At 40.6% G+C, this 144,179-nt stretch overlaps 3 protein-coding genes and 2 pseudogenes across 11 annotated transcripts in view; all 5 read left to right on the top strand.

The window, feature by feature from the left end:
- Positions 1-60,041: 60,041 nt before the first annotated feature.
- LOC131198149 (vomeronasal type-2 receptor 26-like) lies at positions 60,042-67,330 on the top strand (annotated as a pseudogene).
- A 1,364-nt stretch (positions 67,331-68,694) lies between these two features.
- LOC131197169 (von Willebrand factor A domain-containing protein 5A-like) lies at positions 68,695-103,714 on the top strand. Of its 6 annotated transcripts, none has more exons than XM_058180887.1 (22): positions 68,695-68,986; positions 70,537-70,573; positions 73,915-73,991; positions 76,449-76,651; positions 77,348-77,570; positions 78,255-78,424; positions 80,592-80,706; positions 81,068-81,240; positions 81,814-81,902; positions 82,608-82,752; positions 84,352-84,431; positions 84,579-84,693; positions 91,015-91,179; positions 91,360-91,463; positions 92,795-93,000; positions 95,552-95,827; positions 96,714-96,815; positions 98,174-98,257; positions 100,604-100,640; positions 100,730-100,871; positions 101,527-101,650; positions 102,230-103,714. In XM_058180887.1, the coding sequence occupies exons 3-22, from the start codon at positions 73,952-73,954 to the stop codon at positions 102,307-102,309; spliced, it is 2,673 nt and encodes an 890-aa protein (XP_058036870.1). In that variant the 5' UTR covers positions 68,695-68,986; positions 70,537-70,573; positions 73,915-73,951; the 3' UTR covers positions 102,310-103,714. The 6 variants fall into 6 exon arrangements, with proteins under 6 accessions (XP_058036870.1, XP_058036868.1, XP_058036869.1 ...); XM_058180886.1 differs by having other exon boundaries at positions 68,697-68,986; positions 78,258-78,424; positions 96,714-96,836; XM_058180884.1 differs by having other exon boundaries at positions 68,697-68,986; positions 96,714-96,836.
- Positions 103,715-110,938: 7,224 nt separating this feature from the next.
- Positions 110,939-120,829, top strand: LOC131197172 (zinc finger and SCAN domain-containing protein 16-like). Of its 4 annotated transcripts, none has more exons than XM_058180897.1 (4): positions 110,939-113,192; positions 115,643-116,588; positions 117,718-117,844; positions 118,192-120,829. In XM_058180897.1, exons 2-4 carry the CDS (start codon positions 115,758-115,760, stop codon positions 118,677-118,679), a joined length of 1,446 nt encoding a protein of 481 aa, XP_058036880.1. In that variant the 5' UTR covers positions 110,939-113,192; positions 115,643-115,757; the 3' UTR covers positions 118,680-120,829. The 4 variants fall into 4 exon arrangements, with proteins under 4 accessions (XP_058036880.1, XP_058036877.1, XP_058036878.1 ...); XM_058180894.1 differs by having other exon boundaries at positions 110,941-113,192; positions 118,189-120,829; XM_058180895.1 differs by having other exon boundaries at positions 110,943-111,103; positions 118,189-120,829.
- Positions 120,830-121,114: 285 nt separating this feature from the next.
- On the top strand, positions 121,115-139,570 carry LOC131198148 (uncharacterized; annotated as a pseudogene).
- Positions 139,571-144,177: 4,607 nt separating this feature from the next.
- The window catches only part of LIG1 (DNA ligase 1), a 49,525-nt gene continuing 49,523 nt past the window's right edge, over positions 144,178-144,179 (top strand). The window contains exon 1 of the mRNA XM_058180881.1: positions 144,178-144,179. This exon is cut by the window's right edge and continues 121 nt beyond it. The gene's annotated coding sequence lies outside the window, so the exon portion shown is untranslated.

Raw genomic sequence — 144,179 nt, 5'->3', positions numbered from 1 at the left:
TTCTCTCATGATAATAAGGCTTAGTAACATGGCACCAGGCTTGAAGCTTATTTAGATATCTATGGCATGGACTAATTTTATTGCGATCCTGACAAGCTTGGGAGGGCAAAGACTTGAACCTGGGTCTCCTATATACTTTGTTAATTTGTCTCTTTAGCTTGGAATTTTGTAGCCCAAGGGTGCCACCCACTTTCTGGAGAGCTTAAATTACCTCTCTGCTAAAGGGTTTCACTTTATGTGTAGAGTTGGCTGCTGATAGTTATTGTTGCATTTTAACTATTTTAATTCCTCAGAGTGCTCTGGCACCCTGCCTGATTTGTAACTCCAGCTTGCAGGTATTGCTGATGAAAAGGAAGGTATTCAGACAGAATCAGGGGTGGATTCCAAATTTTTTTACTACCTGTTCTGTGGCCGTGGCTTATTTGGTGGGCGTGGCTTGGTGGGCATGTGACTCGATGGGTGTGGCCAATTTGAAGTCACCCAGGGCAAGGTGGGGCAGCACCTTGCTGTGAGTGATATCAAGTTGGCCACGCCCACTCAGTCACATGACCAATGCTGCAGAGACAGGGCGATTTCTCCCGGGGGACAGCCAGAGCTTCGCCACCGCCTCTTTTCCTCAGGGGAGCTGCCTTCAATTCCTTGCGAAGGGACATACACACACACACACACACACACAACACAACACAACACAACAGTCTCACACCCAATGTAAAAGCAGTTGCACTTCACCCAAAATGGCTCCTGCAATAGCAGGAACCTCACACAGCTACAAAAAGTTCAAAAACCAACTTTCACACTTTACACACACACCACACAACACAACACAACTGACTCACACACACACACAAACACACACAAAATGCCACATACAGCTTTGTGAGATTCTGTGTGTTTGTGTAGTGAGTGTTTACAGAAACATACCAAATCTCAGAAAGCTGCACAAATATTTTATTATTTTATTTATATTTTTTAGATCAGGGGTCTCCAACCTTAGTAACTTTAAGCTTTGTGGACTTCAACTCCCAGAGTTCCTCAGCCAGCAAAAGCACTGAGGAGATGGATTGCAGGCAGGCAGGCAAGCAGATTCGATTGCTAGCTGATGCAACTGATTGCAGAAGCCGAAGGAAAGCGAGTGTTGTGCCTCGTCCTCCCTCCTCTCCTCAGCCGGGCCCCTCCTGCCTAACCCGGGCCTGTTATCAGACTCGGAGTCTGATAATGAAGTTGAACAGCCTGTCATACCTCCAGCCCCCGGCCCTGGCCCCATGCTCGGACAGGATGTCAGGAACGAACAAACAAACCTCACTCCTACAGCGTGTAAGCAGGCAGCCAGCCTCGTGCTAGAATTACCGACAGCAGATCCAGCTGAAGAGAATTCATAATAGGAGGATCCTCGGTTACGGAGATCTGAGAGGCGATGCCAGCAGAAGGAAGGGAGGGGCAGGCCTGGATAAATGCTGAGTCATGGAGCCACACCCCACAGCCTATATAAAGGACCTGCTTGTGGCATTCCAATCTTGAGTCAAGCAAACTCTCATCTAGTTTGCTGAAGTCACAACTTGGACTCCTGCCTGCCCTGAGAAACCTGGAAGGAATTTGGCAAAGCTGCAGAGGCTTCGTGGCCACGCTTGATACAGACTTCCTAGACCCGGTCATCGGAGGGGGAGGGGGACATGACAGCAAGCCCTAAAGAAGCAGTAAGTGGGGAGGGGGGAATTGGGTAGGCCAGAGGAAAAAAAGATTTTAAAAGGCTCCTCTGATGACCCCAGCTGAAGTTGCCTAATAACAGCCCAGAACCTCTTAACTCAGTTGGGATCTCCAGAGGAGCCTTTTAAAACCTTTTGTTTTAACAACCTCTTCGGCCGAAGAGGTTGTTAAAAAAAACTTTTAAAGGGTTCTGATGATGCCTGCTGAGCCGCGTGATCATCCGTGGTTTTTTTAAAATTTTAAAAGCCTTTTTTGGCTGAAGAAAAGATGCTTTTAAAAGTAAAAAAACAAACCTCTGATAATCGGGGAACCGGTTCGGGGGCATGGCCAGCCAGCCATTACTACCAGTTCTCCGAACACCAGCAGATTTTTACTACCGGCTCTCCAGAACCGGAGCGAACCGGGAGCAACCCACCACTGGACAGAATGGCTTAGGTTTCCATGATGGCTGTGACTGTCATTAATCTTCAGTGTGTATTCTCCCGTTTCTAATTTTTTTTTATATAAAAAGTGTTTTATTTTTATTTCTCATAAATGTACAATCTCTTAACCATTATTATCATAAACATTATCTTTTGATTTCCATATTGGTTCATTCTTCATCCTAAAACTTTAAAATACATTTGAAGTTCTTCTTCTACCATTCCCTATCTCCCTTCTTCCACAACAACCGTTCGTCTCCTTCTCTCCTCTTATCCTTCCCTCCTTTTTATTCTTTTCTATTCTTCTATTCTTCTTTCCTCCTTTCCTTCCCCTTCTCTCCTCCCCCTTCCTTTCCCCCACTCCTCCCCTCTTCCTCTCTTTCTAACCCTCTCTCCTAGTCTTATTTCCCCTCCCTTTCTTCTCTCTCTCTCTCTCTCCTTTCCTCCCTTCTTCTCTCTCCTTCCTACCTGTCCCTCTGCTCCTCTCTCCCTTCCCTCTCCGTTGTTCTGTACATTTTCAATTCAATATTTTATCAAGATGGTATCTGAACAACCCCAATCTTATATTTACCCACATTTTCCTTTCAATTTCTTTTTTATTTTGCTGGTTACACATATCCTTAATTTATATAGTACCTCTTTTTTCATTTCCCCCCTCCTTCTCCTTTTTTCATTTACTCAGGTGTCATCTGGACTTCTATTCTTTTTTTGTCTTTTCTCTCATTTATTTTTATTCATATTTCTTTTCTAGCCAATCATAAAAATGTCTCCATGTCTTGAAATACATATATTCCTCTTTATCTTTTATTCTTAATGTTCATCTGTTCATTTCTGCACATTCTAAAATTTTATTATCTCTCCTCCTAACAGGATTTTTTCTGCTTTCCAGTTTTGTGCAAATACTATTCTAGCTGCTGTTATTATATGAATAATCAAATACGTATCTTCTTTGCCATATTTCTCTGGTAAAATTCCCAATAAAAATGTCTATATGCTGGTGTAGCATTCCTTCTAACCATGTTCATATTTTAAACCAATAATTCTTTGCTTTCTTACATGACCACTACATATGATAATATGATTCTGGCAACTGATGACATTTCCAACATTTAGCTGATCTGACTTTAAACATTTTTGCTAACCTTTCTGGTGGCATATGCGATCCATAAAACAATCAAAACCAAAACAATCAAAACAAATTTTGATTTTGGTGCAACCAAAACAATCTGGAACTGAACACACTCAAAACCGTAGAAATGGTGGTAGATTTTAGGAAAAACCCTTCCATACTTCCACCTCTCACAATACTTGACAACACAGTATCAACAGTAGAAACCTTCAAATTTCTGGGCTCTATCATATCGCAAGATCTCAAATGGACAGCTAACATCAAAAACATCATTAAAAAAGGACAACAAAGAATGTTCTTTATGCGCCAACTCAGTAAGCTCAAACTGCCCAAGGAGCTGCTGATCCAGTTCTACAGAGGAATTATTGAGTCTGTCATTTGCACCTCTATAACTGTCTGGTTCGGTTCTGCAACCCAACAAGAAAAACACAGACTTCAGAGGATAATTAGAACTGCAGAAAAAATAATTGCTACCAACTTGCCTTCCATTGAGGACCTGTATACTGCACGAATCAAGAAGAGAGCCGTGAAAATATTTGCAGATCCCTCGCATCCTGGACATAAACTGTTTCAACTCCTACCCTCAAAACGACGCTATAGAGCACTGCACACCAGAACAACTAGACACAAGAACAGTTTTTTCCCAAAGGCCATCACTCTGCTAAACAAATAATTCCCTCAACACTGTCAGACTATTTACTGAATCTGCACTACTATTAATCGTTTCATAGTTCCCATCACCAATCTCTTTCCACTTATGACTGTATGACTATAACTTGTTGCTGGCAATCCTTATGATTTATATTGATATATTGATCATCAATTGTGTTGTAAATGTTGTACCTTGATGAACGTATCTTTTCTTTTATGTACACTGAGACCATATGCACCAAGACAAATTCCTTGTGTGTCCAATCACACTTGGCCAATAAAATTCTATTCTATTCTATTTTATTCTAAAACATTTTATATAGATTTTCTTTATATCCCTTTGCCATTGTTAATTTATAATTCCTTTCCCATAGTTGTTGCCATTTCTCTAATTCAATCGTATAGTCAAAGTTTTTTGCCCATGCTATCATTGTTTCTTTTACTTCTTCATCTTCTAATCTAATCTGCAGTAATTATATAATTTCTTAATCATTTTTTCATCTGTTCCCATCAATATCTCATCCAATTCTGATTTTCCCATATTAAAACTATACTGTCTAAGATCTTCTTCTTTTTTTTTTTTATTCAAAAAGTTTTACAAAAAAAATTTCCCCCTTTCCCCCCCTCCTCTCCCCTCCCTTCACAACCCCCTTCTCCCCGACTTCCCGGAACGGGCACAAGATATAGTTAAAAATAAAACAAACATATGCTAAAAAATTTTCATCCCAACTTAATTATACCCCTACAATCATCAATTCCTAACTTCCCCCAAAAACAATCAAGAATAATGCATCATAATCATTCAAAAATAGTCTGATAACTCTTAATCTGATATCTACGTTGAATATAGTCAATCCATTTTTTCCATTCCTTTAAGTATCTTTCTTGCGTATTGTCTTTCAAAAAGGCTGATATCTTCGCCATCTCAGCCAAATTGGCAACCTTCAATATCCATTCTTCTATTGTAGGTACTTCTTTTTTCTTCCAGTATTGTCCTATTAGTAATCTTGCTGCTGTTATTAGGTTTAAAATCAATTTAGTCTCAATTACTGTACAATCCGTAATAATTCCCAACAAGAAAAATTGCGGCAGGAACTTTATCTTCTTTTTCAAAAGATTTTGTAAAATCCACCAAATTTTTATCCAAAAGGCCTTTATGTCCTTACAAGTCCACCAAATGTGAAAATATGTAGCATCATCACAATTACATCTCCAACATTTTGCTTGCATATCTGGATACATACACGATAATTTTTTAGGATCTAGATGCCATCTATAAAACATTTTGTAAAAATTTTCCCTCAGATTCTGTGCTCATGTGAATTTAACATTTCTAACCCAAATTTTTTCCCAAGTTTCCAATAATATTGGCTCCTGAAAATTTTGTGCCCACTTTATCATACAGTCCTTTACCAAGTCCCTTTCAGAATCTATTTCAAGTAACACATTATACAATCTCTTTATATGCTCCTGAGACTGATTTCTAATTTGCTTTACCAAATTTTCCCTCGTTCTGCTCTATACCAATTTTCTGATCTCCTTCCATCTAGCACATAGTTGCTCATATTGAAACCAAGTATAATTTTCCTTCCTCTTAATACTTGCAGAGATTTTAACTGCAAATTACCTCTTTCAGTATACAAAAGATCTTTATATGTAATCATTTCCTGATTCTGTTCTATATTTATATTTTCTATTGTATGTCTAGGACTTGCCCATATAGGAACCTTATAATTTAGTTTATAAGAGTATTTTTTCCAAACACGAGAAGGGCATTTCTTAGCACATGATTTTTAAAGGCCTTATCCACTTTTTGTCATAAATTAAATATGCATGCCATCCATATAGCAAATCATAACCTTCTATATTCAAAATTCTGTCCTCTGTTAAATTAAACCAATCACTTATTGCAGAGAGAGCAGCTGCTTCATAATATAATTTAAAATTAGGCATTTTTAAACCTCCCCTTTCCCGAGAATCTTGAATTATTTTCATTTTAACCCTAGCTTTTTTACCTTCCCATATGAATTTGTTAATTCCCTTCTGCCATTCCTCAAGATTCTTATCTTTCTTAATTATTGGTATCATCTGAAAGAGGAATAAAAATCTAGGTAAAACATTCATTTTAATAGCAGCAAAGATAATTGCAATTTTTTCCAAACAATCAACTCCTTCTGAACTTTTTGCCATAAAACCTCATAGTTATTCTTATACAATTTCACATTTGACGATGTAATATAAACCCCTAAGTACTTAACCTTCTTTACAATTTCAAATCCTGTTATTTCCTCTAGTCTTTCTTTCTGTTGTCTGGCCATATTTTTTATTATCACTTTTGTCTTTTTCTGATTTACCTTAAACCCTGAAACATTCCCATATTGATCAATTATTTCCAACAAAGATTTACTAGAATTTATAGGGTTTGTTAAAGTAATCACCAAATCATCTGCAAAAGCTCTTAGCTTATATTCATATTGTCTAACTCTAATTCCCTCTATCTCCTTTACTTCTCGTATTTTATCCAATAATGGTTCTAGAGTTAAAATAAACAATAATGGTGATAAAGGACATCCCTTTCTTGTTCCTTTCGCAATCTTAAGATCTTCTTTTTTTTATTTCTTTTTGTCACAACAGTATACACAAACAAATGTTATAGATAAAACAGCATATCTTGAAGAAAGAAATATATATATATATATAAAACAATAGGACAGGAACGGTAGACACTTTTGTACTCTTATGCACGCCCCTTATTTTTATATCTTGATTGTATTTGCAATCGTGTAAACCAATCTGTCTCAATCCCTTGCTTTTCCAACTCTTGTTTTTGTTTTAATTCTCCCTTTTCTGTTAAAATATCCTTCTATCTAACAATATTTTTCATATTAATAATATTTTGATATGTCAAAGCTTCTTTTGTTGAAAGCCACATTGGTATTTTGTTAAAAGTCATGTAATGTTTTTCTCTCACTTTCTGGAATGTTTCTGGAAGTATCCAGGTATCCTGTTTTTCCCATACCATAAGAAAGCATGCCAACCTAGTTGCATATCTAACAATATTTTTCATATTAATATTTTGATATGTCAAAACTTCTTTTGTTGAAAGCCACATTGGTATTTTGTTAAAAGTCATGTAATGTTTTTCTCTCACTTTCTGGAATGTTTCTGGAAATATCCAGGTATCCTGTTTTTCCCATACCATAAGAAAGCATACCAACCTAGTTGCAATCATGTCACTCCAAAGTCAATAGTCTTGTATTTCTCAATAAGATCCATTCTTTAATCCACATTAGCACTGTCACTTGGTAATACAGTTCCCAATTTGGAAGTCCAAACTCGCCTCTAATTCTAGAATCTTTTAACATTTTTATATTAATTCTTGCTTATTTCCCTTGCCATATATATTTCCACATTGTCCTATTCAAATTCTCAAAGTACTTTTTCTCAATCTATTGGTATCATTTGGAAGAGAAATAAGATTCTTGGTAATATGTTCATCTTAATTAACACTATCCTTCCCATTAATGATAATTGCAAACTTCTCCATTTCGCCAGTCTTTTTCAATTTGATTTCTCAATTTATAGTAGTTATCTTCTTTGATGGTTATGCATCTTGAGGTTAGCTGAATGCCCAAATTTTCACTTTCTTCACTATTTGAATGTTCAATTTCTCCGTTATTTCCCTTTTTTTGTTTTTCTATCATATTTTTAAAATTTTTTGTCTTATCTTTATTAATTTTCAGTTCTGCTACTGAAGTCCATATTCCTCTATTTGTTCCAGTAACTTTGGCCCTGTTTCTATAGGATCTTCCATAATAAACACTAAATCATCCGCAAATGCTTGCAATCTATATATTTCTTTTTTTAATTTTCATTCCTTTTATAGAATTTTTTTTTATTGGCCAAGTGTGATTGGACACACAAGGAATTTGTCTTGGTGCATATGCTCTCAGTGTACATAAAAGAAAAGATACGTTCATCAAGGTACAACATTTACAACACAATTGATGGTCAATATATCAATATAAATCATAAGGATTGCCAGCAACAAAGTTACAGTCATACAGTCATAAGTGGAAAGAGATTGGTGATGGGAACTATGAAACGATTAATAGTAGTGCAGATTCAGTAAATAGTCTGACAGTGTTGAGGGAATTATTTGTTTAGCAGAGTGATGGCCTTCGGAAAAAAACTGTTCTTGTGTCTAGTTGTTCTGGTGTGCAGTGCTCTATAGCGTCGTTTTGAGGGTAGGAGTTGAAACAGTTTATGTCCAGGATGCGAGTGATCTGCAAATATTTTCACGGCCCTCTTCTTGATCCGATTATTTCTTTATCTTGTCTTATCCTTCGGTTTAAAATCTCTAATGTCAGTATAAATAATAAAGTAGATAACGGACATCCTTGTCTGGTTTGTTTTCTAATATCCACTTAATATCTTAATATCTAATATCCATTTCACTATTTACAATTATTTTTGCTGATTGGCCTTGTATATAGTTTTGACCATATTTATAAGCCTATTCCCAAAGTCCGTCATTTGCAATTGTGCCAATTCACATTGTCAAATGCTTTCTGTGCATCCAAAAATAACAATGCCGTTTGCTTCTCTGGATGTGCTTCATAATATTCCAATGTATTCAATATAATTCGCATATTGTCTCTAGTCTGCCTTTTAGCTTAAAATACCATTCTGATCTGTGTGTATAAATTCATTTAGCAGTCCCTTCAGTCTTTCAGCCATGATTGATGCAAAAATTTTGTAACCTGCATTTAATTGGGAAATTAGTCTATAATTCTTTGTTTGTTGAAGATCTGACTCTTCTTTCGGTATAAGATGTTATGTATGCCTCCATCCACAAGTCCTGGATCTTAGCTTCTAGTAATAAGTCATTAAATATCTGCAACATTACATTACTTAATACATCTTGCAATATTTTGTATAACTCTACTGGTAATCCATCCAATTTTAGGGTTTTACTCTTCTTTTGTCTTTTAATTCCCTCTATTAATTCCATCATTGATATTCTTTCTTCAAATACCTTTTTAAATTTTTCTGGAATCTTAGGTATTTTAGCTTTTTCTAGATATTGTTCAGTCTTTCCCTCTGCAACTGTCTCTTGCTGGTATAGTTGTTTGTAATATTTCTCAATTACTTTTTTCTTTTCCTCATTTTGGTAGCATATATTCCCATCTTGATCTAATAGTTTATTAATTTCTTTTCTTTCTCTTTTTTCATTTTATATGCCAACCATGGTCCTGGTTTATTTGCATTTTCAATTGATTTTATTTTATTTGCCAAATCTTCATTTTCCATTAAATTCATTTTATGTTTTTGAAAGTCCATCAATCTTAATCTTTTATCATGTGGATATTTCTGTAGTTCCATCTCTAACTTCTTATACTCTTCCTCCAGTTTTGTTTTGTGTTTGTCTTGTTCTGCTTTCCTAAATAAGTAATTGTCAGTCCTCTAATATACACTTTGCTAGTATCCCACACATTTTGTAATGACGTATCCTCTTTTTTATTTTCTTTAAAGAAATAGGTCAATTCTTTTTCCATATACTGCTGAAAATTCTTTTCATTTAATAGTTTTTTATTCAATGTCCATCTTATTCTTTTCCCCTTCCATGTCATTATTATTAGGTTGTGGTCTGCCCATGTACTTGTTTCTATATCAATCTTGTGTATTTTAGATATTAATTCTCTTGACATCCACATTATATCTATTTTGACCATGACGTGTGTCTATTTGAATAAAATGTGCACTGCTTTTCTTTTGGATATCTTCTTCTCCAAGCATCCTGTCATTGTAAAAAATGCTCTAGGAAGGCTCTTTCTTAACTTCTTATTCATTTTTGTGGATTTGTGATCTAATTCATTATTTACAATCGCATTAAAATCTCCTATTATAGAGAGACTTCCGCTGGCAACGCAGGCTTCGCAGACGTTCCTTTGGAATCGTCTGCCCTGGGTTTCGTCAAACCGTCCCTGACAGCGTAAATGGGCTGTCAAACAGTTTGGAATTCTCTCCCCTGGGTGAAGGGGGAGGGAAGAGTGGTCAGGTTTTGGGTAGAGCTCCCCGGGAGCCCCTGGAATTTAACCAGGGGATCGAAGGGTGAGAGCTCCCCTTTAGCCTGACGAAGCTCCATGCCCAGGGTGCTTCTGTTTATACAAAACGAGAAGCCGCGACCATCTCTGTGCCAAGATTTATTTCTAAAGAGAATTTAACACAGACAGAACAAAGTAGGAGAACTAGCAAGAATTTGCAAGTAATAAATCTTAACTTCAGCTCTTAAATAGCTTTCCTTTGAACTAACTTTCAACTTGAGTGGATTTAAAATGGCGTTTGCAATATACAAAGGAAAGCGAAACTTTAAAAGGACAAAGGAAGAAGAACATAACAAGCTACTTTTTTAAATGGAATGAACAAGAATTGTTAATGATTTTTTTCCCTCTTTTTCTCTTTTTCTTTATCACAATGTTTAAGAAGAAAAGTTTATCTAATTTTTTTTCTCTCTCTCTTTTTGGTAGATTTTATAGTTTCTGAATGGCTTTTAAGCAAACAGAACTAACTATTAAAATCTTGCAAACTTCTTCATTTCAAATATGGAATTTTTTAATTATTTTTTTTATAGGAACTTTTGGAGGCTTATCCTTTCTTAATAAGTTTTTAAACAAGAGATTTTTACACCAATATATTAAAGATTGGAAATTCTTTATTGTTAGATGTTAAGCTGATTGCTGAGCAGATGGTGGAAAATGTGTAAGAAAGTGTGTAAGGAAATGTGTAAGATAGAAGACAAGGGGAAGGAGAATGCTTAAGATGTGATTTTGATGGTATTTTCTTTTTTTTAAATATATATATATAGGGTTTAATTTTTACAACTGACTTATTTTGGGTATAGGGTGTTACTATTTGAAATATGTGAGGTATAAAGGAATGGGAAGATGGAATATTATTTAACTTTTGGAGGACAGATAGAAAAATTTATGGATGTAATGTTGGTATTTGGATAAATAGAATTTAATTGTTATGATTGATATATTTTGGATATAAGTTATATAAGTTATAATTTTAATAATGTTATTTGATAGATGTAAGGTAAATTGAAGAAATATTAATATTTGCAATGTTATTTGATTTATGTAAGTGATATTTTTGGAGATTGAAAATGTGTAAGGAAATGTGTAAGACAGAAGACAAGGAGAAATGCTTAAGATGTGATTTTGATGGTATTTTTTTTTAATATATATATATATAGGGTTTAATTTTTACAACTGACTTATTTTGGGTATAAGGTGTTACTATTTGATATATGTGAGGTATAAAGGAATGGGAAGATGGAATATTGTTTAACTTTTGGAGGACAGATAGAAAAATTTATGGATGTAATGTTGGTATTTGGATAAATAGAATTTAATTGTTATGATTGATATATTTTGGATATAAGTTATATAAGTTATAATTTTAATAATGTTATTTGATAGATGTAAGGTAAATTGAAGAAATATTAATATTTGCAATGTTATTTGATTTATGTAAGTGATATTTTTGGAGATTGAAAATGTGTAAGGAAATGTGTAAGACAGAAGACAAGGAGAAATGCTTAAGATGTGATTTTGATGGTATTTTTTTTTAATATATATATATATAGGGTTTAATTTTTACAACTGACTTATTTTGGGTATAAGGTGTTACTATTTGATATATGTGAGGTATAAAGGAATGGGAAGATGGAATATTGTTTAACTTTTGGATGATGTAATGTTGGTATTTGGTTAAATAGAATTTAATTGTTATAATTGATATATTTTGGATATAAGTTATAATTTTAATAATGTTATTTGACAGATGTAAGGTAAAATGAAGAAATATTAATATTAGTAATGTTATTTGATTTATGTAAGTGATATTAAAGATATGAGAAGATAGAATATTGTTTATTTTTGGAGATTGGATAAAAATTTAAGAATTTAAGCTGGAAATATGAATTATATTCGGGACACTGTTTAAGGAAGAAAGGTATATTATAGAAGAATTTCTGATGAATACTGGAAGATGGAATATCATTTTGGTCTTGATCGATGAAGATTGGATATTATTGATGAACTGGAAATATTAATTTAATTGGAAGATTCTGAAGATTTTAGGAGTGGAATGGACTGGAAGAAGAATGTACTTTTTTGTTTCTGGAAGGGGAGTTAAGGTCTTAGAGAGAGGAGTGACTATGGATTTGAATTATGTTGTATTTTAATTTATGATTGTTAATTTTATACCCTGTACTTTGTTCTGGGAAGTCTCGGGGAGTGGGAGGGGAGGGAGGAAGTGGGAGAGGGGAGATGAAGGATCAATGTAAAGGAATGATTGAAGATATGTAATTAAGAAATAGAAATAATTTGAAATGAAAGCGGGGCTGCTCAGCTGCCATTTCAGAAGGGAATGGAAAGGGAGAGGAGTGAGTGAAGGTAGAAAGTAGGTAGGAAAGAGAGAGGTAGAAAAGGGGGAAAGGAGAGGAAGAAGAAAGGGAAGAGAGAGGTTAGAAAGGGTGGAAGAGAAGAGTAGGAAGGAGGAGAGGATGTAGAAAAGCGAAGGAGAGGAAGGATGAAGAAAGTAGAAGAAAGTAGAGAAGGGAGGAGGAAAGGTTTGTTAAGGAAGGAAGTGGTAGCTGGGCAGGTCCGAATAAGTAACAAATGAAAGTTAATGATTAATGTTGAATAAGAGACTGTATATTGAATAGGTTGTTGGAAAATGAAAATAAAACTTTTTACAAGGGGAAAAAAAATCTCCTATTATACATATATATTTATATTCTATTGTTTCTATGTAATTTTGCATACATTTCTTCTTGATTTTCATTTGGAGCATATATCGCTACTAATAATATTTTTTATGGTTCGTTACTATTTCTACCATTAATACTCTTCCTTCCTCATCCTCAAAAATTTGTTTGGATTGAATTGTCCTTTTAATATATAGTGCTACTCCTCTTTTACTTTGACAAGTAAATGTTGTATATAATGTCCCCAATTTAATCTACTCCAAAAACTTCTTACGTTGTTTTCTAATATGGACTTCTTGTAAGCATATTGTCTCTAATTTTAACTTCCCTACTTTATTAAATATTCTTCTTCTTTTTATTACTGAATTTAGTCCATTTGTATCTATTGATATCATTTTTATTTCTTCTTCCATATCTTACTTATTTACTTCTCTTCCTGATATCCAGCCTCTCTTTCTTACATAACATAACATAACAACAGAGTTGGAGGTCTTCTAGTCCAACCCCCTGCCCAGGCAGGAAACCCTACACCATCTCAGTCAGATGGTTATCCAACATTTTCTTAAATATTTCCAGTGTTGGAGCATTCACAACTTCTGCAGGCATGTCGTTCCACTTATTAATTGTTCTAACTGTCAGGAAATTTCTCCTTAGTTCTAAGTTGCTTCTTTCTTCGATCAGTTTCCACCCATTGCTTCTTGTTCTACCCTCAGGTACTTTGGAGAACAGCCCGACTTCCTCTTCTTTGTGGCAACCCCTGAGATATTGGAACACACCTATCATGTCTCCCTTAGTCCTTCTTTTTATTAAACTAGACGTACCCAGTTCCTGCAACCGTTCTTCATATGTTTTAGCCGTCAGTCCCCTAATCATCTTTGTTGCTCTTCTCTGCACTCTTTCTAGAGTCTCAACATCTTTTTTACATCATGGTGACCAAAACTGGATGCAATATTCCAAGTGTGGCCTTACCAAGGCATTATAAAGTGGTACTAACACTTCACGTGATCTTGATTCTATCCCTCTGTTTATGCAGTCCAGAACTGTGTTGGCTTTTTTTGCAGCTGCTGCACACTGCTGGCTCATATCTAAATGGTTATCCACTAGGACTCCAAGATCCCTCTCACAGGTACTACTATTGAGCAAGGTACCACATATACGGTACCGGTGCATTTTGTTTTTTTGGCCTAAATGTAGAACCTTACTTTTTTCACTGTTGAATTTCATTTTGTTAGATAGCGCCCAATGTTCAAGTCTGTCAAGATCTTTCTGTAACTTGAGCCTATCTTCTGGAGTGTTGGCTATTCCTGCCAGCTTAGTGTCATCTGCAAATTTGATGAGTTCCCCATCTATCCCCTCATCCAAGTCATTGATAAAGATGTTGAAGAGTACTGGGCCTAAAACAGAGCCTTGGGGTACTCCACTGCATACTTCCCTCCATGTGGATGTAGTTCCGTTGAAGACTACACATTGAGTGCGGGTGGTCAGCCAGTTACGAATCCATCTGGTGGTGGTGCTGTCTAACCCACATTTTTCTACTTTATCTAGTAGTAGGTTATGGTCTACTTTATCAAATGCTTTACTGAAGTCCAAGTAAATTATATCAACAGCATTCCTCTGGTCTACTAATTTTGTCATTTTGTCAAAGAATGCGATAAGATTAGTCTGGCATGATCTGTTTTTGACAAACCCATGTTGGCTTTTGGTTATTACTTTGTTTGCTTCTAGGTGTTCGGTGATTCGTTGCTTGATTATCTTTTCCAGAATCTTCCCCGGTATTGAGGTCAGGCTGATAGGTCTGTAGTTTCCTGGATCTGTTTTTTTTCCTTTTTTGAAGATGGGAACTACATCAGCTCTTTTCCAGTCCTCTGGCAGCTCCCCTGTGCTCCAGGATCTTTGAAAGATATAGTTCAGTGGTTCTGAAATCATGTCTGCCAGTTCTTTCAGAACCTTGGGGTGTAATCCATCCGGTCCTGGTGATTTGAACTCGTCTAGGGTAGACAGGTGTTCACTTACCATTTTCTTCCCTATTTTAACTTGTGTTTCTAATCTGTTTTTTGTAGTGCTGTTTTTGATAGGTTGGATTGTTTTTTCCTTTTGTGTAAAGACAGATGCAAAATATGAGTTAAGTAGATCTGCTTTCTCCCTGTTGCTTGTCATCTTCTTGCCACTTTCTCCCAGCAATGGGCCAATTGTTTCCTTGACTTTTTTCTTGTTTTTAATATGTTGGAAGAAGCTTTTTTTGTTATTTTTTACTTTTGTTGCTAGCCTTTGTTCATTGTGAGCCTTAGCTTTCCTCACTTCATCTTTACAGGCTCGGGCTATTTGCTGATATTCTGCCTTAGTTATTTGCCCCTCTTTCCACTTTTTATATTTGTCCTTTTTGTCTTTCAATTTGTCAGATAGTTCTTTATGCATTCATGCTGGTTTCTTTTGAGATCTATTATTTTTCTTCTTCACTGGTATTGTGTTAGACTGTGCTTTTATAATCTTACTTTTCAAAATTTCCCTAGCTTCTTGAGTCGTTTTCCCCCTGAGGATTCTCATCCATTGACTCCTTCTCAAGCTCTCTCTAAGTTTATTGAAATTAGCTCTCTTAAAATCCAAGACTCTAGTTTGACTTTGTTCTACTACTTGTATTTGCTTAATGTCGAATTCCAATATTGCATGGTCACTTGCCCCCAAGGTTCCTGTAGCTTCAACACCTTCTATCATTTCATCTCTGTTAGTGAGAATTAAGTCCAATATGGCTGATCCCCTTGTCGCCTTCTCTATTTTTTGGGAAACAAAGTTGTCTGCTAGGTTTGTTAGGAACCTGCTGGATCTTCCACTTGGTGCAGAGTTTGTTTCCCAGTTGATGTCAGGGTAGTTAAAATCCCCCATTACTACTGTGATGTGCTTCCTACATACCTTAGTTAGCTGACTAGCAAAAAGTTCATCTACTTCCTCTGTTTGGTTGGGTGGCCTATAGTATAGACCTATGGCAATATCATTTTTCACCCTTTTTATATTGACCAAAATATATTCAAGATGATTTTCATCATTGTTGTGCTCTATTTCTGTAGAGATGTAGTTATTTCTTATATATAGTGCAACTCCACCTCCTCTTTTATTTGGTCTATTTCTTTTAAATAATTTATATCCCTCTAGCTGTATGTTCCATTTGTCAGTTTCATCCCACCAAGTTTCCGTAATGGCAACAATATCATATTTGCCCTCATTTACTTGAATTTCTAATTCACCCTGTTTATTCCTCATACTCTGGGCATTGGTGTATAGACATTTGAGTCCATTTGGATTGACCTTGTGTTTACTGTCTACATAACCTGTGTTGACTACCCCTACTTTCTTGCCACCTGTTGGTTTAGTGCACATGGTATGGCACTCACTGTTAAATGCTTGGTTTTGCTTGATAGCAGGGCTGATAGTCTTACCCATACAGACATCTATGTTACATGCACTGATAACCCTTTTAGTTTTCGATTGCTGGGGACAGAAATTTTCTGTATCAGTTAATTCTCTGTCCCCACTGTTCAGTTTAAATGTTTATCCAGAAAATCTGTGAATGTATTGCTAAGTAACTCAGTCCCTTTCTTTGATGGATGCAATCCATCTCTTTTGTACAATTTTTCATTGGACCAGTTGCAGATATCATGACTAATAAAACCAAAGCCTTCCCTTTTACACCACTCCTTTAGCCACACATTAAACTCCACTACACGCTGGCCTTTACCTTTTTGTTTCTTATGTACTGGTAAAACCAGTACATAAGAAACTTCTCTCAATCTCTCTTCTTCTTGGAATCCTATATATTGTTCATAAAATAGTTCCGCCTTCTCTATTGTATCCAATCTATGTCTTTGTTCCTGCCAGTTCACCATGATTCCCTCTGGTACCAACCATCTAAAATTCACTCCACTTTTAATCAAACATTTTGTCAGGAACTGATATTCTTTTCTTAAATCTCTAACTCTTCTTGGAACTTGTTTCAAGCCACTCTCTACCCTTGTGTTTTATTGTTGTATTTCTCATAAGCTGCAAAATTTCTGTTCTCAATGTTTTCTTGGTAAATCTGACGTGTATCTCTCTAGGCAAATTATTTCTCGTTGCATATCTTGTATGTGCTCTAAACATCTCATCAATCCCATTTAATATCTTTTCTGTATTCTCTTCCATTGCTTTCACTAATATTTCTGCATTTCTTTTCAGGTAGATTCTCTCCTTTTTCTTCTTCAGTGTTTTGGAATCTTAGATAATAATCAGTCTTGACCATTTCCACTGATATAATTGTCTTTTCCTGATTTTTGTCTGTTATTGTAAATCTATAATTCATCTCTTCCACTTTTTCTAATCTAATTATTGATATTTAGGGCAGTTTTTTTGCAAACGAAGCTTTTTGTATTTTTGAACAGGTAATCAGTTCATTTAGTGATCATTCAAAGTTACAATGGCACTGAAAAAAGTGACTTATGACCGTTTTCACACTTACAATCATTGCATCATTCCCACGATCAAGAGAGGCCAGATGAGGCAAAGCACCCCTTGACATGAGTGAGGTCGAGTTGGCCACGCCTACCCAGTCATATAACCATTGAGCCACACCTACCCATTAGGGCAGAGAACTGGTTATTAAATTATTTGAACCCCACCACTGTAAATGTATAATATGTATTATAACAATATATAGATATAGTCCCATAAAATTCAAAGTGGCTTATTTCCAAGAAAATATGAAGAGGATTGTACCTTAAATTCATTTAGAAATATACAGCAGGCCAAAAGAAGAAGCATTGTCATAATATTGAAACAATAAATTACACAAGAAAATAAAAGAATCACATAAGAGCATAAATATATCAAAACCATCAGCTTTAACTAGGAATCATTAGATTTTCTCAGTTCTACTGATATTGCACAATATTTTATGTTCCCTATGCTCTGCTCCATGTGTCTCCAAGCAGAAAATCTGGCTTCCATAATATATAAATAGATAAGTAAATATCTCTTTAGCTGAGTTCAATTCCTGATGATTTATTAACATCTCCATCTGATTTTGAGGCAATTGATTTTTTTTAGCACAAGATGGTTTGCGGTTATTCAACCCAGGCAGCTGAAATCATACTTCTTCCTAGATAACAAAAAGAAGAATATAATGCATTCCATATGAAACAACAAAAAAGATCTATTATTTTAATGTACATTTTTTTCAATATATTGTAATATCTCCCCTGTTAGATGATACTCTGTCCACCAACCAACTTCAAGGTTATAGTGTGATGTACTCACCTAATGGAGGTTTGGCACATAATGAGTTTCTTCTTTTCTCTTAATTTTAACACAGCTGTAGACTTGGTGGAGTACCACTTGGGTTTCTTCCCTCTTAAAATTTTAAAAAAATATTTTGCTGACAAATTAACATTGTTAATTAACATTAACTAGACTTCCTTTAGTTTTTCTCTAACTCTAATAGCAAAAATGAAAGTGAACAAAGATTAATAATATTGCCATGTTTAAAGCAATTGGCTGTGATCCATTTTTCAATGAAAAATGATTCCTTGGCCTTGTTCTCAAAAATGATTCATTGGCCTTTTAACTCAGTTGATTATTAACCCAGTCAGATTCCTAGTACTTCTGAAAATAAGCAATCACATTTTTTTTAAAAACTCCCTTTTTACATTCCTGTAATCCCTATTCAGGATAGAGTTGCGGCAACTGGATGGAGCTGAGCATTTACTGGCCAGATGCCCTTCCTGACACCTATACAGAATTCACCACAGACTTTTTTTTCTTTTCTCCCTAGGAGAAAAGCATCTGTTTCTACCAAGATTGAACTCTCAACGTTCCAAGTGAGAGATGAGCATCTCCAACACTAGGCCAACACACCACTTTTAATCACATGAAATGGGACAAAATCACAAAACACGATTGGCGTTGTAAGTTGAAAACTACTTGTATCTAATATCTAATCAATCCTTCCTATCCTAGCACTAAATATGGTATATTCCTAACCTTTCCTTCCTGGCAAATGTATGTATTCCTAGGCATGGATGTGAAGGTTCCTGAGGCCTGTCTTTCCATATATACTTACTTCCTAAATCCCTCATTTTCTAGTTTCTTCCTTCTTCTGAACTATAATCTGGGAAAAGATTCTTTGTATTACCATGCCTTCTATGAAGACATCCAGTCTGCACAGATAGAAATGCTTCATTGCATCACTAACACTGAATAAGTAATAATGGGCATAATTTGACTTCTAGAGCTTATTAGTGTTTGTGAGATACGTTCCATGCTATCACGCCTTGAAAATGAAAGGCATCCTATTTTAGCCATTCCTTCTGTTCCTTTCAGTTCTTTTTCCTGGAAAATTAGGAAAATTAAACAGATTAACTAACTACATCTAGATGTTCCCATATGATTAATATGATTAATATGATTCCACAAGTTGATCAATTGGATAAACTGCCTTTTTTATTTATTTATTATGTTCCCATTATACATTATGCTTGTCCTCCCTCTCCCCTCCCCATTCATCCAATTAAAACCAGACTAACCTGGGTACAATCCTTTGATACTTACCCAGGTAGATGTCTTGCTAAACTGATTGGAAGTCACTTCTGCATAGAAGTGCAGAGCATTATCAGTTGAACCACCTTCATCAAGTGAATGGATTTGTCGGTTCTCTTGGATAAGGGAGTAGGCACCTATTGGTAGCAGCAATTATTTTGTGAACATTCAGCATGCAGACTTGTTAAATTAAAATATATTAGCTTGAAATGACTTTTCCTTTTCTGTCGGAAGAGGTTAAGCTATATCTGTAGAATGTGTAGATTGTTTTCTGAAGCTTTTTGAGTTATCTCAATTATTTCAGGTTAGAGGAATCAAATTTCAAACACAAAATTTTTGAAAGCCAGCTAGCAGGAGTTATTTGCCAGTCCTGGGTATTCATCTAAGGAGTCTTGGACTCCTTTGCCAGCTCCACTGAACATTCATGTCTGGATTTAAACAGCTGGTCCCTTTTAATTAGAAATAAACTAGGTTAAATGTAGCCATTTTAATGTTTTTGTAGCATGGATGACCAAAAAAAGGAAATATTTAGGACTCATCTATCACTTTATATCTTTATGGGCAAAGTTCAACAGGAAACATTTTTCCTCACTATATTTTTTAATTATGGAGGGGAGCAGGAAAGTGGACCAAAGACCAATTGAGATTCTCTTCTCAGAAAGTCAGTGGCTTGTTTTAAAAAGTAGACTAAGAGCTACATTTCTAGTGTCCACGTTTATCTATATAAGGGGAAACTACCATAATCTACTAAATATCACTGTTGTGCTTTACCTGTAGTAAAGGCAGTTTCATTATTTCAGCCATTCCTATAAATGTTTGCTTATCAACTGTTTTTCATGATAAAAAATCTCTGTCCATAAATTAATTTTTTTGAAGTAATGAACATTTCTATATTTTTTTTTTCAAGTTTCAAGTAGCTGAAGTCCTATCTGAACTTTTTACCTTGTAGTTTGAAGGGGGAAATAAATATTATAGAACCACAAGATGTAATATATTTCTATTTTTCTGTAGCTTGGATAGAAAAAAATGTATAACGCATTTCATTTCCTGCCCAGAAGGTGAACAATCTAAGTTCATTTGAAAATGTGAACAGAAAGAAAGGATTGACTTGGGTAGCCTTACTTGGTTGGCTTTCGATTTCTGTATGATCACTGGGTACATGTTGCTCTCTAAAAAAATAAGATTGGATAATAATGCTGAAATGAAAATGGACTGTTGAAAAAATTCTCAGATTTTAAACTTCAAATTGCATGTGAACATATTCATCTTAGTATGTTGATAACGCAGACTAGATAATATTATATATTGTTTTTATCACAACATTCAAGGAGGTAAAATATATAAAAATAGAATGCCTTTTGCTTTGGGAGTTGCTTGGCCATCTTGAAATCTGTACCTGGCCATTCTACTCAGAAAGCATTACAAAAAGATACAACAAAACTGATTACCACAAATATGCAACATTTCTTTACACATACACATACACAGAGAGGGATTGGGAGAGGGAGAATCTCAGTGTACGGAAAGATCAGTTTACTGTATGATGTATATCTGGAATCCTGGACTCATTGAGATGGAAGAAGCCATTTATGTCTGTAATGTATCTTTAAATATTTTGGCGGGAAACAAGCACGTTGCTGATTGGTTGAAGCCGCCGGTTAGACTGTATATAAGGAGAGATTTTTCCCCAGCCTGCTTGCTGGGTTCACCATATATTAAAGAGCTGTTGTCACTACCCTGGTCTCCAGCCTCGTTACTTCCCGAACTTAACACTGGCGACGAAGGTGGGATATCGAGGCTAAAGAGCACCAGGAACGAGCTGAAGCACGGAAGAACCGAACCCAGCAAACTCAGGGCAGAAACGCGGAGATGGCCAGCTACACTCCGCCCGCGCCGTTTGACCCAGCCAGGGAGAAATGGGGAACGTACATGACCCGTTTCGAAAGCTTCCTAGAGGCAAACGAACTGCAAGGAGTTCCAGACAACCGCAAAAGGGCATATTTCCTGAGCCACTGCGGTCCCGAGGTCATCGACATCGCGGAAGCCCTGGCAGAGCCAACGCCGGTACAATCGGTATCGTGGCAAACTCTGCAAAATCTATTGAAGAACCATTTCGTGCCAACACCGTCCAAATACGTACGGCGTTTTGAATTTGGGGAGCGCAGACAGCAAGAGGGCGAATCCATCAGCGATTACATGGCCGCCCTGCGAAAAGCCTCCAAGGACTGTGGGTACCGAGACTTGGATGAGGAGCTGTTAGAGCAACTCATCCGTGGGGTCAGAGACATTCGTTTGCGGAGGCGGCTGCTATCAAAAAGCAATCTAACGCTGGCAAACGCTCTGGACGAAGCCAGAGCTCATGAGATGTCGACCCAAGCGGCGGAAACCCTACAAAAGCCACTCACGCCAACGGCGAGCGCGAGCGCGAAATCAACACCGGTCCACAATGAAGAAATCCAGACCGAATCAGACGGCGAGGATGAGGAAGGAGTTTGCCTCACCAAGAGAAGGGGCAAAGAAGACCGGGATGAATGCGGAAGTTGCGGAGGGCAACACCAGCGTCAACGATGCAAGTTCAAGGACGCTACATGTCGGCGGTGCGAGAAGAAGGGGCACCTGGCTCAAGTCTGTCGAGCACCCCAACCTTCCCGCCGAAAATTCAAACCAACCAATCAGAGCGCAGGATCGGCAAGGCGACCCGCGATTGGTCAAAACAAAAAGGGCGCGAACTCAAATCGAACGACCGTGATCATAGGCCGTGCAGCAACCCGCATCGAGAAGAAAATCTTCACTAAACCGAAAATCGAAGGAGTGCCGTGCCGACTAGAAGTGGACACCGGGTCAGCGATCACAATCATGTCCTGGGACACTTTTGCGAAAGCTTTGCCGAGAATCGCCAAACGCAAACTGCAAACACAGCGGCTACGAGTTCACGACTACCAAGGGAATCGCATCCCTGTTCGAGGGACCACCTCTGTCCGCGTTGAGTACGGCCCACACAAGAAGACCCTGCCCATCACGATAGTCGAAGGGACCCTGCCAAGTCTGTTGGGACTAGACTGGTTCCGTGCATTGGGCATGGGAGTGACTGGCATCTACAGAAGTGACTTTAACCTAAAAGACACACTCATGAATGAGTTCGAAGATGTCTTCAAGGACTGCCTGGGCAAGTACAAGGGGACCCCTATTTCCTTCAATTTAGACCCCCAGGTAGCCCCCATTCGGTTAAAGGCAAGGAGAGTCCCTTTTGCCCTTAAACCCAAGATTGACAAGGAGATAGACAAGCTCATTAGTCAGGGGATTCTGGTGCCAGTCGATCACGCAAAGTGGGAGACGCCAATCGTCACCCCAGTGAAACCAGATGGGTCAGTTAGAATCTGCGCTGACTACAAGGCGACGTTAAACAAAGCCTTGCAAAAGCGCTACCGGTCCCGTGGTGCAACACTTGCTGCACTCGCTGGGGCAAGGGCACGTTTTGCCAAGTTAGATTTGGCCCAAGCCTATCAACAACTGCCCGTGAGACGCCAACACAGCCGAAGCCCAGACAATTGTGACTCACAGAGGTGCTTTCAAGTGTACCCGGTTACAGTTTGGGGTGAGTGTGGCTCCTGGTCTATTTCAAAATTTAATGGAGCGACTTCTGCAAGGGCTCCCGGGGGTAGTCTCCTATTTCGATGATGTATTGGTATCAGCCGAAAATTTAGAAGAATTGGGGGAACGTTTGAGAAAAGTTCTGGGCATTTTTCGGTCAGCCGGTCTAAAGGTTAAAGTGAACAAATGCCAAATTGGGGTAGAATCTGTAGAGTTCTTAGGCTACAGAATAGACAAGGAAGGAATCCACCCCACTGAAAGCAAGGTCAAGGCAATAAGAAAGGCTCCAGCACCTAAAAACAAAGCAGAGCTACAGGCATTCCTGGGTCTAGTGAACTTTTACGCGGTCTTTTTGAAAAATAAGGCAACCGTTGCCGAGCCGCTACATAAGTTACTGGGAAAGAATACTGCTTGGTCTTGGGGAAAGACGGAAGCTAGGGCTTTCGAAGCAGTAAAACATCTACTATCAAGCGATAGTTTACTCATACAGTATCATAGCACAATGCCATTGGTATTAGTTTGCGATGCTTCCCCTTACGGGTTGGGGGCTGTACTCAGCCACAGGCTTCCAAATGGCACAGAAGCCCCAATAGCCTTCTATTCCAGAACGATGTCCTCGACAGAGAGGAACTACAGTCAGTTGGATAAGGAAGCTCTAGCTATAGTGTCAGGGGTAAAAAAGTTTCACGAATACGTTTTTGGTAGAGACTTTGAAATTGTTACAGACCATAGACCACTGTTAGGGTTACTGGCGGGGGACCGCCCAACGCCCGTGGCACTTTCGCCCCGATTGACCCGATGGACTATCTTTTTAGCCGCCTACTCCTACAAACTGTGGCATCGACCGGGAAAAGAGTTGGGGCATGCGGACGCATTAAGCAGATGCCCACTACCAGGGGCGATCGAGGACCCCACTCCGGGGACGCCCATACTGTTGATTGACTCTCTGGACTCTGGCCCAGTCACGTCTAAGGAGGTGGCTCGGGCGTCATACCGAGACATTATTTTGAGAACTGTACTTGGTTGGGTACAAAGAGGGTGGCCCGCTGCGCCGGGCGAGCGTTTTAAAGAGTTTGTAAAGAAACGTGGGGAACTGTCGGCTCAAGGGGGGTGCCTGCTATGGGGGGATCGAGTGGTGATCCCAGAGAAATTGAGGAAAAGGGTGTTGGATCTCCTCCACGAGGGGCACCCAGGGATCGTAAGGATGAAGGGCTTAGCGAGAAGCTATGTGTGGTGGCCCTTAATGGACTCAGAAATTGCTGAAAGGGTAGGAAAATGTCAGGCCTGCTAGGAGTCCAGACCGCTACCCCCAACGGCCCCGGTTCAGGAATGGGAGAGACCCCAGGGGCCCTGGTCTAGAATACACATTGATTTTGCCGGCCCCTTCCACGGCCAAACCTTCCTGGTAGTAGTAGATGCCTACTCCAAATGGCTGGAAATCATTCTCATGAGATCCATGACAGCCGAGGCCGTGATCTCAGTCCTACTGCACCTATTTGTAACCCATGGGTTGCCCGACACGCTAGTTTCCGATAACGGCCCGCAATTCACGGCAACCCAATTTGAGGAGTACTTGGCAGAAGAGGGCATCCGACATGCCCTCTCGGCGCCTTTCCACCCTGCGACGAATGGCCTTGCAGAGTGTTCCGTCCGGAGCGCAAAAGAGGCATTGTCCAGACTTAAGCCAGGCGACTGGCAAACAAAAATCGATGTTTTCCTGGCCGTCCAACACAGAACCCCCTGTGTCACAACCGGCAGAAGCCCAGCCGAATTATTAATGGGCCGAAAGCTCAGGTGCCCCCTAGACCGTTTAAATCCAAACTATACGCCGGAGGGTTACAAGGGGGAAATCGGAAAAACAAGAGAAATAGACATAGGAGACCGAGTGTGGGCACACAACTATGGTGAAGGCCCAACCTGGATAGCAGGACAAATCCTAAACAGAACAGGTCCAAAATCATACTTGGTGGAGTTAAAGGACGGCCGAGTATGGAGGCGCCACATAGACCAAATACGAAAACGCATAGCCGAACAATCTGAATTAGTCAAAACGGGCCCTGACTATACAATGTTTGATTCCACAGCTGACTCAAACCCGGAAAAATCGCAGGACTTATCTGAGTTTCCGGAGGTCCAGCGACGCCCACAGGTTCCAATAGAAAACAGCAGGGACGACTCTGCAAATAATCCAGGGCCGGATGGCCTAGAGGAGGAGCTGAGAGGAGCAAACAGCCCCTCCGGTCAGCTCAACCCACTCCCAGGGAATGAACTGCGCAGATCCGAAAGAGTCAGGAGACGCCCAGTCTATTTACGTGATTACGTTGAAAAATAATATGTAAATATCATGTAAATAGGGGTAAAGTGTTTTCTGGGAGGGAAGGAGTGTAATGTATCTTTAAATATTTTGGCGGGAAACAAGCACGTTGCTGATTGGTTGAAGCCGTCGGTTAGACTGTATATAAGGAGAGGGTTTTCCCCAGCCTGCTTGCTGGGTTCACCATATATTAAAGAGCTGTTGTCACTACCCTGGTCTCCAGCCTCGTTACTTCCCGAACTTAACAATGTCAATGTGTCCAACCCACCATTTAGTGCAGGCATCCAAAAATATACCTGATAAATGACTATTCACCTTTTCTCTTGAACACTTTCAGCAAATGAGAATTCAATATCTTGCTTGATAATTGGTTCCACTATTGAATTGCTATAAGGAAGCTACTTGGTGTTGGTGGCGGCAGCTTTCTTAAACGCTCAATTTGAATCCACTTTCCTGCCCATTAAATCAATTGTTCAAAATCTCCCTTCTGGGAGAAAAGAGATTAGGTCTTGAAGCACTTCTTCAAGTGCTTCAAAAATGCTATCACGCCATCCCTCAGCCTTCTCTTCTCAAGAGTAAATATACACTAATCTCTGAGACCCATTTTTAGGCCTTAATCGGTTTTATGCCTTTCTCTGACTAATTTCTCTTAATCCCTTAAAGGAATGATGCCAGAAACGGAAGGCAATGTTCAAGATGATGTCTGACCATTGGAGAACAAAGCAGAACTACTAATCCTCATGATTTGGAAATTGTACTTCAGTTAACATTTGTTGTTGCCATCTGGTAGGTTGGTCTGCGTGTGCACATGTTGATTTTGAACTTTATAATATTCACATTACCATCTTTCTTAAATAAATAATTCTGAGAACCAGCAGCCAATAGACAAGAGAAAATATGATAAAATTCTAAAAATGAAGCAAAAAGGCAATTTTTACAATTGTAACATAGTAATCAAATGAAATTCACAATACATGAGTATACATACTGAGCTCCATTAAAATCCTGGCCCTATTGCTTTAGTAAAAACCTGATCTTTGGGACCTTTTTTTTTTATTTCTTTTTGTCACAACAGTATACACAAACAATTGTCATAGATAAAACAACATATTTTGAAGAAAATATACTAATATGTATAAAAATATGCATCAACTATATCAATTTGATATGATGAAGGGAACAATAGGACAGGAATGGTAGGCACTTTTGTGCTCTTACGCACGCCCCTTATTCACCTTCTTGAAAGCCAAGAGTGACAAGGTCCTTAATTCTGAGGGGGAAGGGCATTCCATAAGGCAGAGAAAATGCATTGCATATCATACTGGTGAGCCATATCCAATTAGTACTTAGTATTTTTCTGGGAGGTCTGTGCATCACAAATAACATTGTCAAGTGAGTTATCCCATATTCTGTTCTTTTACATTTGATTTTTGTTCTTCAGTGAAGAATTTTGTATTTATTTTTGAATTGATTGTAATGTCCAACCAATTTCTCTATTTAAGATACATACTTCCTTTTACTTATTCGTTCTGCCTACCTAATTGAGAATTATCTTTCTCAATTACCGTATATACTCGAGTATAAGCCGAGTTTTTCGGCACGTTTTTTGTGCTGAAAAACGCCCCCTCGGCTTATACTCGAGTCTACCCTTGCAGAGCCGACCCAGGGAGAGGGTTTTTTGCCCTCGGGAACAGCTGGGCCGGCAGGACGAGCCCAAATGCTGCCGGCATGCTTTGCCAGCTCGGCCGGCTCGTTTTGGGGCGGCGGCTGGCCTCCGGCGTTTTCTTCCGCCGCTTTTTGATGGCGGCGGCGGCGGTGGTCGGCGGAGGGGGCGGAGGGGGCGTTCGACATTTTCGCCCCCTCTCACTCGTCCTCCTCTTGCCCGCGGTGGGGGCGGAGGGGGCGTTTGTCACCCTCGCCCTCCTCTCAGCCGAAATTGAGTGCGGCGGCAGTGGGGTGGGTGGGTGGGGAGGCGCCGTGAAGTGCGGCTGGGGAGCCCGGGAGCCAATCCCGGCTCCCCAGCCGCACTTCACGCGGCCTCCCCTGCCGCCGCACTCAATTTCGCTGAGAGGAGGCTAGAGTGACAAACAAATAGAGTTCTTCGCCTTGGCGTTTGTCACTCGCCCTCCTCTCCAGCGAAATTGAGTGCGAGCGGCAGTGGGGGTGAGGCCGCCGTGAGTGCCGGCTGGGGGCCGGGATTGGCTCCTGGCCCCCAGCCGGCACTTCACGCGGCCTCTGCCGCCGCACTCAATTTCGCTGGAGAGGAGGCAGAGTGACAACAAATAGAGTTCTTCGCCTTGGCGTTTGTCACTCGCCCTCCTCTCCGAAAGCCGTGAGTGCGGCGGCAGTGGGGGTGGGGAGCCGCCGTGAAGTGCCGGCTGGGGGCCGGGATTGGCTCCTGGGCTCCCCAGCCGGCACTCACGCGGCCTCTGCCGCCGCACTCAATTTCGGCTGAGAGGAGGCGAGGTGACAACGCCTCCGCCCCCACCGCGGGCAAGAGGAGGACGAGTGAGAGGGGGCGAAAATGTCGAACGCCCCCTCCGCCCCCTCCGCCGGCCACCCCCGCCGCCGCCATCAAAAAGCGGCGGGAGAAAAAGCCGGAGGCCAGCCGCCAAAACGAGCCGGCCGAGCTGGCAAAGCATGCCGGCACTTCAATCCCGGGCTCCCCCAGCCGGCACTTCACGGCGGCCTCCCCCCACCCACCCACCCACCCCCACTGCCGCTTCGCACTCAATTTCGGCTTTTCGGAGAGGACGGCGAGTGTGTCAACGCCAAGGCGAAGAACTCTCTTTATTTGTTTGTCACTCGCCTCCTCTTACTCGTCCTCCTCTCGCCTCGGAGGCGGAGGGGCGTTGTCACAATACATCCCAATAAAATGCAAAGGTTTCAAAGCATGTTTTGGAAAAGCAGCGAGGATGGGGGAGAATGCTGCCTTGAATGTGAAAAGAAACGTGGAAAACTCCAACTACAGTATAAAAAAAACATTTGCACTCAGTACTTTTTATTTTATTTTATTTTTGCCAAGTTTTCCCCAGGGTTTTCCCCTATGGAAATTGGGAGGTGGGGAGAAAGAGGTGAAAAGAAAAGCCTCTTGGAAAGCGGAGAAATACGGCAAGAACAAAACAATTTCTCCCCGAGAGGGCAGGAGGAGGAGGAGGAGGAGAGATGGGGGCATTGCAAGCTAGGGTGGGAAGAAGGAGGAGGAAGAAGAAGGGAGGCAAAAGAAACCGACCCTCGCGCAGATCAGCAAATTAGCTTTCCTTCTCCAAACCAATTTTTTTTTTAAAAAAAAACCCGTTCTACCCAGAGCAAATGGCAAATAAGCAGCCCGTTTGAGTCTGATTATTGTTTCATGTGGTTGCCCTCTCTGATCTCCTTGTACATGACAAGGCACCTCTAACCCAGCGCTTTGTGTTTGTTATTGGTAATTCTCCTCTCCTTCTTCCATTGGAGTCCTCTCCTTCCTTTCCGAGCAGGCGGGCGATTTACCTTCTCTGCCTCTTTTTATTTTCCTGGAGGTGGAGGTGTATTCCTAAGGATGCCTTCAGTGCTGGGGAAGGAGCCGATCCATGGAGGGAGGGGGCGGCGCTGCCGAGCCGCTGCTTACAGAGAGCGAAAGAGCCAGGAGACCTTGGCATAGGTGGGCGGCTGGTGTAAGGCAGGGCAGAACCTTGACCCGCAAGGATCCCGGGAGGTGGGGGCGAAGAGAGGCAGAGAAGGAGGAGGAGGAAGGAAAAGAAAGAAAGGGGAGTGAAAATAAGAGCAGTCCGAGCAATAAATAAATATTGCTGGGCTGCTTTCCAAAATCCTCAGCACGGAACTAAAAGTTGCAAGTGTTTTGTGAGTTCAAACAGTCCCTTCAGACTAACACGTTTCATTAAAAGATACAAAGTTTGGTAAACTGAAGCTCGCTCTGTCCAATGCAAAAATCATCATCATCATATAATAATAATAATAATAATGATAATAATAATAATAATAATGATGATGATAATGATAATAATGATAATGATAATAATGATAATGATAATAATAATAATAATAATAATGATGATGATAATAATGATAATAATGATAATGATAATAATAATAATAATAATAATAATAATAATGATGATGATGATGATGATAATGATAATAATAATAATAATAATAATAATAATAATAATAATAATAATAATAATAATAATAATAATAATAATAATAATAATAATATTCAGCCGTGCTTCGCTTTGATGGCAGCCTGACGTAAAATGGGGGGCAGGGGATACATACGGTTAGGGAAAAATAACAAAACAATGTTTTGGGCTCAATTGCAGTCTTAAATTGAGGACTACGGTACTTGCAATTTGAACCTTATTGGACACTTCATTCCTGGAGGGTTTTTAAAGAACAGACTGGACAATCCTTTGTCTGAAACAGTATAGGATCTCTTGCTTGAGGAGTGGGGACTGGACTAGAAGATCACTGTTAGTTTGGGATATGTTCAGAGCCCACACATCTGATGACATAAAAAAATTGGCAAAGTCATCTCAAGTCACTTTGGCCGTTATTCCAGGTGGGCTTACATCTGTATTGCAGCCCCTAGATGTCAGTTTAAATAAACCTTTCAAGGGCCATGAAGGATGTGGCATGAATGGATGACATCTGGTCAAGCTCGTCTGACAAAAGTTGGAAATCTGAGAAAGCCAGACATAGAACTAATAGCACAGTGGGTTCGTGATGCATGGGAAGATATTCCAGAGGACATGGTGCAACGTGCCTTCAAGAAATGTGGCATTAGTAATGCTATGGATGGCAGTGAAGACAGCGCATTGTATGAGTGACAGCAGTGATGATGGCGACTGTGAACTCAGTGATGGCGACAAGCTATATGCGGATAACATCACAGAAGCTGAAGTAGCTGAAGCTCTGTTTGGACAAACAGATGAGGAGGAGGAGAACTCCAGTTTTGAGGGATTTTAGCTCTCGTTAGCTTGGTTGCTGTTACTTTTAAAGATACTGTATTTTTGATACCATATTCTTTTTGGGGACCCCCTTTTGCACTTTTATTGTTTTTCGTTCAAATAAATATTCATGTTATTTTACTTGGCTCTATCTTTATTTTTTACATTGACCAGTAGCTGCCTCATTTCCCACCCTCGGCTTATACTCGAGTCAATAGTTTTTCCCAGTTTTTGTGGTAAAATTAGGTACCTCGGCTTATATTCGGATCGGCTTATACTCGAGTATATACGGTAAGTTGGCTTGGATGACAATTCATTACCTCTGCTATAAGGTAAAAGGTAAAGGTTCCCCTCACACCTATGTGCTAGTTGTTCCCGACTCTAGTGGGTGGTGCTCATCTCCATTTCAAAGCCAAAGAGCCAGTGGTGTCTGAAGACATCTCTGTGGTCATGTGGCTGGCATGACTCAATGCCAAAGGCACATGGAGCATTGTTATCTTCCCACCAAAGGTGTTCCCTATTTTTTTACTTGCATTTTTTACGTGCTTTCAAACTGCTAGGTTGGCAGAAGCTGGGACAAGTAACGGGAGTTCACCCCATTACGTGGCACTAGGGATTCAAACTGCTGAACTGCCAACCTTTCGATCGACAAGCTCACCATTTTAGCTACTGAGACACCGCGTCCCAATTACCTCTGCTATAGTACATCTCTATATGCTTTTTTTCACTCTTTCTTTTGTTTGGTGTTGTATGGTGTTGCCCTGATACACAATGACAAAAAATATTTCATTACTATTTAATAAATAAAATGAAAGTATTACCGTACTTCCTATTCTGATAATAATTAGGCTGTTTGAGGAATAAGAAAAAAATAAATATGGCCTGAACAGTCTAAACATAGAACTTGTTCTTTTCTCCTGTCTGTTAAAACATTAGAACTTGGGCCACCTACTGAATGCAAGAAGATTTAAAACTAATATAAGTAAATGGGTATTTATATACCACAAGTATCGAGATCTTTGATAAAATCGATATCAATTTGAATAATAATTTAAAAGAGATCAGATTTTGAAAGTTGTTATTCTTGTTTATGATATTACTGCTATTGATGATGATATTATCTGCTAAACCAGAAACAAGTTACATGAAATACCAATTGAGGAATGCAAATGAATTGATACTAAACATTTCCAAAAATTTAATAAAAGTTTAATTTCTACCTTTTTAAAAAAGTAGTGCTCCATAATATTTTAAAAAACATCAATAATGGTTTTACTTGAACATAGATATAAATTTTCAGTGAAAGGATTTCTGTTAGTGTTAAGCATTTCCCTTTTCGCCCCTCTAGACACATCACTAGTTTTATAATCAAGACAGAACAGTAATGTTTTAGAATAAAAAGATAAAAATTTATAAGAAAGAATAAGATATTTTTTTAAAAAAAATTATACCACCATGAACAAAGACAGACAATGCAATAATTGGTCAATATATTGCAATAGTATCAAAGAAACTTGTTCTCCAAAGAGTAATAGATTTTGCTGACTGTTCTCTTTCAGACTTTGAGAACATAATTGTTACTCCTTTTTTAGACAACAAAAACACAATATTTAAATTGTAAAATGCTCTGTTAACAATATAAATTGATACCTTGACTTCTGGCTTCAAAGATATGGGAGAACTGGATGGAGAATAATCTGTAACTAACCTTTCCTCTTCACTACAAGAATAACAACTTAAGGTTTTATAATACTGGTACTTAGCCCTTAAAGAATATAATGTATATTAATTAACATGTTAATTAACAACATGTTTACCTGGTTGCTTTCCACTTTAATATACCTGAGACAGAGAAAAAAGAAAGAAAGAAATTTTACATTGTCTGTGATCTGTCTTTCACAATAAAGCATAAAGCAGGGTGCAAAAAAGTATGGTCTGGGAACTTCATATAGACATGGGTGTATGTGAGTGTGAGCCACTTCGCACCACTTCGGGAGAACCGGTTCCTAAATTTCTGAGCAGTTTGGTAAACTGGTTGTTGGAAGAGATCATTAGGGCAGAGAACCGGTTGTTAAATTATTTGAATTCCACCACTAACCAGTCCAGTGGAATCCCACCACTGATGTGATTGCACACCCCTTTAATTCAGTGACGACTTCTGGTAATTACCAGGACAAATTCCTACATATCTTTTTGGCAAGATTTGGGAAATGGTTTAACATTGTCTATTTCTAAGAATAAAGTAGGCAATTTTAAAAAAAGAATGATTGATCCAAGATACCCCACCTGGCTTTGTGCCTAAGACAGGACGAGAACTCATGTTCTCCTGGTTTCTAGTCTGGTGTCTTAACTGCTACACCAAACTGGCTTTCTTCATATAGATCAGGGCTGTCAAACACCCGGCCTGTGGGCCAGATGCATCACGTGCTGGCCATGCCCACACCCAGTTTAGTGAAGGAGGAAAGTCCTGATGCATCACGTGACACCACCATGATGATGTGAGTTTGAAACCCCTGATATAGACTATCACCAATGTTTACATAGTTTCTCAGGGTGGGTGAAATATTTTATTCCTGATTTTAGATTGCAGCCTTTAATAGTTGATATAGAGCCTAGCGGTCCTCAATAGTCATTAGCTACAAGAGTCAAAATGCACAGTAATAGTCCTGGATCATGTGACAGAAAAAAAATTATTATATGCTGCTCCCTGCACTGATCATCAGTTTTTAACATTTAAACTTGATTGTAAACTTAAATATTACCTTGTTTCTTCATCACATAAGATATTACAGCAATGATTAAAATGGCAGCTGTAATTCCAATTCCTAAGCCTAAAAGTAGACAAAAAAATTATATATTAATCAATTATTTAACTGGAAATGGTGTGATGTGAGACTGTGATTTGAGAGAGAGAAGGAAATGGCAGCTACTATTATATAAGCTTTATAGTTATCCAAGAGAATAGTTTTATAGATTATAGTTTTTGTAATTGAGATGAACACTTCAAAATGTTATTAGAATTAATCCGGGTGAAATCTACTTAACTTCCTTACCAGTTCAGAAGTGCATGTGCATGCGCAGAAGATAAAAAACACATAAATTCCTGGTTAAAGCCAGGAAGTAATGACGCCCTGGTTGGGTGGCTTGAGCTTTGCTCTGCCATCGCTACCAGATTGCCGAACTACTGGCCACGATCGCTACTGGATCACACGATCCAGTCCGATCCAGGAGCATTTCACCCCTGGAATTAATATGATTTTCTCAGCTTTGTAAAACATGAAATGTAGCATCATTATTTCAATCATCATAAACTAAAATAATTATTTTTCTAAAATAATTCTCATCCTACTCCCTCCACATCTTTTAGCTATTATATTTTTTATTTCTTTACTTTTATAGTATGTTATTTATATAGTTTTACTTTTAATAGTATAAATTCCTTACACTATTACTCTTACACTATTACCCAGTGGTAAGATAGGCAGCCAAGAAATTGGATGGATGGAGAGAGAGAGAGAGAGAGAGAGAGAGAGACAGACAGACAGACAGACAGACAGACAGATAGACAGACAGACAGACAGACAGATGTAGATTCAGACAGATACATAGAAAGTAGAAAATATAATGATTTTCTTTTTGAGTACAGGTTTATCTACAGAGTTTTGATATATTTATGAAAATAGTGCTATTTTCATTTGCACATTGCAAATTCTTATTGTTATTAATTAGGAGTAGAAAGAACAAACATTTCAAGCATTTTTCAGTACCAATACCTACCAGAATAAAGAAATATACAACTACAAGCAGATTCAGAAAGAAAAGAACAGTATTTAAAGTAGGAAAAAACATGGGGGGGGGATTCTAAAATAAAGATAGAGAAAAATTAAAAATTGCATATTGTAAATACTCAGAGAAATTGAGCTTTGCTCCTCCATTCTGAAGTTGGGTTCTATAATACAAAAATACAGAATAACAATTAAAATGTTTCAACAATTAGCTTGAAAATTAAATATATGCTGAGATATTAAAGAGCATTAAATAAATAGGTTTTAACAATAAGGCCTAAATTATATATATAAAGTCTGTGCAACTGGATTAATGAAACCAAACCTTATATTATAACCAATATGGTGAATTCGGTTCCCACATCATTTACTATTTTGTTGTTTTTTGTTTTATAGTATATAGACTCTTATCTGAACTACAAAGCTGATCCATCACCAGAACAGGACAGCAACCATTATTTTAGGGGAAGTGGCCATCATTCTTTATTTTTTGTTAACCATCTCCAAACACTACAAACTTGATCTTCAAAACTGTTGGACCTTCCTGGAGAAATAAGTTCTTTTTATGTCGTCCACCTATGTTTTCTATTTTAATCTACTTTCCTTTAGGACAGCGGTTCTCCACCTACGGGTCGCGACCCCATTGGGGGTCAAATGACGATTTGCCAGGGGTCGCCTAAGACCATCGGAAATATGGGAAGTATACTTGCGAGTCGAAAAATCGCGAATTCGGCTTCAGGCGTGATGAATTAAAAAAGAGAGAAATCTTTGCTCTGATGTCTCCCTCTCAAACCAGCTGCAATTACTCCCAATCGCTAGCCTAATCTGGCTTCCGGTGCGATAAACTTAATAGGGGAGGAGTCTCCGCTTTAATGCCTCTGTCCTCAAGGCAATCAGAAGCAGTTGAGATCGCTAGCCAATACGGCTTCAGGCACGATAAATTTAAAAAAACAGTTTGCCGCTTTTCCCCTCCTTCTGCGGCTGCTGAGGCGCACTGAGATCGCTGCCTAAAAAAAAAAATTTTATGGTTGGGGTCGCCACATCGTGGGAAATTGTATTAAAGGGGTCGCAGCACTATAAAAGTTGAGAACCGCTGCTTTAGGATAATTAATGTTTACAAAATTGCAAGAAAAAACACATTATTTAATCAATGGTCCCCAGTTTCATTAATGTAAACCCTACAAGCTTTAATTAAAAGTAAAGCTATTAAAAATCTGTGAAAGTGGTCCGCCTAACTGTGCTTAAGTAATTATCTCACTGCCTTTAAACATCCATATTCAGTATTTTATACTGTTTTTCTTTACAGAAAATCGCAAAGTGTTAACTTTTTAATCACCACAAGTAAAATTAAACAACTCAGTACATAGGAATCTGAGGAAAAGAAAATGTGGGCAAACTGGCTTCTGGTAAAGATGAACGACTGATGACTTGGCCCTGGAGAAAGCTCCCTGAAGGGTCTGTAGAGATTCTCAGTCATCCAGGTCATAGTTATCTCAAAGGTGCTTTTCTTCAAAAGGCAACTGGACTATTTTTTCTTGAGGAAGAACAAAAAGTTTCGCTTCTCATCCATGAAGTTTCATCAGTTTCATCATCAGACTTGATGATGGGGGATAGATTCTGGTTGTATTTCTTTGCAGTCATCTGGTCATTAGCATTCTCCATGAAAACTTTACTCTCAGAAAACTGAGATCTTTGCCCTCAGAGCCACCTTAATCAGAGTGTGATTGGTTATGGAATCTTCTTGGAAATGTTGCAAGGCCTTATTGTAGATTGGAAATAGGAGGTGTTTTATCCAGTGGTGGGATTCAATTTTTTTAACAACCGGTTCTGTGGGCGTGGCTTATTTTGGGGTGTGGTTAGATGGTCATGTGACCGGGTGGGCGTGGCTGGCTGGTCATGTGACCGGGTGGGCGTGGCTGGCTGGTCATGTGACTGGGTGGGTGTGGCTATGGGCATAGAAACTACTCAGAGGGCTAAAAAAAGTAATTTTTGACCAGTCCTCGCACTTATGACCATCCTCACATTAATGCCCATTGCAGCATTTTTAGCAACCATGTCACTCATTTCACAACTGCTTCTCTTCACCACGGTTACAAGATAGGGTGCAAAATGTGAAATGTGCAGTCGTAGGTGTGAGGACCGGTCAAAAGTATGAGGACAGGTCAAAAATAACTTTTTCAGCCCTCTGAGAAGTCCCTATGCACAAAATGCTGCAAACAGGCATAAATGATGACCGGTCATAAGTGTGAGGACTGGTCAAAAGTGCAAGAACCTGTCAGAAATCACTTTTTTCAGCCCTCTGGGTAGTCTCTATGTGCAAGGGACTACTCAGAGGGCTGAAAAAGTTATTTTTGACCTGTCCTCGCACTTTTGACCAGTCCTCGAACTTACGACTGTCCTCACATTTTACGTTTTGCACCCTATCTTGTAACCGTAGTAAAGAGAAGCAGTTGTGAAATGAGTGACACGGTTAAGAATGCTGCAACAGGCATAAATGTGAAGATGGTCATAAATGCGAGGTCTGTTCAAAGGTGTCAGAACCTATCAGAAATCACTTTTTTCAGCCCTCTCGGTAGTCCCTATGCACATAGGGACTACCCAGAGGACTGAAAAAAGTGATTTCTGACAGGTTCTCACACCTTTAACCAGTCCTCACACTTATGACTGATCATCATTTATGCCTGTTGCAGCATTTTTAATAGCCATGTCACTCATGTCACAACTGCGGTGCTTCATGTGACCGGGTGGACGTGGCCAGGTGGTCATGTAACATAGCTTCTTTGCCCTAATGACAGTTTGCTGCAATGTTCATAAGTGTGAAAAACGGTCATAAGTCACTTTTTCAGTGCCATGCTTGTTAAACCAATTACCAGAACAAATCCATTCTCCCTCCCTCTTTCTCTCCCTCTTTCTCTCCTTAATCTTTCCTTCTCCCTCCTCTTTCTCTCCATCTTTCTCCCCCCCTTTCTCTCCTTCATCTTTCTACCCCTTCTATCCTTCATCTCTCTTTCTCTCCTTCATCATTTTCTGCCGCCCTCTTTCTCTCCATCACTCTTTCTCCAAATGGGGTAGGGTAGGCTGGCCCTGCCCTGGTATTCTAACATTTCTTGCCTGAGAATTTCCTGTATATGAATCCTGTTGTGGAGTCTCATAAAATGACACTGTTTTCCTAATCAAGCAGTTATGTACGATTTTTTATTTAAAATGCATCACAGTAATTGTCAATTACACCTGCCCAGAGACTCATCTCAGTTCTTCCACAATTGTTGTGGCTGAATTTATAACCTGACCTCTAAGTTAACTCTGTTTCTTAACAATAAATCGGCTGGGTTCACGCCACACTCTGAGCCCCCCAAAAACTCTACTTGCATCCAGTTAAAACTCCAAGCTGGAGAAAGCTAAAGGGTGTGTGTGTTAGCGGGAGAGAAATATGAGCAAGGAATCAAATAGTCCGGGGGGGGGGGTTAAGAAGAAACAAAGATAAGGGAGAAGAAAGAAAACTCATGTTGCTGGAGGGAGCAGAAGCACCAGCTGTTTGGGAAGAACAGAAGGAAAGAAATGCAGGAGAAGGGGGGGGGAGGGCTACGATGGGGAAAGAGATAAAGAGACCACAGTGAGTGATGGGTGGCTGAAGCCAGAAGTCGTTGCAAAAAAGGATGCTGCCTAAGGAGCTGGCGATGCCGAGAAGGGTGGGGAGAACGGAAAAGTGGGGGAGGCAGGAGGACGAAGGGCTGGGTAGGAGGGGAGAGAAATAGCGAAGGGGCTTCAAAGGAGGGGCCGAGGAGAGGCGACGAAGGGAGAAGAAAGAAAACTCATGTTGCTGGAGGGAGCAGAAGCACCAGCTGTTTGGGAAGAACGGAAGGAAAGAAATGCAGGAGAAGGGGAGGGCTACGATGGGGAAAGAGATAAAGAGACCACAGTGAGTGATGGGTGGCTGAAGCCAGAAGTCGTTGCAAAAAAGGATGCTGCCTAAGGAGCTGGCGATGCCGAGAAGGGGTGGGGGGAGAACGGGAAAAGTGGGGGGAGGGCAGGAGGACGAAGGGCTGGGTAGGAGGGGAGAGAAATAGCGAAGGGGCTTCAAGGAGGGGCCGAGGAGAGGGGCGACGAAGGGGAGAAGAAAAGGGAGGGCTTGGTTCAGGATGGGCACGGGGAAGGGAAGAAGTGCTGGTGGAGGAGTGCAAGGGGCTTCACTCCTTCTATGCCCACCACCCTCTCCTTCCTCCCTTCCCCCCCCCCGATCTATGCATCACCCCCTCCTTCCTCCCCCCCCATCTCTGCAGCTCTGCCCTCCCGATCCGAGCCCCAGGTGGCTGCTGGCCGAAGCCTGCCTGCATCCAAGCGTCTCGCTGGCCAGCCCATTGAAGCACCTCGCTGGCCAGCGAGACGCTTGGATGCAAGCAGGCTTCGGCCAGCAGCCGCCTGGGGCTCGGATTGGGAGGGCAGAGCTGCATAGATCAGGGGGTGGGCAGCTGTTTCGAAAGGAGGGGGCGAGGAGAGGGGCGACGAACGGTAGTAGAAAAGGGAGGGCTTGGTTCAGGATGAGCACGGGGAAGGGAAGAAGCGCTGGTGGCTGGTGGAGGAGTGCGAGGGGCTTCGCTCCTTCTATGCCCAACACCCCTCCTTCCTCCCTCCCTCCCTCCCTTCCTTCCCTCGCTCCCTCTGCGGCCTGCATTCCTCTCCGCTTCCCACGCCCCCCTTTTGCACCCAGGTCGAGGCAGAATTAGCAAGCCGCGCCTCAGGCCGGTGCCGACTCCCTCTCCCCCCCGCCCCCATCACCACCACCGGCCTTCCCTTCCCGAAGCCGGGGTCTCCCCGGGCTGGGCCATGACTGAGTCAGCTCGTCCCCATCACACCGAGGCCGGGTCCGCCACGTAAGGAGATGAAGCCGAACGCATCTTGACAGGCAAAGGGGGCGGGGAATCGGCGGCGGCGGGAAGGAGGGAGCGTGAGCGGCTGCTCATGTGCCCGGTGGCGCTGAAAGCTATGGGGAGAGAGGAGTTAAGGGGGGTTACCATGCTGAGGGCTCACAGCCTAGCAGAGTGTAGAAGCTGCAGCAGCTCCCTGCTTGTCAGGGTGATGGAAGTGGCTACTAAATTGTGGGGGGGAAATTGAATGGAAAAGGCTGGGATGAAGATGCCCCTACCCACCATTACTTACCGGTGTCTGTCGGCGGCCGTGTGGCGCTTGGATCGGGTGTGCTACGAGGCCACCATACAAGCGTCTCTCTAGCCAGCAATTAAAGCGCCTCGCTGGCCACATGGCCAGCGAGGCGCTTTAATCGCTGGCTAGAGAGACACCTGGATGGAGGCCTGCTTCGGTCGGCGGCCTCGCAGCCCACCCGATCCAAGCACCACATGGCCACCGACAGACACCGGTAAGTAATGGTGGGGAGGGGAGGGGCAAGGGGCGGGGCGAACCGCCAATTTAACAAACGGTTCGGCCGAACCGTCTAGAACCGGTAGAATCCCACCACTGGTTTTATCCCTCCTTCTCTGAGAGAGCCCAGAGAGCTCTATAAACTGCTATGGGATTGTATATAAGTCTAAATGTTATTGCTACTGCTATTTCAGTCAAAAGTTTCTGTGTTAAAGAAAAAAAGGCTGTACTACTAATGGCAAGGAATTTAGTGTAATCTTCAATTAATGAATGTGTATTCAGGTTGGAAGATAACTGTTAACCCACAAAAAGTCATAGTGTTAGTTTCTAAGACTTAAAACAAGAAGCAAGCAACATTTTGTTGCAAATCCTTTGAAATTGGCTGAATTCTGAAGGAAATTAAGGCAATTTAAAAAACATTATTCTGTTCTGTTTAAGAGTGAACCTGTTTATTTTCATTTTATCTATTTCCTCATTTTACATAATATAGACAATATTTTACTTCATTCATATAAGTTCCTAATTTTTCAAAAATGCAGAAGTTCAAATATGTTTTCAGATGTGATTTTTCAAACATACAAAGAGAGATACAGTTCTTGAATGTATTGCAAGCTTCGTTGGAATCCTATCATTTTTATTATCATAGGAGATAATAATTAATATCTGGAGATGAAGTTTAGGCTAAAATTGTGACATCAGAATAAAACTGAGATCCACTCTTAAGTAAGAAATAAGTTGTTATTTTAAATTCACCAGTCAAAAAACTCAGTATTGATTTTTGAAAAATGTTCTTACCCAAAACTTGCTGAAGATCTATGGCATTGCTGAGACCAGAATTATTGGACCGATGTTTTAAGTCCTTGAACTGATACATGCAGGAAATGGACCCTGTGTCCTCTTGTGATATTTTGTAATGAAGGTTATATGCAAATACGTTCTCAATTTGTTTACAACTTTGTATCTCTTTCCCATCTTTACAAAAAACAACCCGGGTAAAATTCAAGAGTGGGGGTATTTTACATCTAAACCAAATTGTATCTCCTTCCTCTCTTGATGAGTTATTAAGGTATATAGCAGGCGATAGAAGATTGCCTGTGAAGAAAAACAATTATACAGTGACTTTTACTGATTGTGTAAGTTTTGATTAGTGTGAGAAAACTAGGTGACAAAGATCTGGACTCTTAACAGTCCAAGAGCCCTTACCCTCACCCCCGGTTCCAGGATGTTTGGACTAGGCACCGGACAGAATACCATCTTGACTGTCATTCGGTGCTAATTGCTGTTCCATTCTTTGTATGCCTTCATTCTGGACTAGTACCATCAGTCATCATCTTGCCATCCGGAGATGGAGCCTCTACTTTGCCGATTCTTAGTCTCAGCTGCTACGCATTATACTGCTTGTGAACTCTTGCGCCTGCGAGGTGCCCCCGCCTCGCAGGAATGGCCCTCCTCATTATCGAGGGCCGGCCTCCATGACGGGTCTTGGGACCCACAGAGGTGGCATGCGAAAAAGAAGAGCTTGTGGGGTTTTTTAGAGAGGGAATTTTTAAGGGGTGGGAGGGTAAGGGCGGATAATGGGGGTAACCCGTCGGGTAAGGGGCCAGTTCCTGCACATGCTCGCGGCGGTTTTTTATTATCAGGTTCGGAGGTTATGGAGGAGGAGTCTGTTCCTATCTGTGAGGGTGGTCCTATTGACACGGTAAGTGGGAGGGGCAGGTATGGCGGAAGCGAGGGTCATATCAAATTCGGGAGCGCGTGCTCGATGTCTTAAAGCGATCACGCTCCGACCCCTTGACTTTTCCTGCCTCGGATGGTCAGGATCCTCAGAGCCTGGGCCTTGATTGATGTTGTGCAATGCTCGGTCTGTGGTGAACAAAGCCCCCTTGTTTGTGATCTTATACAGGGGTTCCATGGACCTTATGGGCATTACGGAGACCTGGTTGGGCACTGAAGGGGGCGTGCCCCTTGTAGAGATGTGGCCGGCGGGTTTCCGTGCATTCCATCAGCCGAGGGCCCAGGGTAGGGGTGGGGGGGTGGCGGTTGTGATTAGAGAGTCTAGAGCCGAGGGAGACCACTGTACCTCAGATTGCCGGGTGCGAATCCTCTTGTGAGATGGGGTCGAGGTGTCAGATGGGCTTGCTGATCACGTACCTGGCTCCTTGCTGCGTGACAGCTGCCCTGCCCGAGCTCCTGGAGATGCTGGCTGGGTGGTAGTTGAGACCCCAGACTTTTAGTCATGGGGACTTTAACTTGCCATCTTCCGCTCATCATCGACGGCAGCTCGGGAGTTCACGGCTTCCATGACGGCCTTGGATCTGACCCAAGTAGTTGATGGCCCTACTCACATTGGGGTGGCACTCTGGACCTGATTTTTCTCTGGACAGTGGTTGAGAGATCTGGACTTAAAGGAAATAGTCATCGAACCTTTGTCATGGTCAGATCACTCTTCTTCGCTAGACTTTCTGACCGCCATTCACCACCGCAGGGAGGCGGAGCCGACACGCTGGTTCCGCCCAGGCGCCTGATGGACCCTGATGGGTTCCGGACGGAGCTTGGGCCGCTTCCTGAGGGTCTGGCCCACGGCTCGGCTGAGGAACTTGTGGCGGCCTGGGAACGGGCCGCGCGGGGCCTTAGACCGTGTCGTGCCTTTGCGGCCTCTGACCCGCGAGGTCCCAACCGCCCTTGGTTCTCCGAGGAGCTGAGAGGGATGAAGCGCCGGAGAAGGCGCCTAGAGAGTTCCTGGAGGTCTAGCCGCTCGAAGCTGATCGGACACTAGTGAAGTCCTATACTAGGACTTACCTGGTGGCATTGAGGAAGCGGCGTAGCTCGCCTCCTCCCTCATTGCATCGGCAGATAACCGCCCAGCCGCCCTGTTTGGGTGACCCGCTCCCTCCTACATCAGGAGGCGGGATGACCCGCTGCAGGGGCGTGCTGAGAGTTTATGATTATCTATCGATAAAATCGTTCAGCTTCGGGATGGGTTGGACCAAGATTGCGTGATGCGGGTGAGATGTTCGAGGGTGGTCTTGGCGATATTGTTTGGGATGAGTTTGACCCTGTGGCTCCTGAGGACATGGACAGGTTGCTGGGTAGGCTGAATGCCACCACATGTTTACTGGACCCGTGCCCCTCCTGGCTGGTGCTGGCCACTCGGGAGGTCACGAGGCTGGCTCAGGCGATTCGACCGCTTCTTTGGTGGAGGTGTCTTCCGGCCGCCTTGAAAGAGGCGGTGGTGAGGCCTCCTTAAAGCCTTCCTGGACCCGGCTGTTTTAGGTAACTATCGTCCGGTCTCCAACCTTCGCTGCGGCGAAGGTTGTAGAGAGTATGGTGGCATATCAGTTTCCCTTGCACCTGGATGAAACTGTCTATCTAGACCCGTTCCAGTCGGTTTCGGCCGGTTACAACGGAGGCGGCTTTGGTCGCGTTGGTGGATGATCTCTGGAGGGCCAGGGATAGGGGTTGCTCCTCTGCCCTGGTCCTATTAGACCTCTCAGCGGCTTTCGATACCATCGACCATGGTATCCTGCTGCGCGGTTGGAGGATTGGGAGTGGGAGGCACCGTTTATCGGTGGTTCTCCTCCTATCTCTCCGACGATGTGGTCGGTGTTGACAGGGGGCAGAGGTGGGCTCCGGGCGCCTCACTTGTGGGGTGCCGCGGGGTCGATCTCTCGCCTCCTGTTCTTTATCTACATGAAGCCGCTGGGTGAGATCATCAGTGGTTTCGGTGTGAAGTATCAGCTGTATGCGGATGACACCCAGCTGTATTTTTCACACCGGACCACCCCAGCGAAGCTATCGAAGTGCTGTCCCGGTGTCTGGAGGCCGTCGGGTCTGGATGGGGAGAAACAGGCTCAAGCTCAATCCCGCCAAGACAGAGTGGTTGTGGATGCGGCATCCCGGTACAGTCAGCAATCGCGGCTGACCATCGGTGGCGAGTCATTGGCCCCGATGGAAAGGGTCGCAACAGGCGTCCTCCTGGATGAGCGGCTGTCTCTAGAAGACCATTTGACGGCCGTCTCCAGGAGGCGTTCTACCAGGTTCGCCTGATGCGCCAGTTGCGCCTTTCTGGACCGGGATGCCCTATGCACGGTCACTCACGCACTCGTGACGCCTCGCCTGGATTACTGCAATGCTCTCTACATGGGGCTCCCTTGAAGGGCATCCGGAGGCTGCAGTTAGTCCAGAACGCTGCGCTGGTGATAGATGGAGCCCTCGTGGCTCCCGTGATAACACCCATCCTGCGCAGACTGCACTGGCTACCTGTGGCTTTCCGGTGCGCTCAAGGTCTTGGTGACCACCTTTAAAGCGCCCATGGCATTGGGCCGGGTTACTTACGGGACCGCCTACTGCTACCGAATACCTCTCACCGACCCGCAGCGCCTCACAGAGAGGTCTCCTCAGGTGCCGTCAGCAAGGCAATGTCGTCTGGCGGCGCCCAGGCAAGGGCCTTCTGTGGGGCTCCCACCCTTGGAACGAACTTCCTCGACTCCGCCAGCTTCCGGACCTTCGGACCTTCCGCTGGCTTAAAACATATTTATTTAATTGTGCAGGACTGAGCTAGGTTTTAAATTCATGGGTTTTAATTGGGTTTTATTTGTATATTTTAATTAACGGGCTTTCAAATAAGTTTCTTAATTGTTTTTATTCTGTATTTATATTTATATGTTTTTAAATGCCTGTGAACCGCCCTGAGTCCTTCGGGAGATAGGGCGGTATATAAATACGATTAATAAATAAATAAATAAATAATAAGAGCTACTTTAACTGTTGTTGTTTTTTTTAAATAGAGGACAATTCCTTACTGCATATCATAAATATCTAAAAAAATACATTGATTTTCCAAATCAACATACATATCAATATCTAATCTCTCTCGCCTTCAGAAGTTAAAACCATGACATTACAACCTGAATAATATTTACAGATTCAGCCTTCTGTATTGAGAGGAAGTTACCGTATATACTCGAGTATAAGCCGAGTTTTTCAGCACGTTTTTTGTGCTGAAAAACGTCCCCTCGGCTTATACTCTGGTCTATACGGCTTATACTCGAGTTTTGTTTTTTTTTAAGCCCCTCGGCTTATACTCGAGTATATACGGCTTATACTCGAGTTTTTTTTTTTTTCTTTTTTTCACATTTTACCGGCACAAACTTGGCGGGCTTTTGCATTAGCGTGGGGAAGCCCTGCCGGTGCAGTGAGAGGGCGGGGCGGGGGAGCCGCCAGCCTTCTCAGCTGAGGGAGGGAGGGTTTCCCCAACCGGTAGGTGCCTCATTTCCCACCCTCGGCTTATACTCGAGTCCCCAGTTTACCCCAGTTTTTGGGGTAAAATTGGGGACCTCGGCTTATACTCGGATCGGCTTATATTCGAGTATATACGGTAATCATGGAATAAGATGGATGAAAATGGCAATTAGGTGGGGATGCAGAGATATTTATGAGAAAAGGCAGGTTTTCCTACAATAAGAACATATAACGGAGTAAAAACTTACCTGGAAAATTACAGCTGTCTTGTATGGTTAGCTGTATGTCTTTAAAATTAAGAGATATTAATAGTTGAAATTTTTGTTATATTTATCAGTAATATGCCACCCTTGAGTTTATTCAAAATTACACTATAATTAAATATTTTATTGTGTACCCATAACCATATGAATAACTTCAGAATAAATGTTTATTTTTATCATTAAAGGTACAAAAGAATATTAATAATAATGAATATAATCAATATATTAACTTTTATAATGCTATGATTAATTATAGTAAACAAGAATTTATAATTTACCAATCTAAAAACCATTTCCCCCCTTTAAATTATGAGGATTATGAAGGTACATTAATTATTCTAGTAATTAATTTTAATTGTGATTTTTAATTGTGATTTTTAAGATTTTTAAGATAACAACAATTATAAATCATTCATAGATCATTGGAAAAAAGTAAAAAAAGAAATGTTTATTTTTATGATCAATTTAGCTGCAACTAACTATTTTTAGTTAGCTAAGCAGTTATTTATTTATTTAAATATGTTTATCTAAATTCTAGCTTTTTGTTCATCAGTGATGGCTAATAATGACAACAGAAGCCAAAATGACTGCTGGAGGGTGAGAACTTTTCTTTCTTTTACCCACAATCTGCTGGGTTCTTTGCAGCCAGAGCTGGGTTTTTGGCAGCCCTGCCCTCTGGATTTGATGGGGGCACTCAGGAATGACCCCAAATGACTTTTGGATGGCTGTGGACCCAACCAGGTGGAGGAATCCCGAGGATTCATGAAGCCCTGCTTGAGGAGCTGCTCAGGAGTCCCGAAACTGCTGCAGCCATCATTGCCACCTTCGATTCCCAAGCGAGCCCCGCTTTCTGGGGCCAATGGGGGCAGCCTCGACCAGTGGCGAGAGCCCAGTCAAAGCTGTTGTTGGACATATCAGTCTCATCTGAGGCGAGTGGCTGGGAGAGGCAAGGTATTGCCAGGCATGGTGCTATTCAGCTGGTTTGCAGAATTGCTCAAAAAGTTAGCTACCAGTTCAGATGAACTGGTGTGAACCGGCTGAACTCCACCACTGCCTCTGTCTCTTTATTGTCCCCTGTTCTGCTGATCTGCTTCAATGAATAATAACAGGTCAGATTACAGAGAGAAAGAGGAAGGAGGGAAGAGCAGAGGGGAAGAGAAAACTGCTTAGTAAACATGCAATCTTTACTTGAATTTGTTTTTCAAAGATTTGATGAACTTATAACATCTTTGGGAAACAGCTTGGGAAAAACCCACTCTAAATATTTTAAACGTACAAAAGGAACCTGTTTTTAAAGTAGCAGATGATTTAGAAAACAACATGGACTCAAAAACAACACAGTCTGTCAAAAATCAAAGGCAAGAGGAGTCTTTGCTTGCCAGCACCAAAGTGGTCAGGAAGAAACATGGATCTAGAAAAAATGAGCCAACCTCATATACCTTTCTGAAGCTCAATCTTGTGTTTTCATATAATAGTAGAAAACTCTCTGGGTGGATAACTGATAAATTATGTTATGGGTTTTTTTAAAGGGTTTCAAATAAAGTGAAGAAACTTATCATATTTAATTGGGGAAACATTTCATGTCGGTTTTGGGGGGAATATGGATTGACTTTGGAGATTGGATTTATTGTATTTAATCAATCAGCAATTGATAAGAGATGGTATTAAGAAACAAAGATTAATATTTGATCCAGCACCAATTAGGCTTAATTAATCATCCTTTTTGGGATGATTTTGGATTGAAACTGTGGTAAATTTTCTATGAGTTGATTATAACATCTATTTGTTAACAGAGAGTTTTGGAATTTTAACCAATCTTTTTTCATTATTATTGAAACTCTTTATTATTTTTATATTTGCATGAATTATTCTTATTACTGTTGTTTTTCCTGTTAATTATTTTCTTATAGTTTATAGAAAACAGGCTGACAATTTAGAAGTTGAATAATTTAAATTTTCTTTTGGCCTTTGTAAAGGATGGAATATTAACTGTTGTAATATATTAATCAACATTCAACTAGGAAGGATGTTATCCATACAGTATATGTGTTAATCCTTTTTAAGACAATTTTTTAATGTCTTGTTTGTTGGGTTTTTCTTTTTTCCAATATTTTGGTATTTTGTATTTTAATTTTTCTTGAATAAACTAAGTATTATTCTTAAAAAAAGAGAAACCAAACTTTAAATAACGATACATTTTTAAAAATGGTATTGTTTAAAGGGTATATACATGTCACTGTTTTTCTCATTACAATTAATTAAACTGTCTACAATTTCAAATTATAATATAATGCATGCATTATTCATGAAAAAGAACTATTTATATATTGTTTTTATTTTCAATTCTAGCTTTATTATCTTTTCTTCCTGCAGTTAACAATAGTTCTTGTAAGTATTCTGAAAGGAGAAAATTTCACAATATAATCCAGATATAAAAAATTGAAGCACAAGAAATGTCAATCAGGAAAAAATGCTTACATACATCCAGCAAATACTTTATTCAAAGTCCCAGCAATGTATCAATCATGATCAAGTTTGAGTTGTCATTCTTTTAAAATCCAGAGAGCCATGTGGTATATAAATTACATCATAAATTAATGTATCAAATATAACATAACTGGATAAAATATGACACTGAAGTATTTATTAAGATTGATTCTTAAAAATAAACTCCATATGCAGAATTGTAGATACAGACTGCTGGCTGTTCTATTGAATATCACCAATTAAACCTCAGATTTTGAGGTTTCCTGAACACATCACTCATTTAATTGTTGTTTTGTAGCAAAATACATTAAGATATTAGAGCTGTTCCATAATCCTTAATTCACTTAATTTAGAAAAACTTCACTAGGTAGCTCTATCTGTGAGATCTATTGGTGACAAGGCTTAGAAATAATACAACACAAAGAGAAAAAAAATCTAGTTGTTGGTTTCAACATTTTTATTTTCTATTTTGTGCTCCTCCTTGTTATGCCAGGGTTTCTGGGTCATAGATTGGGTGGAGGCAATAATGCAAACAATGGAAATTACTTCAATTTTGAATAAACACATCAAAAAAATTAAAAGGGAATTCCGCAGTTATAGAAGAATGTGTAAAACAGCTACTCTTTATTTCTATTATATATTATAAATGCATTTCATAGCAGAATCCATGAATTAATTCACTGGATGAAAACCTTTATTCATTCATATCGTAAATTGCTCAATCTTCTTTTTTTTAAAAAAAATCTTAATCTTTATTATACTCACAAAGAAGACAGAGACCCAGCAACTGCATTATTGCAAATATGGATGTGGGTATCCTACCTTCAAACTAGTAAGATTTCTTTCTGTTCACTTAAATATAATCTGCTACTGGTGTTTAGTTCCCAGTTCCTTGTCTACAGGTAAATACATGACAGTGCTCTTCTTTCACTTCACTTAATAAGAATACACACACACACACACACACACACACACAGACACTACAAAATATACCTACTCTATTTCTTAAAACTCTTGATTTCCTCTTTAAATACAACTCAGTAATTTATCTTGTTTATTTTAATTTTTGCACAACAACTTTTGATAATCATTTGAAAACTCAAATAAAGAACTATGATTATTTTTTGCCTGAAATGAATTTTTCCAAATGAGAATGCAAGTTCTGCATTTGGTACAATACTGAATTTTATCATGCAAGGTAATCAGGAACAACATCTAATATCAGTATTAAGTAAAAACTCTGAAAAATAATTAAAAACTAGAGGTATGCAAGTTTACTAAATCCCATTCTAAACTTTAGTGTTTTGCTTCATTTATTTCGCACCTTTGAAATATCTGCATTTTAGATGTCAGGGTAGCTCCCAGCTCTCATGTCTATTTGCCCGTGAGTTTGGAACAAAATTCTATCTTCATCTATAAAGCTATCTACAATGCATCTACAAAGCTTCCAACAAGTAGAAAGTTTACCTTGGTTCATCTTGAAAAATAAAACAGTGTCAAATCTGATTTGTTCTGAATGGCACAGCATCAGAGAAATCTCAGTGCTGTTTGATTATCCTAGGAAGTAAAATGTGTAATCTTGTTCCTGATGACTACATGTAAATGTTTTCATACATTGTGCTAAGCAATGGTTTTAATTAATTATGTCTTATAATTACTAAGCAAGAACGAATAGTAATTTTACCAATGGTTTCGTTAGATCGTGGGAGGCAATGAAGAGGCAGGACGACAGACAGTAACTTCAGCTCTTTATTTAAGTAAGTGACTTCTGCTCTGGCTTAGCCGGCAGTGCTCCCTTTTAAAAGAGCTGTCCCACCGATTCAGCCACTGACAACGCTTTACTTTTCCCTCCATTTGAACCCACCAATCAGTGGCGGACCCGTTTGAATCCACCAATCAGTGGTGGGCATGCAAATGTCCAGTTAAAGCCGGACCTAAGTGAAGACTACATCCCTGGCTTCACTCGCTATTTACATATGTAACAGGTTTACTATCTTTAAGCAAATCATGATTAATTTCTCAACCATATTCCTACATTAGCGTAAGCAGAGAGTACCAAGAAAACTATAAGACTGCAAGTCCTCAAAAACCTGCCCCTGGATGCTTGCCTTTCCAGCATGGAAAGTACATTAAGGAAATATCCATCAAGGAAATTTTCAACTCAAAAATAAGTCATACTTGTGTTAAATATGGTTTCTTGGATAAGTAGGTTTTTTCTACAACTTACCAGAATCAAACTATATAAATATAATGTAATATGACCAAATGTTGCTTCTGATATACTGCAAAGAGATTAATAAACAAGATATTATAGATCAAAATATATGCTTTAGGGAAAACTGTATATTTTAAAATTCCAAATGTTGCTCCGGTTTTAAAGCAGTGGCCCCAGCCTTTTGGGCACCAGGGACTGGTTCCGTAGAAAAAGATTTTTCCATGGACCGGAGGGGACATGGTTTTGCTTGTTGCCTGCATCTCGCAAATGGGGCTTTGCTTATTTGTGTGGACCGGTGCCAGTCCACAGACTGGTTGGAAAACCCTGTTTTAAAAGATTGATTTGTTTAAAAATACTACTGAGATCAAAATATTGTATCACTAAGATTAAGACTAAGTGTGGATAGCATATATGTTTCCCCATATGTATAAATGGATGAGAGATGAGAGATGAGAGATGAGCGATGAGCGATGAGCGATGGATGGATGGATGGATGGATGGATGGATGGATGGATGGATGGATGGATAGAGATAGATAGATAGATAGATAGATAGATAGATAGATAGATAGATAGATAGATAGATAGATGAGAGAAAGAGAGAAAGAGAGAGAGAGAATTAAATATTTGACCAAAACTAACCTGATAAAATGCAGCTTTGAATAATACAAAGTGAAATTCTAGAAGTAAAATGAAAACCGTGAAATAAGTTAATTTCCTCATTTGAAGCAAGGCAAAACATGTTATTGGTAACATGATAAATTAATAAGTCATTCTCATTTAGTTCAGTAAATTTTTAATTTAGGAATCCTGAATGCTCCTAGAACCTGGGTCATATAATACTAGCTTCAAACTGTGGCACCTAAAAAATAAAATTTATTCTTGTATATTACCAATTTTTAGCTGAGGACGAATCAAGAGCTTTAAAACGTGACATGTGGTCCAGAATAAGGAATGTTTTAGTTTCCCTAGCCTCTTTTGGCTTGCAAACACTTTTGGAGGAAAAAAAACCTCTTCTGGATTTCAAGATGTTCACATGGTAATTGCAATTTTAGCATGATGCCAGATTCAGCCTGCAAAGCCTGGAATTTAGCTGAGTTCACAATTGCTCATTTTAGATAAAACAAGAATATTATATATTACTTTATCTCAGATACCTCCTTTCTTTCAACATGCACAAAACAAAAAAAATTCAAGGAAACGATTAATGCACTAATGGGAGAAGATGCCAAGGTAGTAACAGGTAGCAGGAGAAATCAGAACTGTTTAATTCATTCTTTGAATCTGTCTTTACACAAAAAGAAAAAAATAGTCCAACCTAACAAAAATAATACCATAAAACAGTGTTCCCCAACTTTTCCTGGTTGGTGGCCTGGTGCAGGGGGAGAGGAAGAGGGGATGTGTCAGCCTCAGCATGCTACCTTTATTGTTTTATTACTGTTAGTTAATTGTTTTATTGCTGTCTTTTAGTGGTAGGTATTGGGAAGGGGTAATGTATCCTTGATTAAGGGCTAGCTGCTTCGGCTGTCATGAAATGGAGGGAGAAGGGGGGGAGTTAAGGCAGAAATGAAAGTTAACTTCCTAGGGATTAATAGAATGTATTCAAAGTCTAGAAAGCGGGCTGATAACACTCGCAGCTAACGGTCCGTGCATATCAGAGGGATGAAACCATCTGAAGATGATCCTCACGTGACACCTGAGGAAAAGATGGATTGGACAAGACTGCATGATTTTTGGGGGGAGGAGGGATTAATGTGGGAACTTGTATGTGTAAACCACAACTATTGTCCAGAACTTGCTTTACTTTCGTTACAATCAGTTTTTTTTCAGTAAAAGATACCTTTGTCTACAAACAATGGAGTTGGGGTTTTCTTTCTTGAGTTTTAAAAGGAGGCACACTTGACATTATGTTTTTGTGTGAGGAGAAGGCACATGCGCTCACACACAGAACTTCATTTGTGTGAGTGGTGGTTGTGCACGTGAGTGGGGCTAAGTGTGCACACATAACTCCCTGCCCAAGTGGGACTGCATGCTCACCCATGCTCACAATTTTAGCTATGGTGGTATGCACGCTCACCAAATCAGACATGGCTCAGTTCCAAATAGGCCATGGCCCAGGGATTGGGGATCCCTGCCATAAAAGACAGATTAGAATACAAGTCAAAATAGGAAACAAAATGGTAAGATAACACCTATCTTACCTATAACACTAATAATACAAGTTTAAGTAGGCTCTTTAATGCTGAAGCATGTTTTCTAGTATTACTTTCAGCTGTGATTGATGGTAGTTACCATAAGACCCCTATTTTCAGTGTTTGCCCTTTTAGTTCTGATTATTATTATTATTATTATTATTATTATTATTATTATTATTATTATTATTATTATTATTATTATTATTATTATTATTATTTAATTTCTATACCGCCCTTCTCCCGGAGGACTCAGGGTGGTTAACAGCCAAATAAAATAACAATCAAGACATATACAATACAATCAAAACATATGCAATACAGATTAAACACAATAACTAAAAAACTTATTTAAATTTGGCCCAACTAATTAAAATACATTTCAAAATGCTAAAAACTTATAAATTAAAAACCCATAAAATTATCTAAAATTTTAAAATTTTAGGCCAGTCCTGCGCGAGAAAATAAATATGTCTTAAGTTCACAGCGAAAGGTCCTGTAATGTATCTTTAAAAGTTTTGGAGGGAAACTTGGGCGGGAAAAAGCACGTTGTTGATTGGTTGAAGCCTCAGACAAAACTGTATATAAAGAGGGGTTTTTCCAGACGGCAGTTGCTGGGTTCACTATAAACTAAAGAGCTGTTGTCACTCACTGGTCTCCTGCCTCTTTATTGCCCGAATCAAACATTGGCGACGAAGGTGGGATATCGAGGCAGCGAGATCAAAAGAAAGAGCTGAAGTAACCAGGAATTTACGAACCCAGACAGTAAGGGGCGGAAAACAGCGATGTCCAGCTACACACCGCCAGCGCCATTTGACCCGGCAAAGGAGAAATGGGGGTCGTACATGGCTCGTTTCGAGTGTTTCCTCGAGGCGAACGAACTCCAAGGAGTCTCGGACAATCGGAAGCGAGCGTACTTCCTAAGCCACTGCGGTCCAGAGGTTTTCGATACCGCGGAGTCACTTTCAGAGCCGACGCCGGTACAGTCGGTACCGTGGCAAACTCTACAAACGGCACTTCGGGCACACTACGCACCGACGCCCTCAAAGTTCGTCCAACGGTTCGAGTTGAGGCAGTGGGTACAGCGCGAGGGCGAATCGATTAGTGTGTACATGGCGGCGTTGAGAAAAGCCGCGAACCATTGTGAGTACAGAGATTTGGAAGACGCCTTACTCGACCAGCTCATTTGTGGGGTCAGGGACATCCGATTGCGAAGGCGGCTGCTGTCTAAAAGCAACCTGACGCTAGCAATAGCCTTGGACGAGGCCAGGGCTCACGAGATGTCCACCAAAGCGGCAGAGACCCTGCAAATGCCGAACGCGCCAGGGGCTGGAGCGAAAACAACCCCGGTCCACAATGAAGAAGTCCAGGCCGAATCGGAAGGTGAGGAAGAGGAAGAGGTTTTCCACACCGGGAGGCCGGAGAGAGGGGATCGGAGCGAATGCGTGAGTTGCGGGGGCCAACACCAACAACAACACTGCAAGTTTAAGGACGCAGTTTGCCGGCGGTGCAAAAAGAAAGGCCACATAGCGCAGGCCTGTCGAGCTCCCCAACCTTCCCGCCAAAAATTCAAACCGACCAATCAGAGCGCGGGAGCAGCGAAGCGGCCCGGGATTGGTCAATTCAAAAAGGGCGCGAAGTTAAACCAGACCGCCGTGAGAGTGGGCCACGCATCAACACAATTAGAGAAAAAGATTTTTACTAAGACACACATTGAAGGGGTGCCGTGCCAACTGGAAGTGGACACCGGCTCATCAATCACGATTATGTCCTGGGACACCCTCGTGAGAGACTTGCCAGCCGTCGTAAAGCGCAAGCTACAACCCCAGAAGCTGAGAGTGCAGGATTACCAAGGGAATCGAATCCCTGTTCGAGGGGTAACGTCCGTCCAAGTCAAGTATGGACAGTTCAAGAAAACCCTGCCACTCACCATAGTGGATGGAACCTTACCGAGTTTGCTAGGACTGGACTGGTTCCGAGCTTTGGGCATGGGAGTGACTGGGGTCTTCCGGAACGAAGTCGACCTCAAGGATGAACTAATGAAGGAGTTCGAAGACGTCTTTAAAGACTGCCTGGGCAAGTACGAGGGGACCCCTATTTCTTTCAATCTAGACCCCCAAGTTGCCCCTATCAGGTTAAAGGCTAGGAGGGTTCCATTCGCCCTAAAGCCCAAGATTGACCAGGAGCTGGACAAACTAGTAAGCCAGGGGATACTAGTGCCCGTCGACCATGCAAAATGGGAGACACCTATAGTCACCCCAGTCAAACCGGACGGATCGGTCCGGATTTGCGCTGACTACAAGGCAACGCTTAACAAAGCATTGCAGAAGAGTGCATACCCCGTCCCAGTAGTGCAACACTTGCTGCACTCGTTAGGACAAGGGCAGGTTTTCGCCAAGCTAGATTTGGCTCAAGCCTATCAGCAGTTACCCGTAGATAGCAGAACAGCCGAAGCACAAACAATTGTCATGCACCGGGGTGCTTTTAAATGCACCCGGTTACAGTTTGGGGTTAGTGTGGCTCCTGGGTTATTCCAGAACCTAATGGAGCGACTATTGCAGGGACTACCCGGGGTGGTGCCCCACTTCGACGATGTCTTGGTATCGGCTGAGAATTTAGAGGAATTGGGGGTAAGGCTGAGGAAGGTTTTGGGCATTTTCAGGTCTGCCGGGCTTAAGGTTAAGCTGAACAAATGCCAGATCGGGGTAGGATCCGTAGAATTCCTGGGCTAGACAGGGAAGGGATCCACCCCACTGAGAGCAAGGTACGGGCCATCAGGAAGGCCCCAGCCCCACAAAATAAAACGGAGTTACAGGCATTCTTGGGCCTGGTAAACTTCTACGTGGTATTCTTAAAGAACAAGGCAACAATAGCCGAACCGCTACACAAATTACTAGCAAAGAAAGCTGTGTGGTCATGGGGGAAGGCGGAAGCTAAGGCATATGAGGGGGTAAAAAATCTTTTGTCCAGCGATAGCCTACTTATTCAATACAATGGCACGTTGCCATTAGTGCTAGTTTGCGATGCATCTCCCTATGGGGTGGGGGCTGTGCTCAGCCACAGATTGCCAAACGGAACAGAAGCCCCTATAGCGTATTATTCCCGAACAATGTCTTCGGCCGAAAGGAACTATAGCCAGCTAGATAGGGAAGCATTGGCTATAGTCTCCGGGGTAAAGAAATTCCATGAATATGTTTTCGGACGTGACTTCGAGATAGTCATGGACCATAGACCCCTACTAGGCCTATTGGCGGGCGACCGGCCAACGCCCATGGCCCTCTCGCCCAGACTAACCCGATGGACCATCTTCCTGGCGGCATACTCTTACAAATTACTTCACCGGCCAGGAAAGGACTTAGGGCATGCGGATGCCCTGAGCAGATGCCCGTTACCGGAGACCATCGAAGACCCTACCCCAGGGGTACCCGTCCTGCTAATTGACTCTTTGGACTCTGGCCCGGTCACGTCCAAGGAGGTGGCTAGGGCATCGTACATTACGATAAGGACTGTAATTGGTTGGGTACAAAGGGGATGGCGCGCTGCGCCGGGCGAGCGTTTCAAGGATTTTGTGAAAAAACGAGAGGAGCTATCGGTTCAAGGGGGGTACCTGTTATGGGGGGACAGGGTGGTGATCCTGGAGAAATTACGGGAAAAGGTATTGGAACTCCTGCATGTGGGCCACCCGGGGATCGTGAGAATGAAGGGTTTAGCGAGGAGCTATGTGTGGTGGCCCTTGATGGACAAGGAAATTAGCGACAGGGTAGGGAAATGCCAAGCCTGCCAAGAGTCAAGGCCACTACCCCCCACAGCTCCAATCAGAGAGTGGGAGAAACCCCAGGGGCCATGGTCTAGGATTCACATCGATTTTGCCGGCCCGTTCCATGGGCAAACCTTTCTAGTGGTAGTAGATGCCTACTCCAAATGGCTAGAAATCATCCTCATGAGATCCACGACGGCCGAATCAGTGATCTCAGTCCTGAGGCACCTCTTTGCAACCCATGGGTTGCCAGACACCCTAGTTTCCGACAACGGCCCGCAATTCACGGCAACACAGTTTGAAGGGTACTTGGCGGAGGAAGGCATCAGACATGCCCTCTCGGCACCTTTCCACCCGGCGACGAACGGACTTGCAGAACGTTTCGTTCGGAGCGCAAAAGAAGCATTATCTAGGATAAGGCCAGGCGATTGGCAAACAAAAATCGATACCTTCCTAGCAGTCCAACACAGAACCCCCTGTGTGACAACTGGCCGCAGCCCGGTGGAACTATTGATGGGCAGAAAGCTCAGGTGCCCATTAGACCGACTAAACCCAACCTACACCCCAGATGGGTACAAGGGGGCACATGGTAAAACAAGAGAAATGGCAGTAGGCGACCCGGTATGGGCACATAATTATAGCAAGGACCCAACATGGCTAAAAGGGAGAATTCTCGAGATAACCGGGCCAAAATCATATCTGGTAGATATGGAGGATGGCCGGGTCTGGAGACGCCACATAGACCAAATAAGAAAACGAATAGCACGTCAAACAGAAACAAATCAGCCAGGCCCTGACTACCAAATGTTTGAATTCACAGCTGACTCAAACCCGGGACAAACGGGGGACTTATCTGAGTCCGACGAGGTTCAGCGACACCAACCGGTTCCTCCTGAAGACAGCAGGGACGACTCTGCCAGTAATCCAGGGCCGGATGGCCTAGAGAAGGAGCTAGGAGGAACAAACAGTCCCTCCGGCCAGCTCGACTCACTCCCAGAAAATGGATTGCGCAGGTCCGAGAGAATTAGGAGACGCCCAGTCTACTTACGTGACTACGTAGAGAAATAAGATGCTAATTTTATGTAAATGTGGGTACAATGTGTTCTGGGAGGGAAGGAGTGTAATGTATCTTTAAAAGTTTTGGAGGGAAACTTGGGCGGGAAAAAGCACGTTGTTGATTGGTTGAAGCCTCAGACAAAACTGTATATAAAGAGGGATTTTTCCAGACGGCAGTTGCTGGGTTCACTATAAACTAAAGAGCTGTTGTCACTCACTGGTCTCCTGCCTCTTTATTGCCCGAATCAAACAGGTCCGAAGGTCAGGAAGCTGTCGGAGTCCTGTGGGAAGCTCGTTCCATAGGATGGGAGCCCCTACAGAGAAGGCTCTTCCCCGGGGGCCACCAGCCAGCATTGCTTGGCTGATGGCGCCCTAAGGAGTCCCTCTCTGTGAGAGCACATGGGTCAGTGGCACGGTGGCAGTAGGCGGTCCCGTAAGATGAAAGAGATATAGGTCCATACCTTGATTACAGGCACATACCTTGTCTGCCCACAGCTTTTTACAACCAGGATCTGAAGTTCTGATGGCCTTCTCCCCCACACACTCCTCCATCAGGCCTGTGATCATATTTTCAGTGTTTGGCAACTACCCCTCTGTAGCTATTTACAGAGTTCTGCTGCCAAATGGCCATGATTTATGGCATTTTTGCCAGAAACTAGTGCTAATTTCAGTTTTCAACAAACTGTCACAGTCACATAATGACCACACTTATTCACTCAATAATCATTGCAAAAAAGAATTGGAGAAGGCTCTGGCCACAAATGACAGGATCACAGGCATATAAATGAAAGCTAGATAAACTTAATGAGATCTGCAGTGACAGATAAGTAAAGACAATAGACACAAAGTGGATAATGCACTTTGTAAATTAATTGTAGATTATATAGATTGGAATGAGGCAGAGCTCAGAGGAAGAAAAAGAGGCAAGATTGCACTTTAACTTCTGTGAAATTAAGGAGAAAAATAAACTATATTAAGTAAGTATCAATTTTGTTGTTGTTATTAGTTGCGAAGTTGTCTCCAACCCATCGTGACCCCATGGACAATGTTCCTCCAGGCCTTCCTGTCCTCTACCATCCTCTGGAGTCCATTTAAACTCCTGCCTACTGCTTCAGTGAATCCATCCAGCCACCTCGTTCTCTGTGGTCCCGTTCTTCTTTTGCCCTCAATCTTTCCCAGCATTAGGCTCTTCTCCAGGGAGTCCTTCCTTCTCATTAGGTGGCCAAAGTATTCAGTTTCATCTTCAGGATCTGGCCTTCTAAAGAACACTCAGGGTTGATCTCCTCTAGGACTGACCGGTTTGATTGCCTTGCAGTCTAAGAGACTCGCAGGAGTCTTCTCCAGCACCAGAGTTCAAAGGCCTCGATTCTTTGGCGCTCAGCCTTTCTTATGGTCCAACCTTCACAGCCATACATTGCAACTGGGAAAACCATAGCCTTGACTATACACACTTTTGTTGGCAGGGTGATGTCTCTGCTTTTTAGTACGCTGTCTAGATTTGCCATAGCTTTCCTCCCCAGGAGCAAACATCTTTTAATTTCTTGGCTGCAGTCCCCATCTGCGGTGATCTTGGAGCCCAGGAAAATAAAATCTGTCACTACCTCCATTTCTTCACCATCTATCTGCCAGGAATTGAGAAGGCTGGATGCCATGATTTTAGTTTTCTTAATGTTGAGTTTCAAGCTAACTTTTGCACTTTCCTCCTTCACCGGCAGCAAGAGGTTCTTTAGTTCCTCTTCGCTTTCTGCCATTAGAGTGGTATCATCTGCATATCTGAGGTTGTTGATATTTCTCCCGGCAATCTTAATTCCAATTTTTGATTCTTCTAGCCCCACCTTTCTCATGATGTGCTCTGCATATAAGTTAAATAGACAGGGTGATAGTATACAGCCTTGCCGGACTCCTTTCCCAATTTTGAACCAATCAGTGGCTCCGTGTCTAGTTCTCACTGTTGCTATTGCTTGGTGTTAAATAGTTTTACATCATCGGCAAAGAGAACGCAGTTACGTATAATATACTATTCCTATTCTAGAATTACAGTCGGTTTATATACCATCATTAATTATTATATTAAATAAAAAATCTTAAAATTGTGCAAACCGAATTCTTGAAAAATGGAGAATGAAGAAATAAGACTGCAAATTATCTTTGGTCTTTTTGACCAAAAAATAAAATAAAAACATTATTAGCAGATCTTTTCATAAATGTTTAAAATTTAAAGGCATTTGGCACATCCTTGCTGTCTGAAATATGACAGCATTCATCAATTTAAGTCACTAATTAGTATGTTTTGTTTAAAAATGCTATTTTGTAAGTTTCCAATGTCAATCAGTGAAAGAGAAAAACACAGGTTTTGTAAATAAAAAGAACTAGATTTGGCTCATATTTAGTATACAAGTGGCTTCATCAGTGGTCAGAAAGAAACGGAGGTGATTTCCAAATTATTGAATTCTAAGCCAGTTTTGTGGTTATTGCACAGCCAGGCTGTTTCCAGGAAATTGATCCTTCTAAACTTGTCCACAAATAATATAAATCAAAATCCATTCTATGTTCTGCTCATACGGGAGACAAACATTCTAGTCTCCCACAACAGACTACATGGGAAGATTTAGTCAGAAATAATTCCTGAACTCAAGAATATGTAACTTATTCTTTCTAGCTATGCAAAGAAAAGCAAGATGCATAGTTACTAAATTTAGTACCTGTTTACCTTGTGAGGTTATTAATTTTCCTTAGCAAATAATTTTTTCAGATAGTTAATTTGCATATAGGTAAAGGTAAAGGTTCCCCCACACGTGTGCTAGTCGTTTCCAGTTCTAGGGTTAATTTGCATATACAGTATATCACAGAAGTGAGTACAGCCCCTCACATTTTGTAAATATTTAAGTATATCATTTCATGTGACCACTGAAGAAATGACACTTGGCTACAATGTAAAGAAGTGAATATACAGCTTGTATAACAGTGTAAATGTGCTGTCCCCTCAAAATAATACAACACACAGCCATTAATGTCTAAACTGCTGGCAACAAAAGGACATTATCACTTAGGCGTGTACTCACTTCTGTGACATACTGTAAGACTATAGTTAATTTGCATATAAGACTATCTAAACTCTCCTTATATTTTATTTTTTTTATTTTTTCCACAGTTCACATATTCTTTCCTTGCTTCTGGAAAGGATTATAAAACTATGCTTCCTACTATCTACCAGATGGTTCCCAATGAAGAGATTCAGTATACTGGAATTGTCCAGCTACTTCTGTATTTTCAATGAACATGGATTGGAATTATTGCAAAGGATGATGATCAAGGGACAGATTTAATCCAAACATTGACTCCAACGCTGGTGGTATCTGTACTGCTTTTATTGAAAGTATCCCATCTACGTTGTCTGCTCTCTATGACCTTGCAGCCTTGCTGGAATGTGTGGAGATAATATTGTCTTCTTTCAAGAAGACCAGTGTTGTTATCATAAGTGCACAGATTCACACTGTGTTTGCTTTGAGTGGGCTAATGTATATGGCAATACTGATGGGCGTGACAGTAGAAGCTATAAGTAAGGTGTGGATTATGACTGTTGAATGGTCTTTTGCATCGCACACATTTCAACAAGGACTGAACACCCAAGTCTTCCATGGTGCTTTGTCTTTCAGTCATCACTTCAGTGAGTTGGTAGAATTCCAAAAATTCCTTCAGAGCTTAAAGCCTCTTTATCCAAAAGGAGATGGTTTTATCAAAGTCTTCTGGGAGAATGCATTTAACTGTTTGTTATCAGACTTTGAGTTGGTTAAAGAGAGATGGAAAATCTGCAATGGAGATGAAGATCTAAAGAACATTCCTGGACCATATTTTGAAATGAGCATGACTGGCCAAAGCTATAACATTTACAATGCAGCCCACGCCATAGCACATGCTTTACAGGCCATGCACTCATCAAACATAAATCCAACAAAAATGAAGGGGGAGGTGATCACCACGAATTGCAACGTTGGCAGGTAATGTTTCACACCAAAATCAGTTCTTCTCGTATGGAAAAACTAGTCTCTGTGAAAATATCAATTGGATAGAGCATTTAGTTTCCTTAGATACCTGTTGTCTTCATTGAAAATGGCATTTGTTTTCCATGCTTCATGCACAACTATTTCTTCACACACAAATATCTTCTTGCTGTAACACTTACGTTTTAAAAGTCAAATTAGTTGAACTGGTTGAATGTGTTGAATAAACATCACCAACGTATATGATATAAATTCTATGTCTTGATATAAATTCCTTGGATGAGTGACTGCCCACTGCTTGAATATGATGCTATTCAAGACACGCCACTGAGTTTCTTTCCTCTTCTTCCTCCTCCACTTCTCTGTTTACAGTCATTTCTCTGGAAAATTATTTTTATTAAGAGAGAAAGAGAAAATATCTTCCCTACTTGTCTTTTTCCCTTGCATCCCAAACATCCTGACTTACAATAAGAAGTAATGCATTCATGCAGTTACTTAGCAACAGAACAGAAGTGGTTTGCTTTCATCTGTCACATTTTCTCCACTTCCCTCTCTAGCTACAATTCTGGATTCCCTTGATAGTTCTGCTCAATATTATAGCCATATTTGATCTTCTTATCTAGCAAGCTGAGAGAAACATTTTTGATTTTTATCATCCTGAATAAATATATATATATATATATTTCATTTTCAATCTTGGCCAGCTCACTGTTTCCCCCAAAGTCAAGTTTATTTATGAACAAGAGAAAAAAATCATTAAATTGGGATTGAGAATCAAATTATGGATAAGTTGCATTTTCCTAGTAGCTCAGCAATTTCATGTCTATATTCTTCAAGAATTCCTGTATCAATGCATTCAATACTTACTGGCTTCTTTTGGTTCCAAGATAAGTTAAAATATCTTCCAAATATCCCACAAGTAAAATTCCAGCAAGTCCTACCATTAATTAGGTACAAACTATATGCAGATTAGGCAAAAACTATAAATGTGGAAAAATGGTGTGTGTGTGTGTAATTTTTGAACTTTATAAATGTATATGTGTGTGTATGCATATATATATATATGGAAGATACTCGTCCACTTTCAGTATGATAGACTTCCTTTTTAAAAAACTCTTACAGTTTTATTCTTTTATGAAGAGCATCTCATTTACCAACAGTGCTGGAGAGGAAGTATATTTTAATACCAATGGAGAAATAGCAACTGGATTTGACATCATTAACTGGTTTGCTTTTCCAAACCAATCCATCATTAGAATAAAAATTGGAAAAATGGATCCCATAGTTTCACCAGACAAAGAGGTCAATATTATCAAGGAGATCATTACATGGCAAAGACAATTTAACCAGGTGAAGTTAAATTGAATGAGAAAAAGTTTTTTCCCCCATCCATCATGTTTGATTCTTGGAGACTGCCTGGAAAGATCCCTGCTGTTTTTTTAGAAGTGGTGTGCCATAACCTCCTTCCTAAGGCTGAGAGACAGTGACTATCCAAGGTCATCCCAATGGCTATGTATCTAACTGAGAATTAGAAGTCATGGTCTCCCTGCTTACACCAAACTGACTCTCAATTCAATATTATTGTGGGGAAAATCAGTTTTCAGATAAATGGGGCTGTTCGTTTGACTGTTTAATTGAAAAAATGGGTCCTAGCTTATAACTCCCATAGCCTATAGAAAATTTTATCAGAACATTCCCATCAAAACCTCTGAATCTAAAGATGCAAATGTTTCTTCTAAGACCATTGTTCTCTGTACTGTAGATAACAGAAGGGCAGGAAGTAACCTGACATTGATTATCTTATTACTTATGAATAAGTGTGCGTGTATTATTTTTCCCTTCTTTCTGAAACCCAATTTGGTCTAGTGGTTAAGGCACAATGCTAGAAAGTGGGAGACCATGAGTTCAAGACCCACCTTAACAATGAAAGCCAGATGGGTGAATTTGGGCTGGTCGCTCTCTCTCTCAATCTAACCCACTTCACAGGTTTGTTGTGGAAAAATGGTGTGTGTGTGTGTAATTTTTGAACTTTATAAATGTATATGTGTGTGTATGCATATATATATATATGGAAGATACTCGTCCACTTTCAGTATGATAGACTTCCTTTTTAAAAAACTCTTACAGTTTTATTCTTTTATGAAGAGCATCTCATTTACCAACAGTGCTGGAGAGGAAGTATATTTTAATACCAATGGAGAAATAGCAACTGGATTTGACATCATTAACTGGTTTGCTTTTCCAAACCAATCCATCATTAGAATAAAAATTGGAAAAATGGATCCCATAGTTTCACCAGACAAAGAGGTCAATATTATCAAGGAGATCATTACATGGCAAAGACAATTTAACCAGGTGAAGTTAAATTGAATGAGAAAAAGTTTTTTCCCCCATCCATCATGTTTGATTCTTGGAGACTGCCTGGAAAGATCCCTGCTGTTTTTTTAGAAGTGGTGTGCCATAACCTCCTTCCTAAGGCTGAGAGACAGTGACTATCCAAGGTCATCCCAATGGCTATGTATCTAACTGAGAATTAGAAGTCATGGTCTCCCTGCTTACACCAAACTGACTCTCAATTCAATATTATTGTGGGGAAAATCAGTTTTCAGATAAATGGGGCTGTTCGTTTGACTGTTTAATTGAAAAAATGGGTCCTAGCTTATAACTCCCATAGCCTATAGAAAATTTTATCAGAACATTCCCATCAAAACCTCTGAATCTAAAGATGCAAATGTTTCTTCTAAGACCATTGTTCTCTGTACTGTAGATAACAGAAGGGCAGGAAGTAACCTGACATTGATTATCTTATTACTTATGAATAAGTGTGCGTGTATTATTTTTCCCTTCTTTCTGAAACCCAATTTGGTCTAGTGGTTAAGGCACAATGCTAGAAAGTGGGAGACCATGAGTTCAAGACCCACCTTAACAATGAAAGCCAGATGGGTGAATTTGGGCTGGTCGCTCTCTCTCTCTCAATCTAACCCACTTCACAGGTTTGTTGTGGGAAAAATAGGAAGAGGAAGGTATATTGGATATGTTTACTGCCTTGGGTTATTTATAAAAATAATATATGTGGGATACAAATAAATAAAATTTGAGTACATCTCATTGTCTGCAGGAGTATGTCTCCTACTATTCTTTTGGAGGAAAATCCCTCCAATACATTTTGCCTAATAAATCATTGGAGTGAGCCTTGTTTGCTTTGGGTCCTGTGTTTTGATTCTACAATTATCCATTTCATCTCTCCTTCATTGTAGGTCAAACATCTTAGGAAAACATTGATCCTGATATAGAAGTTTAGATCATATTTGGGCATGTAACAATTATACAGTCTTACTCAACTGATAGGTCAAATACTATCAAATGAAATTTGATTACATCATTAAAGTCATCATCATAATAAAAAGAACTGATCAACAAGCTTGATAGTGAATTATTAAAAATAAATATAGTAGTAAAAAATTATTTTCAAAACTTAGCGGATTCTTTAAATGACATTTTTATTTCACAGTTCTTCTAAGATTGCCATGTTAAAACACATCACTATCTTTTTTTACTACTAAAAATGCTGTGTTTTAACAAAGTAAAGTGTATTAAAGAATCATGGTCTTCTAATAATTTTCATAGATGAGTAAGAATTTCTGTATCTCATACATCCTTGGATGACTTACTCCCTGGTTGACCATGGAGTCTGACATTGTGATGATTTGTGTCATAGTTCTAAATAGTCTGAATGTGTCTACAACTATTCATGGAATTACTGGAATATATTTAACTATAAGTATTCCAGAAAACTTGTATTGTGCAGTTAAATAATACACAGTCAATTAACATCTGAAGTATGAATTGATGAATATACCAATGACATTAGTACCAATGATTTCTGATAATCATCAATTCTTTTTAAGGTTGATTCAGCGGAGAATAAATGGCAGAACTAAGGCTACCGATAAATAGCATGATTAAAAGAGATACATTCTTTAAGGAATAGCCTTGTTTCTGAAGTCTGCTGCTTTTATTGATGCTACATAGCAAGTGACCCCTGGAAGATATTTTTCTAGGAAGCGAGACTAGCATGTGATAATTGCAAACTTGTAGCTTCCCCATTTTAGTTTTAGTAACAAAGAACATTTTTAATGTAATGAATATTTGTATTTTTTCTGGTTTTTTTTACTTAGAAAAACTTTTTACTTTTACTTTTTTTTTTTACTTCCACTTCCAGTTGATAGGAATTGGGAGAGGGGAATGGTGTACAAATGTAATGAATATACCAAGTGCAAAGTAATATTTATAAAATTGCTTCAAATATGATGATCCATTCACCAGTATACAATATCAACTGTTACCTCTTTCTGACTATATTTTACTAATCATATATTTATCTTACCTAAAATATTTTACCCATATTCTGATTTCTAGAATTTTTAAAATTTCTTCTGTTCTATTTACAAATCATCTAGAAATAGTAGGAGAAATCAGTACTGATAATCAGTGGAAAAATATTATATTATATTATATTTGCATAAACTCTCCCATTAAAGTATAATATATAAGGAACAATAATATGGAAATTGAAGTTAATAACAAAAATATTAAAACAGTGTTCTGGTTTGCAAACTTTCTTTTAAAATATTATTGATTGATTGACCTAAAAGAAAATACATCACATTCTTTTGCTGAACTTAATTTAAGACATACTAATTATTTGTAAACTGTTGAAATGTCTTAATTTTTAATACATAGGTCTTGCTCCTTGCAGTGTGCAGTGATAAATGCCATCCTGGATATAGCCGGAAAAAGAAAGAAGAACAGCCGTTTTGTTGCTATGATTGTATCCAATGCCCAAAAGAGAAGATATCACATGAAAAAGGTAAGAAGCAGCTGTCTTTAATCAGGGGTGGGATTTAGCCGGTTCACACCAGTTCAGGCAAACCGGATGTTAATTTTAACCTGGTTCACCAAACCGGTTGTTCCAAGGACTGTCTGACACTGCCCATCCTGCCCTGCCCCTCCCAGGAATCTCTACACAGCCCGTTTTGGATGCCAGGTAAGTGCAGGGTGTGCGTGCAGGGCGAAAAATGGGCCTACCTCCAGAGGGCCTCTGGTACCAGGGGAGGCCATTTTCGCCCTCCTGGAGGCTCCAAAAAAGCCTCTGGTTTTTTCCATTTCTATTCTAGCTGTTTAGCCAATCTCCTTGTGATATATTTGATGAACAGCAATGGCATCTACTCTGTTTTTCAGATTCGTATGATTGTTACAGTCGCCCAGAAGATCAATTTGCAAATGAAGGCAGAAATCTATGTCTTCCTAAGATCCCAAATTTTTTTTTCCATCATGAATCTTTGGGAATCGTTTTAGTTTCTTGTCTCTGTTTTTTTCTGTGATCACAGTTTTTGTGCTAGGAATCTTTATTAAATACAGAAATGTGAGTACATTGTCAAAGCTACCAATCGAGATCTCACCTATTCTCTGCTCATCTGTCTCTTCCTCTGCTTCCTTTGCCCCCTCCTATTCATTGGCCAACCACAGACTGTCACCTGCTACCTCCAACGAACGTCCTTTGGCATCATCTTCTCCATGGCTGTTTCTTTGATATTGGCAAAAACCATCACAGTGGTTGTAGCTTTCATGGCCACCAAGCCAGGAAGTAGAATGCGGAAATGGGTGGGCAAAAGATTGGCCAATTCTGTAGTTCTTTTTTGTTCTCTAATTCAAGCAATGATTTGTTCTGTCTGGTTCTATGTTGCTCCCCCATTCCCAGATTGCGACATTCATTCTTTCATTGAGGAATCTGTGATGGAATGTAATGCAGGATCTCCGGTTTTATTTTATTGTGTTCTGGACTACCTGGGATTCTTGGCTGTCATTAGTTTCCTTGTAGCTTTCCTTGCTAGGAACCTGCCCAGCACTTTCAATGAAGCTAAGTTCATCACTTTCGGCTTGCTGGTGTTTTGTACTGTCTGGATCTCTTTTGTCCCGACCTACCTGAGCACCAAAGGTAAATACATGGTGGCTGTGGAAATCTTCTCAATTTTGGCTTCCAGTGCTGGATTACTTGTTTGCATATTTTGTCCAAAATTATATATAATTATTATCAGGCCTGAACTAAATTGTAAGAAGTAACTAATAAAGAATATAAATATGTAATAAAAGGGCAAAATATATGGGCCCAAAGAAACAGTTTTAAGCAAGTTTCATTCATTTGCATAGGTTCATTCGTTTTTCCTGCTATTACAGCCACTTAGAACCTAAGAGAAGCGAGTTTAAAAATATAGTACTGTCTCAAACTGACATTTCAAGTATTGCTTCATGCTTTCTACTTTTAAGAGAAATAATTAATTTGGCTGCCTATGTAAGCTATAATTCTTGAAATGTTAGCAAATATTGCAGAAATAGAAAAATAACTTCAAATTAGGAATGAGTTAAACAATCAACTTTGGGTTAAAATCCTTGGTAGTTCATATATCTCACTGAAATCAAAGAGAAAATATCTGATTAATTTAAGGTCCTTCTATATCTAAACAATCCATCAGGATGTAGTCCAAATATGTCTGCATGTAAAAAGGGGAGCGGCCTCATCTGCACAGTTGTGGGTGCATCTTGATTTTTGAATCACCTGTGGCTACATTGATCCAATCTATTAAATGACAGAATAAAAACTCAGGTCAGTTTAATTTGTTTCTATACCCAGGAATGCAAAGTATTCCTGACATATGGGGCAATGTAATAAAGAACATCTCACATCATCACATTATTGCAAATTCAACACAGGTGTCCTAAAAAAAAAAGAAAAAAATATTCTGCATGGGCAGGTTCTTTGAGAAGTTAATGATACATTGTTGCTATTGTTGCAGGTAATAAATACATTTTCTTCCAAAGAGCCATAAAAAATGAATATTTTGGGGAGATAATTCTGAGGTCAATAATTACTTCATATTAATATGGTCTGTTTGGTTTTGTTTTTTAAAGCTAAAATGTATTTCTGAAGCTATCAGTTTAATCATATAAGGAACTCTGAAAAAAATATTAAAGTTATCTATGTAATTTGCTCAAATAATATCAAGGAATTGGTTATTTCTACTTTCTTTTTTAGAGTTTACAGGTCATTTCAAATGGGGGGGAAGGGTTGAATGAAGTGTGATGTGAAAAGACTGTATATGATATGTATATCATATCGAAATGGGAATCAGAGATTCCATTTGAAAAATCGATTCAGTAATCCCTCAAAATGGGATTTTTTTTTATGGTGCTATTGTTTTTGTTTGTTTGTTTGTTTTTGCATTTATATCCCGCCCTTCTCCAAAGACTCAGGGCGGCTTACACTATGTCAAGCAATAGTCTTCATCCATTTGTATATTATATACAAAGTCAACTTATTGCCCCCAACAATCTGGGTCCTCATTTTATCTACCTTATAAAGGATGGAAGGCTGAGTCAACCTGGGGCCTGGTGGGACTTGAACCTGCAGTAATTGCAAGCAGCTGCTGTTAATAACAGACTTCATTAGTTTGTGAGCTCCAGGCATTTGGTCTTATGCACAATATGTATTATCCTTGTTTGATGCATTAATGTTGCATAATCAGGATTGTGTCTCAACTTTTGGCTGACTTTGCATCTTTCAGAAAAATCCGAAAATGAAACTGTTGGATGGGCCCAACTGAATTCACTTTCACAAACTGAAAATGAACAGCTAGGTTAAATGTTTTCCTTCTTTTGGAACAAATGCGCAAACCCAGGATCTCAAGTCTGGTGGCATAAGGTATTTTGTTGTACTCAGAGGAGTTGCTTCTTTCAATCGTTTCAGCTGCAGCTTCCGTTAAATCCTGACAACAAAGTCATAGGCTGGGGGGTTAGGAGAATTAAGAGTCCCCGACAATGATGGCGAGCTGTGGGGATTGTGGGAGTCCCGTCACCCACCTTCCATACTGAGGGTTCCTTGAATTAGCTTTCTTGCAGACGTTTCATTACCCAAAGTAGGTAACATCGTCAGTGCTGGTCGCTGATGGTGCCTAGTTTGGGTAATGAAACGTCTACAAGAAAACAAGCAAGCTCAGAGAGCACCAAGGACCCCTCATGACAACACCCCAGCTACAAATACTCTTCTTTGTTGGCACCTCCCGTATTGGATTGTGGAAGGATGGGTGGAGTAACGGGCATTTCCAAGGATGACGCGGAGTCCACGTTGGGTGTTAAGGCGAGGGACGGAGGAAAGACTGAAAAGCCAAGCTATCTCCCCGCAGGGATTGCAATGGGGCGTTTAGCAGCCTAGGGTAAAAGGGATTTTTAAAAGGGTCGTCGCTGCGTTTAATGTTTCCAAAACGGAGGAAAAGAGGGAGCGGCCACAGGGCTAAGAGGGAGTGGTTCCGTCAGGCGCAGATCCGGAACCGAGACACCCGCGGGTTGGTACTTCCCGAACGAGGGGCGGGGATAATCGGGAATTTCTCGAGAAAACCTGCACTTTCGCTTTCTGCTGGGTTGCAATCAGCGAAAAAGGCGACAGAGTCCAGATCCTTTAAGGTAGGCAAAATTGTCTTGCGTACCGGAGCGCTTTCTTGCTTCTTTCCCACGACTACCGTTTATACTGCTTCGCCTACTGGAAAAACAAAATACTATAAGCTTGCCTTTCCGATCTCCTGTTCTGAATTTCTTGCGAACCACTTTTCCCAACTCCACCCCTTTACACAGAAGTCTCCCAAAGAAGCAAGTAACTTCTATGCCCTTTATCCACCTAACCTTGAATTTCTATTTCTCTGTTCTTGGTCAATAATCTCTTGTTCCCCTAAAAATTCTTGATGAATGTATCTTTTCTTTTATGTACGCTGAGAGGATATGCACCAAGACAAATTCCTTGTATGTCCAAACACACTTGGCCAATAAAAAATTCTATTCTATTCTATTCTATTCTATTCTATTCTATTCTATTCTATTCTATTCATATATATAGTCTTATTCTCCTAATCACATATATAGTTTTAAACATTCTGACTCCTCCTAGTGGATTAAGAAAACAGACAGAAAGGCACGCATACTTTCCAGTCAGCATTGACTTCTGACCTCTATCTGGACATGTTGGAGGCGAGAAGGCTGACTAAGTAGGGAAAGCGAGGAAGCCAATTTCCGCTCAAGATTAAGGAGAATTAAAAATGAAGTTCTGTTGCTGCTCTCAAAAGAAAGTATATATCTACCCATACCCATACATAACACATATATACACATTTATATACATACATATACACACATATACATACATAAACACATACATACATATATATATATATACACATATACACATTAATATATACATATGTATATATACACACATATACATTTTATACACACACACACACACACACACACACACACACACACATACATATGTATACATCCAATATACCCAATCAGCTTGCAACAGCTAGGCCATCAATTCAAAAAAACACCCCCCCACCAGTATTTATAGAGAAACAGCAGTTAAAATCCACACTTTGCTCACATAAGAACAAAGCCAAAAAAACTCCAGCCTGAAGATGATGAGTGAGATCTCATCGAAACGTTGCCTAAATACTTTCAATCTTACACGGGAAAAGACCTGAACATACCAAAACCTGCATATATATACATTATATATATATATATATACCTACAGCCATACATATATATATGTATAAATATTAATTACCCATTTTGAATACATAAAGGAAGGAGGAAACTTTAGAGTTTACAAGGTTGATGCTATATGGAACAAAACTGATTGAATCTGGATGTTCTGCTTCGGATACTACGGAGCCCCCTCCCAGAAGGTAACAAGGAAAACAGGTCGTGAAGTGGAAATGTAACGTCCCAGACAATATTGTGGACCCTGCTCAAGTATCACTTACATGCTACGTCCTGGATAGAAAGAAGTGAGCTGCCAATAATCTTCTCTGCCATCTTTACCACTCTCTGCACTGCCTTCCTGTCTGAAGCAGGAATACTCTATTAACTAGTTTCTCCTACTTCATTACCATATAAATTGACTATCCTTGGATGTGGCTTTTACTACGCTACTGATAAACTTCATTCTCCTTTAGAACCTGAGTGTCTGGAGGCTCCTAACCACTGTTTAAGGTAAATATCATGTCATCTTAAATTTCTAGTTATGTGCTGGCCTGCAATATATTTTAACCAAGTATTAAAGCCACATCCTAACAGTAGTCTGTATAAGAGACATTTGTGGTCAGCATATTTGTCTCAGCTGTTGCTGGCAGGTGTTAAAAAAGTGGCAAAGGCACATTCTGGCTGAAGGTCATCCAAGGCTTACAAATGTCTCTGATTCAGGGGTGAAATCTAAAAGCTTTCCCTACTGGTTCTGTGGTCATGGCTTAATTGGTGGACATGGCTTAGTGATCAGGTAACTGGGTGGGCATGGCCAATAACAATAAATAATAAAAATAATAAACAAAATACACAAAACAATAAGAGGTACCAAAAACCAACTTTCACATTTTACACACATACAACACAACTGACTCACACATAATGTAAAAGCAGCTGCACTTCACCCAAAATGGCCCCTGCAACAAGCAGGAACCTCACACAGCCAGAAAAAGCTCAAAAACCAACTTTCACACTTTACATACACACAACACAATTCAACTGACTCACACACAATGTAAAAGCAGTTGCACCTCACTCAAAATGGCCCTTGCAACAAGCGGGAACCTCACACAGCCACAAAAAGCTCAAAAACCAACTTTCACACTTTACACACACATAACACAACACAACACAACACAACACAACTGACTCACACACACACACAAAATGCCACATATAGCTTTGTGAGATTTTGTGTGTTTCTGTAGTTAGAGTGAAACACTACAGAAACACACCAAACCTCAGAAAGCTGCACAAATATTTTATTTTATTTTATTATTTTATTTTATTTTATTTATATTTTAGATAAAAGCAGCTAAATTGCTGTCTAAAAAAATAAAATAAAACTCCTTAAAAAACTCCCAATTAACTATTTTTTAAAGCTTCCCCCCCACCCCCAGTTACTTACCCATTTGGAGGCAGGCAGATTAAGTTGCTCACCAATGAGATGGATTGCAGGCAGGCAGATTCAGTTGCTAGCTGATGCAATTGATTGCAGCAGCCGAAGCAAGGCTTTGCAAGCCCGAAAGAAGCAGCAAGTAGGCAAGTAGGGAGCGGGTGATTGGGTGGGCATGGGCGGGGGGGAGGGATTTTTGCTAACTGGTCTCCGAACTACCCACCCTCATCGCTACCGGATCACCCGATCTGGTCTGAACCGGGAGCATTTCACCCCTACTCTGATTGTTAATAAGCTAATAATTAGGCAAATTTTCACTCATCTTACAATATTACTGCAATTCTCTTGGGAAAATTTTGGAAGCGGTTTGCCATTGCCTCCTTCTTAGGGCTGAGAAAAGCTGATTAGCCCAAGGTCACCCGGCTGGCTCTATACTACTAATGGGATTAAAACTCAGGGTCTCCCAGTTTCTAGCCAAATGCTTTAACCATTGCACCAAACTGGCTCTCTGAGAATTTACCCCTACCCTATATCTGGAATTTCAACACAGCCCTCAGCCTGCATTGGACTATAACATCTATATTCCAAAGTAGGCTTGTTGGAGATTATGGGAATTGCAGTCCAACAAAATCTTGAATAGCATCCTGTTAGAGAAATCAGGTCTATGGCACGTGGTTCTGTCCTCAGCCCCTACCCGGGACCACCTCTTTTCTAGATGTTTATGCAGGCAGAACCCTCAAAATCTTTGACTGGCAGTGGACACTAGGTAGATTCCTGCTGCCTAAAGAAAGTGAACAATGAGACAGAATGTCTATAGACTAGTGCTGAGCAGCCAATGCTTCCATTCCAATTGCTATCAAGAAAAGTTTCCCATCAATCAGAAGATGATGCAGTTCTTCAAGATATCCATATTGTATCAGAGATTTCTGCTGCAGATATGCTTATTGTGTAACAGATAAGCAATTTAATTGAAGTACAGCAATATTTTCAATGTTTGCTTTCTCCTTTTCCCCCTCCCCTTTAAAATTCCTGATTAATGCCTCATCTGTTTGTCGTGACTCTTCTTCATCTCATTTTGTTGGTTCAGGGACAGAAAACTTCAGTTATAAAATCCTTATTTTGCATACTTAAGTCCCTGATCAAAACCCCTTGCCTTCTCCAGATTTGGCTAACAGTCCTGCCTAAAATCTAGCAAATTCATTGCTCTCAAGAATGACTTCCAAGAGTCTAGTTAACCTCATAAATCAGAGCAAGCAAAATGGCCAGTTGTTACACTACAGTTCCCATAACTTCTGATAATTAGTGATGTTGGCATGGGTTTATGGGAATCAAACAAGCTCTGGAAGGCTACAATTCCTAGCTTTAACTTAGATTGGTGTATTAAATATTTGGAAAATGTCTTTGTCTCTTACTTTGATATGTGTAGGGAGCCACAGATATGACTATGGAGAAGCCATCTGGAAGCTGTTAAGACAACAAATGGAGAAGGAACTGCATTAAAATATATTCTAGACTTCTGGTGGAGTCATTTTTGTGATCTGTCTGGTCTGCCATATAGGATGACAATAAACAATTACGTTACAGAAAGAATATCTGGCTTGAATTTTTTGCATTTGCTGTTATCTCTTATATCAAACTATCCAAAAAAGTCATGTCATGTAGCAGGAAGTGATAGCGGCTCTATCTATTTGCACTTATTTTGAAATCTGTTCCACTAAAGAAGAGCATGAAAATATTTTCTCTCCAATCCTTCTTATGGTAGTGGGATGCTGTGTTAGCTTTTCATTGCATAGAGATAGCTAAAATGTTGTTTGTTTGTGGTTTTTATAATTTGGATGATGTTCAATCTCAGTGGCTTTAACAGAACAGAAAAAACAATTCCATTCCAGTAACGGATTCTGGGATTCTGCTGAAGAAAGCAAAGTTATAGCCAGCTTTAGCTGCAGGAAATCTTTCTCTGGATGAATTCACAAACTGAATTAAACTACAATATGGCTTGTTTAATTTGGCTTATCGTGATGCATACAGGGTCAGTAAACCCATGATTTTATAGACGTAAACTAAGATCTCAAAAGTATCTTCTTGTCCTATGATTTGATTATTCAATTATTCTCTGCTGGCTTTCTGATTGCATATATGACATAATGAACAGTGCAAATAGGGAAACATGGTTATTCCTAGTTTGTGTTATGGCCCATTGAACCTCTAGCTAATTCACAGAAGACGCAAAGTAACAATGGCTAAAAATGAAAGAATTCACTACCAGGAATTGGCCAAATGAGCCATTTTGCTTAGCTAAAATAGTCCCTGAACCATGTCAGAAAATCATTTTTTTCCAATTTAAATGACTTATAAATGATGTGGGAATATACTATTCTCTTAAAATAAAAAGGGTAATATTTTTTGTCTTCCACAGTTGGTGTGCCTTGTTTCTCCTCCATAGAACATCAATTATGGATCGATGTGGCCTTCTCACATCCTTTAAAGTGCCAGGTAAACTGAGTATCTGATTGCAGGTTAAGGTTGAGTAAAATGTCAAGTTGCATATGACTTAAAAAGGAAGCTATGAACTTATGATTCTTAATTCTATAGCTTTGCGGATCATTTGTATACTCTGCCCTTAAAGAGTATCTGGAAGCTTCAGGTGGTGCAAAATGCAACAAGATAGATAGCTTTGTGTGCTCTAAGACTTGCATAAATTACACCTCTGCTCTGTGAGCTTCCTTTGGTTGCCAGTTTGCTTCCTGATACAATTCAAGATGCTAATTACAGATCGTCCTTGACTTGAGCCCAAAATTTCTGTTGTTGAGGCGTTTGTTAAGTGAGTTTTGCCCCATTTTACGAACTTCCGTGCCACAGTTGTTAAGTGAATTACTGCAGTTGATAAGTTAGTAACACAGTTGTTAAGTGAATCTGGCTTCCCCATTAACTTTACTTGTCCAAAGGTCGAAAAAAGGGGATCACATGACCCCGGGAACACTGCAACCGTCATTAATGTGAACTAGTTGTCAAACATCTGAATTCTGATCACGTGACCATAAGGTTGCTTCAAAGGTCATAACTAAAAAAAGGTCATGAGCCACTTTTTCAGTGCTGTTATAACTTTGAACAGTCACTAAATGAAAGTCGAGGACTACCTTTATAACTTTTCAAATCTTACATGGCACAGGATCAGGTTATTTGAGGGACCAACTCTCCCCAACTCCAGAAATGGCATGCTGTGGGTTCAGTCAGCCAATGAACTTTGTTTAGCAATGAAGGCCAAATATGTTTTTTTAGGCTCTGGCTTCACTATGCATATTTTCCAATGAGATAGACTGAGACAGGAAAATTGTTTAATGAAAATTTATCGGAGTATTCAGACAGAGAGGATTCCTCTCATTCAAAAAGGGGGAACCCTGATCCTTATCTTACATTCCATTTTATAGTTAACACAACAAAGACAATGCAAGAGGAAAAGTTGATCGGACAGGATAAAAGTAACTTCTCCTACATATGGTCAACATGTTACATGTATGTCCATTTAAATGAGATCTGGTATCAGAAGAGGCATAAAATTTAAGATGTTAGCAAAAAGTTGTGTCAGTTTTGGAAGGCAATTTTTTTTTTTTGCTTAACTGCCACATATTTTAGCTAGGGAAGTTGGGAGGGGGTTATTGTTGGAGCGGGTAGAAAGTTAGTCATAACAACATTCCGTATTCAAGGACATCCTGTGTCTGATGGAGACTGCCTGAAGATTGTATCCAATTGAGTGTGAAGAGTTGATTGGACAATGTGATGAACTTGTGGGTGTGGGGCAGGGCTGTGAACTGTCAACTGGGTGAGGAAAAACCTGGAAGCTTTCAGATTTTCCCAGCTGTGCCAACACGACATCTCTAATAAATTGGAACTTTGAGGAACCTCAAGCCTCAGAGCTTTATTTCGTTGGGGGTGTTTCTTGGAACCCTGACAGATTGTTTGGAGTTCACGAAGAGACAAACCAGACGCCAGCCAATTAGCAGCTAACAAACTTTTTCTCCAGGAGATAATCTCCAGCCCTCCCTTCTATAGTTTATCTTTTCAGTTTAGGAATGTTAGAAACTATCAGTCAATCCATATAGCAACAGGGTAAAAACTTCTCCTACATTCCAGCCTGTAATGAGCCTTCACGCCATTTTAAAAGAGAGAAAAATAAGTTAAATTAAAATACAAAGTAACTATATTAGTTAACAAATTAAAAAGTCCATGTTAGGTCTCCCTCAGCCGGATAGCAATAGCAACAGGAAGAGAGCCTTTCTATTGGGGCATCCACCCTTTGGAACAACTTTTCCCTGAGGTGAAGCTAGTCCCATCCTGCAGGCCCCTCAAAAAAAGCCCCTTAAAACCTGTATATGCATCTAGCTTGTGAATCTTATGCAATTGTAGAGCCCCTTAAATGGTTGCATTGTATAGATGGTAAATTTAGAAGTGCTCCCACTGCATAGTTTTTGCTGTTTTTAATTGGTTTTGATCATTGGATTTTGTGATTGTTCGTTTTTAATTATGTACGCTGCCCAGGGCAGGGGTGAAATACAGCAGGTTCTGGCAGGTTCTGGAAAACCAGTAGTGGAAATTTTGATTAGTTCAGAGAACCGGCAGATATCACCTTTGGCTGGCCCCAGAGTGGGGTGGGAAGGATTTTACAATGTTCTTCCCCTGCCACACCCACCAAGCCATGCCTACAGAACTGATAATAAAAAAAATTCGGATTTCACCCCTGGCCCAGGGTCACACATGTGAGATGGGTGGCCATATAAATCCCATACATTAATAATGATTTGGGGGTTACAGATCTTGGGGTAGGGGCATAACACCTACAAAAGATATCTTGCCAGCACTTTCAACAGTTAACTCTTAGCATCGGTTTTTCTGCTATGGGCAAGGCCAGATAGTGAGTTAACTATCTTCTTTTTGTTATTTTCCACATCCCAGTGCCTTTGAAAAGCATTTCTGTGGATGTCATTATACGAGGTTTCGTGGCTGACGTAGTATCAGAACTTCAGTACCAGAATGAGGAAAAGAATCCAGTGGAGGCCACCTTTGTCTTCCCTCTGGATGATGAAGCCGCAGTCTATGCCTTTGAAGGTCTGATCTGTGGCACACGGATTGAGGCCCAGATCCGAGAGAAGAAGCAGGTACAGAAGACTAAAACATTTCAGAATACAAGGATATAATTTTGGGAAGACATAAGAGGTTATATCGCTGCATCCAGATTGTATCTATACGTCACAATCAGCTATGCTAAACAGGCTTAAATACATTTCCTTCAGCTTTGATATATTTTCTTGACAAAGTTTGTTCCTCTGTTATAATGAAAGGTAAGGGGTGGTAGGAATAGTGTAACTTCCCACACAAGTGACTGTGTTTTTCATTTGAAAGGTTACTAAATTCCATGTCTGATAACTAGGTGCATGTAATCTTGATAAGACTTTGAAAGGGGCCGGTTTAGCTCTGCCTGGTAAGGCCTGTTATTAAGAACACAAAGCCTGCAATTACTGCAGGTTTGAGCCCGGCCCAAGGTTGACTCAGCCTTCCATCCTTTATAAGGTAGGTAAAATGAGGACCCAGATTGTTGGGGGGGCAATAAGTTGACTTTGTAAATATATACAAATAGAATGAGACTATTGCCCTATACATTGTAAGCCGCCCTGAGTCTTCGGAGAAGGGCGGGGTATAAATGTAAACAAAAAAAAAGAAAAAAAAGAAAGTGAATTGCCACTTCTGGCTGGGATTTTTTTAAAACCTCAAGTCCCAGAGACACTTTATTTGTGACCACTTTAATCAGTGATCTTGTCCTGTTCTTGCTTCTTTCTCCCTCTTCTTCAACATAGGCAGAGCAAGAATACGAAGATGCCCTGAGCGAAGGCCGCCAGGCTTTCCTGCTTGAGAGAGAAAAAAATACCAGTGACATTTTCATGTGTAACCTGGGCAATCTTCCTCCTGGTGGGGAAGCCACACTGAAACTGCGCTATGTTCAAGCACTACCAGTGGAACCAGATGATGCCGTCCGTTTTGTCCTGCCAGCTGTCTTGAACCCCCGCTATGTTCCTGCAGGTAACTAACTATATTCCCAAGGCCAGCATGGAGCCCCCAAAGCAAAGCCTTCAGTGGGTTCCTTTCCTGCCATTGATCCTTTCCATTTAATTTTACCATTTTCTTTATTTTTACTGATGGATACAGCTCAAAATGGCGTGCAGTTACTAGATCAGGCTTCAGATGAGTAGAAGGAGGTGCAAAGAACTTGGAGACCTTTAGCTATCACATCCCATTATTTTCCTTTCCAAATTAAAAAATACTAATATAAAGCGTTTTTCTTCCCTTCCTATTTTCTTCTCACACCATCTTCATGAAGTAGGCTGGATTTGCAGGCTGGGGGAGTAGGACATGATTACATGTCCTCCAATTTGAGCAGGATTCCTTATGGCTTCATGGACATCTTTTCTTGGCAGGAGTGATTTACCATTGTTCTTTTCTGTAGTAGTCAAGTAGTAATCATATCCCTCCCTGCGTAGCTTTGAAATCCAAGCAAAGCATCTGCTGGAATCGAAAATCGGAGTGAAGATTGTGGCCATACAGGGCTCTGAACTTTAACAGTCTTGGTCCAACCTAATAATCCCAGCATCACTGTGCCATTTTCCTGTTTCGGGTGGTGTCCTGCTGCCCCAGATTCTAGGAATCCTCCAGAAACCTCTACACTTTCTATAGGCAGATGTGTTTCTCACATGTGTTTTCTGTTAGCAGGCTCAGAAGGGAGCACTGTTTTCCAGCAGATACCACGAGTGTCCAAAGAAGCTCTGCCTTACACCCTCAGCCTCAGTGCCAAGGTGGAGTCCCAGTATGGCATCAACCGGGTGGACTCAAAATGCAGTCTTATACAAAATATGTCAGAGGATCGCACTGCTGCCCAGGTAAGGCTGCTCGGGATCTAAAAATTTGGATTGGGAGAAACTTTGGGTAAAAAGTATTTTTCCAGCACCTGCACATTTCATACACCACATCAATAGTCCCCATGAACCCAACAACCAAATGAAATACAGGATTGTTCACTCCATTTGAATTGGCTTTTAGAAGAAAAAAACAAAAATAGGATGTGGGATTAAGACTGATGCTGAAAAACAGTGGTGATGCTGCCCCAATAGAGGGCTCTAAATGCATAGGAGCTGCCAGATGTAGTTCCTTTTAGAACTGCTGAAAAAATTTGGTCTGCTGTGAAGTAATAGCTACAGGTAATGCTAACAACAGTTCATTTATTTAATGATGATCTAGAGTTACGATAGCCTAGGAAAGGATGCTTTACAGCAGGGGTGTCAAACTTGAATTCATTGAGGGCTGCATCAGGGTTGTGTTTGACCTCGGGGGTCCAGAGTGGGCGTGGCCAGCTTGATGTCACTCATGTCAGGGGCACCTGTGGTGGTCCATACGCTCTGCCAGAGAAAATGGACTCCCCAGCTGCGATGGCCTTCTGCAAACCTCTGCCAGCAAAAACAGAGCTCAGGACTGCCGCAGAAGCACCGAAGGCCAGTCCTTCACTGTTTCTAGGGCAGCACTGTGGGCGAGATCTAAGCACCCCATGGGCCTTGAATTTGATAGCCCTGCTTTACAGCCATAAAGCGTCTCTGCCATTACAAAACCCAACAGCCATGTGATCAGTCATGTGGGTGCTTGGCAACCTGACTACACTTGCAACCAGTTGCCAAGTGCCTCTCAATTATGTAATTGTCATTGACAATCTTCTCTGCTGGCTTTCTGAGAAAATCAGTAGTTGCAAGCTACTGCATCTGCTGAAAGGACTCCCTCTGGTCTATAGATGCTGACTGAAAGTTCTGCATTCTTGCACCCAATTGAAAAATTTCCCTTTCGTGCATTGAGGGGAGCTGAATTCTAGCAGACAGTTCTTTCAGCCAGCCCCCAGAGACAAGAGGGTACCAAAATCTAAGCAGAGAGACTGGGTGGTAAGGCAAGGAGTATGGGGTGCCTGATGGATGGGATAGGCCCAACGCAGGCCTTGCACAAAGGTCTCTTTGTTCAGGGGCTGAAAATCCTTCTTGGAGTTTGGCAGAGAAGACTTTCAGTTCCTGAACAGAGAAACAGTTCGATAAGGAAAGGAGTGAAGAGGGCCTCGGGCAGGTCCAGCATAAATTGCATGCAAGTGTCTCTCTCTGCTGGAATTGTAGCTATCAAGCAAAGCAGTCATATGGGGGTCTTGCTCAATGACTGAGATTATGTGATAATTGTGGTTGTAAGTCAAGGGTTACTTGTATATGGCTTTCCAAATAATTATTTGTACATAAATCATGCATATTATTTATGTAGAAATAATGAGCAAATCCCATACTCACTTGCCCTGATGATAATATTTAGGGCTCCAAGGGCTGACTGTGCTGGCCAAAAGATTCCCAGTTGCCTATTCCCCAATCAGGTAGTCTTCGGATATGTTATGCTATCAGTTCCATAATTCCCAGAAAGCATAGCTTATGCAAATGAGAGGATACCAGGTTGTATATAGAATAGCTCAGGCTGTTAGAAGCCTGTTATTAGAACACAGCAGCCTGCAATTACTGCAGGTTCAAGCCCGGCCCAAGGTTGACTCAGCCTTCCATCCTTTATAAGGTAGGTAAAATGAGGACCCAGATTGTTGGGGGGGCAATAAGTTGACTTTGTAAATATACAAATAGAATGAGACTATTGCCTTATACACTGTAAGCCGCCCTGAGTCTTCGGAGAAGGGCGGGATATAAATGTAAATTAAAAAAAAAATATGGCCATTCTCACAAAGGGTAGATGATCTTGCAAGCTAAACAGATTTTCTGAAAGTCCTCTCAGAGTGGGCAAAATAGCTAGGTATCTGGATGAACTGCTCCTATCAGTGCTCCTATCAGCGCTATCAAAGTTAAAAGGGATCTTCCCTTAATGGAAGACTTAAGGCAAGGCAGTATTTACATAACAAAATCTTAAGCAACTTCCTTGTCTTAGCTACTTAACATAGTATTTGGTATAAGAATTCATGGCCTGGCGTCTACTACAATGTTAGAACTACAACCTGCAAGCACTTTGATTTCACTTATCTTCCCAAAGGTGTCCCTGGCTGAAGGGCACCAATTTGACCGTGATGTGGAATTGCTGATATATTATGAAGATGTGCACAAGACCAGTGCCATTTTAGAGACTGGGAAATCTGGAGCTGCCCCAGGTGAGCAAAGTTGAAGGCAGAGGTGGGAATGTATGCCTCCGCAGTCCCTCTTACTAGGCCTACCAGTGAAGGATGCTGAGATATACAACTCAGCAACATATGGAGGAACACAGGTTCTTTTTCTTTGGCATAAGCTATCATGTGGCTGAAGTGGAAGTCTCCTCCTCCTTCTCCTCCTTGTGCCATATCCATCATTAGACACTGGCGATCATGTTGGCAATCCTGTTTTTATCAACAGCCACATGAAAAAATGCTGTTTAATTTTGTCCAAACCAGTCCCTTGGGTTTTGAAGCCATGATGTTCTTCTGCCTGGACCTCATTTGAAAACATCTATTGACTGCTTTCTTCCTGCAATTATAGGTTCACTGATGGGAGACCCAGCCCTCCTGCTAAGCCTGTACCCAAACATTCCAGCTGCCAAAGCAGATCAGGGTGTTCTTGGAGAGTTTATCTTCCTGCTGGATCGCTCTGGCAGCATGGGTAGCACCATGGGTAACAGTTTTGGCTCACAGTCACGCATCGAGAGTGCTAAGGTACTTTAAAGGGGGATGAATGGGTGAATCAGTTGGATTGTTGAAGATGGAGAATGAAAAGTGGTTTAGGATAGTGGTTCTCGACCTGTGGTCCATGGACCCCTGTGGGGCTGCTATGTCATCACAGGGGGTCCCAGAAGGCTTGAAGAAATACCATGATTTAAATCATGAGTTAAGTCTTGTGGGGGGGTCCATAGACATGGTTTATGGCCACAAAAGTTATTTAAACAGAGTCTGTGGTGAAGAAAAGACTGGTCTACGATATTTATAGGCTACATGTACTGCCTGTGTAGAATTTCCTCAAATCTTTCAAGGTGTTTAAGCTGCTGTACATGGTCCTTTCCCTCTGGCATGTAAAAACAACTCAATGAAATACAGTGGATTAGTGTCTAGGATAGGTCACAAAGTAGCCCAACATTTAACCTATGTCCAAACACAACAGTTGACCTTGCAAAGGAAGGACCTCAGAAAAGTAGAGGAGATAAATATGGAAAGTGCCATTTTAAATCTGAAAGGATGTGCTAGAATATCTAAAATGACTCCAGATGTTTTTCTCCTCCTGTTCCATTTCAGGAGACCTTGATTTTCTTGCTAAAGAGTCTCCCTCTGGGATGTTATTTCAACATCTATGGCTTTGGCTCTACTTATGATTCATTTTACCCGTAAGTATTAAAAGATGCCTTTTGTCCCTCTTTTTATTTCTTGGTTTCTCCAGCTCCTATTTGTTATATAAAATATATTTTGATAATTCACTGTTAAAAGAAATACTTGGTTAAATAGAAGAAACTCCAAAGTCCTTAAATTAGGAGTAGAAGAAAAAAATTACACAGTGATGTGTCTGGCATGTACCACTTCCTTGAAATCCATTTTCTTAACTTGAAAATCGTCTGAGAGCTTTACCATGAGATTTTGGGATTGTAGTGTCCCACTTCACTTTTGAGAGCCTGCACTTCAAAAAGAAATAATGCCAGCACAAAAACTAAATTTTACTGACATAAAGGAACATTAAGTAAGCATAGTTTAATTTCTCCCAATGTTTGCTCCTTTATCATGAATTATCATGAAAATTATAATTGGGTGAAAGTTCATGAACTTGAGACCTCCTATTGGGTCCTAAGGAGGTATTCTCTTGTTTTCTTTGGTCTTCTCAATAGACATATAGTGCCGTTGGGTTCTCTATACTTCTTACCATATTAAGGATGATAAATTAGGAAGAATGGCTTTGACCTGTGTGGTTGTACTTTAAGGCTATGAAAAGTGAGATGAAGAAAAGTAGATTGTTGTGGATATGGGGGATATATAAAAGGTTGTTTGAGAGAACTTGGTTTAGCTTAGTAATAGCTTTCACTCTCTGGCACCCTTCACAGGCAGAGTGTTAAGTACACCCAGGAGACTATGGATACATCTGTCCAACGTGTGAAGGAGTTGCGTTGTGACTTGGGAGGAACAGAGATTATAAAACCCCTGAAGGCTGTTTACAGCCAGCCATGCTTTGAAGGACATCCTCGACAGGTATTCAATTCTAATAAGATCTTTCTTTTTAGATAGAATCAGGATTTATGTATGAGCACAAAAAGATCTATAGAAAAGCACATAATAATGCCCATAAGGACTCTTAGAAGGAAGCTTTACTTTTATTATATCCTGTAAGTTTTGCAAACATAGTCATGTTAGTCCCTTTTGATTTAGATTTAGATGAGACCAATTCACATTTTCTAACATACAATTGAGACCTTTTATCCACAATTAAATGTTCACTCTACATAAAGCAATTCTATTCTACAAGACCTTCATTTAGATCTATTACATCCTTCTCTTGTTCTTAATTTCACAGGTACATTTCTGTTTTCCTTCCATTTATTCCATTAATCTGCATTCTCTACATTTAATACTCTTACAGTCTTCCAAATGTAATGATTATCACCTGGTGGGTCCATAAATATTGACCTCCCACAGCCCATCATGGCATTAGATCATTAAAATCTTCACATGCCACTTTTAGTAAGATAGAGAAAATACTGGTCAGGGGTCTCCAACCCACAGGCGGCGGCCCACTACCAGGCCATGGCTTATTCAGAATCAGGCTGCATGAGAAATCAGCTGGTGAGTGCAAGTAGATCCATTTGCACGAGCAGCACCACAAAGACGTCTCTTTTGCATAAATATAGCTGTGCGCATGTGCACCCACCACTCACGTGGCCCAGTGTCCCTCCCCGCCTCCCCCCACCCCACTGGGCCGCCAAGCCACCTGCTCCTGATGCTCCAAAAGCAGAACTGTGAAAGCAGAGGCTGAGTGGGACGAGAGTGCCTTGCTCAGCTTTCCTGAATGAGTGAGCTGCCTGTGCACTGACCTGCTTTTGGAGAATTGGGCAACCTCGGTGAGTCTGAAGAAGCACAAGACCGTGTCCCCAAAGGCTTCTCTTCTTCATGCCAAATGGATGAAAGGCTTTAGAGGAACAATCTCACACAGATTCAGGCCTTCTGACCCTTTGCAAAAGCTTTTGGTGCAGAAAAGCATGAAGGAGCACGAAACCACACCCCAAAGACTTCTCATCTCTCTTGCATGAGTGAAGCTGTGCACGTGCACACACACCAGCCCACCACTCATGCAGCCCAGTTCCCATCTTCTCCACCTTCAGCTGAGCTGCAGAAGTTGAGGACCACTGAACTAGGTTACCAGTCTCAGTTATACCAATATTCTATGCAGCATTCTTTATTAATGGTAAATATTGATCAGTTTGGACATATTTTGGTCAATATGCCACCAAGAAAACCAAGACAAATTTTCCAAATTTTCTTGTGCTATTTTTATCAGGCTAAAATTTCTAATCTAGAGACTCCTTCACAAGCCAACATACTGTTACTCAGACCTCATCAACATTGGTAGAACAAAAACAGTAATTATACACAGAGCGAGCAGGTCACCATATCTAGAGCTAAGCCATTTTGTGGAATGTTGAGATTGTTAAGCAAATCTTTGGCTTCGTTTCAGTCCTGTTGTCTCTTTGACAAACCATAGGAAGTTCAAATTAAATTTCTTCTTGCCTGCTTCCAATCTTCTCCTCCCTACTCTTTACAATTTTCACTTCATGTTGCTCTCTGTCGCCATAGATCTTTGTGTTCACTGATGGAGAAGTGTCCAATACAGATGAGGTCATTGCTGAAGTTCAACGCTACAGTCACTTCCACAGGTAAGAAAAGATAAAGGTTTCCCTGTAAGTCGTGTCCGATTCTAGTGCACAGTGCTCACAGAATAGGTAAGAAGAGAGGATGAAATTATTTTCTTGATGTTCTTGTCACTTGGTTTCCATCTGCCTTCTTCCTTCCTCACCAAACAGGTGCTTCTCCTTTGGCATTGGGGAAGGGGCTTCAACGGCTCTGGTCAAAGGCATTGCTCGAGCTGCTGGAGGCAGTGCTGAATTCATCAGTGGCAAAGAACGCATGCAGGCCAAGGTGAGGTCTCTTCCTCTTAATGAGTTTTGGCTTTGCTGCATGTCATTGATATATAGTTCCAGGATTTAGCATCTTTTAGGCTGCCTAAAACTTTTTTTGTGCTAACAGGAACTAATGTGAAAACCCATTGTTTATTTTGGTTTATAATACACGTTCTACATGAGGCACAATTATAGGAACATATTTTGGGGAAGCAGGCAAAGGTCCTTGTCTCCTTGTTATTTGGAAGCTTGGGGATTAATAATAAAGTTATTACAGGTAGTTTTCAACTTATAAATTTAGTGACCGTTCAAAATCACAATGGCACTGAAAAAAGTGATGTATGACCATTTTTCACACATGTGATCATTGCAATATCCCGTGGTCTTCTGATCAAAATTTGGGTGCTTGGCAATTGGTTCATGTTTGTGACAGTTGCACTGTCCTAGGGTTATGTGATAACTTTTTGCAATCTTCTCACAAGCAAAGTCAATGGGAAAGCTAGATTTGTTTAAGAACCATGTTATTAACTTAGCAATTGCAGTTATTGTCTTAACAGCTGTGGCAAAAAGGTTGTAAAATGGGGCAAAGTCACTTAACAATTATCTTGCTTAGTAGAAGACATTTTGGGCTCAATTGTGATTACTTGTATGATTCACACCCTGGTCAGCAGTTCTTTACTTACCTATCATCGGGAAGGAGATATAGAAGCATAGCCAGCTGAATAGGCTGAAAAATAGCTTTTATCCGTGGTCTGTCAGACTTCTTTTTTTTTTTTTTTCATAAAAAGTTTTATTTTTACAATCATATCAAATAATTCATCCAATGTACAGTTATATACAATTAGTCAGGCTTGCCCAGTCACCACCCCCCTTTTTAACACTCTTCCCTCTTCTACCTTCTTTTACTTTCCAAACCTTCCTCTCCTTCTCTTATCTACATCCGCTCCTCCCTCCACCCTACACCTTCCTTCTCCCTCTACTATCCCTCTTCCTTCCTCTTCTCCTCTTTCCTACCTCCTACTCTCTCTTTTCTCCCTCCTCACCGTTCTAAAATGGTAACTATGCAGACCCGATCCTACATTAATTATATTTCTTCAATAATCCCTGTACATTAACCATCACTCCATCTCTACCAAACCCCCAATTCCCTCCCCTTACCCCCACCCCCATCCCGACTTCCCAGAACAAAATGCAGGGTATCAAAACTAACAATCATAATCCAAAATAATTCCTAAATTATAATCTCTAGTCACACCACACTTAGTCACACTCTCAATTCCCTCTCCTTCAAAAATATATCTAATACAAAATATTTCCTAAATTTACTCATATGCTATTCAATATTTTTTTATCTGATACTTATTTTAAATATAATCAATCCACATTTTCCATTCTAGAATATATTTTTCTAGTGTATAGTCTTTCAAGTAAGCGGAGATTTTGTCATCTCTGCCAGATTTGATACTTTGAGTGTCCATTCTTGATTGTAGGTAATTCTTCTTTCTTCCAATACTGAGCAATCAAAAGTCTTGCGACTGTTATTAAGTTCAAAATCAATTTAGTCTCTATAGCTGTATAGTCCATAATTATTCCTAGTAGAAAGAACTGCAGTAAACTTAATCTTCTTTTCAAAATATTCTGCATGATCCACCATACTTTAATCCAAAATGCTTTAACTTTTTACAAGTCCACCATATATGGTAATAAGTAGCATCTTCACAATCGCATCTCAACATTTAGCAAGATCTAATATGTGTTTCTTGTAAACAGGTAATGTCATTTTAAATTGTTTCAAATAATGAAATACTTTCCTTCTCTTCTACGGTGAGTTCAGGCCATTAACATTCCAAGATAGGAAACTTTTGGAACACCAGCCGCAGATCACATTTTACTTTAGGCCTTGCTCCTCCCACTGTTTCCGTTGTAGTAGTTGCCAGTTGTTGTTGTGCCTTCATCTCTTGTTCCTTGCGTTTAGCAGCAGCTCTTGTCAACCTTTGTTCTTTTGAATCTAAACCCGTCGTAGGTATTTCCAACACTTGTAATAAATCTTCTTCCATCACAATCTGTTCTTGTACCTGCTTCACTTCTCTTCCTTCACTTCAGCCTCCCTTCCTCTAGCTTCCAATGGGGAAGACTTCCAACTTAATACCTCAACATAAAATTCTCTTGCTTTTCCAACCGTATTGAAACGATATACTTTCCTGCATAATATACTATTATACCAGTTGGAATATCCCATCTATATTCAATCTGATGTTTTTAAGTTCATTCACCAGGAAGGCAAATTCCTTCCTAGCCCTTAACATTTTGGTGGAATTTCCTTTAATATCAAAATATCTTGACCAGCAATCTGAATCTTCTCCCCTTATATGAAGCTTGCAAAATCTGATTTCTCACTGTTCTGTTTGTAAAATAAATAACAACATCCCTTGGCAACTTTTTTGCCTTGCTATCCAAGAATTCACGATATATTTTATCAATTTGATAAGCCACATCTGCTGGACGAGCTGCTAATATCTCAGCAAATACTTCAGAAAAATTTCCTTAAATTCTCTTCCTTATTTTCTTTCAAACCTCGAATTCTAAGAGCAAATTCCATATTTCTATATTGTATCAAAACTATTTCATCCTCTGTTTTTCCATTTTACTTTGAAATTCATCCATTTTATTTTCTAATTTTAAATTATGTTGCTTAATTTCTTCAACCTCCTCCTCCAATAAAATCACATTCGTTGCCAAACTTCGTACTGCCATTACAAATCCTTCTTTAACTTCTTTATTTCCCACTTGAATTTCTGATATCTGCTCTTTCATTTCAGACATCTCATCAGTTATTACTTTAAATTTTTCTTCTATAAAGCCTTTTAAGTTCTCTTGTAACGCCTCTAAATTCAATGTTCTAGTCTCTGCTGTATGAGCTGGAGAGGCACCAGCTGATAAAGTTCCAGAGCTCTTTGTTACAGTAGACTTTAATTGTTTGGCTGCCATCTTCTATAAAATTATATATTTATTTATTTCCAACTTAATATTCACTTTAAATCTTCTTAACCTCTAAAAAACACAGTCTTTTAAAGCAGTATTTAAAAATCTCCCCTAGATTCTATCAGCAGGCAGCAAAGAGTTAAAGAGTAAAGGCAGCAAGTAACATGCAAATTACCAACTGCAGACAGAACGCTGAAAGTATCGCTTTCGCTTTCCACTCGTTAACTTGTTAACAATTCGCCTCCATTTTTTTACTGTTTTCAAGCTTGTTACAAAGTATCGGGGAATCGGCTTGGCTACTTGCATAAAGTTCTCCCACTTTCGTTCTGTCCGGTATAATCCTTTATTGTCCAAAATAAATCTCGGCGTTTGGTCGTGGTGATTGGTTCCGCCAAAGCAGAAGAATCCTCGGATCTGGAGCACTTCAGGTTACTGGAGGGAACTTAACCCTTCAAACCCCTTTTTTCTCAGGGGCTTTAGGGAAATTCAACCTCTGCCCTCAGCTCACCCCTTCTCCTTCTCCCGAAGAGGGGGTTTTCCGAACCGCTGGACAGCAGATTTAAGCTGTGCTAGCGATTCCACATAATCCAGAGGTTGGTGATCGTAAAGATCACCGCCATCACCTACGGTGCCAAACCGGAAGTCCAACCCCCGGTCTGTCAGACTTCTGAATGCAACACAACACCACAATTAGGTTTAATGTGATAGACTTGCAGGGCCAGTGCAACATGCAACATGTTCATACTGATGTAATATAATATAATGTTACATACATATAATGTTCCCATACATATATGGGAACTTGTGTTATTACTTTTTTTGGTTAAGGGATTCTATTTCTTTCATTTATTGAGTTATTGAGATGGCTGCACCAAGGAGGCTGCACCAAGGAGGCTCATTCAATTTCATTGTACACATGTTGTGTGCATTGACAATAAAGGTTTGATTTGATGTGATTTGATAACAGCTCTTTCTAGACTAGAATTCATCAAATGGGATAAAAACTATCTGTATGCTACTAGGTACAGAAATATTTCTGAAACAATGACCCAGTGAGTCATGGATTGTCCAGTATTAATCAAAGTTGCAAGATATAACTCACAGAATCACAGACGGTACTATTTAGGCTATTCAATCCAATTCCTTTTCAAAGCAGGAATCCTAATTAAAATTTGTTTCATACCCATCTGAACACATCAAATGAACAGAAGCCTATTTACTTTTCTAGGCACTCCACTGCAGAACTGCTCTTACTATCAGAAAGTTTTGTCTAACTAAATCAGGACCTGACTTCCTGTAATTAAATCCACTATTCCTGCATTCTGGAATAAGACATAATCATTCTTCTTCGTTTGGATTTATAACGTTCCTTTCAGTTAGGAGCTCAAGGCAATGTATTAATCATAATCATAATCACAATAACAGAGTTGGAAGGGACCTTGGAGGTTTTCTAGTCCAACCACCTGCCCAGGCAGGAAACCCTACATTATTTCAGACAAATGGTGCTGGAGCATTCACAACTTCTTCAGGCAAGTTGTTCCACTTATTAATTGTTCTGTCAGGAAATTTCTCCTTAGTTCTAAGTTGCTTCTCTCCTTGATTAGTTTCCACCCATTGTTTCTTGTTCTACCCTCAGGTGCTTTGGAGAATAGTTTGATTCCCTGTTCTTTGTGGCAACCCCTGAGATATTGGAACACAGCTATCATGTCTCCCCTAGTCCTTCTTTTCATTAGACTAGACATACCGAGTTCCTGTAACCGTTCTTCATATGTTTTAGCCTTCAGTCCCCTAATCATCTTTGTTGCTCTTCTCTGTACTCTTTCTCAACATCTTTTTTACATCATGGCGACCAAAACTGAATGCAATATTCCAAGTGTGGCCTTACCAAGGCATTATAAAGTGGTATTAACACTTCACGTGATCTTGATTCTATCCCTTTGTTTATGCAGCCCAGAACTGTGTTGGCTTTTTTTGGCAGCTGCTGCACACTGGTGGTCCATCTCTGGTTGTCCACTAGGATTCCAAGATTCCTCTCACAGTTACTACCATTGAGCAAGGTACCACATATATGGTACCTGTGCATTTTGGGTTTTTTTTGCCTAAATGTAGAACCTTACTTTTTTCACTGTTGAATTTCATTTTGTTAGATAGCACCCAATGTTCAAGTCTGTCAAGATCCTTCTGTATCTTGAGCCTATCTTCTGGAGTGTTGGCTATTCCTGCCAGCTTGGTGTCATCTGCAAATTTGATGAGTTCCCTATCTATCCCCTTGTCCAAGTCATTGATGAAGATGTTGAAGAGTACTGGGCCTAAAACAGAGCCTTGGGGTACTCCACTGCATACTTCCCTCCATGTGGATGTAGTTCCATTGAGGACTACACGTTGAATGCAGTTGGTCAGCCAGTTATGAATCCATCTGATGGTGGTGTTGTCTAACCCACATTTTTCTACTTTATCTAATAGTAGGTTATGGTCTACTTTATCAAATACTTTACTGAAGTCCAAGTAAATTATATTGACAGCATTCTTCTGGTCCACTAATTTTGTCACTCTGTCAAAGAATGCTATAAGATTAGTCTGGCATGATCTGTTTTTGACAAACCCATGTTGGTTTTTGGTTATTACTTTTGTCTGCTTCTAGGTGTTCGGTGATTCGTTGCTTGATTATCTAATTTAGATAATCAAGCAAGGAAGCAAGCAATGAATCAACAGTGATTCATTGCTTGATTATCTAATTAATTTATTTAGATGTTTTAAGGCCACCAAATTCATCATTAATTCTGCAGTCACTTTCAGATATTTGAAGAGTGCCACTGTATCTCTCCTCAACCATCTTTTCTGAGTTCTAAACATACTCTGTGCCTTCAATCTACTTTCACAGAGCTTCGTTTCTAATTCCCTGATCTTTTTTCCTGTCTTCCTCTGAATCTGCTTGGTTCTTTTCACTCCTTAAAGAGTAATGGCCAGAATCCACCTTGAACGTGGCATTCAAGGTGGAGTTTGTACAAAGCAGAATACAGTTGAATAATTATTTCCAGGGACTTGAAAATTATTCTTTTGCAGTTGCAGCATAAAACTGCATTTGCCTTCTTTGCAGCCAAAAGCTGCACTTTATATTCAGTTTTCAGTCAAGTAGTTTTGTTTTGCCAATATTATTATCAGTCAGTCCAGAGGATTAGGAGCAGAATAGAACATTGGTGTACAGCCAAAATGTTGATTGTTTTTGCAGATGCTATTCTATAATCTAAAAGCTAGAGCAGTAACAACCTTAACATTTTCAAAGTAAATTTTGTCTTTTATTTCTCAGAGGATCCTGAAATCTTATATTGTTTTTTCATAAAATTCCTGTTTCCTGCAGGCTTTGCAAAGTCTGAAGAAGGCCCTTCATCCAGCAGTGTCAGGGATCTCTCTGAAGTGGGAGTTGCCTTCAGGCCTTGAGGCCAAACTTGTGGGGTCAGGCCCTCATGTCATTTTCCAAGGTCACCGCTGCCTCATCTATGCCCAGATCCGGGGCCAACTTCAGGCAAGTGATCCACCCAAGGCCCACCAACTTGAGAAATCCTCCATCCTGTGGACTGTGCCTTGCACTGGCTCAGCTGAGAGTATTCAGTTGCCCTTCCTTCGCAGCTCTAATCCTAGAACGTCCTGATTCTCAGGAAAAAAAATCCCTTCTTTTCCCTTCCTTCCTTTTGTTTTTATACAGATGTCAGGCTCCATGGAGGGGACAGCCGTGATTCAGTATAATTTCCAGAATGAGACTCACATAGAAACAACAAAGTTCTCACTCCAGCTTGAGAAGACAGACAGGTAGAACCCAGAACCTTCATTCGAGATAGAACCCAAGTCTGAACAAACTCTTTAAAAGAGGCACATGAGTATTTCAGTGGGAACACATTCAAATTATTTCTCTGAATCCTGAAGCAGATGCCTCTTTTTTCAGATTCATAGAGTTTCTTCATGAGCTGCTCCCAGCTATCTTTTCACACATGATGCAGCCAGGAATAGCTTATGAACTAAGAGAAAAACGAGGGTGTTTTGTTGACTCAAGGAGAGGTGGTTTTTACCTAGCAGAGCCATTTCCTCATGGAGATAGCATGTCCTTTGTATTTTAATGCCAAATGAAAGTAGGAAGCCACCACCTTAATCAACTTGATTGCTTAGGTATGTGTCATCTCTTGCCCTCTGGATTCATATCCTTTAGCCAAGAGATTTGGCTGGATTCATAATTGTTCTGCCAGTTTTCAGAATGAAGACATAGTTAAGAAGACGTTGTTTGACTAAAACCCAACAGCCCAGGGGTGAAATGTAAAATTTGTTACTACTGGTTCTGTGGGCGTGGCTTGGTGGTGGTGGGGCTAATGTGACTGGGTGGCATGGCCAACTTTTTTTTTACTATTAAAAGCATTTTTTCTATAACCTCTTCAGCCGAAGAGGTTGTAAAAAATGCTTTTAAAAGGTTCTGATGATCAGGCAACTCAGCTGGGATCATCAGAGGAGCTTTTAAAAGCATTTTTTCTACAACCTCTTCAGCCGAAGAAGTGGTAAAAAAAATGCTTTTAAAGGGTTCTGATGATCCCAGCTGAGCCGCGCAATCATCACAGGCTTTTTTTTTTAACTTTTAAAAGCATTCTTTTGGCCAAAGGAAAAAATGCTTTTAAAAGTAAAAAAAAAAAAACCTGTTGATTGCGTGGCTCAGTTGGGCATGGGCAGGAAGAGGGGCGGTGTCAGGGATTTTTGCTACTAGTTCTCCGAACCACCCGCCACCATCGCTACCAGATTGGGCGATCTGGTCCGAACTGGGGGCATTTCACCCCTACAACAGCCCAAGCCAATGCAAAACAAACCACATGTGTTCTTTCATGTGACTTCCAGGCTACAGAAATGCTCCCCCAAGGGTACATTCAGGCTCTGCTTTTTCTCTTTTCAGAGACAACAAAGACAGGACTTTTTATCCCAGATTTTTCAGCTTCCGGACTTAAAATGCAAAACAAGTAGTTAGTCGCTATTAACTTTTTCCTGTATTTACTGTCAGCTGACCCTCTGGGCAGAAAACCATGATATAGAAGAAACTGAGAATCAATTAAGACTTTGATGTAATGGCAGCCCTTTCTCTTCCCATCCCTCCCCTTTCTGTGCAGGCTCCCTGTTCACCGTCTGGCAGCTCAGGCGCTGTTGCAGGAATTAGAAGAGGACAAGGAGAAGGTGGAGGAAAAACGGGTCCTGGCGCTAGAGACAAGCTTGAGCTCTGGGGTGGTGTGTTCCCAGACAGCTTACGTGGGTGTGAACATGGAGCTGGGCAAGCCAGTTCAAGGACCTCTCCTCCACCGAAATGTCCCCCTTCCAGGTGAGTTGGGAGCAAAAGATGGCGGATCAGTCCCAGGCCTTGAGTCAGATTTGAAGCTGAGCTTCTCCAGATACTCTGGAGTTTTGCCTTGTGGAGCTTCAGTTAAAAAAGCCCCATTGCTCCTTGGATTTTAGCTGCCCAGCAGTTGGCAGAGCAAGTAGCAGGTATCCACTCTTACTGATTGGCAGGTATCATCCACATATATTCTTGTAAGGACCTAGCTGGATTGCTGGTTTTTTTACCTCCTTCCTGAGCTATCTGGCTGTTGGATGTTTAAAATATGAATAGAAATCATTTATTGTAAAATTAAAAGAATAAATACAGTAATGATTTCTACATTAGGCCATTCCCTCTTTCCTTCAGAGAAGAAACCATTTCTAGGCATTTTTCTGACTTCTCCTTGTAGGCTGCTGCAAATATTATTCTATTCTTTATTAAACTTTATTAAACTATTCTTTAGGAATGGAAGGGCAGCTTTTTAGTAATTTGGGGTCACACTTAATGTTTAACGGTGGTAAAGAATTGGACACTGATGCACTGTGAATGAAGCTGCATAATGCTGCAGATATTCCCCATTTTCTCAGGTTTTGAAACTATAGACTGGGGTCATTCTAAGAAGTATATGTGTATGCTTGTGCCTTCTAGTCAGTATTGCTATCGGGTGACTGCCTCAACAAGTTTACTTGTCAAAGTTTGAAAAGTGGTTTGCTATTGCCTTCCTCTCAGAATTAAGAAAAAGTGGTGGGTTCCAGGTCACCCAACTGACTTTGTGACAAGACTAGAACTCACATCTCCTGCTTTCTAGCCATTTTAAAAAGATAATTCAGGCTGCCAATCATTGTTTTTGTTTCATATTTTAGCTCAGACTTGCTATCTCATTCATCCGCTTGGATCTAGGCTAACATTTCTCAACCATGGCAACCTTAAGATTAACGCAGTGGTGAAATCTAACGTTCTTTCCTACCGGTTCTGTGGGCATGGCTTGGTGGGCATGGCTTGGTGGGATCATGTGACTGGAGATCAAAAGACAGAAACTCACTAACAATGTCCTGCTGGAGCAGAATTGGATTAGATGACCTCCAGGTCCCTTCCAGCCCTGGATTATCCTCTGAAGTTCCGTCTAGTGCCAGGTTTGTAGTCCTTCCTTCCTCTCCTTTATCTTTCCTTCCTTCCCTCCCTCCCGCCTTTCTTTCTTCCTCCCCCTCCCTCCCTCCCCCACCCTCTCTTTCAAAAACAGACACACCCCACCTGCTGGGTGCAAAAACGGACACTCCCCTCCCCTGTAAAAAAAAGGTTCCAACGATGTGCGCCACAGCTGTGGTCCTCTTTTTTTTTTTACCTTTTAAAAGCATTTTTTTTACTACCAGCTTGGGCGAATAGGTAGTTAAAAAATGCTTTAAAAAGTAAAAAAAAAAGGCTCCAATGATCGCACAGCACAGCTGTGATCATCCGAGCCTTTTTTTAAAAAAAATTAAAGCATTTTTTTACTACCTATTTGCCAGAGCTGGTAGTAAAAAAATGCCTTTAAAAAAAGTAAAAAAAAGTTCTGATGACCAGCTGAGTGAAGCATGATGGTCAGAAGTTGTTTTTTTTTTAACTTTTTAAAGCATTTTTAACTACTGGTTCCAGCATGTACCCCTGCATGCGCAGAGGATACAAAACACATTACTTCCTGGTTAAAACCAGGAGGTAATAACTACCAGGCAGGTGAGTGGAGCCTTGCGCTGGGATTGCTACCAGTTCTCTGAACCACCTGCCACGATCACTACTGGATCAGGCAATCCAGTCCGAACCAGGAGCATTTCACCCCTGGATTAACCTCACTAGGGAATTCTGGAAACTTGAAATCCATGCATCTCAAAAGTTGTCATGGTTGAGAAATACTGATCTATTCTAAACCAGAGGTCACCAACCAGTGGTCCATGAGAAAATTTTGGTGGTCTGCAAAATTATTTGCATTTTTTTATATTCCTCAAACCACAGTCCCTGGGCCAGAGACCTGCAATGAACATTTGTATTGTAACCAGCAGAGCTACTAGATCGGCCCTTGCAAACTCAGTATCTCATGCCCGGCCGAAGTTTCAAGCATTGCTCTCTGAAGCACCTGGAGTCCCTGGGATGGGATGGAGTGCTTCAGGCACTTAGCTTGGCCTCCTGTTCAGTAGAGTCAGTCCCTCCCTGGGAATCCAGGCACTTCAACGAGTGGCACGCGAAACTCCTGCCACCCATGAGGAGAAGAGTGTGCAGAGCCCAAATGCTGGGCTTCTCTACCCTTGGAAGCCAAGGATCCTGCAGGCATCCAAGCCACATAAAGGCCACCCAAATCCCCAGGTTGTTCGCTTTACCCACCCGCCTGCCCATCGCACCTGGAGCTGAGGAAGGTATCATGGAGGCTGCATTCGCATAACAGGCCTAACCAGGTTGTTTGCGTGCTAAACTTAGTTGGTGGTCGCTGCACGTTGTGACTGGTGTCCTTTTAGGACCCCCCTCCCTCTCCTTCGCCAGGGCCATGGAAGACCTTGAATAAGCAGCACTCTTTTTTCCTTTGCAGACTCCGGAGGGGGCAGAGCACCTCAGCGGAGAGCGCTTCTCCTTAGGAGAAGGTACACAAAAGAGGCTCCTGGGAGCCTGGGAGCCCAGACCAGGTGCTTTCTTTCAGGCCTCCCATCCAGAGGCCTCGCAGGAGCAGAGATCGGCGGGAAGCCAAGAGAAAGCGCCTGGTCCGGGCACACAGCGCCCCAATGTCAAGCTAGTTTGACATCCCCCTACGTCGATCCAGCAGACAAAACAGAAAAAGGGGGCGGAGAAAAACAGTCCAATTGCCAAGGTATGCCAGAGTGGGAGGTCTGCAAATTTGAGAGTTTCTTCCCCGTCTTCCCAAGAACATGGAACATCTCGTGAGTGGGCCCTTACCTCCCTTGCAGTTTGTTCTGCTGCTGCAGGATGGGCTGTAGCGGCCCCACCTTGGCCCACGCCAGTTCCTTGCCCACACCGAGATTGCTGCAGAGAGTCTCACCCTTCGGGGTCTTTTTGTGCAGGTCGGAGGGGGCAGAAATTCAAACTTGGGGTCTGCTTTAGCCTCCTGGTGCAGGGCTTTGGGCGAAGGCTGGAGGGAAGCGCTGCTGGTGGTGAAGAGAGACAGCATAACGGCCTGGAACTGGCTGACCATCTCAGCCAGCTGAGCCTCCAGGCGCTGGTACCTGGCCTTGCACTCCCGCAGGTCTTTCCTTTGCTTGGAAAGCCTATGCTCGTAGTCCTCAGTGAGGTGCTTCTGCTGACTCTCATTCTCAGTCAGATCCAATTTGAACTGAGCTGTTTTGCCAACTCTTTTCACGTGGCTGCTTAGCTCCAACAACTGCTTATATTTGGGGCACTCAAGAGCCTGGGTGGGGAGGGAATGGGGAATGGCTGGGAGGGAAAGCTGGGGAGGCACCCCTTGATATGAGTGACATTAAGTTGGCCATGACCACTCAGTCACATGACCACCTAGCCACGCCCACCCAGCCAGTCATTAGGCAGATATTAGTGATCTGCAGGATTTAAAATTATGAATTTATTGATCCCTTGAGGTCTAAAAGGTTGGTGACCTCTGTTCTAGACCATTCTGCGCTTATGGGAGAATAGGACACAAAAAGAAGGAAAAAATAATCTTGTCAGTTATTACAGTTCCTATTGCAAAACATTTTCCTGTGTTCTGTTTTACTTTGGAACAGCTTCAGGTTTGATGAGCTCGCCAGCAACGATGTTCTGCCTGGGATCGTCACATAAAATTACACGCAACATCCTTAATTGTCCAGGTCCATCTCTAGGAGCAAGTATGTGTCATTACCAGCAAGGTAATTCCTGTTAGTCATTGTACAAGCAAAAGAAATGCTGTTCTCATTAATTTCCTTCATATTCTGTATGAAGATCAACATGGGGTGCATTTGTTCATATTAATAAATATTATAAATATGTGTAGAATATTATTTGTATAATGTTGTTTTGAGTTTTGCTACAATCTCTCATTTTTGTGAGGCTGGCAGAATTGAGGTGGAAACAACTGTTGGGAATCCAAAATTGGACCTTGAAGATAATGCTTAACATTTGCACATCTGAAAGTCTTATTTTTGAACAAAATGTAGATAATGCAGATAACAAAATCTAAAGTATTGTGACAGGGTGGGAGGAATGAAACAGGCAGTTTTATAGTTACTAATAATGAGCTCTAGAAACCTGTCATTTAGTGACTGATTGAAACAATGAATTTTAGTGGGGGAGGGGTTTCAACCTTATCAATTTTAAGATATGTGGACTTCACTTGGCTGGGGAACTATGGGAGTTAAATCTTAAAAGTTTAAACAATACAATTAAAAGACAATAGATGCAAGCATTTTGTATTGATCCATCAGTACCAAACTGGTTAAAATCGGCATAAAATATAAAGTCTAGCAAGAATGTTAATTAATCATATAATGTGTGCAAAGAATCAACCAATGACAAACCTTACGCCCACAGAAGGTGTAGATTGAAACACAGCTGTTTCTGCACACACAAAGAAGGCTTCAATCGATTAATGGCAACCACTTTGGCAAACAGTAGAAAATGAGAGTTCCTGTGGCACAATAAAACTTTGAACGCAGTGTTTGGATCGACTTGGTGACCCATAGCTAGAGTATGTCTCACGATGACCGAAGAAGGCATTTTATGGCCATGATTTGCCGCAGAAAACTCTCATTTTCTGCAGTTTGTCGAAGTGGTTGCCATCAATCAATTGAAGCCTCTTTTGTATGTGCAGAAACAGCTGTGTGTCAATCTATGCCTTCCATGGGTGTAAGATTTATCATTGGTTGGTTCCTCACACACGTTATACATTTAATTAACATTCTCACTAGACCTTATATTTTATACCAATTTTAATCCTCTTATCGTAAATTTGGTGCTGACGAGTCAATATGAAATGCTTTCATCTACCGTTGTTAGTCTTTTAATTGTATTGTTTAAACTGTTAAAGGGCACTAATTGTTTTAAATATCTTAAAAGTTGTCAAAGTTGAGAAATATTGTACTGATCTAAACTACCAGAGCTCATGGAGGACTGGAAAGACACAGAAGGAAGGAAACATTAATTTTGGGATATTACAGCTTTTATTGTAAAAGTTGTCCTGTAATGTTTTATTTTGGAATGTCTACAGCTCCCACATTAGATCATGGAATAAGTTTTGGATCGAAGCCGAGGCTGAGGCCGAAGAAATGGATACCACAAAAGGAAGTTGATGGTAATTTCCATAATCACAGTGGAAAGCTAATTTTTTTAAAAGGCCATTTTCACAAATGTCCATGATCCCAAAGGTGCTTTTTCAAGAGGCAACTGGACTTTTTTTAACCAGAATCTCAATAGACAAATGTCCATTATATTTTGCATATAAGTCAAACACGGAATGTGGTTTGTATCAGTAACTGCAAAGTGACTAAAATCGTTTGACCCAGCTCCAGGGGTGAAATGCTACCGGTTCGCACTGGTTTGGGCCCCACCGGTAGTGGTGCTGGCAGCGGGTGGTTCAGCAAACCTGTAGCAGCGGCAGCACGAGGCTCTGCCCACCCACCTGGATCTTGTTACTTCCTGGTTTTAACTCCCCAAACATGACAAACCCTCTGATGTGAACTCAAAAGATTCCTTTCTTACGAATATTGGCAGCTCCTGCAAAAAGTTTCTCTCGCAGGCTAACAAGTCCGGCCAACAAGTCAGGCCGGCCAGAAGATAAATCATTGTCTGCCACACCTATTCATCTCTGCCCACTGCCTTTTATTCCCAGAGCTAGGGTAGGGCCTTGCTAGCAGTGGTGGCTCTTCCTTCCCCAGGATCGGCCCACGGCTTTCCACTGCTCTCCCCTTCTCTACCTCCTGTGCAGCTGCGCATCAGGCACTCAACCCACCTGTTCTTCCTCATCTTCATCAACCATCTCCATACCTGGGGGCTGTTGACTCTCCATCTGAGGGCTGACGGATGGCCCACTCTCTCTCTGCCAGCTCCATTCCCTCTTTCCCCTCAGAGCTCCCAGGTTGCCCTGATGCCGACCCTGAATCCTATGCCTTCTCCTCCTCCTCTGATTCAGCTGCTGGAAGGGTCAGCGGCTGACAGGCCACAACGAAAATAATAAAAGTAGGAAATGCATTTATTTATTTGACTGCCCAAGCTTGTCAAACCAAATCTGTGTACCTAACCTAAAATAATCAACAGTAATATCAATAAGAACAAAAAATATATTACTGTTATCAGCCTTCTGAGATGGGAACTTTTAACATCCCAAATGTGCAGGGGATGAAAACAGATTTTTAGTGTCTTTTGAAAAGCTAGCAGGGTTGAGGTTAATCAAATCTTGGAGTTGGGGGTGTGGGGGAGGAGATAGAAATCAATCCAAGATGCAGGTGCTGCAAAAAAAAAGACACGTTTCTTCGATTCAGCCAGGTGACATTGACACAAAGAGATCTAAAGTATGACCTGTTCACAAGCGCAAATGAGAGAGAGAGACAGATGGTCCTACAAATAACCTAATTACCATTTGCAGATCTTTGTTTTAGGTTATGTTGTATCTTCTGATATCCAATCTTTTGCTTTTGTGAGGTTGGTAGAATGGGATGGAAAAATACGATGGTTCAACACTGGACCTTTAAGCAGACCCCCTAGGATTTGTTTTACCTAAAGTTTCATGTCTGATGTTGCAGGTAGTCAGATTTAAAGAATAAACATGGAAGAGGGATTAAACAGGCAATTTAATAATTAGTAAGTGTGAGATCTAGAGACTTGTTCTCAAAATCCTATTTTTAAATCTCTTCAAGGTTCCATATTAATACAGGTAGTCCTCAACTTTTGACCAAAATTGATCCCCAAATGTTGTTAAGTGAAACATTTGTTAAGAGAGCCCTGCCCCATTCTACAACTTTTCTTGCCACAGTTGTTAAGTGAATCACTGCAGTTGATAAGTTAGTAACCCAATTGTTAAGTGAATCCGGCTTGCCCATTGACTTTGCTTGTCAGAAGGTCGCAAAACGAGATCACATGACCTTGGGATGTTGCCACAGTCATAAGTATGCCAAGCATCTGATTTTGATCACATGATCAAAATTGTACCATCATGGGAATGGTACAAAAGTTGTAACTGTGAAAAATGGTCATAAATCACTTTTTTCAGTGCTGTTGTAACTTTGAGCAATCACTAAATTAACTGTTCTAAGTCGAGGACTACCTGTAGCCAGGTAACACAAAAAGGATTTTATTCCGTGGTTCTAGCTCTGGTTAATAAAGCTAAAATACAACAGCTGGATTAATAGACGTCCCCTTCCTCAACTCAAAAATAAAATATAAATATCAGAATGGATTTGCTATTTTATTTAAAACCTATTTGGTTTTATTAAAACATGATTTTGTCTTATTAAGATTAGTCTCTTTGGTAAAAAGTTAAGAAGATGGACAGCAAATGAATATTTTGGATAAGGGTGGATTTTAAAAGTGAAAAGGTAAAGGTAATATTTGTGAGATGTTCAGTTATATGGATTTGATTAAATAATCTAAAGTTACATTAGTAGTTCCTCTCTTACGCTATGATTTTTGCCTCTGTATTTAGTGAGAAAATTACTCCACCCAGCAAAAGATAAGAACGGGTAAGTTGACACACTTAATGTGAAAAAAAAACAGCTAAGAGGAAATTGAACGTCTCCAATACTGAGATCCCCTTTTTCTCCAACTCAAGAAACAGAACTAAGGAAGAAGAATCTCCTCTTATGAAGTTGGTATCCTTGCAGAATGCAGATGGTTCCTGGCCTCATGGGCCTGTCGTAGCCGCCATATTAGAGTTGACTGAAGCTGAGATCTCAGGCAAAGCACCAGCCCATGTAAGTTTCTGTACATTTTCCATAATGAACAGCAAAAGTTTATTCATTTATTATTGTCTATCGATAGAAAAAGCTTTCTTGAGTCTATGTTCAGCTAATTTGAGGGAAAGGAGTATGAGTTTAAAAAATGTAAGCATTCTAGAACCCTCTAAATGCAGTGGGCATCAAATCACCCACTGCAGATAGCAAGGATAGAAGCAAGAAATTGTGAGAGTTGTATTCCAGAAAATCCAGATGATATTGTCATTAACTGTGACATTGATAGAAAGTAAGCAGGCATTTTTAGGTACACGGGAGCTGTCAAAATAGGTAGGAAGACAGGCCAATGCATGCTTACTCTGTCTTTAATCCCCGATTTTGCCATGATGGGATTGGAAAGGCACAGCCATCTTATATGGCTCTTCCTCTAAAAACATTTTAACATCTTCAAAATTTCATACATAATTATGGAGCATTAGCTCACTCATCAAAGCTGTCTCCGCATTAGGACATGGAGTGAACTAGGCACTGAAGATGGTTGCCAATAATCAGGAGTCGGAGAGGAAGGGAAGATGACTTAACTGAATTTCACTCCATGTATTTTTAGCCATCATTTGAAAATATTTTGCACATCTGCACATCTTAATTAGCATCTTTTACCCATCATTGTTTTCAGGTGGCCTCAGATATATGGGCAACAGTGCTGGCTGTTCTCTGGCTTCATTTGACTGCTACAGAGCAGAAAGATGAGTGGGAACTGCTGGAAAGAAAAGCTGTCCATTGGCTCAAAGTGAACGCAGGTGATGTATTGAGAGGGAAACCAATGTCAGGATAAGAAATAATAGTGTGTGGCAGTCCTTAATCTACCTTGGGTGATCATGGAAACCGCTAATCAATACCAGATCTTGTTAGTAGTTGGAGGCCATGGCAAAATCCTGGGACTGCTTCCCAGACCGAGAAGTTGAAGAAACATCTTAAAAGAAGGCAGTAGCATCAATTTTGCATTGTTACCAAGAAGGCTTCCTTGAAATGTCCACAGTGTAACCAGGAATTTGATTCAAGAGAATATTTGTTTTATGGAAAAAGAGATTTGGTGAATGCAGTTCCAGCAGCAAAACCACTTAATGCCATCCTCCTTGCCGATTCTAGTTCTTCTTTGAAGTACTTTTCTGATGAATCAGTTCCTTAGGATTCCCCAGCCATAATAGCCGCTGCTGAAAATTCTAGGAGTTGCCTTCCTGAAGTTTACAGGGCATCCAAATTCATGTGAATTGTCCTTTGGACATTGGAAGATGTGCTAAATGCCATTATATTGTTTAAACTTATTGTTCAAATAGGTGTTGCTTGAACAATCCTGATTCTTGACTATTTATTTATAGGAGATCAACTGGCTAAGTGTGTGAATGCTGGCAATGAAGTTCTGGGAAGTAGAATCAGCCCCAAGGTATTTGGGCTCTAAGTTTACAGTGTCGTCCTATGCCTGAAACTGGAACATCTGCATCTATTCTGCTTCTATTCCTGCTGAAATGTAACCTGCTGCAACCTCCATTAGAATCTATTAGTTCCTGGGTCGTCATTCCCTTGAAAGTACCAATGCCTTGCTTACAAACTCACTAAGTTCTAATGCATCACAAATTGCTCTGTTGGTGCATTGATATGCAAGCATTCTAGGCATAAATGTAGCAATAGCATTTAGGCTTATGTATCACCCTGGAGAAAAACCTAATGCTGGGAAAGATTTGAGGGCAAAAGAAGAAAGGGACGACAGAGAATAAGGTGGTTGGATGGAGTCACTGAAGCAGTCGGCGTAAGCTTAAATGGACTCCAGAGGATGGTAGAGGACAGGAAGGCCTGGAGGAACGTTGTCCATGGGGTCGCAATGGGTCAGACATGACTTCGCAACTAACAACAACATAGCATTTTACAATACTCTCTGGGAGGTTTACAATGTGGAAGCATTATTTGCATATTGCCCACAACAATCTGGGTCCTCATTTTATCAGTCTTGGAAGGATGGATGGCTGAGACAGCCTTGAGCCCATCAGGATTGAACTCCAGGCTGTGGGCAGAATTTGGCTGCAATACTGCATTCTAAACACTATGCTACCAATAGATTTATATTTATTCCATTATATATATATATATCCCCCCAAAAAAAAAATCTCTTGAAAGAATGAAAATTAAGGCTGACACCTTTTTGCTTTAATTTACAATTTAAAGTTTATATTGGATCATAAATATGTATGCGTCCTCCACTCCTTAAAAATTAGGGATCCATTCCTAATCCCAGCAAAGCCCTAGATAGATTCGTAAATAAATGAGATTTTCACAGACCTGAGAGCGCAATAAAGGATTAAACACTTCTAGTTAAGAATAAAAACCCCAGATCAGTATTAACCTCAGATGATATTTATGTCAATTTTATTATGCTGACAGTATAAAATAATGAAGGGGATGCTTTCAAAAAAAGCGACTTTGGTGTGATTAAGGCATCGAGGAGAAATCAGGAGGTTGTCTTGCTTCAGGCGCAAAACATCTGGATGACCTTGAAATAGTCATACTCTTTTAGTCTTAGAAAGCAGACAATGGTAAACCACTGCTGAAAAACGGTACCAAAAAAAACCACCAAAAACAAACAAACTGCAGGGTCTACTTCCAAGCTTCACCAAAAGTCAACAATAACTCAAAGGCACACACATGCTTAGAAATATAATATGAGCTTCTATCGCTATTTTGTTGTTTGATTTAATATCCATAAATATGTTAATAAAGTTTGGAAATCAGAAAATTTGAAATAGTTTTAAAATGTTGAATTATGCATGATTATATATTATCAATATATAAAGAATTTTGGATTTATTGAATTGAAAGTGATTATTCTCTTATACCACCCCAGGTATACAATCTTGGATAGATGACATATTCATACCATTTATATAATGAATAGAATAAGTACTCTGGATAAAGATTTAATGCCATGTTTAAAAACTGGCCTTTGTTTTTATCTTGGATATAAATGTACTTTTTGGTTGGATACTTATTTTGGGGGCACTGGTCATCCCCAATGAAATAGATTACCGAGGGAGTGAAATTAAGACAGGTTCTAAGATGTGTTAATGGTCTACTTTTGACTAGGTATGCTACACAGATCCTTGAGTCAAATACTTTTCTGAAATAAATGAGTATTTTCTAAGGCAGGCACAAAATGATAATAACACTCCTGCTCAAATTGTCAAGATAAAGCCTGTAAATAACATTGCATGCAATCTCTCAGCAGATGGCAGCATCTCTCCAATTTTGCCTGAGTTAGGAAGATACGCATAATAAGACCTTATTAAGTAGAAGGCCACATAAGCTTAGGTCAGGGATATCAACAAGACGTTCCCCCACAGTCTTAAGTGTTCTTTAAAGTGATCCAGCTCAGATTTGCACCCAGATTAAATCATTTTAATAGGCTCCGCCTACAGGTAGTCCCTGATTTATGACTTCAATTTTTGCAGCTCAGATCTTTATAGTCCTATACTTTGATGATTAGAGTTTATCAGATTTTACTCCATGACAACAGATCTTATTAAATCTACAACTTTAGAGATTGTTGGAGAAAAAAAATCCCATTCAAATCTAGTCTTAACCAGAGTTTAAATTTATGTTGTTAAGTGAGACATTCGTTATGGGTTTTTCCCCATTTTATGATCTTTCTAGCCATAGTTGTTAAGTGAATCATTGCAATTGTTAAGTTAGTAGCATGGCTGTTAAGTGAATCTTTCTTCCCCATTGACTTTGTCAGAAGGTTGCAAAAGCTATTCACATGATCTCATCATAAATATGAACCAGTTGCCAAGAATCCAAATTTTGATCACATGACCACGGGGATGGTACAACGGTTGTAAGTGTGAAAAATGCTCAGAAATCACTCTTTTCGGTGCTGTTGTAACTTTGAATAGACACCAACAGACTGTTATAAATCAAGGACTATCTATATGTACAAATAATGGAAGCCAATGCATAATTTTTGAAATCTCTCAGATTATATGAGTAACAATAAGACTTTTGCCACATATAGGAAAAGTAAAACATAAGGACAGTAACTGGGTAATAATTACATTTTAAAAAATTAATGAAAAAATATCTAAAAGTGCTCTGGAGTAAAGCAAATGAATAGTTATAAAAAATGTAAATATCCCAGTAAGAGAGTTAGTGATGCTTCTCCAAAGATTATATTATACAACCCCATCAGTTCACATGACCAGTAGATGACAACAAAAATGAGATTTCTGTATATCTGTGTTGCCATCTAGTAGTCATTCAGATTTTTGCAGCTCAGATCTTTATAGTCCAATACTTTGATGATTAGAGTTTATCAGATTTTACTCCATGACAACAGATCTTACTAAATCTACAACTTTAGAGATTATTGGAGGAAAAAAATCCCATTCAAATTTAGTCTTAACAAGAGTTCACCCAGTTGCATTAGGTCGGGGGTCAGCAACCTGTGGCCCGAGCCACATGTGGCTCTTTGACCCTTCTCCTGTGGCTCCCTGCCAACCCGGTCATGTGACCTGCTCTCTGCCCCAAGAAGGCGCAAGCAGAGCCATGCGGCTGAAGCACCTTAATGTTTTCTCAACACTGCTTGTGACTGGCTGCTTTTGGCGATTCTGCATTCTTTGAGGGAAACTCAAGTGCCAGTCGTGGTCCCCTTCATGTTGGCTCAGGAAGGAGGGGAAACAGGGAGGAGTAGCCACCACCATCTGATACAGGGAGGGAAGAGCTCCAGCTCTCCTGTGCAGTGTGGCTCTCCTGTGCTGCGCAGTGCAGCCAGCTACTCGCCTCACTGCGCAGTGGCAGCAGCGGGAGTAGGAGTTGCCATGCCTGCGCCACCGCCGTAATCCCGACCCAGGAGGACATGAGTGTACGAGAAAAAGATGAGAGAGAGGAAAGGGGAGAAAAAGAAAAAGAGAAATAAATGAGAAAATGATGGAGGGAGAGAATGAGAGGAAAGAGAAATAAATGAGAAAGAGGGAGAGAGAAAGAGAGATGAGGGAGGGAGGGAGGGAGAGGGAGATGAAGGAGGGAGGGAGAGGGAGAGTTGAGAGGGAGTAGGAGAAAGAAATGAGAGGGAGGGAAAGAGAGAGAGAAAGAGGAAGAAAGATGAGGGAGAAAATCAGGGAGACAGAGAGAGAGAATTATCTGTTTCCTATAGAAAAAACCGGAGCCACAAAACCTGGGTAAGCATGGCTGGGGGCTGTCATGTGACTGGATGGAAGTGAGTGACATCAAGTTGGCCACACCCACCCAGGTTTTGTTTGTTTTGTGTGTTTTGCCTTCTGTGGGAAATGGGTCCAAATGGTTCTTTGAGTGTTTAAGGTTTCAGATCCCTGCATTAGGTAAAGCCCTAATTTAGACTTCCATTTTTAATAGAGATGCTAAGCTACTTTAAAAGATTGTGGTAAGGTCTGCTGAGATAGTATGGAAGTAACTGAAACTGGATTTTATTTCTACTGTTTTGACCTCATTCCAGTGGTGAAATCCAAATTATTATACTACCTGTTCTGTGGGTGTGCCTTGGTGGATGTAGTTTGTTTGGTGGGTGTGGCAGAGGAAGGCTACTGCAAAATCCCAATTCCTCCCTACTCCTGGGGGAAGGATATTGCAAAATCTTCATTCCCACCCCGCTCTGGGGCCAGCCAGAGGTGGTATTTTCCAATTCTCCAAAGTACTCAAAATTTACGATACCGGTTCTCCGAACTTCTCAAAATTTACGATACCAGTTCTCCAGAACCTGCTGGATTTCACCCCTGCCTCATTCTCACAATTTCTTAGATGGCATTTTTGAATATGTTGAAGTTGTTTTTCTTACACCTCTCTCAATAATTCTGCAGTGCCCTTGGATACCTAGGTTCCCTAACTGAAAAATTCCTGGGGGAGATGTTTCCCACACAATTTTCTCCTTTGGGATTTCACCAAAGCAAGAGAGGTTGCAGATCCTAGCAAAATGATAAATTAAAAGCCAGACATTCACACACTTTTATCAATCACTTCAGTTACTTCAGCAGAAGAATCTTATGACCCACTCAATATTACTAAGCATGAATTGAAATCATTGATTGTATTAGTTTGGCCAGTGTATATAAAGGCAGGGGTCTCTAACCCCTAGTCCGTGGACCGGCACTGGGCCTCGCCATGCCAGAAATCGGGCCATGCAAATAAACGAAGCCCCATCCATGCGATGCAGGCAGCACATGAAACCATGCCCCCTCCAGTCCAGGGCCACTGTATTAAGGGATATAGTACAGTGTAATTTTACCTTCCAGATCTTCCTACAAATACACATAGGGAGAGAGGTTACATTGGACTTATCATGAAAACTTAACATTTTCTACACCGGTGATAGGATATTCAAGAATAGATGTCTCCCACAAAATTTCTAGGGTGGGGTTTGCAAAGTATTTAATTACCCAGAGAACTCTCCTCCATAGTTCCAAATCAGTGTAATTGAGTATCTCTACACTGAGAAAAATAATTCCAATTACAACAAAGAAAATCACAAGAATATAGAAATATGCAGTAAATCATTCTAGAGCCCAAAGCTTCATTGAAAGTCATTTTCATTGTCTTCCTGAACACAAGGAAAGTAGGAGAAAATTGTACCTCTGGGTCAAATATGCTTTATTATTTATCAAATTTATTCGGCCATCTCCCAAGACATTGCTCTGGGCAGTGTGCAGCAAAACTACACACACACACACACACACACACAAAGTATATATACAAATATATACCATGTTTCCCCCAAAATAAGACCCTGTCTTATATTTTTTTGAATCTTGAAATAAGTGCTTATTGCCATGTGCTCAAAAGCCCGATTGGGCTTATTATCAGGGGATGTCTTATTTTGGGAGAAACAGGGTACATACATATATACCAGTGGTGAAATCTGAACTGGTTTACTACTGGTTTGTTGGCGTGCGGTCTTTTTTTTTTTTACTTTTAAAAGCATTTTTTTACAACCTATTTGGCTGAATAAAGTAAAAAAAAAGGCTCTGGGAGGAGTAGCTGCCACCATCTGATACAGGGCTCTGACGATCAGGCAACTCAGCTTTGATCATCAAGAGCCCTTTTTTAACCTTTTAAAAGCATTTTTTAAAAGAAGCGGCAAGTGGGAAACCAGGTGACGGGGGGGCATGGGCAGAGGTGGGGAGGGATTTTTGCTACCTGTTCTCCGAACCACCTGCTGCCATTGCTACCAGATCGGCCAATCCGGTCTGAACTGGGAGCATTTCACCCAATACATATATATATTATATGTATTATATTTATATAATATAAACAATGAGCACAGGCATATAAACCACCCGATACAATTGGATTAGCAATGAGCCATCTCAAGATCTCATTGGTTCCCTGAGAACTCCAGGCATGATGATAAATCCAGGTCTTCAGGAACTTCTGGGAAATAAGGGCTGAGGCTGACCTCATTTTGGGGGAAGGATATTCCATAATGCCCAACCCTTGTAATCTGGCCCACGCCCCTTAATTTCCAGTTGGAGGGAACTTTGAGCAATCTCTCCTCTCCAAAGTTCAAAGTAGAAATGCAAAATCATGCTTGCCAGGGCATTTCCTGGTATCTCCCATTGTCAGGCCATATAAGGCTTTATAGATGATCAGCATTTTGAAGTGATCCGAGCAGCCTGCAGGTAATTTATTCTACTTCCCACAAAAGAAGACAACTTCTTCCCAGTTTATGATTGACAAGCTGGAAAAAGAATTCAAGAAAGGTATGAGTAAAGAATAGAATTGTATGAGTTCTATACAAGCAATTACAAATATTGGTGGGGGCCCAAGCCTCTTCTCCCAATTCCGGTACTTCCTGAATAAACTGGAAATCTTGTCTCCATTGTAAAAAGTAACCTTTCTTGGAGAAAATATAAAGAAGACCATTATTTAGGCACAGGTCTTGTACCTATATAACTCTGATGGTGAACTTACGGCACGCCTCTCTGATGGCACACTAGCTGTTGCCCCAGTTCAGCTCTGCTGCGCACACACGCGCACCTCCCACCGGCCAACTGGTCTTTGGGTCTCTGCCGCGCATGTGTGGAGGCAGGGCGTTGGGTGGGCACATGCAGGTGGCTGCACCCATTACATTTGGGGGCTTCAAGTGCACACACACATGTACACGTACACGCTTTGGGTACTCAGTCCGGAAAAGGTTAGCCATCACTGCTATATAATATATAAATTGGCTACCAATATACTACTTCAATACACCCTTTCCAGTTTATAACTTTGGGTGTCATTCTCTCTAACCTGTATGACAGAGAACCTGTACCTTCAGGAAATGCTGTAAATTGGGAGAGCAAAAATGATACCCAAAATTACAAGGAGAGCTAGGTTTAGATGAATAATATTTTTCATAGAGACCTTAGCCTCTTATGAGAACTGAAACACTGGCTTTTAAAGATGGTATTTTGCTTGCTGAGCAAAGATAAAGGCAAAAAATCATTACAACAGAATATTGTGTGAAGTAGATGCCTTCCTAAAAGAGTATACTCAATAGGATGCCCTTAGGAAGTTTCCGAATGCAGCTCCTATCAGCCCAGGTCAGTAGCTGGGACTCATGGGAGATATGTTCTAAAACAGGGGTCTCCAACCTTGGCAACTTTAAGACTTGTGGACTTCAATTCCGAGAGCAAAGCTGGCTGAGAAATTCTGGGAGTTGAAGTCCACAAGTCTTAAAGTTGCTAAGGTTGGAGACCCTGTTCTAAAACACCCAGAAGCAACATTGTCTATAAGAAGTGATTTTTTCCCCTAGTAATGCTAGTCTCTCCCTCCTAGGAATCCTGTCATCTCTTATGAAAGATGCCCAAAACAAATCAAATGGTTTCGCTTTCTCAAAAATCATTTCCTCCACCCATATGCAAACAATCGGGAAAGAAAACTATTTCTGAGCTGAACAAACTACAGGACTTCTTTTATTATCAGAAAATTGAGAATCCAAACAACAAATAATTTCTGGGCCAAAATGCAATATTGCCTTTGAAGCTGAAGTCCTTTGAAGCCAAAGACTTTTCTTCCAGGATTTCTTCTTTCTTTTCCACATTGTAGTCTATTCTATAATGGCTGGATTTCCAATGCCTATTCTATTACTAACCCAGCCAAACTCTGTTTAGCTGTTCTGTGATCAGCTAAGGTCGACCAGGCACTGTCATCTGCCAATAAATCTGTTCTTAAAGGTACAGCGACAGACTAAATTTGAAAAAATGGCCATCTAAAAAAAAACAAACAGAAAAAATATTTTAGGGGAGAATTCCCTTAAAAAGAATTCCACAGCATTTAGGAAAATTAATTGTCTAATAGAAATACTCAGGCTTTTTGGATGAAAGGGGTACAAACCAAAGCAAGGAGTGGACAGCAAACCATCCAGGCTTCTCAAAGTAAGCTAAAAATGGAGTTAGCCATTTCGGGTGGGGGGGCAACCTTGGGATTAGGTGAACCAAATTCGGTTCACTGATTAGTTGCGAAATATATTCCAATTTATATTTCCTACATCCACGATAACGAAAGTATTATAGCTAATCCCTACCGTCTTGTTCCAAGACACCTCCTTTTCTCTGGTGTCTTCACTCCAAACTCACTCTTAAAAACGTCTACACTGAACCCTCTAAGCTTTGGGGGATCGGGGAATTGGGGAACTAAACTCTTAAGAGTCTACGAGTTCAATTCAATAGAGACGGAAGGCTCTAGGACCTTGAAGGCGCTGCCCCTTTCACTCGTTCTCACCTCACTTTCCACTGTGAGAATTTGCTCGCAGCACTGGGAGCTGCTTTTCTGCACAGAAAGCCCCAATGGTGGGAATAAATGAATAAGCACCCGAGGGTGGAAGAGAAAAGAAAGGATTTATATATATTTATATAATATATAAAACACCTCCCAACATTTTCAAAATACCTTCCCGTTGCAATGCATCACTGCAATCAATTTCTACATTTTTGGGATGATTAGGGGGAAGGACTTCCCGGGTCAGGGGGAAGTGGCTTCCGGGCAGCTTTGAGCCCCGGCACCTTTCTTTTTTTTTTTTTTTAATTTGGAAATTATCCGCTGGCAGAAGCTCAAGGGAAATAGCCTGCGGCATCCTTGAGCAAAGTTGCATTGCCAGGATTCCTTATTTGAAACCGTGGTCGCGAATCTTACTGAGATTGGTGTTTAGTGCACGCTGCTGGGCAGAACTTAATTTCAGCCAGGGCTCGACAAAGGTATAGTTCTTCCCTTTGGAGCTGCTCCATCAGCTGTAACGCCGTAGGTGAAGGGCTTGGGTTAAAGGACCTGCTTGTTTCCAGTTTTAGATCAGAGATCTCTTCCTGATAAAGACTTCTCTGCAACATGCAAACTGGCTGGGAAAGGGAAGGAGGAAGCAAATTGAGGAAGGGTCTAACTAGTCTGACATGGTAAATATGTGCTAGTTTAAAAAGTCCACTGTTGGCATGGAAGATAAGTTGGGAGAAGGACCTTGTCAGAGTTGTTAACATTAAGGGAAAGAGAGGGATCTTGGGGCAGGAGTGATCAGAAATATTGTTCAGGAGTTCTGTACTGTTCAGGGATTTTTTTTTTAATCTTCCTCCTAATAATCTTCTTCCTAATAATGGGCGGAGCAGATAACACTCCTCCCAGATCGCAGCTTCAGTCCGGCTCTTAGACAAAAATAACCTGCGTTATTTTTCGGGGACTAAACCTAATTTAGTCAGCCCAACGCAGCAAGCCTTGCTTCTCGATACGGTACACAAGTTTAGGATGGAGGTGCAGATGTAGAATAAGTGGAATTAAAGGCTGGTGGTCCAGGGGGAGTGATATAACATCTTTGCGAATGCCAGATTAATTGATTTTGTATTTAAAAAGCACAGGCTGTATCTAGTACCTACACAGATATAAGCCATATATATAAGTATTGTTTCAGTAGGGCTTATACTTAAGCAAGGGCATCTAGAGTTATGGCTTTATTACATCAGCGGAAGATATCTGTTTATTACCCAGATTTATATACTGCTCCATCCCAAGACACTCTTTCTCAAACACACACACTCCTATTCCATTCCACCCAAGGATAGTCCTAGTATCTTTTGTATCTAATTGTTTTAAATCTAGATCAGGGCAGCTTGGCCTCTGTAAGTTTTATTTATCTGATTTTGATGGAAGTTACTTAAGAAAATATCCCAGAAAAAGGCAATGTACATCTGTACTGTTGCCAAGAAATCTTTGATGGATGTAACACATTTCCATAGAATCAGTTCTGTCCAAAGGGACCTTTATCTTAAATTGCTTTGTCATTGCAATCTTTCTTGAGGCAAGTCATTTGACTCTACTTGTTTGAGTCATCAGGACAGTCTGATAACAATTATATTTTGCACAGTAAGTATAGCCCACCACATTTTAGCCTGCTTTGTGAAATCAACCACTGGGGTCAGTCTTGATATTTGTACCCGGAAAATTGGATTGAGTTCATTATGGTTCAGTTTAACCATGGCTTGTACATGAATGTAATAGTTTTAATGTTATATTCAGGTAAACATCACTCCTAAAAGATTTTACTAGCAAATAAGTTTCAGTGAAAGTAAAACTTCTTCAGAACAGATATTTCAAATATTCATGACAGCCTGAAATCAAGTAGTTATGCTTTTCCTATTTCCCTACTGAGAAGCGTTCCAGTAGATAATTTCAACCCTTTTTCTCTTTCTAGGAACATTATATTCTGTTGGTGTTATTTATATTGTTCCTGAGCACATTCTTATTTCAGGATCAGTCTGACCCATTTTGCCTATGTTTATACATTTTTTAAAAAAAATTGAGGTGCTAAATTCTGTGGCTATAGAATGGTGCATCCTATAAAAATGATGTGCATGTATTTATAAAGATGTTTATTGGGCAGACTTCTGGAAAAAGAAGGAGCCAGGCAGTCTGGATAGCTGATGGCTTGCTTTTGTGAAGTTAATGCTCTGTTATGGGCTGGGCTTTTGTTTGCAAGCACACCAATGGCCTGCATACTGTTTGTGGGAAATCTAAAATGGGTTGAGAGACCACATGGGTGCAATGAAGCCTAGTGAGTTGCACAACTCTGTTAATCTGAGCATGCTCTGAGATGTGGGGGGGAGGGAATTCCTGAATAACAGGTTCAAGAAAGTGAGGGCTGCAAAGGCAGAAGTCAACTAAGTCTTTGAGGAGAGGTCTTAAACGTTTTTTTAAAAAAAACTAACATCAAGTAAAGCATTTGGAGTAGGCAAGCAAGCACATGCTGGACTGAATCTGCAGTTTTTGGTTGGCAAGGCTGGATGAGTAGAAGACTCAAAACTAGTAAGATTTCATTTTTTGTCTTCCCCCTCCCATATCTATCCTAGCATTGTACTTATACTTGAAAATATTATTTTCTATTATATCTAGAGAAACTATATAAAGTTTCAGATAGAATATCTAAAATATTCTATTTGAAACTTTATTAGAAATCTTGTTCCATTAATATCTTGAGTATGCCTCAGTTAGCGAAACTGCTCTTTGGAACAATGAATTTGTTTGCAGAGAATTAGATATTGGAATGGTGGTCTAAAGTCCTTATTAAAGAAATTTGGATACTTCTAAGAGTTACTTAGACTCTGCTGTATTCCAGCTTTCTAAGGATTTTGATCCCTTCCTTCTCCAGCAAGGGAGATTTGGAAAGATGGATTGATTTTTAGTGAGGCATAAACTTTAAATCCTAAATTTACTTTTGACCAACATCGAAATGTTGGTCATCATACTTAGAAAAGGCACTTCATCATTGTTACATTTCTACTGATGGTTATTATGATCTGTAAATTGAGATTTAATTATAATTCTTGGTTTTGTCTTGCTGGTCAACCAGAATAGAAAACCTTCCATCCACTTGTCACAGATTATAAAGGATTACATCTGGTTGATATTTTAAAAATGCCATCTCCAAAAGATCTTCTCTCTCTTTTTTTTTTTAACAACGATCTCAGGATAACAGATAAAGCTGGCATATTTTAATGGAGGTAGCTAAAAAATACTACTACTGTATTTGTGTTTACTTAAACATGATTGATTGCATTATATATTATTGTTAGAATGTATAATAGTTAATTCCACCATGATTTCACACCACTGAATTAAGCCACTAAAAAATCTGGTGAGTTCTTTTTGGTACATGTTGAAAAAGTTTTGGTGTTTCTTGGCTCAATGCCCAGCCAGTAGAATTCAGAGCTGAACTAATGGCAAAGATATATATAATGGAGCAAACTTTTATCTTTTGTTTTTTTCCCTTAAGCTTTTCTGTGTTGTATTAAAAATTTCCAGCAAGCCTAGATAACAACATCTGATTCAACACAACACCTGATAAAAACTAAAATATTTCTTTTCATGTAGATGGAAGAATTCGGAAGTTTGTGTTCATGGTATCTAATGCTGAATATGTGAAATTCTTCTATATGTTTTAATTTCAATTTCCACCATTTCGATCAACCTAGGGCAATATATCTTAAATAACTACTGAATATAAAAACAACCCCATTGGATAAGATAAGGGCCCACCTTAGTCCAGCATTTTTTTATTACAACTAGATTGCCCAATGACGCTCAGAAGCAAGATTTCATCCTGCAGTTCGTGTTTTGAGTAATGCTACCCTAGGGACAAGATTCAAGATACTGATCATCACAACTTAGAATGATCAATTTTAGTAAGGTCCAGGCCAAAACATCTGGAGGATGCCAAATTTCCAGCCCAAAGGCTGGTACAATAGTTTTTTGCATAAACTATGATCAATTATAAATTAGCTGGCCTCAAACCATAATTTATAAAACTATGGAAAGAAACATAAAGCTAATAATAGTTTAAACCATTCCTTTCTGCTTCTTTATTTCCAAATTTAGACTTTACCTTTTTTTCATTGATTGGATTTCCTCTTTCTCTTTCATGCCATGCTTAGTTTTTGAGATACTATAACATATAAAGTATTACATTTAATAAAATGGGAATAGTATATTACAAGTATGACCAGATGATTGCAAATTGAACCATTTTAGGGTGCTTGTGAAGAAAAGGTTTTGCAAAAAGTTTACAATCTAAAGAAAACTATAAACCTCATTGTATATATTTCCAGAAGAATTATATTTATTAATTTTTATCTTGCCTCTATTATCTTTTATAAATAACTCAAGACAGTGAACATATGTAATACTACTTCCTCCTCCTATTTTCCCAACAACAGTCCTGTGAGAGTGAGTGACTGGCCCAAAGTCACACTTTTATGTATAGCTTTCATGCCAAAAACAGGACTAGAATTCAGTCTCCTGTGTTCTAGGCCATGTTACTGAATTCAAGTAAATATACAAAGGATTGTACTTTTAATAGCTGAACAGATTACATCCTGCTTTTTCCAGTTTAGCTAACCTGAAAGGAAGGTCATATAACACAGTCATCTTACGGTACTAATAATTAGTTTAAGTAATTTTTAATGCAGTTTGATCAGCTTGGAAACAGCAAAAGACATGTGAAATGTATTATTTATCTTTCAAATACTAGCTTTATGTATCTTTTTCCAGACTGCCTCTGTAGTCATATCTGGTTTTCTTTTAATGTTAATTATAGTTATACATCTTATTGGGTAGTCAAGTCTGATTTGTGCTGGTAGCATGTATTGGGGCCATCAATTAACATATTAAAATAGGTAGTTCAATTGTAAATGAATTTTAAAAATAAAAAAAAACTGTGTTCATATTCCTGTTTGTGGTGTCTTTGTCTATCCTTCTAGTCTGAGATCCAAACCATTCAAGGAATTTCTCCACTTGATAGCCTCTCTAGTTGGCAGACTAGAGTTATTGAAAGCTTCGGCAAAAGCCTACATAAATTCCAAATCCAAATAAAGAATGAGGAGAAAAATAGCAGCAAAGCGAAATATGGTGGCCCAGTACTTCCAATGTCAGACGCAATTTGAACAACGAGCGCAACCATTGGTGAAAATGGAAAAAGAACCAGATCCAGCAGGCTCTGATTCATTAGGAATGTCAGAAGGCTCAGTAAAAACATATCGTATTGTACCGGTAGGAACAGGAGGAGGAAGTCTCCGGCTAGTAACACCACAGCAATCCAGGAATGAACGACTAGAGGCACCCCAACGCTGGGAAATCCAAGGGCAGGAATTGCCAACTCCAGAACTTACCCCAGTCCAATCACCTGCATGGAGGAATCTGCAAGTACCAGAACTCACCTTAACAGAAGACATTGAGACCTACTTGACTACTTTTGAGGATGTGGCTGAAGCCTGCAAATGGCCACGGGAACAGTGGGTGACCCGGTTGGTGCCAGCCCTCAATGGAGCTGCCCTCCAGGCCTACAACAGCTTGGATCCCAGAGAAAGTGGGGATTATGGGAAAGTAAAAGCTGCAATCTTAAGAGAAGATGCTGTCAGTCTGGAGAGGCAGAGGCAGCATTTCAGGCATTTACGTTACCAGGAGGCTGAAGGGCCCCGTGATGTCTGTTCTCGGCTGCGGGGGCTCTGCTATCGCTGGCTGGAGCCAGAGAGCCGCACTAAGGAACAGATTGTAGAACTGTTGATCCTAGAGCAGTTTCTGACTATCTTGCCCGAGGAAATGCAGGAATGGGTTCAGGAATATCGTCCAAAGACCTGCATTCAGGCAGTGACCTTGGCAGAACATTTTCTTCTGAAGCAGCAAGACAGTGAGAGATGGGATCAACAGGTGAGCACTTTCCAGCATGAAACCTGGGAGCTTATGTCCGAACATGCAATCACTTTTAAAAACACCAGCTTCTGCCTGCACTTATGATAAAATCCAGGAATGGTAAAAAAAAATATCTACCTTTAGGGAGCTGATTGTTGCTGAAGCATCCCCCCCCACTTTTTTTCTTTTTCTTTTTTAGTTTTTTACAATTTTATTTAGTAGTGCCCAGTTCCCATGAGCTCAGTTCTGATGTACATAACAGAAATGGTCATGTTCCATAAAGGCCATTTAACCACCTATTTCACAGGCAAGTGTTTATTTGATAACATCCCTAAATCATTTCCTGTACCAAAAAGTTTAATGCTACATGTTTTAATAGTTTAAAAAGGTGCTTACTTTGTTTCTATACAACTATTCTTTAAAGTATAATGAAAGTGATTTCTGAAACCGTCCATGAAAATTGATTGCACTGAGCTGAAACAGAGTTTTTACTGGTTTTTAAATTTTCTGTTTGTTCACAAAGAGAAAATAACTTGAAAGTGAGGAAGCGACACCGGGATTATTTATTCTCTTACATTGTTTAACCACACAAGTGTTGACACCCCTCTCCTTCACTAGAAAAAGTGTTTCCTACCTTTAGAACAAAGTGTCAGGGTTCCAAGTAATAAATTTTGCATTCTGAGAGAGCCTGAATGATTTAAATGAATATCAGCTGATACAGGCAACCTTATACGTTATTAAAATTCACAGAAACAGTACCAGAAGACTCTTGGAGAGATCCAGGTTTTGTTTCTTTTATGTCAAGTAAGTGTGAATTCTGAACTACCAGAAATAAAAGATTCTGTGCATTTTGCAAAATGTAGCAATTGGTAGCATCCAGCCCAGAATTGGCTTTGTCTGGTTAGGATTTGGTGACTCCCAGGTTTAAGTTAAAGACGGCATATGTGAACAGGTTATTTTCCCCCGGATTGACACCTATACAATCACACAAATATATTTGAATCTATCTTACACCACTGGCTTCCCTAGTCACTAAAGATGGTTGAAGATATTTCTCATGTGTTGCTGTTTGCATTCTACCTTTCCTTGACCATATTGTATCCCTCTGGTTGGTGTATTCCTTTGCCTTGAATGGTGTCTGTTTCAGGTGCTAGGGCCGTATATGCTTGAGGAGTCTGTGAATTTACCAGAAAGTGAGCAAGTAGTCTCAGATATCCGGCAGGTGCTGTGCAGAGAAAATAAGGAAGAGCTGAATGAGCATGCCTCCTCAGTAGGTAAGGATTTTTGAGACTCCAGATATTTTGGGTCAACTCTGATAATACAGTCATTTAGTTAGAGATTATGGGATTGAAAAACAGAGTATCTGAAGGGACCAAATTGGGCCAGAGAGTCACTCTGGGATTAAGAAGATCCAAGTTCAAATAACTCTTCACCCATAAACTACTTACTGTATCTTATTTTGCAAAATTGTTGTGGAATTACAACAGCTGCCGGAAAAAAAATCAGTCTGTAACTAAATAATTTAAGTGTTCGTCTTCTTGCAAAAGTGAAAATGATAAAACTCTTCCTAATTTTTGGTTACAGAAATAGTAATAACTTTTTTTCTCTTTTAATTCAGCAGGTGATGAAATACAGACTAAAAATGAGGAAGAGTATCTGTTACAGGAAAGTTCAAAAAGACAGAGAAATCGCCTTCTTCCCAATTTGCAAGCAGCTCCCTTTGTTCACCAGACACCCAACAGTCAGCTAGCCTTGAAAAAACAGCCCTTGCACAAGCAAGAAGCGCTTTTCCCTTGCCCTGAATGTGGGAAGAACTTTTCGCGTAAATCTACCCTCACCAGACACCGGAGAGTACATACAGGGGTCAAGCCCCATCAGTGCAATGAATGTGGGAAAAGATTCTTGCACAAATTCAACCTGGTGAACCACATGAGGACCCACGTGCGAGAAGACTCAAGCCGTTGTTCATTGTGTGGGAAAAATGCAAAACGGAATTCAGGGCAAGGGAGCCAAGAGCGAAAGGCTGGGTGTTGTGAATGCACAGGCAGTTCAGAACTACAGTACAGTGTGGAGCAGACGGTGCAAGATGCGGGTGAATCTTTTAACTGATTTGAATCATAGGAAAAAAAACAGTATAGCTTACTTGAATGTGCAAAGAAGTTTTTAGGAAATAACTTTAAATCAGGGAAATGTTCTGTGCCCTAGAGTCTTCTAGAAGCCAGAACCACTTTCTGATGACAAGGCAGTTACCCTGAATATTGATCAAACCCTTCAGTAGCTCAGTTCACCTGTTGAATGTTTTGTTATTTGTTAATTTCTAAAATCATCCAGGGGAAGGAAAGGGGGGGGGGAGAACAGCAAAGTTGTAACCTTCAATGATGATAGAAATATTTTCTTCTTGATATCACAGTCAGAAGAAACCTAGACAATCACACAGCCAAAGCTAGTGGAAATTCAGCCCTATCCATCTCCAGAAATCAAAATGTGATTGACCATAGAAATGTGCAAAATGCTTCAAGGTCAGTACACCTTGATATCTGAGTATACTGAAAGCTGTCTGATCATTAAATGAGTCAAGATTGGACCCCCTCTTGTATTCTCAGAAGAGATACTCTCACGTCAGAATGGAACATTTCAAGGATGGAATAGTTCGACCTCAAAATGTTTTGCACACTCAATTGAAAGGCATATACTTAAATAGACTGCTCAGATTCTTGAAGCTCTGCAACTGGATACAGAATTTCTTTCCTAAATATCAAACATCTTAAACAATAAAAAATAAAATCTCGCTTTCAGGTTATTGGTCATGTTCTTAACTGTAAAAATATCTTTATTTGCATAAAAATCATATGGATAGAAGCAGTCATATATTAGCTAATTAATGATGTATGAGATTTTTACAAATTTGGGCAAATTTCTAGGTAATGTGTAATGGAATGTCACCTTAAAGGCCTTCAATTCAGTGCCTCTTTTGTGGAGATCTTGAAAACTCTGTATTTGAAACTGATAGAGGTTTGGATTGTTCTGTTGATCTGTCAATTTTATGTGTGTTCCTTTTTTTTTTTAAACAGTGCCTCAATAAGGGATGGTAACATTCACAATATTTGTGGTTCATTGGAACTTTTCTATTAGAATTTTCTCTCCTAGGATGTTTGTTTTCCTGAAAATAGAATTGCTTTCCAAAAAAACTCACCAAAATCAAGATAAAATGTAGAGCTGGCTTTGCAGACATCCTGGTCAGAAATACAAGGAATTTGATTTAACTCATCTGAATTACATCTCTTGGAGAAGTTGGTCTCTTTTCCAAGGAAATTTGCAGTTTGTGTTTGTCAGACAATAGTTCTCAGTAGCACATGATAAACTTTTGAAATTGTGACTTTAAAAACTGATTTGGCTAAGAATTGAGGAATCTTGTGTTTTGAAGGACAAAAATCCAATTGAGTGTACTGTAAGTAGTGGTTTTCTAATTTCATCTTCTGGCTGTTTGTAAATTCCTGTCAAGCACATCGTAAGTATTTCAGGGTCTTCTAACACTACCAATTTAAATCCCTCTAACACTGTTGATATACCAAAACTGCATGTTTGGAATTTTGCAATTGTTATAGCTGCACATGTATATGTTAGTTTTTTTAAGAGAAAAAAATGTTTTTGTAATTTTTTTATTAAAGCTTTATTTTTTTCTAGTTTGCACATTAAAAGAAGTTTAATGTAATCAGAATTTAAAGTTCTTCATTTCTCAACTGGGAGTTGATATTTTTATTAATTTGTAGTTCAGCTACAAATTCACAGTTCTGATTTTTAAAATGTGCTTCAGAGCAAGCGAGGCTATGAATATATTAATCATATGAAATACTTTGGGGGTTGAATTACCTGCAAGCTCCAGCTGAAACCACTGGCAGTGGATCTGGGCATTTCATAGGATACTTCATTGGTGCCAAAATGACTTGCAAAATATAAATAATGAGTCATACATGTACCTAGGAATTATTCTAAACATAATGGGATTTATGTCTTAGTAATACATAGCATACAGTGCCTGATGTCTTAGTAATACATAGCATACAGTGCCTGATCTTCGGACCTTCCGTCGTGAGCTCAAAACATATTTATTTATTAAAGCGGGACTGGCATAATTTGTGTTGAATTTTAAATTGGGTATTTTTAATATTTTTAAATTTTTAAATCTAAATTTTAATAATCAGCCTTTAAAATTTGCTCTTTTTAAATGTTGTTTTAAATTGTATATATTTTGGTTTTATTCTGGCTGTACACCACCCTGAGTCCTTCGGGAGAAGGGCGGTATAAAAATTTAATAAAATAAAATAAATAAATAAATAAATAAATACTGATGCACCAATTATTCATTTTAAAATCCCATTAAATAAAGTGAAATTTGTTTACTATATATCTTCATAGATATAGTAGATCCCAAGCTGTTAGTGGGCAGATGTATGAGATTGCCATGCTGATTAGAAATTAGAAAATAGTAATTCCAACACATCTGGTTAGAAAAGAAATGGATTTTGGCTAATTTTTTTGTAAAAATGGCTCTTTGCTGCTTTATACTTGGAGTAGAAAAGACTCCTTGCATCCAATCTGCTACCAGAAATCAGCAGACCACATCCATAATGCCCCCTGGCAATCCAAATCCTATACTGAAAGTCCAGGTAACTACCATTGCCTCTTAAGCTAAATAAACAATTGCAACTATCTTAATCTATGAGGAAGGGAATGCAAATTCATACCACAAGAAGTGCATGCTTTAACATTCTCAGTACTTTTCATCAGGTAAAGTAGCACAGAAATAAAAACATTCCACAAAATTAAAAAATTATACATTCTTCCATAAAACTTTGGTTGTTTATAGAACGATCTTATTCAGTTCTGTATTTTAAATCTTTACCATAGATTTTATTCTTCCAATCAGTTGTGTCCGTTTTTTAGAGACTGTCTATGCAATTCCCTGTAGTTTCTTGGCAAGATTTTTCAGAAGTGACATAGAATTCATAATCTTCCAGTTTTTAACCTGATACCTTAACCACGATACCAAACTGAGTATTGTTGCTCTTAGTTACAAAGTCATGTCCGACTCATCGCGACCCCATGGACAACATTCTTCCAGGCTTTCCTATCCTCCGCCATCCTCTGGAGTCCATTTAAGCCCACGCCTACTGCTTCAGTGACTCCATCCAGCCACCTCATTCTCTGTCGTCCCCTTCTTCTTTTGCCCTCAATCTTTCCCAGCATTAAGCTCTTCTCCAGTGAGTCCTTCCTTCTCATTAGGTGGCCAAAGTATTTCAGTTTCATCTTCAGGATCTGGCCTTCTAAAGAGCAGTCAGGGTTGATCTCTAGAACTGACTTGTTTGTTCACCTTGCAGTCCAAGGGACTCGCAGGAGTCTTCTCCAGCACCAGAGTTCAAAGGCCTCAATTCTTTGGCTCTCAGCCATTCTTATGGTCCAACTTTCACAGCCGTACATTGCAACTGGGAAAACCATAGTCCTGACTATAAATAGACACAGAGAGTCTAGTAAATAAAATATTCAGTACAACATCTAATCTAAAAAAATTATAGCCAGAATGGTATATTTGGGGTCTTGGATTGAGTCAAAGAAGACCCAGGTTCCTACTGAGCTTTGCAAGAAGCTGTGTAACATGTCAGTCCATAGCAGTTCTCATAAATACTGCATGTTACCATGGTTTGCTTCATGATAATTTGTTAATTATCAAAATTAAACAAAATAAATTAGTTTATTGTATGAACCCAGCCATTACCTCCCAATATGACCCAGCAGTTAATATACCCAATCCAGACTGCAAACATCTGGATGATTACTAGATGGTAAAAAAAACCTTCTAACATTTGCTGCATCTGAATTTTTGCTCCCAGATCTGGTAGTTCTAATTTCGATTAAATTAAAATCTCCTGGTCTCCATTAGGCAATAGAGAATGGCTAAGAAAGGAAAAAATATGGAAGCTGCTTGCCATGTATTAGCATGCTGTCTAATCTTTATCATGACCATTATTCCATCCAGTTAAATGACAGTAATATTTTTCTCCACTGAAAGATTTAATATGATTGCAAGATACTATCAAATATGATGTAATCACCAATTAAGTATTTGAATAGTTAGGTCTACCATCATTTCCTCCCTGAATTTTGGAAATTAAAATATTTTCCCTATCCTAGGCACTTTTTAAATTTTCCAAATAATCCTTGACAAATTCCTCATGAATGATAATAGCACAATCTTCTTTTGTCTTTAAAAGCTCTATTGGCTGGTTAAGGACTTTCCAAAGAAAATACTTGCTAAAAAGATAAGCTTAAAGTAACAGCACCAAACACTTCGTTAACATGTTATATATTCCTTCCACCCCCTTTTTAAAAAAGAATTGATTTAAAATTCTAAACTATTTGAACATGCCCTACAGGCTGATATTGCTTAAGATGGGGAGAGGGGTGGATTCCACGCAGAGATCTGAATGAGACCTAGTCTGGATCTATGATGGGGCTATTCACAGCTCAAAAGTTTGGGGGAGAGTGCTTACTAACTTGGATCTGCTTCCCAGGCCTCGCCCTTTCAGTTGTCCATTGTGGAACTATTCTTATCGCATGTTTCTGGATGACTTTCCCCTAGCCATCTCTGCATTTCCTCAGGCAAGAAAATCAAGAGCTGCTCCTTAATTAGACATTCCAAGTTATCTTCCTTGTAAAGGAGAATATTTGTAGCTCAGGGTTGACATGAAAGGTCCTTGGTGCACTCTGAGCTTGCTTGTTTTCCTGCAGGTATTTCATTACCCAAACTAGGTAAACTAGGTCAATGCTAGTAAGGACTGCTGTATGCTGTCAGTTATATTCTGGTGGGTTGCCCTGCCAGTGTTGATGCGGGTGGTCTTAGAGATTCTTTGGTTGGGCTGTTTATTGTTGACTCTGGCAGTCTCTTGATTGGGATATTGTTTACTTGATTGTTGGTCTGTTGTTAACCTTGGAAGGAAGATTAACCTAATATCTCCTTGGTGTGGTATTAAATTCAATTAGAACAACTAGGTTCCCCAAATAGGCTATAGAACTCACAGATTTCTCAGTTTAGTGATGGGATTGCCAGGTGTCAATAGTGCCCCCTCTCAAGATGGCTTTATTTTTCATTCATCATATCAGCTTTTGTATCTGTAAGCTCATCATGGGCCTATTTGGCATCTATGCTAAACAATGGCACAGCTGAGTCACCCACTTCACTTATGGGCAGGTCTGCAAACTAATCGTTTACTAAAAGATAGCCAGGAAGGTATCAAAATTGGCCCCAAGTTCTCACAAATGTTTTCTAGTCAGGAATTTAGAATGAAAAATATTCAGATGTTTCAAATATGCCCTGAGGGGTAATGCTGATATTAAGATCATAGCACTGAAGATGCTATTTGAATGGACAACAAAACATCTACAACTGAAAAACCAAGAGATCACAACAATCTAACATATCAGTCCTGAGTTATGCAGATTCTCTGCCATTGCCTTAGATCCTGAAAACACTGAATTGCCTGATTATTTGAGTTAATTTATCTTTGGATAAAGGCCAGGTACCAGTTTAAACTATTAATATTGTACATATATGATGGCTTCCAACTGAAGCAAAACCAGAGGCTGGAAGTTTTCAAGTACAGCTTTACCTGAGACAATTGGTCTTGAAAACTCAGTTATTATTTATTATTTGTTTATTTATTTATTTATTTATTTGATTTTTATACTGCCCATCTCCCGAAGGACTCAGGGCGGTGTACAGGCAAAAATAAAACAGATAATACAATATACAATTTAAAATGCAAATTAAAAAACTTATTTTAAAATTAGCCTGAGAAGTTAAAATATGACATAAACTAAAAAACCCATTTAAATTAATTAATAAAAATTTAAAATTAATAAATTCAATTCAAGCCAGCCCCGCGCGAATGAAAAGATGTGTCTTCAGTTCGCGACGGAATGTCCGAAGGTCAGGTATTTGGCGTAAACCCGGGGGAAGCTCGTTCCAGAGTGTGGGAGCCCCCACAGAGAAGGCCCTTCCTGGGGCCGCCAGCCGACATTGTTTGGCGGACGGCACCTGAGAAGTCCCTCTCTGTGAGGCGTGCGGGTCGGTGGGAGGCATGTGGTAACAGCAGGCGGTCCCGTAAGTACCCAGGCCCTAAGCCATGGAGCGCTTTAAAGGTCGTAACCAACATTAAAGTGCACCGAAGGCCACAGGTAGCCAGTGCAGTCTGCGCGGGAGGCGGTGTTACGTGGGAGCTACGCGTAGCTCCTCTATCACCCGCAGCTGCATTCTGGACTAACTGAAGCCTCCGAGTGCACTTCAAGGGGAGCCCCATGTAGAGAGCATTACAATAATCCAAGCGAGAGGTAACGAGCGCATGAGTGACTGTGTACAAGGCATCTCAATCAAGGAAGGGGCGCAACTGCCAAACCAGGCGAACCTGGTGGAAGGCCCTCCTGGAGACGGCCGTCAAATGATCTTCAAACGACAGCCGTTCATCCAGGAGGACACCTAAGTTGCGCACCCTATCCTTTGGGGCCAATAACTCGCCTCCAACAGTCAGCTGCGGCAGCAGCTGGCTGAATCGGGATGCCGGCATCCACAGCCACTCCGTCTTGGAGGGATTAAGCTTGAGCCTGTTTCTCCCCATCCAGACCCGTACGGCTTCCAAGCACCGGGACAGCACTTCAACAACTTCATTGGGGTGGCCCGGGGTGGAAAAATACAGCTGGGTGTCATCAGCGTACTGCTGGTATCTCACCCCGAAGCCACTGATGATCTCACCCAACGGCTTCATGTAGATGTTGAACAGCAGGGGCGAGAGAATCAACCCCTGCGGCACCCCACAAGTGAGGCACCTCGCGGTCGACCTCTGCCCCGTCAACACCGTCTGCGACCGGTCGGAGAGATAGGAGGAGAACCACCGATACACGGTGCCTCCCACTCCCAATCCCCCCAACCGGCGCAGCAAGATACCATGGTCGATGGTATCAAAAGCCGCTGAGAGGTCTAATAGGACCAGGGCAGAGGAGTAACCCCTGTCCCTGGCCCTCCAGAGATCATCCACCAATGCGACCAAAGCTGTCTCCGTGCTGTATCCGGGTCGAAAGCCGGACTGGAACGGGTCTAGATAGACGGCTTCATCCAGGTATTGGGGTAGCTGTCGTGCCACAGCACTCTCTACAACCTTCGCAACGAAGCAAAGGTTGGAGACTGGACGATAATTACCCAAAATAGCTGGGTCCAGGGAGGGCTTCTTGAGGAGGGGTTTCACCACCGCCTCTTTCAAGGCAGCAGGGAAAACCCCTTCCAACAGAGAAGCGTTGATAATCCTCTGGAGCCAGCCTCGTGTCACCTCCTGAGTGGCCAGTACCAGCCAGGAAGGACATGGGTCCAGTAAACATGTCGTGGCGTGAAGCCTCCCCAACAACCTGTCCACGTCCTCGGGAGCCACAGGGTCAAACTCATCCCAAACCGGCTCAACAAGACGTGTCTCCTCTCCCTCGCTTGGATCATCCCAATTTCGGTCCAGACCGTCCCGGAGCTGAGCGATTTTATCGTATAGATAACCACTAAACTCCTCGGCTCGTCCCTGCAAAGGGTCATCCCGCATGTCGTGTCACAACACCGCACCTCCCGATGAAGGAGGGAGCGGGTCACCCGAAACAGGGCGGCCGGGCGGTTATCTGCCGACGCAATGAGGGTGGAGGCGTAAGAACGCCTTGCCTCCCTCATTGCCACTAGGTAGGTCCTAGAATAGGACCTAACTAGTGTCTGATCAGCTTCGGAACGACTGGACCTCCAGGTGCTCTCTAGGCGTCTTCTCTGGCGTTTCATCTCCCTCAGCCCCTCGGAGAACCAAGGGGCCGGACGAGATCTGCGCCGGGTCAGAGGCCGCAAAGGCGCGACACGGTCCAAGGCCCCAGCCGTGGCCTGTTCCCAGGCCACGACTAGTTCCTCAGTCGTGCCGTGGGCCAGATCCTCAGGGAATGGCCCAAGCTCCGTCAGGAACCTCTCGGGGTCCATCAGGCGCCTGGGACGGAACCAACGTATAGGTTCCGTCTCCCTGCGATGGTGAGTGGCGGTTCGGAAGTCTAGGCGAAGGAGAAAATGATCGGACCATGACATTGGTTCTGTTACTAAATCATCTAATTCCAGATCATTTAACCACTGTCCAGAGATATAAATCAGATCCAGCGTGCCTCCCCCCATGTGCGTAGGGCCATCATTTACTCGAATCAAGTCCAAGGCCGTCATGGAAGCCTGGAACTCCCGAGCTGCCGTCGATAACAAGCCGGCTGATGGAAGGTTGAAATCCCCCATGACTATAAGTCTGGGGGTCTCAACCGCCACAGCGGCAAGTACCTCCAACAACTCAGGCAGGGCTGTGGTCACGCAGCAAGGAGCCAGGTACGTGATCAACAAGCCCAACTGATTCCTATGGCCTCACCGCACATAGAGGGATTCACAGCCGGCAATCTGAGGAACAGTGGCCTCCCTCGGCTCTAGATCTTCCTTAATAACAACCGCCACCCCCCCACCCCTACCTTGGGCCCTCGGCTGATGAAATGCTCGGAAACCTGGAGGGCACAGCTCAACAAGGGGAACCCCCCCTTCTGGACCCAACCAGGTCTCCGTAATGCCCATCAGGTCCGCGGATTCCCCCTGAATAAGATCGCAAATCAGGGGAGCTTTATTAGCCACGGACCAGGCATTACACAACATCAGCCGAAGATCCAAGCTCTGAGGATCATGGCCGCCCGAGGAACGGGTAGGGACTGGGGGGCCGGAGCACGTGATCGCTTTCAGACATCGAACACGTGCTCCCAACTCTCGATACGCCCCCCCCCCCGCCATATCTGCCTCTCCCACTTACCGTACAGATCGAACAACCTTCTAGTCCTGGAACAGAGCCCTCCCCCCCGCCTTCAGACCAGATGAAGTAGTGCCGCGAACAAGCACAGGGGCTGGATCCCTCCCCGACGGGTTCTCTCCCCCACCCGTCAAATCCCTCCCCCCCCACCCTCCCCTTAAAATTCCTATTAAAACTCCCCTTAAAAAACCTATTAAAACAATTAGTTAAAAATCCCCTGAGTCTCCTATTTTTGGCATGTTAGAAGCAGGTACGAGACAAGGATGTCCCTTGTCCCCAACATTATTTTTATTGGCTATGGAAATCCTGACAAGAATGATAGAAAAAGATGAAGAATTAGAAGGATATAAGGGATATAAGATAAATTTGTATGCGGATGATACTTTAATTATTTTGAAAAATATAGAGAAAGACCTGAAAAAGATATAAGCATTTGAAAGAATTTGAGGAAATGACAGGTCTGAAAGTAAATTGGTCAAAGTCAGAGTTATTGATGGATAATAATGGTAATGAGCGCGAGAATATGCAAGAGCAATTTGGGATAAGGATTAAAAATACATTGAAATATTTGGGTATAGTGCTCTCACTCAAGGTTAAAGAATTGAAAAAACTTAATTATGATGTGGTGATGAATGAAATTGAGAAGAAGATAGATAAATATAAAATGTTAAAGTTGTCTTGGTTTGGTAGAATTGCAATGTGTAAGATGATGTTGCTGCCCAAGTTTAACTTTTTATTCGAGATGCTACCGTTAAATTTGACAGAGAAAGATATTGAAGGATATCAGAAAAAATTGGACAAATTTTGCAATGGTGGGAAAAGACCTAGATTAGTGAAGAAAATGTGGTATCAAAATCAAAAGGAAGGTGGATTAGGAATCCCCAAATTATTTAATTATTACTGTGCATATGGTATCCGGATAGTGGTAAAAATACTTAAAGGTGAAGATAATCATTGGAGAGACTTAGAGTTAAGGGATATAGAGAAATTTGGATCAAGGTGGTTTTTAGATAAAGCAAACTCAAAATGTGTAATTAGAAGTTATTGGTTAAAGGGATTAAGTAAAATGTGGAATAAATTTGTTAAAATTTTAATTCCGGATATAATCTTTTTGGGGAAGACAATTGGAAATTGGCCGATTAAAAATAATATAAGACGTAATGAAGTGATTAAAGATGAAAATATAGAAACTATTAGAGATTGGTTAAAAGTTTTAGAAAATGAAAGGAGGTATAAAGAAATTATTGAAAAATTAGGGTTAAGCTGGTTTGAAAAAATACAGATAGAAAAATGGACAAAAAAATTAAGGGAAAACTATTCAATAAATAGATGTGAAACTGAATTTGAATATTTAGTATCTCGGATTATGAAAGATGAAATTGGGCTAAAGGGACTCGTTAGCAGGGCAAGACAGAGTGGCTGTGGATGCCGGCATCCCGGTACAGTCAGCTGAGTCCTCGGCTGACTGTTGGGGGCGAGTCACTGGCCCCGATGGAGAGGGTGCGCAATCTGGGCGTTCTCCTGGATGAACGGCTGTCTTTTGAAGACCATTTGACGGCCGTCTCCAGGAGAGCTTTCCACCAGGTTCGCCTGGTGCGCCAGTTGCGCCCCTTTCTAGACCGGGATGCCTTATGCACGGTCACTCACGCCCTCGTGACGTCTCGCCTGGATTACTGCAATGCTCTCTACATGGGGCTCCCCTTGAGGGGCATCCGGAGGCTTCAGTTAGTCCAGAATGCGGCTGCGCGGGTGATAGAGGGAGCCCCTCGTGGCTCCCGTGTGACACCTATCCTGCGCAGACTGCACTGGCTACCTGTGGCCTTCCGGGTGCGCTTCAAGGTGTTGGTGACAATCTTTAAAGCGCTCCATGGCATAGGGCCGGGCTATTTACGGGACCGCCTACTGCTACCAAATACCTCTCACCGACCCGTGCGCTCTCACAGAGAGGGACTCCTCAGGGTGCCGTCAGCTAGGCAGTGCCGTCTGGCGACACCCAGGGGAAGGGCCTTCTCTGTGGGGGCTCCCACCCTCTGGAACAAACTCCCTCCAGGACTTCGTCAACTTCCAGACCTCCGAACCTTTCGTCGCGAGCTTAAAACACACTTATTCATCTGCGCGGGACTGGATTAGATTTTAAAGTTACTGGTTTTAAGGGGTTTTTACTATTTATACTGTTTTTAATAATTTGGCAATAGAATAAGTTTTTTAATCGTCGTTTTTAATCTGTATTTATATGTATTTTAACTGCCTGTGAACCGCCCTGAGTCCTTAGGGAGATAGGGCGGTATATAAATATGAAAATAATAATAATAATAATAATAATAATAATAATAATAATAATAATAATAATAATAATAATAATAATAATAAAAAACTCTGATGAAAAATTACAAAGAGTGATGAGGACAAATTGGGAAAAAGATCTTAATATTGAAATACCAGAGTCAGATTGGAATGTGAATTGGAATAGTAGAATTATGAGAACCTTATCTATAAGGATTAAAGAGCATAATTATAAAGTTGTTTGGAAATGGTATTTGACTCCAGTAAGATTGTCGCAAATGGATAAAAAAATTAGTAAAAAATGTTGGAGATGTGAAATGGAATTGGGGACTTATGAACATATGTGGTATAAATGTGATAAGGTTAAAAAGTTTTGGCAACAATTGGAGAAAATGATATTTGAAATGATGGGGAAAGTAACATTGAGAGTGGAAACTATATTATTGTTGGTAATTAAGGAAATAGAATTAACAAAATTTGAAAAAGAATTGATTAGAATTATGATTATAATAGGTAGAATTATAATAGCTAGATATTGGAAACTAGATGTGATTTTTAGAATAGAAGAGTGGAATTCTGAAATGTGGAAATTAGCTTTAAATGATAAAATGACATGTGATATTAAAATTAGAAGTGGTGTGTATAAAGAAGATATTTTCTGGAAGACTTGGAAACCATTTGTGGACTATGTGCTTGGAACATTGGACGCTTCGGTACCTGTACCTCGAGAACGTGGATTTTGGCAATCATGAGGATATATCCGAAGACCCAAATCTTCCCTTTTTTTTTATGTATAGCACAAGGATGGAAAATGTATTTTCTTTTTTTTGTTTGTAACGTTAAAAATTTATAAAAATAATTAAAAAAGAAAAAGAAAACTCAGTTAGAAATAATTCTACAGCCCAGCAACCATTAATGGACCTATGTCTCCAGTCTCCGTTTCAGAAAGATTTGAGAATTGAAAGAAATATAAATATTTAAAAGACTCTCCCACCCTTCCATAAAATTCAGAATTAACCAATAAAGGAAATTCTGGAATTTTCATAAAAGCTTCAGAAATCCCTTTGAAACATGCACATCCCTTTGAAACATGCACATCCCTTGAAACATGCACATCCCTTTGAAACATGCACATCCCTCGCATCCTGGACATAAACTGTTTCAACTCCTACCCTCAAAACGACGCTATAGAGCACTGCACACCAGAACAACTAGACACAAGAACAGTTTTTTCCCGAAGGCCATCACTCTGCTAAACAAATAATTCCCTCAACACTGTCAGACTATTTACTGAATCTGCACTACTATTAATCGTTTCATAGTTCCCATCACCAATCTCTTTCCACTTATGACTGTATGACTATAACTTGTTGCTGGCAATCCTTATGATTTATATTGATATATTGATCATCAATTGTGTTGTAAATGTTGTACCTTGATGAACGTATCTTTTCTTTTATGTACACTGAGAGCATATGCACCAAGACAAATTCCTTGTGTGTCCAATCACACTTGGCCAATAAAATTCTATTCTATTCTATGGAAAAACTAATTTCAACAAGCATGTGCCTTTGAAAAAGCAGATATTAGGAGGAATGTATGTAGCAACATATGCAAGTATTCATGTGGAATTTATAATAATTAACAAAAATGTCACATCAAAATAGTACTTGAGCTGTGAATTGCAGAACAGAGCAAGGGCAGTGAAAAACCAGTTCTTATTCAAAGACATTTACATCTGCAGGAGTAAATTGTTTGCAGAATAATCCATCCTGCCACTTATTGTTCCTACAAGAGAGGTGAGGAATCATCTGAAATTCCATTTGCTTTCAAAAACACATAGTATAGTGGGTCTATCAGAGATCTGGCTCTTACTGAGTTCAAACAGAAGCTATGACAACCTAAATAATCTGAATACATATCAGACTCAGTGGGGGAATGGGGAGATTGCAGATAGCATGAATGGTATAACCATCTTCTGTCTACTGTTCACAAATATTTAACCCCTATTTAACCCAAGATCAAGCCACTGCTGCTGCTCCCATGAAATGACTTCGGAAACATTGTCACAATAGATTTGGGGGTTTATTTTGGACCTGATAATAAGTGTGACTGGTATACAGTAGTATGCATAAGTGCAGTAAAAGATGTTTTTCTTCACAAGAGCAACCCTACAAGATAGATTGGGCTAAATCAGTTATCCAGTAGATTAAGGGGAACTAGCATCTGGATTTCTTTGCTTATAGGCCAGTACCATAACGACTATATGATATATGCAAGTAGAAAAATAGGAACTACCTTTGGTGGGAAGGTAAGAGCATTCTCTGCGCCTTTTGCATTTAGTTATGCTCACACATGACAATGGAGACGTCTTCGGACAGTGCTGGCTCTTTGGCTTTGAAACGGAGATGAGCACTGCCCTCTAGAGTCTGGAAGGACTAGCAAATATGTGCAAGCAGAATCTTTACCTTTACCTTTATAACGACTATAACATAAGGGTTCTGGATTTGGCTGTCTTGGGGTTGTGAAGGTGACAGCATTGTTGAGCATATGCAGAGTGTAAAAACTTGCTCCATACTTAACACATGCACACAGATGTTCTTGCAGGCTGGCTTGCTTTGGAACTACTATGTCCTTGAAGCATTTTCCCAATTTTCAAAGCTCGCTTTGGATGCAACAACAAATTCTTACGCTGCAAGAGTGTAAATGCAGGGAATTGCACCCTTATCTCACCAATATTCCGAGATGTCAAGCTTCTCGACTCAAAGCCGTTTACACATGCCTAGAGATACTCTTTTTCACATATCAGCTTTTAACACTGCAAAACCATTCGCCTAAAATCCTTCAAGTTATTGTCTCCTCTCAGCAGCATCCCTCAGATTAATTTTTTGACGTTGGCTGGGTGATGTCGTTCTAAACAGATTGTTCTGCTGGAAGCTCCAGCAGGGGGAGCATGCGGTTCGCCTCTTCTCTAGGCCAGAATCAGCAAGAGCTAGATGGAATGCCGGAGAGGTGGAGGGGGGGCATTATTTCCCCAAGCTCAGGCCTGTTTTTAGCTGCAACCTAGACAGGTAAAGATCCAAGGCCCCTGGAAGGGGTTGGGAGACAGTCCGGCAGGTATGGTTCTACTGCTGTGGAGTCTAAAAGGAAGGGAATGAAGTCTTTTGGTTAAAAGACAGCAGAGGGTGCAACTGCAGCTGAAACAGCTGGGGCTGGGATCCAGGGTTCGGAACTCTGGATTGGTTGAGCTTAGAAAAACATTCTATTTCTATTCTATAAAGCATGAGGAACAAACACACACAGTCAGAAACATGCCTATCAATCTGTATATATTTCCTTTCTAGTATATATTTCACCCATGCTCCATCGTAATATGTGTATATATTGATTTACTGCATTATGTATTAAATGCACACATTTGTACTTCGAAGTGGATTTCTGTATGCAGAGACAGGTAAATAATATATAAAAATCATAAGTTTGAGAGAGAATCAGATTTCTTCAGGCTAGCAGAATCCATGCAGAAGGAATTTGTTTTCAGTGTTGAGAGATTTCTGGGCTGAATTTAAGGGAACCAAGGTGACAGGGGCTTCTGTACTGGATTTCATGTGTGCAGATGTGCATATTTAAGTAGATATACAACGTTCTTCTTTCACATGAATATTTTCAGAAGTTAGAGTTGACAGATGTGGTGCATCTCCAGCATTAGATTTATATGAAAATTCCAGTAAACTGAAACATAATTTTTGCTTTTAACAAACAAGGGGCGTGTATAAGAGCACAAAAGTGCCTACCGTTCCTGTCCTAATGTTTCATTATATCAAATTAATACAATTATTGCATACCTTTGCTCATATATATGCTTATATGATATTTTGTTGATTTATGTTGATGCTTGTGTATACTGTTGTGACAAATAAAATAAAATAAAAAAGGGAACTGTTCTTACTGATGGTTTTTTAAAGTATATATTAAAATATATCCATATGTATTATGTTATTCTTTTTCTTCTTGGATTCCTTTTAGAATAAGCAAAGTATATTAGTTCACAGAAAGGCTTTCAGCAAGAATGGTACGTTGTCCCTATATGGTTGCTGATAGATAATTAATTTTATAATCCTGAGGCATTATTTCCAAATATATTTGATATACTTTTTTCCACCTTTTTAAAGTACAATCTGATTTCCAGCAACTAGTTAAAAATAACTTTGAAGCAAACTGCAGAAAACAAAATCACTTCCCAAGAAATGTAAAAATATACATCTTATGGAAGGGAATTCAGGTGTCCCATTTAATATCTCCTATTTAAATCTGTGATATATTGCTATATTTAATTCTGATCATATAACACACAAGCTATGATGTTGTAGGGCATAATTCAGAAGAATGAGCAAGAGAAGAATCCGAACCAGAAGGGGTAGCTTATCCCAAAGGATGGAAGTCAAGTAAATTTATAAGTGCAACAAATTCTGAAAAACGCCTCCCTCTTTAAGATTATTAGATGTATTATCTAAAATGACTTAATACATTGTACAAAGCTATCCCTAATAGAATTTAGATTCTTAATGATAAAATGCCACCATGAGGTAAAACAAGAAAATCTTATTTTCTTTAAACACAGCTGTTTATGATATAATCAGAAGTAATATACGGAATTTTTTTTTTAATTGGAAATAATAACTCATGTGCTTACATTTACATTGAATCTGAAGAATGGGAGGATTTCCATAGACATGTGCATTCATCAAAAATAAGTTTTGGTCATAATCCCACCATCTGAATGACAATGTCTACAGTACAGTAGTCCTCAACTTGTTTAGTGACCATTCAAAGTTACGACACAGCAGTCTTTACACCTATAACTGATGCAGCATCCCCCAGTCATGTGGTCAAAATTTAGGCACTCAGCATTCATCATATATTTATGATGGTTGCAGCATCACAGGGCCATGTGATCAACATTTGTGACCTACCCAACCATTTAACAACTGCCTTGCTTAACAACAGAAAAATTGGTCTCAGTTGTGGTCATACATTGAGGACTATCTGTATATGTCCCTTCATGTGCAGGCCTCAATCTTGTACAGGCCGTAATGCTTGCCTAAGATTCCTTAGATTTTTCCTTGTCCACTGCTGGGAACCATATGAGAACAGTACTGATTAACTAAACATTTAGTCATGGTACATATTAAAGTTAACATAATCATATAAATACATACAAATAAAAAATATTTTCCTGTTTTTAAATTAAGCCTTTTAGAGGAAATTACACTTTTTAAATACATCATTAATAATCTATGTATTATAAAATATATCATTTTAAAAAACTAAACTATCAGGCTTGGAAATTAAGCATACATATTAGGAACCCAGAACAACAGAATATAAATGTCTGATTGAAACTATAAGCTATAATAAATTGAATAAATACTGAGAATCTATTCAAATTAGAATATCTCAGGAAATTAATATATAATAGCTATATAGAAAAACCCATATTTTGGATGCTGTTCAAATCCATATATAAAATCTTTTTAAACTCACAATTTATAGAAAGGATTTATCATACTTCTTAAAGCCTTTTTCTTAATCACTGTTGCAGCTTTGCCTTCCTCAACAAGGTATCTTCCAGATGTGTTGGAATTATAGAATGGTTGAGAATTGACTGAAGAGCACCAGGTTTGGGAGGATTTTCTTTAAAAATATTATAATTCATCTTGAAAGTTCCATCTTCCCTTGAAAAAGTAGAATGTAATTTTATAAATACTATATGTTAATTTTTTTCAATTATCTCCTAGTGTCTTTCCCGCTTCAATTTTTGGCAACATTTTACAGCCAATTCACATTCTTTTAAAGAGGAAGAACAGCTTTTAATGCTGTTTGAAATAGTGTGCACATTCCAGTTCTGTCAGGCAGATTTTGCTCCAATTCTGGCCTCAGTTAAAACTAGACCAGGGGTTTCAAACTTGATTTCATTGAGGGCCATATCAGGGTTATGTTTGACCTTGGAGGGCCGGGGGGGGGGCATGGGTGTGGCCAGCTCAATATCACTCATCGAGGCTCCATTTTTGGCTGCAATGGCCTCTTGTAGCCCCCTCCAGTGAAAACTGAGTCTGCGGAGGCCACATGTGGCCTACCCGGGCTCTGTTTTTGGCCGTGATGGCCTCCTGCAGCCCTCTGCCATTGAAAATGCAGCTCCATTTTCACTGTCAGAGGGCTGCAGGAAGTCGTCATGGCTGAAAACAGAGCCGGGAGGGCTGCATGCGGCCCCGAGCTCCATTTTCACTGGCAGGGGCACAGTGGACTGGTCCTTCACTGTTTCCAGCAGCAGCCCTGCAGGACAGATCTAAGCACCCCGCAGAACAGATGTCGCCCGCAGGCCTTGAGTTGAACACCACTGCACTAGACAATTCTTGGGGCTTAGGTGCAATGTAATAAGAGGCTGGGCAGCTAATCTTCTTACTGCTGCAACAGGATAAAATAAAAAAGAAGTCAGTTTCAGAGACCACATGCAAAGGCACCCAAAATATAGAAATTGGATACACAAAACTGCTCAAAATAGATTTTTCTCAAAATTAATAAGATATTTTTCCCATGGTGATTCAGTTGGGTAGCTTGAAGCTGCCTAGCCGCATTACTCCAAGTGCTTCTTTGCACCTGACCTCATCTGGAATCTGGAGGACTACAGTAAGGCCAAAAATAAAGGGGATGTATGAGCTCTTAGTAGTTCTAGATGTATTCTTCAAGGCACATACAAGCCAAAATCAAACCAGTTTTACAAGAGGATGTGGCTGTTCTTAATAGCATCTTCTCAGCCACCTTACCCCTGCATGAACTGTTGAAACACTTCCCTGACTTTTCTTAGTGCATGCTGCCTGCCTTGTTGAGGATTTTGAACTCTATACAGTACTGTGTTGAAATGCTAGTGGGCATGGACGTGAGGTAGCCTATTGTTTTGCATGTCAGAGTCTCTCTGACTTCCTTATATTCACTGTGGCCTCACTGATGCAGAGCAGGGGTGAGATGCTCCTGAATCGGACCGGAACGCATGATCCGGTAGCAATCGTGGCCAATGATCCCAGTAGCGATGGCGGAGCATAGCTCCGCCTACCCGCCCGGGGGTCATTACTTCCTGGTTTTAACCAGGAAGTAATGTTTTTTATCTTCTGCGCATGAGCAGGTTTTGCACATGCACAAGTCTGCATACCCATGTGATGCGTGCATGTTCAAGTGAAGCAAGCACATGCGCACAGCGTATGTAATTTTGAATCAGTAAGGAAGGTAAGTAGATTTCACTCCTGGTGCAGTGTTCCAGACATGAAGTTGCAAGTTAAGATAGTCACAGTGGGGGCTTGTGTCATAGAGCTGGATGCTGTGGAGGAAGTGCTACTATGTGCCTAGGTACAAATCTGCTGCCTGCAAGTCTTGGAAGCCCTTTACCATAAGGCCTGTGAAAATAGGACCAGATTCACAATCCATTACTCAATCTGGCTAATGCTGATTCACCACGGGTATATACAGTATGTGGATAGAGTGTTGGGCCTTTGAGAACAGAGAGCATTCTCTGGACAGGATGCTGGGAAAGCTGAACGCCACCACATGTTTATTGGACCCATGTCCCTCCTGGTTGGTGCTGGCCACACAGGAGGTTACATGAGGCTGGCTCCAGGGAATTGTCAACGCCTCTTTGATGGAGGGTGTCGTTCCTACCACCCTGAAAGAGGCGGTGGTGAGGCCCCTCCTCAAGAAGCCCTCCCTGGACCCAGCTGTTTTGGTAAACTACCATCCTGTCTCCAACCTTCGCTTTGTGGCGAAGGTTGTTGAGAGTTGTGGCACGACAGTTGAGAGTTGTGGCACGACAGTTACCCCAGTACCTGGATGAAACTGTCTATCTAGACCTGTTCCAGTTCGGCTTCCGGCCTGGGTACAGCACGGAGACGGCTTTGGTCGCGTTGGTTGATGATCTCTGGAGGGCTCAGGATAGGGGTTATTCCTCTGCCCTGGTCCTTTTGGATCTCTCAGCGGCTTTTGATACCATCGACCATGGTATCCTGCTGCGACGGTTGGGGAGTTTAGGAGTGGGGGGCACCGTTTTTCAGTGGTTCTCCTCCTATCTCTCTGGCCGGTCGCAGACGGTGTTGGTAGGGGGGCAGAGATCGACCGCAAGGCGCCTCATGTGTGGGGTGCCACAGGGGTCGGTTCTCTCGCCTCTCCTGTTCAACATCTATATGAAGCCGCTGGGTGAGATCATCCGTGGTTTTGGGGTGAGATACCAGCTGTACGCTGATGATACTCAGCTGTACATTTCCACCCCTAACCACCCCAATGAAGCTGTCGAAGTGCTGTCCTGGTGTCTGGAGGCCGTGCGGGTCTGGATGGGGAAGAACAGGCTTAAACTCAACCCCTCCAAGACTGAGTGGCTGTGGATGCCGGCATTCCGGTACAGTCAGCTGCAGCCACTGCTGACTGTTGGGGGCGAGTCATTGGCCCCAATGGAGAGGGTCCGCAACTTAGGCGTTCTCCTGGATGGACGGTTGTCCTTTGAAGAACATCTGACGACCGTCTCCAGGAGAGCTTTTTATCAGGTATGCCTGATCCGCCAGTTGCACCCCTTTCTAGACTGGGATTCCTTATGCACGGTCACTCATGCCCTCGTCACTTTTCGCCTGGACTACTGCAATGCTCTCTACATGGGGCTCCCCTTGAAGAGCACCCGGAGGCTCCAGCTGGTCCAGAATGCGGCTGCGCGGGTGATAGAGGGAGCTACTTGTGGCTCCCATATAACACCTCTCCTGCGCAAGCTGCACTGGCTGCCTGTGGTCTTCCGGGTGCAATTCAAGGTGTTGGTCACCACCTTTAAAGCGCTCCATGGCTTAGGACCGGGGTATTTACAGGACCGCCTACTGCCACCGTTTGCCTCCCATCGACCCGTGCGCTCCCATAGGGAGGGCCTCCTCAGGGTGCCGTCAGCCAAACAATGTCAGCTGGTGACCCCCAGGGGGAGAGCCTTCTCTGTGGGGGCACCTACCCTCTGGAATGAGCTTCCCCCAGGACTTCGACAGCTCCCTGACCTCTGGACCTTCTGCCGCGAGCTGAAGACGTACTTATTCTTCCGTGCAGGACTGGCATAAAATTAAAAACTATTAGTAATTTTAATGGGGTTTTTTATGGTTTTAATTGTGTATTTTAATTAATGGGCCAAATTGAATAGGTTTTTTAAGATTGATTTTTAGCTGTATATTGTATGTTTTTATTATGTTTTTTTTACCTGGCTGTAAACCGCCCTGAGTCCTTCGGGAGAAGGGCGGTATAGAAATTAAATTATTCATTTATTCATTCATTTTCTTGATCACCTTAGTACCCATCGCCATAAGCTGCTGACCGCATTCAATCCTCCTTTAGCTCCGGCTTCCTGGGTTTAGGGTCTACTGGATCTCCAAGCCTTGCAAATGGAGACTTCATGTCTCGATACCAGTGATTGCATTGTACTACACTTTCTGCCCTCATGCCTATGTAGACCTGGTAGCTGAGAAACTAGACCTAGTGCCCCATGCATATTATGGCATGCACAATGGGTTCCTCTTAGAAGATAGCACATGTTCCTTCCTGGGGAACCAATATCTCCCTTGTAACTGCTCCATTTATACAGTTTGCCAGCTTCCTTGACAGCACATCTTTGTTGTAATCTTTGAGTTGGAGAAGCCCTCTTTCGCCTCAACTTTCAATCCAGTTCATCAAACAGAAATCAAGGTATTGTGCAGCAGGAGGAATGCCACCTATTCTATCCTTCAGTTTAAGTATTACCCTGTGCCATATATGTACTGAACAACAATACATAAGTCTTAGAGACCACCGTAATACTTATCATTTTATCGTTTTAGCACAATTAATTTGGTGATATCATACTCTCATATAACTTTGGTATAGTGCTCAGTTTGAAATAAATAATTGAGAGTTGGCCACCCATCATAAAAGCAGGGTGGCAGTGCCTATCTATGTGTTCAAAGATTTGTGGCTGTTAAATAAATGCTAAGACTGAAGTATTGAAAATCTCCACCGCTAATGCATGTTCAGCTTTAAAAAGGTATTTGTAGACCTGTCTTACATTTCATTGGGTTCTGAATAAAAAGCCTCCACATATGGGAGGCACATGTCAACATTCTAATCTATATCCAAAACTAAGTTAATTCTGGAGATCAAAGCAGAACATTCCAAAGAATATGAATGTTCTGTGATTTAGCAGAACCAGCCGAGCAACCTTTTCCTCAACATTTCTTGCCAAGATAGCTCAAGGAAAGATACATTTTGCATAGATTACGCAACTGAAATGTGTGATCCTGTGTGGAATTAGATGTATCTGAAATCACTAACTGTGTTTAATTAAATTACTTGGGCTTGGATTTCAGTAAAGTATTTGATAAAGTAGACCATAACCTACTACTACTACCATAACCTACATTAACCTACTACTAGATAAAATAGAAAAATGTGGGTTAGACAGCACCACCACCAGATGGATTCGTAACTGGCTGACTAACCGCACTCAAAGTGTAGTCCTCAATGGAATTACATCCACATGGAGGGAAATATGCAGTGGAGTACCCCAAGGCTCTTTTTTAGGCCCAGTACTCTTCAACATCTTCATCAATGACTTGGACAAGGGGATAGATGGGGAACTCATCAAATTTGCAGATGATACCAAGCTGGCAGGAATAGCTAACACTCCAGAAGATAGGCTCAAGATACAGAAGGATCTTGACAGACTTGAACATTGGGCGCTATCTAACAAAATGAAATTCAACAGTGAAAAATGTAAGGTTCTACATTTAGGCAAAAAACCCAAAATGCACAGGTACCGTATATGTGGTACCTTGCTTAATAGTAGTAACTGTGAGAGGGATCTAAATGGACAACCATTTAGATATGAGCCAACAGTGTGCAGCAGCTGCCAAAAAAGCCAACAAAGTTCTGGGCTGCATAAACAGAGGGATAGAGTCAAGATCACGTGATAATAACACTTTATAATGCCTTAGTAAGACTATACTTGGAATATTGCATTCAATTTTGGTCACCACGATGACCAAAAAAAGATGTTGAAACTCTAGAAAGAGTGCAGAGAAGAACAACAAAGATGATTAGGGGACTGGAGGCTAAAACATATGAAGAATGGTTGCAGGAACTGGGTATGTCTAGTTTAATGAAAAGAAGGACTAGGGGAGACATGATAGCAGTGTTCCAATATCTCAGGGATTGCCACAAAGAAGAGGGAATCAAACTATTCTCCAAAGCACCTGAGGGTAGAACAAGAAGCAATGGGTGGAAACTAATCAAGGAGAGAAGCAACTTAGAACAAAGGAGAAATTTCCTGACAGTTAGAACAATTAATGAGTGAAACAACTTGCCTGCAGAAGTTGTGAATGCTCCAACACTGGAAATTTTTAAGAAAATGTTGGATAGCCATTTTTCTGAAATGGTGTAGGGTTTCCTGCCTGGGCAGGGGGTTGGACTAGAAGACCTCCAAGGTCCCTTCCAACTCTGTTATTATGTTATGTTAAATAAGACCAGGCTGTTAAACCTATTATAGAGAAGGCAGGGATGAAATCAAAGGCATCAAGGCAGGGATGAAATCAAAAAAAATTTCCTACCGGTTCTGTGGGTGTGGCTTAATTGGTGGGCGTGGCTTGGTGGTCAAATGACTGGGTGGGCGTGGCCAATAACAATAAATAATAAAAATAATAAAGTATAAAAAACAATAAGAGGTACCAAAAACCAACTTTCACACTGTACACACACAACACAACACAACTGACTCACACACAATGTAAAAGCAGCTACACTTCACACTTCATACAGCCACAAAAAGCTCAAAAACCAACTTTCACACTTTACACACACACAACACGACACACACACACACACAAAATACCACATACAGCTTTCTGAGATTTTGTGTGTTTGTGTAGTTAGAGTGAAACAGTACAGAAACACACCAAATCTCAGAAAGCTGCACAAATATTTTATTTTATTATTTTATTTTATCTATATTTTTTAGATCGGGGATCTCCAACCTTAGTAACTTTAAGGTTTGTAGACTTCAATTTCCAGAGTTCCTCAGCCAGCAAAGCCAGCCAGCATTAGTTGCTCAGTGATGAAATAGATTAGCTAAGCAACTGATTCTGTCTGGTGCTGAAAGTGAAACTGGGGCTTTCGGGCTGGGGAAAAAAGCTATGTGTTCGATCAATAATCAGGTAAGTGCCTTAGACTCTCTTAAAAGGAGGTTTTCTATGTTTTCTACAGAAACATGTTTTTAAGGTTCTGCTGATGAGGAACTCAGGTGAGATCGCTAGAGGAGCCTTTAATTTTTATTTTATTTTTTAAGTTTAAAGGCTCTGCCGATCTCAGCTGAGGGGCGGGATCCTCAAAGGCCTTTTTTACTTTTAAAGGCATGTTTCAGCTGAAGAAAAACCTGCTTTTAAAAGTAAAAAAAAACCTCTCTGCTGATGGTGCGGCTCAGCAGAGGCAGGAGGGCGGGGCCAGGGATTTTTGCTACTGGTCCTCCGAACCAGCAGCCGCCATCGCTACCAAATCGTGCAAGCCGGTCCGAACCGGGAGCATTTCACCCCTGCATCAAGGATTGTGCAGAATACTAAAAAGTCATTTTTTAACAACTAAATTGGTGGCATTTTCACCAGCTTCCAGGCTTTTATAGTTGCCAAATACAGCAAACCATAATAAGCAGTGCTTCTAAAAATGCAAGTGCTATATCATCCTACTTGGCTTATGTGATCTATAAACACTGATAGATGTAAGGATATAAGGATGAGCAATTAGCTATCCTTTTTAACAATATCCTCTGTAATTGTGGGACAAATTCTAACAGGAAAACTGTAACAGGAACTTTTCTATCCATGTAAACTGTGAATTCAGTAAAAAAATATTCAGCAAAAGCATTGCAGTTTATTCAAGATATCATAATTAAACCATGTCTTATCATACTGTACAGACATTATGTGCTTTCCACACGATGAGAGACATCCAGTTACATGTTGTGAGGCAGAGCCAATATTCCACCATCAGTGGTTACTGGACATGATTTTGAAAAACTATGTTTTCAAATTCTGAATTCAGTATTGAAAAGCATCAATAAAAATACATTAGGAATAAAGATTTGAATGGCAGAATGTCTCCTCAGTCCTCATTTAAAACAAAAGAGCCACAGGAGCACCCTTTTAGCTATTTGTGTTGTTTGGTGCCAATATTTTATAGGAATTTTTTTTTAATTTTCAGGACTCTCCCACTTTTAAAAATATGTAGCCTTTACTGTATGATTTACCAATATTTACCTTATTAAAAATTAAAATTGGTGCTACAACATTGCTGCTACAACTTCTCACAATTATCTGATGGGATTTTAATATTTTTCAAAATAAGCTGGCAAATAATTCTGATTTTTGCAGACCCCAGAGAATGTTTTGGGATGTACAGGTAGTCCTTGGCTTATGGCCAAAATTGAGCTCAAAATTTCTGTTCCTAAGTGAGACGTTTGTTAAGTGAATTTTGTTCCATTTTACTACCTTTCTTGCCACCAATGTTAAGTTTATCACTGCAGTTGTTAAGTTAGTAACATGGTTGTTTAGTGAATCTGACTTCCCCATTGACTTTGCTTGTCAAAAGGTAATCACATGATCCCAGAACTTTGCAACCATCACAAATATGAACCAGTTGCCAGGCATCTGAGTTTTCATTATGTGACCATGTGAATGCCACAGTGGTTTTAAGTATGAAAAATGGTCATAAGTCACTTTCAGTGCCACTGTAACTTTGGTCACTAAATGAACTGTTGTAAGTCGAGGACTACCCGTATAGCATAAACTTCGAGTTAATCTCAACTTTGTGCTATATTCCTGTCAATGGTGTGTAGAATTTGCCGCCATCGTCCAATAGGATGCCTTTCAACTTCCCAATCCCAATCTGGTTTGGGCTGATCTCCCATTCAAGTCCTGTCCAGAACTACATGTGCTTAGTTTCCAAACCCCAAGTTAGTCAGGTAACTAAATAAACAATTCTACCCTTCTATTACGATATGTACAGAAATACATATATTGTATTATGTAAAGGTTCCTTCATCAGCAACTCAGGCAATAGCTAAAGCATTTTCAATTCCAATAAGGAAATTCAGATCAAACCAGCTCCAGTTCCAAAGCCCTTCACTTCTGAGATAATAAAACTTTGGGGCAAAAAAAAAAAATCCCTTCCTTTTCTGTATGCAAAGGATACAGAAATACTCCTGTACTTCTGATAACAGAAATGAGCGAGACTTTTTCAAACACGGCCATCCTTTCCCAGCAGGCTTGGTGGGGGGGGGAGAAATGACGAAAGAAAATGAGCGGTATTATCCCAAATGGAGTTTTATCAAGGCGTCGAGGACTTATGA

This window comes from Ahaetulla prasina, chromosome 4 (genome assembly GCF_028640845.1).
Source record: "Ahaetulla prasina isolate Xishuangbanna chromosome 4, ASM2864084v1, whole genome shotgun sequence".
NCBI classification, from domain to species: Eukaryota; Metazoa; Chordata; class Lepidosauria; order Squamata; family Colubridae; genus Ahaetulla; species Ahaetulla prasina.
Note: the sequence above shows the minus strand (reverse complement) of the source record. Positions and strands in the feature narration are given on the sequence as shown.

Excerpts from the sequence above, each read along its gene's own strand:
- LOC131197169 (XM_058180885.1), top strand. The coding sequence starts at position 73,952 with ATGGATCGATGTGGCCTTCTCACATCCTTTAAAGTGCCAG. Across the intron at positions 73,992-76,448 it reads CACATCCTTTAAAGTGCCAG|TGCCTTTGAAAAGCATTTCT; the intron begins GTAAACTGAGTA and ends TCCACATCCCAG. Across the intron at positions 93,001-95,551 it reads CCGAAATGTCCCCCTTCCAG|ACTCCGGAGGGGGCAGAGCA; the intron begins GTGAGTTGGGAG and ends TTTCCTTTGCAG.
- LOC131197172 (XM_058180894.1), top strand. The coding sequence starts at position 115,758 with ATGAGGAGAAAAATAGCAGCAAAGCGAAATATGGTGGCCCAGTACTTC. Across the intron at positions 116,589-117,717 it reads GTGAGAGATGGGATCAACAG|GTGCTAGGGCCGTATATGCT; the intron begins GTGAGCACTTTC and ends TGTCTGTTTCAG. Across the intron at positions 117,845-118,188 it reads TGAGCATGCCTCCTCAGTAG|CAGGTGATGAAATACAGACT; the intron begins GTAAGGATTTTT and ends CTTTTAATTCAG.